The 144,179-nt window shown below is 42.8% G+C and overlaps 2 protein-coding genes across 3 annotated transcripts; one reads left to right on the forward strand and one right to left on the reverse strand.

Annotated features, from left to right (window-relative positions):
- Positions 1–205: 205 nt before the first annotated feature.
- On the reverse strand, positions 206–50,417 carry POLR3A (RNA polymerase III subunit A). Its single transcript, XM_077821243.1, has 31 exons — positions 50,273–50,417; positions 48,521–48,656; positions 47,458–47,595; positions 42,544–42,715; positions 39,899–40,053; positions 38,422–38,661; positions 36,763–36,925; positions 36,380–36,516; positions 33,739–33,842; positions 32,895–33,036; positions 32,181–32,321; positions 30,421–30,490; positions 29,672–29,799; positions 27,624–27,762; positions 24,898–25,062; positions 24,429–24,601; positions 22,928–23,039; positions 21,648–21,766; positions 19,984–20,121; positions 17,077–17,247; positions 16,298–16,411; positions 11,519–11,605; positions 11,342–11,424; positions 9,095–9,265; positions 8,342–8,435; positions 8,116–8,208; positions 6,270–6,434; positions 5,368–5,532; positions 4,859–4,990; positions 3,288–3,420; positions 206–743 (listed from the first exon to the last, which is right to left on the reverse strand). The coding sequence occupies exons 1-31, from the start codon at positions 50,314–50,316 to the stop codon at positions 598–600; spliced, it is 4,170 nt and encodes a 1,389-aa protein (XP_077677369.1). The 5' UTR covers positions 50,317–50,417; the 3' UTR covers positions 206–597.
- A 1,436-nt stretch (positions 50,418–51,853) lies between these two features.
- Positions 51,854–62,566, forward strand: RPS24 (ribosomal protein S24). 2 transcript variants are annotated; one of them, XM_077821067.1, is made up of 7 exons: positions 51,854–51,939; positions 53,690–53,755; positions 54,427–54,636; positions 55,170–55,280; positions 56,537–56,554; positions 61,414–61,437; positions 62,481–62,566. In XM_077821067.1, exons 1-5 carry the CDS (start codon positions 51,937–51,939, stop codon positions 56,540–56,542), a joined length of 396 nt encoding a protein of 131 aa, XP_077677193.1. In that variant the 5' UTR covers positions 51,854–51,936; the 3' UTR covers positions 56,543–56,554; positions 61,414–61,437; positions 62,481–62,566. The 2 variants fall into 2 exon arrangements, with proteins under 2 accessions (XP_077677193.1, XP_077677195.1); XM_077821069.1 differs by lacking the exon at positions 56,537–56,554.
- Positions 62,567–144,179: the final 81,613 nt, after the last annotated feature.

Below are 144,179 nucleotides of genomic sequence, written 5' to 3' on the forward strand. Positions count from 1 at the left end.
TCCTCTGGTATCCTAATGTTTTAACATCTAATTCTTAGCTGTAACCGCCTTATATGCGTCTTTTGTAGTCATTTAACCAGTTCTACTAGTGACCCTCTAGTGGTAGCAGTCCAAAAACTTCCAATTCTAAAGGCACCAATGTCACTGCACCTGTGCTTTGTATTCAAAACACCTCAACTCCCAACACCAAGAAATTGAGTGTATCTGTCAGAAAATAGATGTTTTTATTTGAGATGACATAGGAAATAGAAAGTCAATTCCTACTACACCACATCCACCAAGCTTTGGGAGTATTTATTTTAAGTAATGTAACAATTCCTCCAGTTGTCTTCCAGCCAGTGTGTTGCATCTTTTCATATCTGTAGCATGGAAAATCCTTGCATATTAGCAACTAAGCATAGTCAACCGACATTCATTTTAGACCAATTTTTACTTCAATGTATAGATGAGTATCTCCTTTAAAAGTCTGTATCAGCAACTAGTGAACAACTGCCCAACTCCTGTGACAATATTTCACTTACCAAGTCACAGCTCACACTTATTTTGAGATGAGTGTAGTAAAAACACTAAGCTTTATACCATTGGTGCCCCTAGCTCCTATGTGATAAGTGGAATATGAAATTCGTTATCAAAAATAAGGGGCCTCCTAGGAGGGGTCGACTCCTTGTCTGCTTTGTGCAGCAGTTTGAAGAGTCCTGTTCCAATGTTCATCGGAATTCCCATGATGATACACTCAGAAACACCTAGAAGAGAAAAAAAAACAGGGTTAAGTGACTAAAAGGTTTCCAAAATTACTTGTTCTGCTGATTCCCCTCTGTAGACGTCCCCACAGCAAAACCTTGTTCGAACCTTACATATAAACCCAAACATGTCAAAAGCTCTCTCCACCAGACACAGTTAAGCAAGATACTCATCACAACCAATGCATTTTTTTCCCCCTTGCTAAACACGTTTGCCAACCATCAGCAGTGAAGGAGCTTCAGTTATAAAATGGATTTATAGCTTTCTGTCTGACACTGGAATTTACAGTGGACAAGGCACTGCCTATTGTTAGGTATGAACCAAACTCTGCTGGGAATATATCCTGCATGTTGACTCGTCACAGCGGCAAGGCTTTTGTGCAGTCTGGTAAAGTTCATTTCATTTGAAAATCTGTCAGCCAAAGAGAAGTCTGGAGTTTCTCACCACTTTAGCTGTTTTGATTAATTTTTTTTGCATTTTGATGACTCAGAAGTGCATGTGTTGAAAGTTATCAATCTTGCCATGGATTTAGCCCTCAAGTGAGCCCCAGTGCCTTTGATGTGTCAGTTAATATATGGTTTGGAAGTCCATGCAATGCATGCAATAGATGTGTACATGCAAAAGGTTATTTCCTACCTTTTCAGCAATGTGCTGTATTACTGTGTTTTAGATATGTACCCCTAGAACACTGCTCTTCAATTACTATATGTTCAAAGATTTCAGCTACTACACATGAAAATAAAAAGCGTTTTGTCTCTACTTGGATTGTTGGCTCCTTGGAGCAGGGACTGTATTTTTGTTCTGAGTTTCTACAGCCTAACACTATGGGATCCTGGCTTATGACTGGAGACCCAACACACTACAATAATTCAAGTAAGTAATAATGAAGAGCAATAACATGTGCCCTTCGAACCAAAATGACGATGTATCTATATTTCCTACTCTTATGGACATGTGATTGTGCACAGCCTGCCTGTAAGAAAAACTGACAATACTACCTCTTTATATTTGGAAATAAGACAATTCTATGTTTGTCCATCCCATTTTCTTATTTGAACTAAACTGTTACATGAAGAGGGTAGCGTGAAAAGGACCTTAGTACAGTCTTGACTGAGGGAGAGGGCAACCAACTCAGTCACAGAGGGGACTTGGAGCAAACATTTCCTTTTCCATATCATTCAGGACGGAGCAAGTTCATCTTAAGACCTTTCCTTTAACCACAATCAAAGCAAAGACAAACAAACATTAATAAAAGTCAATCACAAGGGAGGCACAGATGGCTAGAAAGAGACACAGATCTTAAAATATGGACGACCCATGCCAAGCTTTCCAAACGATCTCTATCTATTCACAAGCATTTCTATCCACAAAGCAATGGATTCAGCTCTATATTTTCAACACATCCCAAATGAAGCCTCTGTTATATTAGTATTTTTATATTTCAGTAGCACCCAGAAACCCCAATGAAGGATAACAGCTCCACTATGCTAGGCTCTGAACTAACATGTAGTCAAGATAACTAGAGTTGTAATGAAATCCGCCTGCCTCCCCAACTCCTCAGCTTAACTGAGTAGATAACTGTCCATTAAAAAAATTTTTTTTTTTTAATGTGAACTAAAATTGGATGGGGAAAACAAATGGGAATAAACAGATTTCTAATCATGTACAGAGTATGCATGAGAATTTAAAATGTAGGGATGAAAAGGATATACAATCAAATGACAAAACTCAAATATTTAACTACCAAGATACAGTTGATCTAGAAAACTGCATCAGCTTTTTTACATTTTAGTTTTAGTCAGTTTGTGCCTTTCATCTGTTCAGTGGAATAAGAGAAAGCTGCAACTGATATTAGTTCAGTAATTTATAAGCCTAGAAATATGCATGTACATTTTGAAGGTGAACTAAAAAGCTTTTATCAGTTTGAACAACAGCTCTCGCTAGAATTTTATACCTTGTTTATCCCCATGGCCTAAGAGTTCAAGCCCCTTGGCCTTCTGGGTTTTCTTGTTGCAGTTGATAAAACCCATCATAATTATTCATTATTCTAAGTACCACAGATATGTTCAGCACTTTAAAGTACAAACAAAAAGCGAGCCTAGAAACAAAACAGGGAACTATTTCCCTTAATCTGCTTTAGGTCTTAGTAATAGTGAACAAAACTTGTAGAGTGAATACAAAAAACACTGCTCTTGATAGGTAATTAAGGAGAGGGACTAATTTCCTGCTATTTCATTTAGTTAAGGGGAAAAAATCCCAAGGGACAAATTTAATCCCCAGCAACACAGGCAGGGCTCCAACTGATTAACACCTTTGGATGGGAACTGGATGTGGTCCCCAGGGTAGTGTCTGTCAGACTTCTGGGAACAAGTTGTTTTATCCAGCCCCATTTCTGAAGCATCTAGCATATGACCTAGATTCATTTTAGTATTTTCGGAGGCACACTGAAAGCTTTGGCAGGCAGGCAACACACACACACACACACTTTAAGGGTGTGTTGCAGATAAGCGAATACTGCATGCTTCAGTCTAACCGACAATACCTACCACACACAGAATCCTTCTGCCCAAAGTAGGCAGCATCAAACAGATGGTCTGCAGTCTTTTCAAAAGAAGCCAGCATTAACACACTTTCCTTCATTTTTGCCAGCCCAAACCTAGTAATGCCCAGGACTTCACCCTACATCAATGCAGAAACATAAAAAGACAGTAATGGTTCCAGGGGTTCAGTTAAATTTACTGAAGAATCAAAGTAAGTGGATACGACAAAATATATAGTTTATTTTAACAGTATTGAACAAAAGTCTACAGTCTGAAGTGAAGCCTCTGTTCTGCTGCTTCATGCTTAAGTCTTTTGAAGGTTAAAGCTTTGGTAGTAATGAAAGTTTAAATAAAACCAAAAAACATTTATTCACAGGCTGTAGGATCAGCTATAAATCGCTTGAAACTTTATGTTGTCAATGAAACTGGAAAAGATGTGAATCAAAAAAGGCATATGGATGACAGAAAAATGTTCAACTATTAATCAACCACTTCAAAACAAAACAAACCCCATCTTTGTGGAGGCTATTAGAAGGCTGCTATAAAGAACTTAGCGGAGACTGTCAATTATTGTTGGCCGATAAATCTGACTCCAAGTGTAAAATGACTGGATAATGCAAATCCTCGATTTTAGTCACTTTAGAAAATCCACCTGAGGGTAAACATATTAGATCTAATCCTGTTTCTAACTCATGTTGCTACAACACACCTTGATGTAATGGAGCTAGTACAGTTCTGATACATGGGACAGAAGGGTAAGGGAAAGAAGTGGATGTTGGAAACCTGACAAGCTTACCAACACTGTAGTCTGTGCCCCTTCTCCAATGAAGTGGAAAGTGGGGCTGTGAGCTTGCTGCAGACAAAATTTTGGAAAGGTGCCACAATCAGCACAGAAGCTATTGCAGTCCCAAAGGTGCAACAGTAACTGCCCTGCAGCTTCGGGAAACAAGGAAAAGCTACAATTCCTTAGCTGCTTTCCCTAAGGGCAAAGTTCCCCTGCGTTAAACTCCTGTCCTCTAGCTTGACACATGGGAAAGGATTTGCTCCATTATGTACATTAACAGAAATACAGCTCGGTTATAGTCAATATACATTATCATGGAGGTGAATAGCTATTTTCCTTCCCTGAGGAGTACTGACATTGCATCAAAATGGCAAGTGCTAGAACCCTAGTCCATTATGTAATCTGCTTCCATTTGCAAGGACTCTACCCTGCCCTCTGCTATGAAGCACAGCTGCTGTGCTTTCAAATATATGAACAGATATACACAGCGGTGTACATGCTTGGGTGCCCACACGAACCCTAGGCTCTTTATTGTAAAGTGCCAATGAGTTGACCTCCAGGGTGAAATAAAGACACCCACAACCTCTAAATGAAGCTCTTCAAACATGCTGTTCTCCAATTATGGATTAAGTCACCATTTAAATTTTAGGTATCAACTCAGTCATGGGGCTTAATTAGTGTGATTAGCAGTTACTTCAGTATATAGCCTATTAATACTCCTCAGCTGAAAGCTCTTCTATTGACTCTATAAAGTTAGTTTGGGTAAAGAGACCAAAAAGAACGCAGCACAAACCTTGTATGTCATCAGATCTGATAGCAGCATAACATGCCTCCTGTCAATGCTCATACCATGGTTTACCATAGTGTACTGAATCTCATTGATAATGGTTGTTCGAGCAGCTTCAATCCCTAGTGTTTTCTCTACCTAGGAGAGAGATCACGGATAAAATGAAGAGGTGAAGTGCTTGGACCGCTGAAACATTTCTTTGCTTGCACATGGGACCGAAGATTTTCTTAGCGATCTAACTAGAAAAATCTGAAGTGATTTTCCTGGGATGCACATTCTACCAACCCACCACTTTTTTTTTTTTTTTTAAAGATCCTGAATTAATAAAAACATTTGCTCATTAAAAGTAATTGCAGTTGGCAGCTGAATTAGCCTTTTATGATAATACACGCACTGACAGGTTACTTGTGAAAGTAGAAGTGATCAGTTGTAAATTGCATTAACTGTCTGTAAATGAGCATAAGTCGGAATCAAGATGCAGCCAGAAGTAGTGATAACACACACTTGAGCATTACCTCATAAGTGTTGTTAGAAGTGGTCTTAGTTCCTTTGACTCCATGGGTGGCCATGACAGCTCGTAGGTTATCTCCTTCCACCAGAAGTTTGTATTTCTCCTTGCCACTCTGCTCATCAATGTGAATGACAGCTCGAGATACCTCTGGGATACCTTGCACTACAATCTTTTCAAAATAAGAAGTTGTATAAACTCAACTTGTCCTGTCCATGCAGCTTTAAATAGACAATGTGAGAACACTTACATCTAAGGCTTTAAATCAAGTCCTCAAAGCTATCTAAAAACTCCACTTTCATACAGTGGTCTGAACATTCAAAAATAAATATTAGTGTCTGATTTCTATTATGTGTTGAATGCTCCAGAGAGACATATAAGAGGGGCATTCACCACATTACTGTTTTATAACTAGTCTTCTCTGCCCCCACATCTAGGGGGTCCAGAAAATCAGACGTACCACAGATCTCTGCCTCTTCCTCTATATGACACTCAGCATGCACCCTGTCAGTTACAGGTTTTTGTTTGCAATTACATTTAAACCTAAACTAGACTTGATCCTCACACATAAGCTTGGCAATGCATTTGACAGATTTTATTATGGGCTCCTTTCAAAACCTGCCCTATTTTTAAGTGGTAGGAAATTTGGTACTCAAATAGCACTTTCCAGCTTCTAAATGTCTTATGATCAAACATATTTTGTAAGAATGTTGTAAGAAAAATATTACAATCTACATTTTATATAGGGGGAGAGAGACAGGAAATGTTAAGCATTGCTGGCATTAAAACCGAGGAGTTCTGGACTCAGACAGCTAGACCATATTGACACTCAATACAATCTAGAACACAAGTATTTCCCTCATACAAATTGAAGCAGTTACCAATTGCAAAAGGAAGAGATTTACTTACCTTTGGTAGCTCTTCTTTCAGGGATTGCAAGACATAATACATTGAACTCTTACTATTCTCACGAGGGGTCACACAAACAACTGCCTCTCCATGAACGGCAACATCCCCAGGCTTCACTCTTAGCTTAGAAGTGCAGATAGAATATCGCACAGTCTCTGCATTCACCTGTGGCAAAATGATTCCTTGAATATTAAAATATGACCTTTAACTATTTTAAATCTTTCAGCCATGCAGAAATCAGATTTCTGCTCCACTAATCAACCAGGATACTAGCACAGCTGCATGGGGCTAACAAACGGAATGCTTGCAGATTATCACAAAATGGCTCTCAGAGTGACATGTGCCCCTGTGCAGATGGTCCACACAGGCTCAGATGCCACTTCAGTCTCACTGAAGCGTTGTATAAGGGTGAACTTTTATTGAATAGGACACAGAACTAAACTATTTGCCGTGTTACTGCAGTTGTGTCGGTCCCAGGATATTAGACACACAAGGTGGGTGAATAATGAAGATATTACTGTGATGCTGGTAAACCACCTGCCAGCTCTGGCCAAGGCTGTAGGTATTAGCTAAGAACTGACAAACTCATAGCTGGAAACCAAACCAGCTCACCTGTATGTTAGTTTTGTTCAAAACAGGTCTTAGTCTTACCAGAATATATTTAGTGTTTAGACTAATGCATGCAGAAACTTGCAAGCATTTCATAGTCTCACTTGTAATGTCTGTACCCCATGCTGTAAAGAAATATGTACATATTGCTTTATAACTTTGAAAATGTTTGCTCTGAACTTGTGAACCCACGCACGGGAATCATCTCCCACACACAGTAAGGAGGCCTATCAAGATTAAACGGGCCATTAAGAATCATCATAGTACAAAGGATTGGTCAATGGCTCTATTCGTCTCATGGATTGGAAGGCCAAATGTAAGAGATAAAACATGGTCACATGAAAATTTGTCATCTCTTTGCTGTTTTAACCACAGGGGCAGAAACATTATACAGAGGCAGAGATCCCCAGGGTCCACCCTGAAAGACATTTTGAAATGACAGATTATCACATCTGTATCATCTTTAGGAATCATGTTTAGGAACTCATTTGTGTAGGTTTGCTTGCTTTAACTTGTAAACAACTTTTATTTCTTTTTCTAATTAATAAACCTTTAGATAGTTTGTTACAGGACTGGCTACATATGCTGTCTTTTGTGTAAGATCTGGGGTAAGTGACTGGTCTCTTGCAGTTGGAAGCAACCTGAACAGTGTGTGATTTTTGGTGTACGTGACCATTTAATCACTAAGTCCGGCTTGTAAAATCTAATTATAGAGCATACCACCAGTTTGGGTTGTCCACCCTGTTTTCGATCGTCTGCCCTGAGATAGACTCTCACAGACAGCATGACAACTACCTCACGCACCTTGTCTCACAAAATTAAACTTGCATTCTGAAGGCCACATAGCACAACAGCCATTCACCTCAGAAGATTTGTTCCTAGCGAAAAGCTCAAGAGAAAATAATTTTAGCAATGGTCTACTTACAAGATGACCATAAATCTGTGAAACTTAGTTGGTCTATTGAATAAATCCTGAAGTTAAATAGGTCAGGAAACCTCAACACTGCTTGCCTGTGCTATTCCCAGCTCTAGGCAATGTTCTGAAATGTCAACTTTGAGTACTAAATGGAGTTGTAAACCTTATATGGACGTCCTGTGGATGGCACTTTCCATTTGCTCTTTAACTACCTTGTTTCATTGACATCTCTGAAAAGGGCATCAACTGGTGTGGAGGAAGGGACCACTGCTTGTTCTGGGTTTTCCAAGTAGTACAGTCAGCAAGATCTGAAAAACTCACCTCTAGTCTCAGCAGTCTAATCCGCTCCAGAGAGAGTTTGACCAGTATAAAGCAATCATCAGGAAGAAACACTTCTTCAATGTACTCGGAAATCTGTAAGTTACAGATCAATATGGAATAGTTAGAATCTCCCTCAGAATGGTTACTGTCCACTACAAAGAGTCTGCAATAATACAGACTAGAGTTTTTAAATTTAATCTAGTACCAACAGTGAAGATTTTCCTACCTCTCCTAATAGGGTTTTCTCAATTCTTCCCTTAACCAGACGGGCAAAATCAGAATCATCGTCCTTGTCCAAGTGTGCTGTGATAATAGGTGTGCTACGCAGAATAAGACACAGCTATAAAATTTACTAGCTAGATTATAAAATTGCAGCTTTCTGTACATCCTAGCTTCTGTGGACTGTCTCAACTACCATTCACTACAGGGACAAACAGGACAGGCTGTAAAAGACTGCTGCTTGCTAGGAAATAATAGTACCCCAAAATTGACAATCTCTAAGAAAATTATTCTTTAAATAACTCAAGCTTGAAGGAATAAGACAGTTATTGGAATTCAAACTCCAACGTACACATACTCCAAGAGGTTATAGTAAGTTTTTATGGCTTAGTTTACTGTAGCAGTGCTTAAATATGGCTCCAGTTGCACATCAGAAATATTCAAGTGCTTTAACTACTGCTTGAGCTAGACTCATCTGATGTAGACTAATCTCTTGACAGTCTGTAGTCTTTAAGTGAATGTTTCAAAGGAAATGAACACCTAACCTTGTGTTTTGGCCACTAGAAAAGTCATTATTTGGATGGAATGAAATATGTGATTTTCTGCCAATTAAGATATAAATTTGATGAGTAACCTAGTTCATCTTGTTTGGATATCTGACAGTGTAAGCCTCTCATATTCCTGTAAGACAGATCCTACTTTGGGCTGCAGGTTAATCACTTCTCACTAAAGGAGAGAAATAAAAAAAAGGTTTCAGTACCTGATTGCTTTGGAGGCATTAATAATTTCTTTGATTCTAGGAACACCCAGAGTGATGTTCATTGACGCAACACCAGCAAAGTGGAAGGTTTTCAGAGTCATCTGTGTGCCAGGCTCACCAATACTCTGAGCACACAGAGCTCCTACTGCAGAGCCAGGCTCCATCTGTGCCCTGAGAAGAAAGCCAGGGGTTAAAAAAAACCAAACAAACTTCTGATCAAAAACACGTATAAAACAAATTGCTCATTAAGACACTAAATCTAGGCTGAGCAAAGTTAAGCATTATTCCAGGAGTGCTAATAAGAGTTTTTAAACTGTATTTTCTTTGCCAGCACTGGGGCTGACAGGAAAAGAGACAAACACCAATCTCATGCAATCTGAAAGACTGCCAGGGGCATAGAGAAATTCCTCTGCCCCAGGTGTAAAACATTCCACAACTGGTCAGGTCAACTAAAAAAGTTCATCTTCTTCTGAAGTATTAGGTACTGGTCATTGCTCAGAATTTGTCATCAGATGGACTATTGTGAACCAACACACTGGCAATTCTCATATTCCAAATACAAATTCTCCATACTGGATTTCAGTACATTATAGCAGCTCTTTTTTTGGCTTTTCAAGAGAAAAAGTTCTGTATCATGGGTCACCTTAGAGAAGTCTAATTTTTGAGAGAGGGAGAGCCTCTAATGAGAATAAAATCAGATCATGTTATTGCTTTATTATAGCATCAATACATCAGCTAATCAAACAGGTAACAGCAACAGCACAGGAAGTGAAGTATCCCACCATATGCAACATGAAGCTACAAAGAAGAAGAGAGGTTCTGATCAGAAGTTACATTTTAAACTGCAGTTTTGTCAGGACATTGGAATTAACACTTCTATTTTTGCAAAGAGTGAAATGGGATCAGCACTCCAGGAACACATCTTCCCCTAACACCAAAGTCATGGGAGAATGCCACCTGCTAAATCAGCAGTGCAACCTTCAGCATAACCCTGGGTTTTCCTTGGAGAACATCCTTTCCAATACAAACCAGGCCTTACAGACGTTAGCCTGTGAGATCTGATGCAATCAACAACTAGGTTGTATGGCAGCAAACAACAGTTATTTAAATTAGGGCTGGTCTACACTCAAAACTTACACTGGTATAGCTATGTCTCTCTCTGACAGAGAGAGTACCTCAGTCTTGGCAGGAGTTCTCGGTGGTGCCACTCCTGCTCAAACTACAATGTAACTAAGCAAAGAAATGTTTCACAGCAAGTAAGTCCCTTCCAAAAATCACAAGGAGAAGATTACTACAGCAAAACCTTAATTAAAACCAGAATTTACCAGTGTATCTCGAACACCATCCAAGGCTATACAAACATGTTAACACCAAAAAGGAAGCTGTGGAACAGGTAACAGGTAATATGCTTTGCACTGAAAAATATTACCCATGTGAGTGTAAGCAAAGAAAACCAACAAGTCAGTTAATTTACAGCAGACTTGTTAATTATCTTCAACATAAATCTAGTGCTTTTAGAACAATGGTTTTCAACTGGGGGTCCACAGACTATATCTAAGATTTCCAAAGAGGTCTGCACCTCCATTTGAAATTTTTTAGGGGTCAGCAAATGAAAAAAGGTTGAAAACCACTGTTCTAGAAGCATTAAGCGACAGCAGCAATAAGCTTAGCAAATAACCAATGCAGTGAGTGCACGTAGGAGACCAGAGGATAGCTATCACCCTCATTTATATCCCAATGAACCAATCCCAAGGCATTATGAACCTTTTCTGTACATATGAATCAACTCACAATGAATAACAGAGAGAGAAGAGCCTCCAGACTATCAGCGTTTTCTTACAGCACAGAAGCGGTCTCCCAGAAATGAGGGTCAGACTGTGGACCAATGTTGTGCGAAACTAAAGATAATGATTGTCTACAGTCTGTTTATAGATCAAGAGTAACAGTCAAGGTTGTAATGGCCTTTAAATTGACCTAACTTGAACAGTATCCCAACACTAAGGCCGTGTCTACACTAACACTTTTGTCAGTATAACTTATGTTGCTCAGAGGTTTGGAAAAAACCCCCACACTCCAGAGCAACATAAGTCACACCAACAGAAGCGACAGAAAGCACTATTGTAGCAACAATTACATTCTCAGATTTAAGTCAATCAGTTACAAGCCCTACCCCTAGTTTGTATAATAAATGGTGAACACTAGATTGATATAAGCCAATTAGAAGAAAACAAGACCTGAAACTTGTACCTCATGTATTTGTCCCTACAGGTCTCTAGAAACTTCTCTAGCTGCGTTGGGGTAATTCGATCCAATTGGTACAAGACACGTGGCTGAAGAGACAATGAGACAGAAATGTTAGATATCCAATGGGCTATGGAGCTTTACTGTAAGTGCATTTGTTGTTACCCCTCTGAAGGCAGTTACCTCTGTTGTGCCATTGTCATTAATGCCATACTTGTCCCTGGTTTTTTTGATCTTTTCAGAAACGCTTTTGATGAACTTTTTAATCTCCTGAAATTAAAAAAATAAATGTAATTATGCAATATCTGAGTCTCATACTCCAGCCTTACTATGGTAAATGCTATTTGGTTACAGATCTGGAAGAACTTTTTTACAATACTAAATCAGAAATGCACACTATGAGAAGGAAGACAGCAAAACCTAGACACACAGTATGTGGGTACCACAAACCAAATTCACCCTTGGCGTAACTGAAAAAACCCAACCACAGTACATCAGGAATTTGTACCAATACATATAAAGTATCCTTCCTCAGCATTCTCCTAGAAACTGACAAAAATAGTTTTGACTTTGCTGACCTAAGATTTTCCACTTTGGAGGATCCCTCTGCTTCCCACTTACCCTCTTTTTCCTGCTCCCCAGCTGTTGCGTTTTAGTTATGCAATGACAATATTAGTGACAGGCTCGCCTGGTTATATTTTAAAAGTTAATGGTTCCTGCAGAGTTAAGTCCTCCATTTGCACACAGACAGGATCAGCATAAGCAGCAACAAAGAAACCTTCTCCAAACTCTGCTACTATGTCAATGTACCTCAACAGTGACTTGGGAGAACTATTTCTACAGCAGAGGACAATTCAGTTTTCAGAGTCCATTCAAATCCATGGCCTCTTTGCTGAGGCAGCCAATTGTTGTGGTGACTGTGTGATGTGGACACTTATCCACTAGGTACAGCACTAATCCCACCAACTCTCTGAGGTGATCAAAATCTGCAGAGCCATCCAATGTCCTCAGTAACTGGGCATTTAAAAGTTACTCCATCCACTACATAAATATCAGGATAAATAAATTCCTAGCCATTTCATAACCACAGCACTCACCATTAATAAAACACTGTCAACAGAGTATATTTGTCACAGCAGACTCTGCAGGTTGAATCCTAGATGTGGATGTTTTGCTCAACATTCAAGACATTTTTAGTTTAACAACAGTCCACTACTATAAATCAGAATTTGCAGACAAGGTCAAAACGGAAGACAGATAATAAAAGTATGCCACAGGAATTGGTGCTTCAGTTTATCCCCATTTACAAGATTACAAATGTAATAAGTTATTTCTGCCTAGTTTCAACTTGCAATATACTTTTCTCCCTTTAATCAGGTTCACTGAAAAGTATTCTTTTCACTTTTACAGATTCTTCCACCAGACCATCTCAAACCTCAAGCATATGTTACTCCTTAACAGCTAAGTATTAAATAACCACATGATAAGTAAGCATCATCTCCCTACTACAGATAGTACAGATAGATAGTACAGATAGATACTACAGATGAGCAAATGGAAAGGGAGGTTAAATGATTTGGTAAGGTTACACAGGAAACAGTACTTCCAACCCTAAGGTACCAAAAATCATGAGATGGTTTTTAACTATACAACTTTGTGAACTTTTTGAGTCACATTTCAATTGCTACTCTAACCAGGAGGGCTAGAAATTTACTTATTAAAAAATGAAAGCCTAGATTTTTACCTAAGCACATGCCTCCCAGAGCTGGGCTATTTGAAAATAAATCAAGCATTCTAAGACTTGCAATGAAATGGCAAGAGTTAGCAACAGTGAGAGTCTTTGACAGAGACAGGATTAGGACCCAGACAAGCAAACTCATTTACTGACAATCCGTTTGCTTTAACTGTTCCTGAATACCTAAACAGCTTTCAAAACAGGAATTGGAATGCTTCTGTATACAGGCATCTGAGCTGCAAATCCTAGGTGATTCAACTGGAGAATTAGTCTGAACTCAACAAGATGAAATTCAGTATGAGAAGTGCAAAGTACTTCACTTAGGAAGGAAAAAAAAAATCAAATGCACAACCACAAAACTGATGAATGAATAACTGATTTGGAGGTAATAATACCGTAAAGGATCTGGCTGCTGCAATGGATCATCAACTGAATACCAACAATGTAATGCAGTTGTGAAAAATGCTAATATCACTCTGGGGTGTATTAACAGGAACATTGTATGTCAGACATGGGAGGTAACTGTTCTACTCTATTCATCACTGGGGAGGCCTCAGTTGGATACTATGTCCAGTTTTAGGTGCCACACTTTAGGACAGACATGGACTAACTGGAGAGAGAGTCCAAAGGAGAGCAACAAAAATGATAAAAGGCTTAGAAAACCCGACCTTTGAGGAAAGGTTAAAAGAACGAGGCATATGTAGTTTTGAGAAAAAACAACCGGGGGGGGGGGGGGGGAGAAAGAGGAAGAAGAGAAGGGGGAGGAAGAGAACCTGACAACAGTCTTCAAAAATGTTAAGTACCATTATAAAGAGGACTGTGATGAACTGTTCCCCACGTCTACTGAAGGTAGGAGAAGTAGTAATGGGCATAATCAGCAGCAAGAACAATTAGGTTAGATATTAGGAAAAACGTTCTAACTAGAAGGCTAATCATGCACTGGAATAGGCTTCCGAGGGAGATTGTAAAATCCCCATCACTGGAAGTTTTTAACATGTTGGACAAATCTGACAAGAATGGTCTAGGTTTACTTGGTCTAGCCTCAGTGCAGGAAGCTAGACTTGGTGACCTCTTGAGGTCCCTTCCATACCTACATTTCTAATATTCTCAATTAAAAGCTAGTTTTAACTATCATAACAAAGAAATGATGGTACAGAATGCAAAGTGAAGCACTGGAGAGAGATTTATTCTTTTCAAGGGTCTTCCACATGCATGAGAAGGGAAAATGACAACCAAAGTTCCCAAGACCTTTCCAAGTGTCAATGGGAAATGATGCTAAGTTACTTCCAATTGCCATATACTAGTACTTCTGAAACAAGCTGGAGTTTCAAGCTATTAGACTGAGTTAATAACCTTAGTGGTTAAGATGACTGATATGAGAGAGGAGAGAAAAAAGCGGTGTGCCGAAATAAAACCTTAGGTGACTAATTCTTGGAATTTAGTTAGCAGGAACCTTCTCATCGCATCTGAGCTTTGTTTTCATCCAAAAATTAAAAAAGATGCAGTGGATTAAGGCAGGAGAAATCTTAATTATAATTTGCCAGACAGTAGTATATTGTCCCATTTGTTACTGTAAGATCTTGCACAAGTATCTTAAGTTAAATAGCACTAACATTAATGCTCATACAGTGCACACGCATGCTATAATTACCTCATTATACTTTTCATAACCTGTCTCAGTTAATGCCTTCAAGAATGAATGGGGGGGGGGTAAAAGGACAGAAGAAAAAGTAACAATGTTTGCAATTTACTGGTCAGAAAGAAATCTTTCAAAAAAGTTAATGCTAAGATGATGTAGCTATATCTATACATCTTAGTTTGACTTCTGAAAGGAGCATTAAAATTTAGCGCAGTTATAAAATAAAGAAAATTAACTTTGAACTTTATGACGCTATCAGATCAGAATTTATTTCTGGGAGCTGTGAAGAAACTGTTTACCAGCCCATGAAGTTAAGATTTGTATACATTTCTATTTGTATCCCCAGTAGTCTACTGACTCAGCACTGGCATTTGGATAGCAAGTCATGTATATAAAGAACTGTTTACAAATCTTGTCACCTTCTGCTCTGGAGCATAGTGATCCATCATAAATAGCAAAGAGCCACTAGAGCCAGTCACTGAAATTCATAGTCTCATCACTGATAACCCAGAGGCCATTTCAAGCTTATCAGTCCAGGTTAATTCTTCATTTTCTTAGGACTCATCTATATTGCCCTGCAGTTTGGTCTAAGGGGGTGTGAACAGCAGCACGCACCAAAGTGCTGTGCTGTCACTCCCCTTTGCGAATGTCGCAGGCGTGAACTAAAAGGTCTCTCTTCAGGATTATGTTAATATGAACTAAGAACCTTTTAGTTCATGCCTGCAGCATCCACATGGGGGGAGTGACAATGCAGTACTTCGGTGTGCACTGCTATATACACCCGAATAGTCCAAACTGCAGGGAAGTGTAGACATTAGCATTTGTCACCGAAGGATAAAACTCAAATTAGGAGACAGTGTATATCTACTCATCTCTCTCAATATTTAAGTTACCTAGTACTTTCGTAAAACTTGTACATTATATTTTGTGAAATCCTATTGCAAGCAGTCACACCATTTTTTTAGGAGTGTGGATAAGCCTCAGGAAACAGGCCCCAATATAACAAAGCATGTACTTGAAGTGCTTTGTTGGATTGGGAACCATAAGAAAATGAGTGTTTACGAAGGGAGCAGGGAAAATGATAAAAGATAGTTACACAAAAGATGGATAAAAGGGAAGAGCTCTTGATATTAGTACTTTCACAGTTATATGTCAAATATCACATTATTCCTTAACACTCCTCAGAGATAGCGAATTACTAGAACTATTTTGCAGATGGTTGCTCTAGACCTCATTTTTACTAAGAGATTTGATGAAGGTGTCTCAGCAGGCCTATGGTTGGCCCCTGCTCAAACCAGTAGACTTTCTTTCCTTTATAAAGTGATTTTAGCAAACACAGATTTACACAAGACAACAAAGGAAGAAATTAATTATCCACACTGAAGTGCTAGTATCACCCCACTGTGAACGCAATAATCAGAAATATCTTAAAGACAGTAGTACAGTAGGTGTTGCTGCTCGTAGCGGATAAAACTTTCCTTTGGAAAAGCTCTGCATCAGTTTTTAAATAAAAGCTCTCTCAATGTGTTTACTATCCTTGATTTATGAGGGAAGTGATATTTCATGATTATTAAGATTAAAAAGTTACCTGTAGGAAACTGTCTTGACAGCAAAGGAATTCAACTTTCTTCATGATGGACTCAGCAGTTAACACCAATTCATTTTTACTAAGAGCTGGTTCACTTTGACATGGATATACCGCCTTAAGCAACAACATAAAGAGTTATACTTCTACATATATAGAGACCACAGGGCCGTGACATTAAACGCTTTAGAGATTAGTTCTGTGTTCCACATGGACAACAGAGTCCCTTAACACTTCACTGAATAGTGTCCCAAATATATGTACTTGGAAAAATCAATCCATATGTTTTTGATTATACAAATCAAATCATCAGAGCCAGTCACTTAAGTCCAAATTGCCACTTCCACAGAAAACCTTTAGTCTTAGGCAAGATAACATATGAACATTCTGAAAAGAGATGTTCAGCATGTTTAGCATTCAAGTGTTTCACAATACCATGCTAGGCTTAGAGACAGCAAACCAGGCTCTCTTCCTGAGCTGAGAAATCCAGCAGAAGAATAATTTTCAAAACATTACTGTGTGCAATAAGGACCCAGTCAATCATCCAATTAAACCAACAGTAGTCCAACCACTGACTTCAATGGGCTCTGGATCAGGCACGAACATCTTAAAAAACCCCAAATGATAAACTAGTCACTCAATTTCAAATAAATCCTTACATTAGAATGATGCTCCATGTTGTATCATGACACTTTTCTTCATGTCCCAAATAGTATTTCATGCCTCTGACAACTAGAGAGCCTAAATGTATTTCAAAACAGATGATTTCAGAAAAATCTTACCCTGATGTTGTCCAGGACTCGCTTGAATTCCAAAGGTTCATCTTTCCCTTCCATCGCAGCAGGATCTAAGCCATCTCCCCCATAAATGAACTGTATAATGTCACCAGTAGAACTTCTGACAGTGAGATCATATTGAGAGCAAAGATCTTCAAGAGATTTCACCAGCCGTCTCTGAAACAAAGTAGGGGAAAGTAAAGACAACTGGTTTTTAGGAATATCCATGCATTTGAGTTACAAAAACCTATGGAATGTGGACTGAGAAAATAAAACTTTTTAATTCATACACCATCCATAAGATTTCATTTTATATTCCCCTGAGAGGACCAAAAAAAAAAAAAAAAAAAAAAAGATCAACCTCAGCAGCAATAAAAAATTCAAAGCAACATGAAGGTCTGCAAGCTTTCCTTCCTGCACCTCATATCATTTAATTTTGGCTCACGCACACACACACAAATTTACCACCATTAGAACCTGATACAAACATGTTTTCAAGGAAATGCCTTTTCAATCATGTGGTTTCTCTAACCAGCTTTGCTTCCTGGTATTTTTTTTTAAAAAAGCAAGAACACAGGAGACACATTACCACGTATACTGTCTTGTAGGGAGGAGAAGAAAAGAGCAGAGACAGTTAAAAATATCACCACTGAACATCAGCCTCTGAAGCTGACCTTTTAAAAAAAAAAATATAGTTTTCTAAATTTATGAGTTAGCTTTCAAGGTGTGTGGGGCACATGTTCAACCCACATAGCTGCGATTAGGCAGGACTGGACAAACAGGTCTCAAAGGAACATGTGTTTACTTCAATTTAGAAATAGTAACAAGGTCCTTGAAAACACAAATCGGAATTTTAAGCAAACAGCAGCAGACTAGGGACCGAGTGGCTAGGAAGCAGTTCTGCTGAAAAGGACCTAAGGGTTACAGTGGACGAGAAGCTGGATATGAGTTAACAGTGTGCCCTTGCTGCCAAGAAGGCTAATGGCATTTTGGGCTGTGTAAGTAGGAGCATTGCCAGCAGATCGAGGGACGTGATCGTTCCCCTCTATTCGACATTGGTGAAGCGTCATCTGGAGTACTGTGTCCAGTTTTGGGCCTCACACCACAAGGAGGATGTGGACAAATTGGAAAGAGTCCAGCGGAAGGCAACAAAAAATGATTAGGGGGCTGGAGCACATGACTTATGAGGAGAGGCTGAGGGAACTGGGTTTATTTAGTCTGCAGAAGAGAAGAAGGAGGGGGATTTGATAGCTGCTTTCAATTACCTGGAAGGGGGTTCCAAAGAGGATGGCTCTAGACTGTTCTCAGTGGTAGCAGATGACAGAACAAGGAGTAATGGTCTCAAGTTGCAGTGGCGGAGGTTTAGGTTGGATATTAGAAATAACTTTTTCACTAGGAGGGTGGTGAAGCACTGGAATGGGTTACCTAGGGAGGTGGTGGAATCTCCTTTCTTAGAGGTTTTTAAGGTCAGGCTTGACAAAACCCTGGCTGGGATGATTTAGTTGGGGACTGGTCCTGCTTTGAGCAGGGGGTTGGACTGGAAGGGACCTCAGGAGGTCATCTAACCCTGATATTCTATGATTCTAAGTTTAGAAAGCGTTTTATCTTTATTTCTCTTGTAACCATTTCTAACTTTAATGCCTTACATTTGTACTGACTTAAAAATCTCTTTTTGTAGTTTTACAATCAAGTGTTGTCTTGAAACTGAACTGTGTGGGTAATTCCATTTATGGTAGCAAACTGTTGTATACTAAGCCCCTGGAGGGGCAATGGACCTAATGTAGCTTGACTGTCCAGGAGAGGGCTGGACAGTGCAGAACATGCTTAATCTGGGACTGGAAGTATGTTGGGGGTCACACCGCAAGTAGTTACCAAGGCTGCTGGAAGCCAGAGTGTGGCTGGTTTGCTGCCAGGCTTCCGGGGTCAGAGTTGCTGGACTTGGGCTATGGCAAGACACAGACATTCAGAGGGTAACCTGCATGCTGTTTGTGAGTGGCCTAGGTGGGAGCTACAGCAGCAAAGCATTGTGAGGCACCCAAGGTTAGAGGGCCAGTGGTGACACAGCCCCTCACTGGTCTGGACTGCACCCCAGAATGTTAAAACGTCTAAATGGGGTCAGAGATTGCACCCAAATATATTAAATAAAGCCTCTACATAAGAACATCAATACGATATTAAGTATTTAAGTATGTGAATTTCAAGAGCACTCACATTGGGCCTGCCCTCTGATTAAAATCAATGGGAAAATTCCTGTTTACCTAAATAGAGCAAAAAGTTAGGCCAGCCTTAAGCTACTTTTGAATAAGATCACACCACCTTAAAATACGTTTTCATTCTTGAAGAAGGGGCAAAATTCTGCTTGCCTTACTTGAGTAGTCCCACTGAAGACCCTGAGATTGCTCACACAAGTAGGGCAAGCAGGTTTGCCCCAGGACAGTCCATGCTTACATATGGGTAATGGAGACAACGTCCCTTTTGTTTTGATGGTTCAAACCAAGTGTTTAAAGTTTCACCAGTATCGTCTTTGTTTTTTACTGGAATGAAGGCTAAGTGACCAAAGCATCATCACAGGCGTGTGATTAAAAGACACTGTCAGCCGGATCCACTCAGATGTTCATGCCCTCAGACCTTCATTAACTTCAAGAGAAATTGAAGGCACTTGCCACATTGCAGGAGATGCTCAGCAAATCGGGACAAGGATTGGTCACTGTACTCAGAAGATACAAAGACAGTTACACTCCTGTGTCACTTAATGAAAGCCCACTTTAGAAGATGAATGATTATACTTTTCAACATCCAGCACTAGATCGATGAGGTCTAACAGCATCTCACATTAAACGATATGACTGACAACCATAACCCTCTTGCAACAGCAAGATTGTTATACATCTTTATACTCCTGTTGAGCATTACCTGCATATATCCAGTTTCGGCTGTTTTTACAGCTGTATCCACTAGACCTTCCCGACCAGCCATTGTATGGAAGAAGAACTCAGTTGGAGTCAAGCCAGAATAGAAGCTATTGGCAACAAAACCTTTTGCAGCTGGAAGCTAGAGGAAAGGGAAAAAATTCTAAAGATATACTACACATTCTGTAAGTCTGCAATAGAAAAACATTTACATACAGAAAAACATTCAGTCTATGCACACTCTTCTGAGTTGCAACCTGGTTGGAGGACAATGAATACTCATTTCTGAGTGGGGAGGAGGAAGAATGACAGAGACATTACTTCTACTGGAATCTTCCAAACCTGGGCCTATGGAACATGGAGTATGGTACATGGCTGGAGCTTCTAAGTTCTTTTGAATAGCTTGTTTTGGCCATTGATGAGTGTCTGCTCAATAGACTTTAAACAAACTGCTCAAAGCCAATTTACAAGTTTATTAAGCCAACTGAGTAACTAGAGGATTGACTGAAACCTTCTCTATACTATTCCTAATCCCGTCACTAGCATCCAACTGAAAAGTCATTCCCATGTTCGGTGAAGCAGAACAGTGGATGGAGAGGGTAAAAGGCACTGACCCTTAAAGCAGGCTACTTTGTACCATCATTTAACTAGTAACAGACAAGATGGACAAGGTTGGGGAATTAAAGTTAGGACATTTTCTCTTGGTAAAGTTCATGGAATTTATATCATCGTGTGTATTTCTCCCATAAACAAAAATTACCTGGAGCATTTTCTTAATAAAAAGGGAAGTGCAGGTTCAGGCTACTGAACAGCAGTAAGCAACTTTCTCCATTAGTTCAGAAATTGCAGCGGAGTCCTGGCAGGTAGTGATTGAGAATTACCACTAGACAGGTCTTCAGTGACCTGAATGACATGATCTGGTGAGCTTAGGGCGGTGTTTGAGGGTGGCTATATTGACACTTTTTTTACTAGGAAATGAATACCATTTTTTAACAGATAGGACTGTATTAACATGGAGACAGTTCTAGTCTATTGACCCTGGAAACTTGTCCCTGCACAACAGAATTGAGAAACATTGATCTGAAGTTAGCAATACTATTTGTCATGCTGTATCTGTTCCATAGAGAATTTCAGACTCCAGAGTGACCCAGCGGATATATTTTACAAGCACTAAAATTCTTGAAATCCATCATAAAAACAAAACCAGCAGCACAGCACCCATGAGACACCTTAGTGCAGTGAATGAGTATTCAAAAGAAAGGAAAAAAGGCAAAGATTAAGAAAATCTTATTGTTTGTAAGCAATATAAGAACTATGAATGTATCCTCAGTGTTATCTTAATGTTATTTCAAAAAATATTAATTTAACATATTCAAGTATTGTTTAAATAAAGGAAGGGACAATTTGGCAGAAAAGGGCAACCAGAAGTTAAAAGTTTAGCGGTTAAGGTTCAGGCTAATGAAGATTCCTAAAAACAAATGAAGGCAAAGAGAATCAGCTCCTTGTCCCTACTTCCCCATTCAAAATGTTGTACTTGAACTTTATGGTTTTACCCTGATCCTTAGATCCTTAGATCCATTAGTGAAGGACCTAGTAGTGACTCATCTGAACTTATTCCCAGTTCATGGATTGATTTCATTAAATCCTGTTGAGTGCAAGGCTACTGACCTTACAGTGCTTCTCGAAGTGAGGCAGAGACCTATTTTCAAATCCATCAGGTACGCGTGACCCACTGATAGCCTGCTGTCCTACACAGGCAATCATCTGGGATATGTTAATGAAGGAACCTGGAGAAACAGGAGACGTTAAAATTAGTAATCCTCTGTGAAGGATGCTTGTTCAAACTGGAGATGAATGGTGCACCACTTACTAAGTCATAAAAAAATTAGGCAATTAATTAAACTCTTCAGTTATTTCTCCTATTCAGTCAAACTTACATTCACAGGCTGGAGATACCAATCAAAATTAAGTAAATAATCCCTGCAAGGAACTCTCCCTCTGTCAATCAATCAGTCTAGTTTTCTGTGGATCATGGATCTTTGTGACATTATTATTTGATTACAGACCTTAAGTTAACTTGTTTGGTATTTTTATTATATTATCTACAGCACATAATCCATGTCTGTTAATGCCATTTGTTATTATTTCATTGCTCAATATGTCTTTTGCTGTTGACAGACGCAATATCAACTGCTTTAAAAACCCATCTTGAATTTAGAATCTTTAGTTTCTCAACAGACATAGCATCATTTGATTAACTCCTTCTGAAAACAAGCAGAACACCACACACTTGCTATAGCTTTCACTTCAGGATCCCAAAGTGTTTTACAAATATTAAAAAAAACTTCACCTCTGTGAAGTATTACCCCTATCCAGTACAGATGGAGAAATGTAAGCAGAGAGTGCAATTGACTTGCCCAAGGTCACACAGGAAATTAATGGCAAAGATCAGACAACCTCCAAACAAAAAAAGAAAAACAATTATTCAATTGATCTTGTAGAAGTAGAGACCAGGAACACAGAACATGACATGGAATGACTTGATAATGGAAGTGGAAAGTCTTCCCAATTATTACTTTTTCTGACATACTTATATTTTTGCTGGGTTATTTGACCTTGGTGTAATTAACATGTCTTTATTTGTGTATTTCTACAAGATTCCCCAGGACACCTGGAGTGCTGGATGGATGCTCTTATTGTAGAGCAATAAACATCTAAATAAATAAAACAAAGTGTGATTATTTACAAGTCAATTTAAAAAGAAGCTAGCTTTACCCTCTCAAAAGGAATTGATAGCCATGATACATGCTATAAATCCAATGCTTACACAACGGCATGTTTTACACAAAACAGACTACATAATGATTAGCACAAAGGCAGAACAAGTAATTAAGAGCAAATGATGTAGGCAGCAACTTCACACAATTCCAAAACTTGACTAATCTTACCTTTAGAACCACAGAGAGCCATGATAAGTGGACTGTTACTCTTATCTAGTTCTCTGAGACAGGCACTGCCAGCATGGTCTCTGATCACAGAGAGTTCTTTAAGGATTAAGGCCTAGAACCAGAGAGTTTAGATATTTAGCATTAGTAACAGATAATATGCACACAGCAATATACTAAGGCTAGCCACCAAAAACCTTCAGTAATATGAAGTCTAAAATAGCATCAGGAAGGCCAACAAGAACATAGTTAAGAGTAAAAAAGAAAATCTGCTTTTTGAAATGCATGAGAATCTTCGTGAAATGAACTAAGAATGGGAGACCCACTAAAGACTGGCAAATTGTCAAGACAGTAAGCAAATGTATTTAAAAGATATTGCACCACAAAATGTACTTTGTTCATGTGTCAAGTCTATTCATGTATGTTCTATAAATGTATTTGGTGCAAGCATTAGATGTAGTAACAAGAGATCTTACTACTTCTCTCTACTTTGAGAAGTATGGCGAAACTACTGCTTTTTGTGACCAGCATCAGACTTGATGACTACCAAAGTGAGATCTTATTTTAGTTTTATAGATCTTAAGAAAAACAGTGATTGAGCATTTCTAGAAATATACTAGATAAGAGGATAAAGGCTTGAAGAGATGATGTCTACACGACTATCCAGGTTCTTCATGTTAGGCACATATTTAAGTACAATGATTCATTCCCCATAGTTTTCAGACACAGTCATATTTAGAATCCACTGCATATTTTACAATCTTTTAATCAAATATCACTGATAACTACCTTGTAATAGGCTAGTATTTGACTTATTTTTAGCAGTTCTGTCTGTAAGTAAGGCTGCCTTTGGCCTAGTTTGCAGCTTGTCTGACATGAGCGAAATGTTGCTTTAAATGATCTTGTCATCAAGTAAACTTGTTTCCAACAACTATATAGGACAGAGGATGACATTTTTAAAACAGGATGTGCTTAAATTGAAGAATAATGTATCTATAAATTCTGTTGTCAAAAGCAGTTAGAAAAATGTACTGGAAGGTCGCAAAAAACCCCTATGCAGAGAAACAGGTCAAAGTAACCTGGCCAAAATATGCACAATAGCGCACATTCAACCAGAGAAGAGACCACCACAAAAATGACAGCAGAAAGTTACATGCCAATGAAAGTTCACACGAGTATTGTATGAGTTACATAAGATACTTAACATTCAGGACACAACGGTGATTGGAAATAAGTAATGAATATGTAATATGGATGTGTAATAAAATGTGATAGGTTGTAAGGGGCAGCCAGAGCTTCACAGAAAAAATCCACTATGACATCCTAAGCCCCAGGAGAAGGCAACTATCCATGGCGTTTTTCTGTATGTCTGCTGTTTTGTACTTGAATAGTATTTGTAACAGCAAGGTATGCTTTTAGTTAAAATAAAGGTTTAATTTAATAAACCTGAGTGTCTTGGCCTGAGTGAATGGCACTCATATTCAACACGCGAAGCACCGCTCACCTCTAATGTCTCTTCTGCAGTACAGCCAGGCTGCTGCTGCAGCTTACCAGTGTTCAAAGCTTCAATGTACTCATCACATTTCTTATAGCCATCATTCAGAAGTTCATATTTAGCCTTTAGCAGCCCCTGTCCCGGAGTTACATCACCAATCCCAATTGAGAACCCACGGTTAGCTACAGTAAAATTACAAAAAATATATTGACATATAAAGAAGTTCAGTTCATTGAGTTCTATTCAGGTAACCATCACAGAATTTTTTTCCATTATATGGCATTTGCAAATGCATCTCTGAAATTCAAGACAAAGCTGTGAACAGATGCACTTTTCTCCATTTCCATCAATTTTGTATCTTATTGATTTTTCCTTGTCTAAATAGGCTACATTTTTAATAGAAACATTCCTGGATTTAGGTTACATTTTTACATTAAAATATCATTCTACAACAAAAGGCACCTCCCTGGTTACTTACAGAGGTAAACAGGAGCAAGTCTGGCTAGCCGTGACATAGCATCCGCAGCCTCTACCTGCCCCCAGTCTCTCAGCAGAATGTAAAAGATATTGTTCTTGGATCCAGATCCTAAGGTTCCTTTGTCCATACTGCCACTCATCAACTGGCTATTCTGGATTGTAACATCTGGAGGCACAAATCAAAATACTGAAAGCCTGATACCCGAAGAGACCAAGAGCTTAACTTAAACTCTATTAAATTACTAGTAACCTAAAAGTGCGGGCTGTCAAAACAAAAAAGCTCCAAAACACACACGTTATGCCTGTAGAAGCGGAACACTGAATAAAGAGGATGCAGTGAAAGTGTCTCCAAAACAATCCTCCCCCACAACTCCATTTCCCAAACACTTTTAAGTCTATTTCCCATCCTTTCCCCAGGCAAATGCTTCAATTGCCAGATTTTCTTTTAAGAAACAGCTGTAGCCCATAACTCAAAGCAACCTTAACGCTGCAAATTTTAATTTTCTAACTCCCACGGAAGAATTAAATGTGATAAAAAGCAATTTTAGGTCTTCTGAATATCTTAAATTAGTCCATTTTTGTTCACATAGTTTAAAACACAGTAGGGCAAATCAGTGCAAGCAGTTTCCCAGCCAAAAGCCACACTTAACTTTGATAAAAATGTTAAGTGACTATAGTAAGCAAAGAATCATTGATGAGTTATTTTATTTAGGAACAAGTCAGTAATTGGGCATAATAGCACTAGAAAGTAAGCAACTTAATGTGTGAGCACTCAAACTCCAATATGCTCCATTCAAGGAAGGCTTGGGTATATAGATGGACTTAAATCACTGCACTGTCTTTGCTCCCTAAAGGTACACCATAGTTACATGTACAGTAGAAATTGGTAAGCTGGTCTATTAAGTGCTCCTAGTGTGGACACAGCTATATCTGCAAAGCTGTGCTCTGTACTGATATAGTAACCCCCTATAGTAACTGTCTTCCCCCCCGTCAAACAAGCTATACCAGTGAAAGCAGTTTTGCTGGCATAACTACATCTTTACTAGGGCTTAAGCCAGCGCAACTCTGTGGGCCAGGTACCACACTTCTCTTTCCCCAACTGACATAGCTCTACCAGCAGACCTGACTTAATGTTTTATTTATTTTTTAAAAGGATGCAAAAACCTACTTGCTGAACAGTAGGTAATAACCATTGATATTCATTAAATGGCTGAATACACTGTAAAAGCCATGTTGGGATTTCATGAGATCTTGCAGAAGACCTTTTCCAGATGAGACTGTTATTGCTTCACAAAAGAGCAGGTATGCCAGAGACTGCAACACTGATTTCAGAGAAACTCAGAGGAATTGTCACTTCCACTGAGGCTGCCGACACCGAGAAACTGGGGTTTCCACCAGCACCTTCTGAGACCTGTCACATCCCTCTGCAATGTCTTCATATTTCTTGGGTTTACACTGCTCTGCTCCCCTGCAGCTAGTTCATGCTGAAGAAAAAGGTGGCAGGGGCAAGGGATAAAAACCTCACTAAAACTGAGGAAGCATTTTTCTGGTTACAGAAATGGTTAGCTATGGAACTATGCTGGTTTAATAGCACCCCCTTGCAGCTAGACAGATATACTAGGTCCTGAGGAGGATAAAGAATTGATCCCCCACTCACCCGAGTCCCAAGCTTTTACAGAAGCCAAAGAGGATAAGGATGGAGAGTTTCTGTACCTCTAAGGACCACAGCGAGCTGATTACTCCTTCCAAAAACTCACAATGCTTATACCTAGTCACCCAGTGTTGCAATCTTGAATCTAATCTTTGACTCCTCTCTTGCCTTCTCACTACCATGGTTTCATCAAGTTTTGTCAGTGTCCCTACACATCCAATAGATCTCAGTCCCCACTGCCGAAGCCCTTTCACACCAAGATCCTCTCTGCCTGGGCTCCTACAGCCATCTCCTCCTTTCTAGCTTCCATGACTCTCCCTTTTGGGTAAGATGAGCAGCCAAACCCATCTTCCCTTTCTGCTAAAGCCCCTTTGTCAGCTCTGTGTGTTCCCACAAGGTATTCAATTCCCTCTCCGCAATTTCAAGGCTCCTCAAGCCCTGCTCCTATCTCCCACCTGCCCCTTCACCTTGGTGCTTTGTCATTCTCCACCCACACTTGCTGTGCCTTCCACCCCACTGCTCTCTATCAATGGACTGACTTCCCAAGTGTTCGCACTGTCACTTCAAAGACCACTCTTCTCCACTGCCTTGTACCTTGATCCCAATTTTAAAAACATCAGAGAATGTGTAATATGCTCCCTGTATAGCAACTCTGTTTTTGCACCATCACCTTCCTTTGTCTAGCTTCAAGTTCTACATTTGTCAAATTTAAAATGCTAAGTTTTTTGGGGCAGAGACTGTTTTTTTTAAATCTCTGTAAGGTGTCATGACAAGTTAAGTGTTATATAAATGTTTTACTAATAAAAATCATGATTTTTCTGTCGTGTTTATGTCTGAGAAAACACCAATTTTTGAGAAATTGCCTATTTTGTATGTGAATCAAATATTCATCACATTCTTGCATTTTTTACTCGCATTTTCATGTTTAACAGTGAAAAATAGCATTTAACAGCATTTTCTTCAGTCACATTTCCCTGCTGTGAACTCAATTACGGACTAGGAATAGAAACAGTCACTGGCGCAGATTTGTTATGAACTCATAATTGAGGAGCAGTTGAGCAGGCAAGGTCACTCACAAGAATCATTGACACACAGATCCTCTCCTCTGCCACAGTATTGTTTTCCTTTGGTTCGGAGATTGGCCTTCACAGCACAGTCATCACTAGGTTTGAGAATGATACTGAAGACCTGCTTTCCTGTCCACAGGGTTACAGGCTGAAGGCAACAAAGGGAAAGAATCAGAAACAATCAGAATGTTTTCGATAGGGTTATAGTACCAAAACAGCCAACTTCAATATGCTGCTCTAAAACTGTGGTTAATATCTTGGTGGAACCACCTGTGACAGTCAGCTTGCTGAGATGGCTGCCATTATTCACTTAAGTGAGACCAGAAACCCCATTACCCGAGGAATCGGAACTTCAATATTTTTGGATGAAGGATAGAGGGCAGACGTCCCTCCACGCTGCCACTTCTCTCAGACACTGGTTGAAATAAAAGTAAAAAAGTTAAAATGTAGATGACTGCTATCTCCACTTCATTCCCCACATTTACATTGCTATGAATCTAGTTTCTCTTGTTCAATATACAGTGCTTTTGTAAATAAGTGTGCATTTGGCTTAGAGATCACATTATTGTATACTTCAGCCACATGAAAAACACAGCTAGCCAATATAAGCAGTTGAAACAAACTACTAAATCTACTGTCATTTGGCAAAATGAAAACTGTTATTGTCATACTCAGTTTCTTGTTACAAAGGAAAGTTTTGAAGTGAGGTAAAGGTTGACTGCCCATAAATGCTTTGGCCTTTGCTTTAGATGACTATTATCCTTTGATGCTCCAATTCCACTATCCTCTGAACACATTAATAATTACACTCTCCAGCACATGGATATTTATCAGTTTTAAGATCACTCTAGGTATCAGTATACATGTTCATTTGCAAGTCATTTACTTAATATTTGATTCAGCAGATAACCACAATGCATACATCAAATTCCTCTACATCACAATAAAAAGTGCACGACTATTTTCTCCGGACACATGTACACTGGTTATGTATAAACACCATGTTATAAATTTAAATTAAGTCATCAGAATGAAGATTGTGTAGCAGAATATGAAATAGGACTATAGGCAGCTATGGAGCAGAGCTCTTCCCTGCTCCATTTCTTCCATCCCAGATCCTGCTCCCCAAGCTCAAGCTCCACTACCCTCAATAATCCCCCATGATCCCTAGGACATTTTCTCTGTCTTAAATGCTCTAGACTCCCCATGGTACTTCTGTGTATTGTGGTGTAGGAGCTGAGGACAAGTCAGTAGAAATGTGAGGAGAGAGGCAGGAGATTGAATGGGAAAGTTGAGAATAAAGTTCCTTTTCACTAAACCATCTGTGTTGAACCCACAGGACTCCTCAATGCACAGAGGTGGCAGCAACTAAAGCATCAGTACTAGATGCCCATTCAAGTTCTGATGCACCAATATGCAGCCCCCACCAACTCCTGCGTCAAATCCCATCAGGACTGGGGTCAGTGAATATTGGAAAGTACAGGCTTTGAGGTGACAATCACCTGCATTCCAACCCCTCATATCTGTGGAGAACTTCACCAGCATCTATATTCCTGGTTTAAGAAGATTGCTCAGGTATATCAGATTAGGTTTCCCCTCTTCCAAACCACAGTAGATATGTGGAGGCAGCAGGACCATAAGGAACCTTCATCATGCCAATATGCATAGCTGACTCAGCGTAGTGGAGAGCCAAAGCACTGATGGTTTGGGGCAGATGGACTGCACACTGCGCTATGACAGGTCGTCTGCAGTGTTCTAGTTACCCTCCCTAGATTCCACTACTTTTCTCTCCCCATGGCCCTGACTTATGACCCTCACACAGCACTGCTGTCTGATCCATTGCGAAGTTAAAGCAGCATCAGCATCAAGCCCGGCTTCTGTCTCCAACCCCAGGAACAATAGGTTTACAGCACAAGTAACCACTCTAAGAACAAATGTCGCTAAAATTCTGTCTTTTGGTGGCTATGAGAATGGGTCAAGTATGCATGACATCCAAGAGAAATCATGGCCAAAAATCTTTACAACAGTTAAAAAAAAAACTAAACAGAACCACACACCTTTAGGATTGCTGGGGGTGGAAGGCGAACTTTAATCTTCTCATCCTTGCCAACCAGGATAGAAGCAATAATTTGACAGGCCTTGGCTCGGTCAAAAAAGGTGTCTTTTAGTGTGAGAAGATAGGCACCTGGAATGTGAAAAAAGGTTAACCTGACAGTAAACCTGAAGTAAAATTTAAAAATGATTGCATGTTAAGTATTACTCTGAAAACGTGCTATCCACTTGATACAGATGACAGCAATGCAGATGTAATATTAGCTTTAAGTTCTTTCCCTGCACTTATGATTTTTTAAATGAAGGCCTGTACCAGCAATTTATAAAAAGAGAAAAATTATTTTTTCTCCTATTAGATTTAAAGTCTAAAAGACCATCTGAGAATTGCTATCAAACATCCTCTTCCTTATGAAGTCTCTGGCCACTGATATACTCACTGAACATTTCCTATAACATTAAATAACCTTGCAGTCACAAATGACACCATCAATTTAAAGATAATATATTTTTAACCCTACTATTATTACAATTAACCCCTTTAGGCCAAATCATAACTGAAAAGCACTGTGTAGCATCAATTTAATTGCTTCATAGTCAGGGAATCCATTTTGATACGTATTGCAACAGAGCAAAAGAAAAACAAAAACACAAAGTTCATTTATATATTAGCATGGGATATTATCGATTTTAAAAAAAAAGGAAATAATTTTTAAGTCAAACACACACATCTCTAAAACGAGCTTTACATACAGACCTGTAAGAAAATCTTGAATAGCAGCAATCAAAGGCTCTCCATTTCTTGGTGTTACCAAGTTCGCTTTGGTCTGTAAAACGTAAGAATGAAAAATGAATATTACTTGAAATATTCTGTAGAGAAGATTAACTTAACATACCTTACTATTGCAATACATTTGAAAGAACAAACCTTTTAAGACAGAGCTTGTAACACAGACATTAAGGGCCCGATCCCATAGTTTACGTGTTAGGATTTACTCTCGTATGTAGGACAAATCCTGTAAACTGGAGGAAACCCTAGTTCTAGACCCTATCCTATCCCTACAGCTAATGCACCTACACATCTAAGCTATGGATTAGGTAAGGAAAAGATGGGGGGAGATACGTACTCCCTTGCAAGCTGTGTGTTCAGCACCAGCCACCAGATCTGGGAAACCCGAGGGATGGCATATATACAAACAAGTTTTACTCGTAAAAGAAAAATGGCAACCGAACCTGGCACGTTTGGGAGATTACTTTCCAATCATTTGTGGGACAGGGGGAAAACCAACAGATGCTGGAAAGGTAGATTCCAAAACACACAAGTAAAACCTCAGAGAGAGAGTAACATTAATAACAAACCTATATCACAAGGCTGTTTAGCAAAACTGTTGAGTCTAATCGTAATACATCTTTGGTCAGAGGGGGAGGAGGAGTTTCTACTGATGTAGTAGTTGAATTGATTGGTCAAGTTGTTAGTCATGTTACAAGTACAAGGGATAGGATTGCTGGTGGCTCTTGTGAAGTTGTGAGTTTGGTGATCCGCCATTGATCTGACTTTCATCAAGTGCTTATATTGGTTACTTCCTCACTTCTTAAATCTGATCTGGGTCCTGTCTGACTGTAGTCTTGGCAGCCTGGAGATACTGGACACCTATACCTTCAATCCCCTAGTATGAGTAACTGCTAGCCTGGAGGTGAAGTAGATGCCAGTGGTCTCCCATATATCTGGAGCCAGTGTCAGGGTACAGCGTGAATCCTCCCAGTAGGGTCTTATCAGATGACCTACCACTACTTTACATAAAACTCAATCAGCTCCTGAGGTCTGGTCTACACTCAAAATTTGGTGGAGATACCAACAGCCCTTGGGGTGAAAAATCCACACCTGAGCACCACAGCTATGCCAAGCTAATCCCCAGTGTAGACATAGATAAGTAGATGGAAGAATACATCCATCAACAGTCACTCAGAGATATGGAGTTCCGAGTGACTGAAAACCCTCCCACACTGCTATAGTCTGCATCTACACTGGGGGTTACAGCAGCAAAGCAATGGTGCTGTAGGCCATGTCTACACTACGGGTGTGAAGTCCCAACTTACTTTTGAAAAGGGAACTCACTGCCCCACTGTTGCCTTATGAGTTGGGAGGGGAGATTATGTGTGGCGGCATAAGATAAAATACCCTACGTTCCACAGCAAAAGCCCCTCATTTCTGCAGCATGTCACTACAGGAAGACATGCACCCAGAACAAACCACATTTTCAGAGAATATTAAGTAGGTATCACTGTGATGCCTCTAATTCTGTTAAAAACAAAACAAAACCTTGTTTTCTGAACATGCCATAACACTAGCACCAAACATTCAGCTGGATGCAGCATTTAGCATTGGTCTCTTGAAACAGTCAAGCGGCCTATCTGAAGGATGCAGATCTCACCAGCAACTGAAAAATACAGGGTGCTGTTCATACAGAAATGCAATATCACATTACCACAAGCCGGACAGTAAGATACTCCATTTACCCCCATGAGAATCAGTGCTTCTGCTTTGGCCTCCTCTGTTTGAGGAAGATGAAGGTTCATTTCATCTCCATCGAAATCAGCATTGTATGGTGTACAGACACATTCATTAAACCTGAAGGTCCTGTGGGGCTTTACTCTCGCCTGCAAAAGAGATAAGAAGTGATGCCGCAGACACAAAGAATCACATCGAATTTACGAGGTTCCAGAATCTACAAGTTTTGAGAGTGGTTTCCTTGCAAACTGTGCTTTTACATTTTTAAAAAATAAAAAGACACTTGAGACGCTACATCTAAATTACTTATTTTAATTTACACAGAATTGTATAATTGGTGGAGGCTCACCAAGTCACTCAACCAAAGTTGAGTGAATTTATTTACTAAACCCTTAACCTTGCAACATTACTTGCACAGTACAAGATGCAGCATATTCTTAGGCATCCAGGTTCTTACTAACACTGCAATTTTTTTTATTTTTACATCTATCGATATGCATATATACATGCACAAATGTAAAATAGGTGGAATTTGAACAAAAGACTGCTCAGTTTCCACTTTGATTCCTATGCACAAGCGTAGAACTATTTTGTTTGGATCATTTCCATGTAGTGTTGTTTTAAGACGCAAAAAAGATCAACACAGTGAGTAAGAGACTAACAAACAAAACTAAAGGTTAAAGTTGCACGATAGCCAGATGTTAGGCTATGTGTATACTCACTATGTGAGCCATGATGCTCAGCTTGTGCAGAGAGGGCTGTCGGTTGAACAGAACTATATCCCCATCTATGAGATGCCTCTCTACAATGTCACCATACTTGAGCTCCTGAGCCATCTTCTCACGGTTTCCATATTTCAAAAACCTTGAAATAAAACACGTCAATAGAGTCAAAATTTCATGGAAAATAAAAACAGAAAAATAGACAACTAAAGAGCATCCTCTTATTTGTACTCTGATTTCTTAAAGAGCCTCCAGTGACAGCCACTTCGAACGAGACATGCATTCTGCAAATTTATTAAATATTAACAGAGTGTCTCTGTCACTGAGTGGAACTGAGGGACAATGTTTTTCACAAAAGTTTTAGATAAGGACTGAGGCCAGTTTAATATCAAAAGATAGAGTTATGTTAACCAAACAATTAGCAAATAGCTACATCATTCTCCACAGCAAATGTAGAGCAGTCAGCAAACACCGCACATTCGTGAAAATCTAGGTTCTTAAAGAAAAATGTGAATTAGTTTTAAGTTATCAGGAAATATGGGTATGTCATCCACATGTAGCAATCCAACTGTAGCTTACTAGCAATGACATTGCATCTATGCCTACCAAAATGTTCTAACAGAAGGATTTATCTATCTATTTATCTATCTATGTTATCTATGTTCATGTTTGCTTGCACAAGCTACCCTTAGGTCATGGAATATTGTTTTTATCCTTTATTGAAGATTACATAAAACAAAAAACCCCAGAGGAGTCCCTATGATGAATAATCTGCTGGATTTCACTTCAGCAATAAGACAAGGTAGTGGTGGTAGGTGGAAAGTGAACCTTTACAGATAAGTACCTTTTCATTTGTGTGTGCCTCTGTTGAATGAAATTGGCTCCAGGGTGAACTTCGGGACCATTCCGTACAAGTTTCCTCATAAAATTTAGGTTAGCTTTATTCACCTGCAACATGACTGTATCAGTTAGAAAAAAGCGAGACATTTTAACACCACTCACTATTCCTTGGGTTTGTGCTTTGGGATTTTCAGGCTCAATTTCAATGGTGGTTATCCCCTCTTATTTTAAGCTGCTGGAGAAAGGGGAAGAGAAGAAAAATACAAGCCAATCTTGACCTTATGGAGGTAAGACTGTTGACAGAACTGGAATGAATAGCTTGCTGGCCAAATTCACATATAGAGGGAAGCTTGAGAAGCTCTCTAAAAATACTGGGATCCCCCATGATAAAATTAGGGCCGTCAAGTGATTAAAAAAATTAACCACGATTAATCGCACTGTTAAACAGTAACAGAATACCATTTAATTTTTTGGATGTTTTCTACATTTTCAAATATATTGATTTCAGTTACAACACAGGATACGAAGTGTACAGTGCTCACGTTTTTTTTTATTACAAATATTTGGACTGTGAAAAAAAAGTATTTTTCAATTCATCTAATAGAAGTACTGTAGTGCAATCTCTATCATGAACATTGAACTTACAAATGTAGAATTATGTACAAAAAAATAACCGCATTCAAAAATAAATGTAAAATTTTAAAGCCTACAAGTCCATTCAGTCCTACTTCTTATTCTGCCAATCACGTAAACAAATATGTTTACATTTGCAGGAGATAATGCTGCCCGCTTCTTGTTTACAATGTCACCTGAAAATGAACACAGGCGTTCGCCTGTCACCTCGTACCCAGCATCGCAAGATATTTATGTGCCAGATGCACTAAAGATTCATATGTCCATTCATGTTTCAACCACCATTCCAGAGGACAGGCGTCCACGCTGATGATCGGTTCTGCTCAATAACGATCCAAAGCAGAGCAGACTGACGCATGTTCATTTTCATCATCTGAGTCAGATGCCACCAGCAGATGGCTGATTTTCTTTTTTGGTGGTTTGGGTTCTGCAGTTTCCACATTTGAGTGTTGCTCTTTTAAGACTTCTGAAAGCATGCTCCACACCTTGTCCTTCTCAGATTTTGGGACAGCACTTCAGATTCTTAAACCCTGGGTCGAGCACTGTAGCTATTTTTAGAAATGTCACCTTGGTACCTTCTTTGTGTTTTGTCAAATCTTTTGTGAAAGAAAAGTTTTTATAGTGAAAGTGTTCTTAAAACGAGCATGTGCTGGGTCATCCTCCGAAACTGCTATAACATGAAATATATGGCAGAATGTGGGTAAAACAGAACAAGAGACACAATTATCCCCCAAGGAGTTAAGTCACAAATTTAATTAACGCACTTTTTTAACGAGCATCATCAGCATGGAAGCATGTCCTCTGGAATGGTGGCCGAAGTATGAAGGGGCATACGAGTGTTTATCATATCTGGCACGTAAATACCTTGCAATGCCAGCTACAAAAGTGCCATGTGAACACTTATTCTCACTTTCAAGTGACACTGTAAATAAGAAACAGGCAACAGTATCTCCCGTAAATGTGAACAAACTTGTTTGTTTTAGCGACTGGCAGAATAAAAAGGAGGACTGAGTGGACTTGCAGGCTCTAAAGTTAGATATTGTTTTGTTTTTGAGTACAGTTATGTAACAAAAAAAAATTTACATTTGTAAGTTACACTTTTACAATAAAGAGATTGCACTACAGTACTTGTATGAGGTGAATTGAAAAATAGTATTTCTTATTATTTTTATAGTGAAAATATTTGTAATAAAAATATAAAGTGAGCCCTGTACACTTTGTATTCTGTGTTGTACTAGAAATCAATATATTTGAAAATGTAGGAAAACCATCCAAAATATTTAATACATTTCAATTGGTAGTCTATTGTTTAACAGTGCAATTAATCGTGATTAATTTTTTAAATTGAGATTAATTCTTTTGAATTAATAGCGTGAGTTAACTGTGATTAATCAACACAGCCCTAGTTAAAATGCAAAAGTCTATGTTAAACACAAAAGTAAAGTAATAAAATTAGAATTTTAAAGAAGAAACGCGAAGAGTTTTCTTTAGCAAAGCTGACTCAACCTCATTACACAACTGGTCTATTTTGTGGTACACAAGGAACCAGAGCAATGAGAAAAGAAAGTACAGACAGGATCACAGAAAGAGTAAGATGTGAAAGGCGTGATTTTTTAGAAATACATTATAAATCCAGTTTTCACTGTGACACATAACATATATGAAATTTATGTCATTTAAAATGGGTTGGGCAAAACTAACTGTTTTTCATGATTGTCCCTTCAGGCCTCCCCCCTCACAGTCTACATCAAGCATTCCTATTGTCTTGCTCTGTGAAACAAGTCAGCTTTACAATGGACAATGAACCTATGCCACTATGACCTTCTGGTGCTGACTGAGGGCACTGAGCACCTCAAGCTGCATGCGATTCTTCCCTTGTATGTACGTACATACGTACGCCCACGCGCACACACACACACTATTGATGCCTTTTTTCTCCAGTGATTTGAACACCACAATGCAGGTGTCTGGAGAAAAATGCATGTAAAGAATTTCAGTCTTACACTACTTACTTTTTCAGGGAATGTTAATATTTTGGCAACATGAACAGGCACAGCCACTTCATCTATTCGTAAGTTGGGATCAGGTGAAATGACTGTTCTGCCCGAGAAGTCCACTCGCTTTCCAGACAGATTGCCTCTAAACCGACCTAACAAATAAAGCAAGTTAAAACTATTTGGGAAAAGGATACCATTGTACAAAATGGTACTTCAGAAAATGGTAAAGTGTTAATATAGCATAGTATGCACATCATACAGGGAAAGCCTTGCTAGCTTGATCTACAAACACTGATCTGGTCACTATGCAATGGCAAACATGGCTAAAAAAGCCAAACAAATGGAAAAAAAAAAAAAAAACACTTTGGGGAGGTGGAAAAGGAAGAGTTTAGACATACCCTGCTTCCCTTTGAGTCTTTGAACAAAACCTCTGGTCCATTTCTTGGGTGCCATGTTAAGAGGAATTCCAGAGAGCTCACTGTTAATGTAGAGGGCACACTGTAGCTGTAGGAAGTCCCAGTCTTCCATAATCATCTGTGTTTTGGCTCCCGATATCCTATGCTAAACAAGACAATTACCGATTTCAGAAAACAAATGCAGTGACACACAAAATTGGCACGGAGCAACTTTTTCAGAAAGCTGTGCACCACACTAAATCGCGAAGGCAACAAGAGATTGGCACCTTCACCATAAGTAACAGCCATAAGGGAGGCACATTCTGTTCATGCATGGATGTAACCGAGCAGAACCTAGCAAAACACATTTTCCTTCTGGCAAGATCAGCTTCTGATTAATGACAAACTACAGGATGTGTGCTTGTTTGATTATCTGACCATTTTAATACCTGAATGTATAATACAATGACCATGCTGTGGAGACACATTATGATTCATTAAACATGATTAACTTATCAGAGTGGTGGCATACAAAATTCCATTGTGTTTAGCCTTCTCCTGGACAAAGACCATCACTCAAGGTTTCACTCCTGCATCTCTGTGGCAGGAACTAAAACAGAACAGGTTAAGCCAAGCCGAGGATATAGTTCTGTTGCACAACATCTTGCAGAGAAGCAGGTCATAACCCAGTGCTAGTTTCTCTGCTTCCCAGGAGACAGCACACACGACCTAGAGCAGCATTTCCCAATGTGGAAGAAAAATAGGAGATACAAAGGACTAGCTTTTGGGGTGGCGAACAAGCCTTCTCAATTGTTCTTCAGTTTCAGTTTTTGTTTAAAAAAAAAAGTTTCTAGTGGTTACTGTTGCAAATACAACCTTGAAAGCATGACCTGAATGTAACTAGCGTCTGAGTTTGCAGAGAGCTGAAATAGCTCTGAGCTGGGAAGTGCCCCATTGATTTCAATGGGTGCTAACTCCCTTTATCTATGCAGTTTTCTTAACAGATATAGTTGCATTGGGTTAAATCACTTCTTCCCATTTAACTTAAACCTGTTCCTAATCAATTTAAGCTAAACCCAAGTAAATCTGGTTTAACCCAAAAAAGAATGTGCGCACAATCTTTTGCAGCGGTTTAAAAAAAATAAAATTGGTGAAACTCTACATGCAGACAAGCCCAATAAGCTGCTCATTTTGGGTAGGCTTTTAATACTACATGGAAGAGTTGGAAGGGCCTCTTGGCAGAGACAGACAGAGAGATAAAATAAGAAACCAGATGGGTAAAGAGGGGTGTGTGAATTTCTGGGCCCATGAACTATTATGTTCTTGTGCTTCCATCAAGTGCAACAGTCATCCCAAAACATGCTAAATGTAGCATAATATGAACTGAAATTGAGAAATACTTCAGGAAAAGCAGTTAGTCCAGTCCACGTTTAGCAGGTCGCTAACACACTGGTGTAACACCAAGAGCCAAATAGAGAGCTCAAGCTGAGTCCACCATTCCTATGCCATTTCACGTAAGGCCAAATATTGCAGCTGAAGTCAGAATGAATGCAACATCAGGCCTTGCAGCAATAAGTAAAACCAATTACCCCCCAAAGTTTAATCCAGCCTTTTATTTATTTATTTTTAAATAGAGCAGCAGTTTCAGGCAGGCAGGCTCACCTTTTTGATTACATCATTGAGGAAAATTATCTCTGTAAGCTTCATCGTCAAGTCATCTTCGTTGGTGCCAGACTTCAAGTCGCTCACAACAGAGGGTCTGATGCACAATGGAGGTACCAGGAGTCGTGTCAGGATCAAGTCTGAAGGCTTTCCTGCTTCTGGATTCATCAGAAGCAGAGGTATATCTTCCGCTGGGATCCTTTTAAAGAGGTTCAACACCATTAAAGGAGTCAAGTTCTCCTAAAAAATTAAATGAAGAAAGTCATACTGCAACCTTCAAGGGCATAACAGCTCATTTTTGGCTACATCTTAATACTGTTTACTTCATTTGCCACCCTTCTCTGCCAATTGTTCAAGTAAAAAGTCGGATTTAAAACAAAAAAGCATATGTAGAGGAAGTTATTCTTAAGGCAAACAAAAACAAATGTGTCTTTTGGTTTATTTATTTAGAATAGCAGTCCCCGTAAACTCTGGCTCATTGATGCTTTCCCCCAAGCTTCTCCTCTTACACTATTTTCAGTTTAGATTTGTCTCTTTAGATTAGCTGTTACAGTAGTCTGTTTTTTATAGCAATATGGATATTTCATAATTACTTGCCAAAGCAACGTAAACAGCTTGTAACGTGCTTGCAGTAAGGTATAATTACCACCAATTTCATTTACAAGAGCTCACATAGATTACAGCATTATATCCTACATAATTTCATTAGGTTTAGCAAGTTGTTTTAAAATTTAACCTTTTTTTCCTGAATGATGAATATATTGCTGACATATCATGATTCATCAATAAATCCAAAGTTTGCAAGAAGTGCCTGTCTTTATAAAGCTGATCTAACGCAATTGAAGAGAGACACAAAATCTGCATCAAATGTTTTCTATTGCATTTTCCAAACATCTATACTAAGAACTGACTGATCTGTTAAAATCCAAGGAAAAATCTCCATACAAAAATGCAAAGCTCAGCAAAACCACGAAAACTATATATATTCTTGTACTACACTTTGGTCACTCCTTCCTGTCCAGTTCTCAGCTCTTCCAATCATAGTTGGGGTTTATGAGTATTACAAATATTCAAGACAGTGACTGAAGGTAACTGTCCCCAGAGATAGCCTCCAGTAGCCTAAATTTCTTCTCTGCTTCCTGTCACCATGATTTCACCACTAAGCTTTCTTCACTGACCACCACTGATCCTATACCAGGGGTATCCCTATCCTTTGCATGCAGAAAACTGTGTACCACAATTACTTGACTGGTTAGAGTAAAGATGCTGCTTTTTGCAGAAACCATTAACATCTCCCTCAGCCAGGTAGTATAATTGTTCTTCAAATTCTCCTCTCCACATATTCAAAGGCTGGACCAGCACCCACCCTTTACCCCTATACTAAATACTTCAGCTCATCATTCAGGAATTTATGCATCAAAATTAGCAGAAAATTCAAGCACTGGCAAAACAAGCACTGGTAGACACACTAATTCACCTGAGCTCTCCCCAGCAAGGATTCTACTTCTTTGTTATGTTCTATGGCAGTTTCAAAGGACTGAAGAAAACTTGATACTATTGGATCCACCACTTTCTTATTGGTCTTGTACTTCTCATGGATTATCTTCAATAAGCCACACTTCTTTACAGTACCTACAAGATGACAAATTTCGTTAAATAAACCTCAACTCTTGAGCTATTCTTCTAAATTTTTAAAAAACACTTTTTCGTGAATGTAGTATTAGGGAAAGGTGCTGGCTCTGGTCACCTTTAGATACCAGATGCCTCTGTTCACAGAACAGGAGGAGCAGCAGCCACAGCAATGAAAGTTTGTCCACATTGCCTGTTCAGTGCACCTCAGCTGTGACCTGGACTACTTCTAAGGATGAGAGGGTGGCTCATTCTATGTGTCCATTCAACCTCTTCTCAACAGTGGTACAGGATTTTTGCAACGTAGATGCTCTTGCACTAGGAACTGGACCAGAGTGCACCAACTCATTTCACTCATAAGTCATTCAGATAGTAACTTTTGATCATTACTAACCCAGAGTGGATTTTAGCCAGTGACCTAACTGTGCAGGACATTATAACTATTATTTGTCCTTGAACCAGCTAGTCCTCTCAAATTGTGTTCTACCACGCTCATTGAAAATGTGGATAAACTGATTTAGAAAACAAAACAGAAAAATACCAAAAATAACTACCAAATCAGTTAGATGCTGCATTAGCTGGAATAAGTTCAAAGAACAAGAAATCCCCCCAAAAGCCAATTTCTACTTCTGACTCATGAGCATTTGATCCCACAAGGGAAAGGACATCATATTAACCTATTTCCCCAACACTTCAATTAACCTCTCCAAACCTTCACAATGCAGATACGGTTTTTCTTTTCTTTTTAAAATGTTTTTGCATGTCCAGCAGATTGAGATGCTCATTTGATGACCATTTCATCTTTTCAGAACCTGTTACTGTGTATGTGTTAAAGGAAATAGGTGGTTCTGCAAGATGAGTAGCAATGTATTGTGTCTCTGGATGATAGAATACACAACACAAAGAAATTGAAAAGATTTCCTCAAGTTTTTGAGGGTTTTTTTAGGGCCATATCTAGCTTCAAAAACTGTAACAGACTCTACATATTGACTTATATAGGAAACCCCACATATACACACCTGAAACCAGAATATGGCCTGATGTTTTTGAAATGTTGTAAAAACATTCCTTACAACACCCTTGAGGCAAATATTACCTTCTTTTTAGAGATGGGAAAATAGAGGCTCTAGAGTTTAAGTACAATTTCAGGGACTGATTTTTACTTGCACAAGGTGTGGGACTTAAATACTGCTAAAATGAGGGACTAGTAATAACATTAAGTCTGACATTGCATAAACTGCTATGGCTGAAATTGAATGCTTTATACTGCTGGAAAGCAAATATTTTGTTTTTCCAATAGCACAGGGTATTCATTTCTACCCTAGAAAGCTGAGAGACACTAGACCTTAAAGAAATAAAAATCACATTCTGATTACTACCTTGCTCCCTCCCTTCCCAAGTTATTTCCAAAACAACTTTTAAAAGCCTTGGTTTTAGCAGGTCCTCAGAGAGCTTTGTATCATCTGAAAGCTTGGCTTAGAGACATAGCTTTTAATTCATGTAAGTAACTTCTAACGTTAGACAGTCATGAAATATTAGCTTCCAAAAACCATACTGGATCTGAAGTGAAATTTTTAAAAAAAAGATAGTCACAAAAACATGATTTTAATGTCTTGTAGCTGCCACTACTGATAACACATTCATAAACATGAATGCATTCATGACAAAAAAAATACAGAACTAAATGCATGGATTGGAGTGCTCTTATTAAATCTCTGCCTTCCCATGCATTTGTACAGTTCCTAGTATTATCAAGCCCAGTCCTCTAAGTGAGACCTTCAGTTATTACCACAATGCAAATAGCGAGGGTTGCTGGACACATTACATTAAAGAGAATATGTACGCTGACTATTCTAATCCAGATTGTCACTATAAAATTGCAAAGCTATAATACTATAGCAATATTAACAAAATAGTTAACAGCAATGTTAACACAAAATAATGAGTAAGAGTAATCACAATTCATTTTTTTCTAAAAGAATCAAAAAGTCTATCACATAAGGTTTTCTGGCCAATAACTGACCAAACAATCAAATATCAGTATGATCTGCAATTATCGCAATTCCATCTGGAACACTTATATGCTAAGTATTACTGATTTGTCTAACTCATGACTGCAGGAAATGGTCAATAGCATATTACTCTTCACAAAGATGACTAAGCACAATTATGAACAACAGGATCTTCATTTAGTCCCAATTTTGACCTATCAATCCTCATATTTGCAGGAAGAGGATAATCATCAGGTACATTCACGCCACTCCTTGTAACAAAGCTTTGAACAATTGTCTAGTACACTCAAGAGGGTTTTTGGTTTTTAGCCTATGTTTATGTGTCAGCTATAGGTTAAGATCTAGAAAAAACATCAATGATTGTTGAATGATGAAAAGACAACACAACATTGTGATGCTCTTCACAGGCTGGGCACTAGTGAAAAAAAAAAAAAAGATGCATGCTAAATACCAACCACCATCTGCTAATTTCCACACTCACCATTGAAAGCACCACAATAAGGACAGGTGTTTTTCTTTCTGCATTTTTCAGAGACTTTCTTTTTCAATCCCCGTTTCTGCAGGTAGGTCAGACCAGGCCTCTTCAGATAATCCAAAAACTGTTTCCTCTCCTCTGAAGACAACAGGATACGGCAACAGGTCTTGCAGATCATCTTAAACATAAACAATTGATTGTTCTTTTGTTAATGAGAAATAAATGTCATTAGGGACAAATTATGATGAGGGATACCACAGTTCTTCACATATATGGAGTTTCATGAATGAAATACTACTGCCTTAGTGGGGGAACCCAATTATTACACAGCACACTGCCCAACAAATATGAGCAAGTTGGGAAACTCTGGCCAACAGGACAAATCTTTGCTCTTCTTAAGAAAAGTTCAGCAGGAAATTAAATATCCATGCAAAGAGACAACTTAGGTTTACTGGCATCACTAAAGACATAAACTTGGAATAAATTTTGCAACTTGGAATGAGATGACTATTAGCATTGCAAATCTGGTACTTAGATCACTGGTACTTAGAGGTCCTAGAGGCCAAATTTAGGCTGCTAGGTAAGAGAGTGAAGTCTAGGACCTCCAGGGTAGCATTCTGTGGAATGCTTCCAGTTCCATGCACAGGGCTAGTTAGACAGGCAGAACTGTAGGGTCTCAATGCGTGGATGAGAGGTTTAGATTTATTAGGAAGTGGGGAAACTTTTGGGAAAGGGGTAGCCTATACAGGAAGGATGGGCTCCACCGGAATCAAAATGGAACCAGATTGCTGACACTTAAAATTAAAAAGATCGTAGAGCAGTTTTTAAACTAAGGGCTGGGGGAAAGCTGACAGATGTGAAGGAGCACGTGGTTTGGACAGAGATATTCCTTTGGGGAGTATCTATGAAGGGAGATTCTCTATCTCCTAGTAAGGAGGAGAGGATAGAAGATGATAAAATACAGGTAGGATCTGATAAGAAGCAGTCAAATGAAAAAGAGTCCCATTCAATTACATCATGGCAGACAGCTAAAAAGTGACAAGTTTTTAAAGTGCTTACATACAAATGCTATAAATCTAAATAATAAAATGGGTGAACTAGAGTGCCTCATATTAAATGAGGTTATTGATATAATAGGCATCACAGAAACTTGGTGCAATGAGGATAATCAATGGGACACAGTAATACCAGGGTACAAAATATATCGGAAGGACTGAACAGGTCGTGCTGGTGGGGGAGTAGCACCATATGTGAAAGAAAGCGTAGAATCAAATGAAGTAAAAATCTTAAATGAATCAAACTGTACCATAGAATCTCTATGGATAGTAATTGCTTGCTCTAATAATAAGAATATCAGGGATACATTACTGACCACCTGACCAAGATGGTGACAGTGACTGTGAAATGCTCAGGGAGATTAGGGAGGCTATAAAAATAAAAAAAAACACAATAATAATGGGGGATTTCAACAACTGGGTACATGTCACCTCCGGACACGATGCAGAGATAAAGTTTCTTGACACACTAAATGACTGCTTCTTGGAGCAGCTAGTCCTGGAACCCATGAGAGGAGAGGCAATTCTTGATTTAATCCTGAATGGTCCAAGAGGTGAACGTAGCTGGACCACTTGGTAATAGTGATCATAATATATTAAAATTTAATATCCCTACGGTGGCAAAACACTACAGCAGTGTAGCATTTAATTTCAGAAAGGGGGACTACACAAAAATGAGGAAGTTAGTTAAACAAAAAATAAGAAGTACAGTACCAAAAGTGAAATCCCTGCAAGCTGCATGGAAACTTTTTAAAGACACCATAATAGAGGCTCAACTTAAACGTATACCCCAAATTAAAAAAACAGCATAAGAGAACGGAAAAAAAAATGCCATCATGGCTAAACAAAGTAAATGAAGCACTGAGAGACAAAAAAGGCATCCTTTAAAAAGTAGAAGTTAAATCCTAATGATGAAAATAGAAAGGAGCATAAATTCTGGCAAATGAAGTGTAAAAATATAATTAGGAAGGCCAAAAGAGAATTTGAAGAACAGCTAACCAAAGTCATCAAAAGCAGAAAGCCTGCTAAACAACCAGTAGGGCCACAAGATGACTGAGATTGTAAAGGAGCACTCAAGGATGATAAGGCCATTGGGAGAAACTAAATGAATTCTTTGCATCGGTCTTCACGGCTGAGGATGTGAGGGAGATTCCCAAACTTGAGCCATTCTTTTTAGGTGACAAGTCTGAGGAACTGTCCCAGATTGAGGTGTCATTCGAGGAGATTTTGGAACGAGTTGATCAACTAAACAGTAATAAGTCCCCAAGACCAGATGATATTCACCAAAGAGTTCTGAAGGAATTCAAATGTGAAAATGCAGAACTAACAACTGTGGTTTGTAACCTATCATTTAAATCAGCTTCTATACCAAATGACTGGAGAACAGCTAGTGTGATGCCAATTTTTAAAAAGGGCACCAGAAGTGACGTCAGCAATTACAGGCCACAAAGTGTGACTTCACTATTGGGCAAACTGGTTGAAACCACAGCAAAGAACAAAATTGTCAGACACACAGATGAATATAATTTGTTGGGGAAGAGTCAACCTGTTTTTTCGAAAGGGAAGTCAACCTCACCAATCTACTAGAATTCTTTGAGAGTGTCAACAAGCATTTGGACAACGGGGATCCAGTGGATATAGCGTACTTAGATTTTCAAAAAGCCTTTGACAAGCTCCCTCACCAAAGGCTCTTAAGCAAAGTAAGCTGTCATGGGACACGAGGGAAGGTCCTCTCATGGATTGGTAACTGGTTAAAAGATAGGAAACAAAGGATGGAAATAAATGGTCAGTTTTCAAAATGGAGAGAGGTAAATAGTGATGTCCCCCAGGAGTCTGTACTGGGCCCAGTCCTATTCAATATATTCACAAATGATCTGGAAAATGGGATATAACAGTGAGGTGGCAAAATTTGCAGATGATACAAAACTACTCAAGATAGTTAAGCCCAAAGCAGACTGAGAACAGCTACAAAAGGATCTCTCAAAACTGGGTGACTGGGCAACAAAATAGCAGATGAAATTCAATGTTGATAATTGCAAAGTAATGCACATTGGAAAACATAATCCCAACTATACATACAAAATAATGGGGTCTAAATTAGCTGTTACCACTTAAATAAATCTTGGAGTCACTGTGGATAGTTCTCTGAAAACATCCACTCAATGTGCAGTGGCAGTCAAAAAAGCAAACAACGTTGGGAATCATTAAGAAAGATAATAAGTAGGGCCCTACCAAATTCACAGTCCATTTGGTCAATTTCATGGTCATGTGATTTTAAAAATCATAAATGTCATGATTTCAGCTATTTAAATCTGAAATTTCGTGGTGTTGTAATTGTAGGGGTCCTGACCCAAAAGGAGTTATGGGGGTGGGGTGGGGTGGGGCAAGGTTATTGTGGAGGTGGTTGCAGTACTGCAACAGGACTATACCATGGCTGTACCATATCATGGCATCTTTACTTCTCACTGCTGCTGGCGGCAGCATAGCTTTCAGAGATGGGTGGCTGCTGGTTGGGAGCCCAGCTCTGAAGGCAGAGTTGCCGCCAGCAGGAGCGCAGAAGTAAGGATGCCATGGTATGGTACTGCCACCCTTATGTCTCTGCTGCTGACTGCAGAGCTGGGTCCTCAGTCAGCAGCCACCACTCCCTGGCCACCCAGCTCTGAAGACAGCAGCGCAGAAGTAAGGGTGGCATAGTATGGTATTGTCACCCTTACTTCTACACTACTGCTGGCGGGGCACTGCCTTCACAGCTGGACACCCAGCCAACAGTTGCCACTCTCTGGCCAGCCAGCTCTGAAGGCACTGCAGAAGTGAGGGTAGCAACACCACGAGCCCCCTAAAATAACCTTGTGACCCCCTGCAAGTCTCTTTTGGGTCAGGACCTCAATATGAGAAACGCTGGTGTCCCCCATCAACTCTATATAGTATATTGTAAAAGCACACAAAAGACTATTTCGCAGGGGGAGACGCATAGTCCGTGGTGCATTTTATGTGGCCACGAATAACATATTTCCTCTGTATAAATCCACGGTGCACCCACATCTTCATTACTGCGTGCAGATGTGGTTACCCCATCTCAAAAAAGATATATTGGAATTGGAAAAGATTCAGAAAAGGGCAACAAAAATTATTAGGGATATGGAATGGCTACCATATGAGGAGAGATTAATAAGACTGGGACTTTTCAGCTTGGAAAAAAGATGACTAAGGGGGGATATGACAGAGGTCTATAAAATCATGACTGGTGTGGAGAAAGTAAATAAAGAAGGGTTATTTACTCCTTCTCATAAGACAAGAACTAGGGGTCATCAAATGAAATTAATAGGCAGCAGGTTTCTTCACACACCTCACAGCCAGTTTGTGGAATTCCTTGCCAAAGGATGTTGTGAAGGCCAAGACTATAATAGGGTTCAAAAGGAACAAGAACTATCCTCCATGAACTTGTCTATCAGTGGCTATTAGCCAGGATTGGCAGGGATGGCATCCCTAGCCTCTGTTTGCCAGAAGTTAGGAATGGGCGACAGGAAATGGATCACTTGATCATTACGTGTTCTATTCATTCCCTCTGGGACACCTGGCATTGGCCACTGTCGGAAGACAGGATACGGAGCTAGATGGACCTTTGGTCTGACCCAGAATGGCCATTCTTATGTTTACTAACCCTTCCCCTTTGATAGAATCCTGATGTAATACATAAAGCCATACAATACAAATATAAAGTGTTCTGCATAAACCACCACCATCTCTTTCATGGTCCCAGACGGATAATCCAAATGAAGTGACATTTTAGCTTTTCTGACCTCTCCCCCTCCTTAGGCTGGGTATAATAATTGCTGTCTCTCGCAATTAAGGAAAATTATTTTACCTGTAAGATGCCTATGACAGCTTTAAAGTACCCAACATGGAAACACGGCAGCTCCAAGTCAATGTAGCCATAATGCCCTAAACAGTCAGCTAGATTCTTCCCACAGGTTTCACATGGACGGTCCTTTTCACTGGTACCCTTTGAAAAGGACACAAAAACATTATAGCAACAATTACCAAATTGTGGGAAACAAAAGAAGCTACCACAGCTGCTCTTAAATTAGTCAGCATGCCTGTGGACAGTACTCTGTACACTCGCATGAAAGACTTCTAGATTATTTCAACTCTGAACACTTGCTCTCAGTCAGTAAGAGCTGGTAACACACTGAAAGCATCATACTCAAAACCCAATCCCCATAGAAACAGAGCATCTTGCATTGCTCCTGCTGATGCAAGTGCTGTTAATTCATTCAGCCCTATTCACCTGGAAAGACTACTATAGTGACGTGGTACTAACTGTATGTCCACACTACAGCTAATGTGATTTGCAGCTTGTGTAGCTGTACCCACACTGGCTTTAATATAGTTAGCTCGCTAACGGCAGAGTGAGGACACACCAGCATGGGTTTCAATGCAGCTTGCAAAACCCCACCTGATCCCCCTGAGTACATACTTGCAGTGACAGCACATGCTGAAACCCATGCTGCTGTCTACACAAGCAACAAATCACGCCCCCGCCCCCAGATACAGGGCAGACATACCCAGCGAGGGTAGCTATTTTATGGTCATGTGAAAAGCATGAGGAGAAATGTGTGTTCAGCCTCAAAAGCGAGTCAGACTGATCTGTCCAACAGTGTGAAATGGTTGATGGCACAAGTCACGTTCCAATTAAAGAGCTGCTTGTATCACAAGACACCATTGCAACTGGCAATTTCAGCAGAAGAGCCAAGGACACATAACTACCTTATTTCTCTTCAGCTCATGTAGTTTAAGCTGAACATTCCATAGGCACACCTGTATTGTGGCTGTATAGTGGAATTCAGTTTTCATTTCAGCATTGTTCATACGCATTAAAAATATTTCCACTAAAAAAAAAAAACAACAACAGGAAATAGGATCCTTACCATACGATGGTCCAGCACTCCATACTGCAGTGGAGCGTGGTGGTTGTCCTGGCTATACAAGTTCTTACTAACCACCTGAATGTGAGCTTGCTGGCGCATCTCCTCTGGAGATTTCATGCCAAAGCAGATGTGGCTTCTAGCAAAGGGAAAAATTACAAAACTTGATTTTAAAAAAGATACACAAGAAGCTGATCTGAGTTACAATAAAGCCAAAGCAAAATTATACTTCCCTCTCTGGGAAAAAAGCATGAATCTATGTATTAGATTTTTGCATTACAGCTAATAATTATTTAAAAAAACAAAAACAAGAAGTCCGGTGGCACCTTAAAGACCAACAGATTTATTTGGGCATAAGTTTTTGTGAGTAAAAAACCCACTTCTTCAGATGCAACTAAAGGTTATTTAAGGATCATCAGAATATAGAGCAGCGGTTTCCAAACTGTGAGGCACCCATAAGATCATTCAGGGGGTCATGATAGGGCCCGGGCCAGCTCTCAGAGGGGCGGGGAAGCAGTGCCAACTCAGCCCTGTTCTGCCCCCTGCTCCGCTCTGGCTCCCGCTCATCCTGTCATGGTTCTGCAACCGCCCCGGCTCCAGGCCCTGCTCCAACCGCAGCCCCAGCCCTGGACTGCAGCTCCTGTGGGGTGGGGGACAGATTCCATTACTGGTGGGGGGGACAGAAAAACTTTGGGAACCACTGCTACAGAGTTTATCACATGGATATACTCCAAATGCAGACACTAAATACTAGCTTTTTCCAGCAGTATTAGTGAAAAGGAATTACCAAGTCCATATAAGGTTACCTTGCAGGAAACATGGGGGGGATTCTAACAGTTAGAAAAGGGAAAGGTTGATTAGATTGAGTCCATCTATTCCATTGCAAAAGCAGCTGAATTCCGCTTCCAAAGAAGGAGGTTTTACATTAAACTGATACTATAGTCAATTTTAGATAAAACCCTTAGCCTTTCCCATTAGCTAACATCATCTGTCACAGAAAGAGTGACAAAAGAAATGTTACGTCAACCAGTGTTTGGTTTCTTTTTTAACTAAACAAGACCACCTCTATAAACCAGATTAAGTGCAGATACATTATATAAAATAATTTAGAAACCACCATGGTCAACAAGAACCAAAGGGTCAGGAGAGCTGATTCTAACTTTCATGAAGCTGATCCCAATGTCAGACTAGACACGTATACCAATGTACCAACACTGTTAGGTACCCGATATGATCAACTTTTTTTAAAATACAGATATAAAACACAAAAGTTAATGAGATTAACCACGTCTCCATTGTGGGGGTTGGTTTGTTTCAATTATGCATTAATGTTGCTGTATTTCTTAAGCACTGTCAAATGTACTTGGAGCACAAAGACAGGTGCCCTTTAGAGAGCGTCCAGTCATAAATCTGTATTTGCAGATTGTATTTGCAGGTGGGCTGACTTCCCTCCGTCACCTAAACACTCCCCCGGAATCGCTGGGGGGGTTGAATCCTTCCATCCCAGCGGGGTCCCCTCCTTGGGTCTGACCCACGTCCCTGGGGCTGAACCCCCTCATTCAGCCTCTTATCCAGCCTCCCCCCCAGCCCCAGGGGCACAGGGCCCCGCTCCTATCTGGGTCTGACCCCAAGGCTAGACACCGCCCCCCAATCCAGCATCCCCTCCAGGGGCACAGGCCCCCGCCACCAACTCTCCCCCTCAGGGGCCCCCGGCAGCGGGGCTCTCGCCAAGGCCGCACAGCCCCCGCCACTCACATTTTCTTGGCCACGTCGGTCTCCCTGAACTGCTCCTTCACCATGATGGCGGCGGGGCGCGGGGCGCTGCCCGCACGGAGGGGAGAAGGGAGCCGGGGCCGCGCGCCGCACCGCACCGCACTGCAGAACTCACGGCACCGGCCGCTCAGCGTCCTCCTCCTCACCCCGCCCACCGCCAGAGCCGCGCGCGGAGCTGGGGACCGGCACATAGCGAGTCGCAGCGCTGCGGCCGCTCCCTGCAGCGACACCTGCTGGCTAAAAGGGGCAGCCCCGCCCGTCAACTACTGTAGACCCCAAACAATCCCCTCACCTCACCTCAATCCCTAGTGCAGCCCAAGGAAAACCCACAGCACCCCTCGCAGTGCAGGCCCCAGAATAATCCCCAACGGCCCCCTACTGCATTCCCCAAGATAATCCTCAACACACCCCTCTAATGTATCCGCATTCCCCAGGGTAACTCCCCAAACCCTCTCTAGTGCATCTCCCAGGATGACCCCCAACATCCCCTGTGCTTCCCCCAATAACCTCCGCATCTCCCTCTAGTGCAGCCCCGAGAATAACCCACAACATTGTTGGTCAAATGAAGCACCCCAGAATAACCCCCATCACCTACCGCCAGTGCACTCCTTCCAAATAACTTATTTACCATATCTGCTTAGTACAGTCTCTCATAATTCCTCTCTCCCCCTCCCAACTGACATACTTAGTTGCTCTGAGAAGGTCTCATCAATGATGTTTAAAATGTCACTAATAGCCAATGGTACGCCTACATAATTATATGTAATGGTTAAAGCTAAGATTTTGTCACACATGTTTTTAGTAAAAGTCAGGGACAGGGCTATAAAGAAAAATTCACAAAAGCCTGTGACCTGTCCGTGACTTTTACTAAAATACGTGTGACAAAATGGGGAGCTGTGGAGTTTCCACAGTGCCCGCAGCAGCTGCGGGGGCCCGGTTTGAAGCTCCAAGGGCCCCCACCACCCGATGGTGGAATAAGTCAGGACATATGGAACAAAACCAATACCCTACTTTACACAGTGCCTAACTCTTATTGAATGAAGTAATTTTTTCTACAATAATTATTATTTAACTGTGTAAAGGTTTTCAGGTTGTGCAGAAGCTGGATATGTAAACTCAGATTGTATTATCACGTGTCTTTCAGAGAAAAAACAATACTGCAAGGTTCCATCACCCACCTCCCTGTACTTGACAATCTTTTTGGTGTGTGTTTGTACAGTGCTCTGCACAGTGGGGTCCTGGTCCATGACTGGGGCTTGTTGGTGCTACCATAATACAATTAAATAAGAAATAACTAATACTTTAATGGGGAATGTATAATATAATGCGGGGGGGGGGGTGGAAACTCCGAGAATTTCCTGTTTATAATCACCACTGCATCCAACATAAATGAATAAATGATTAAGTTTCTTCCCCCTCCAGCCCCCAGGTTGGCAAAGTCCGGCCAAGCAGGATGCCCCAACCGTGTATTTTCAGTCAGGCGCTGGGCTGGTCGCCTCTCTCCTGCACTTTTACTCAGGCTCTGATAGGGCGCCTTCGCGTTCTGTTCCGCCCCCTCACTAAGCCCCCGGGCGCCGGGATATGATTGGCTGCGGCGGGGTCCTTCTTCCTTTCCTCGCTCCCTTGGAGTAGAGCTAACCGCCGAGATGGTGAGTGTCTGCAGAGCAGCCCGTTTCTATCCGCCTTGCGTCGCTGCCATCCTGCTGCCGCGGGGCTCGCGGGACCCTGTGGCCTCTCCGGGCCTATTGGCTGGGGCGTCTGCGCGGGCATTGGGGAGCCCGGGCGGGAGTCAGGGTAGTGGTGGGGCCTCTTCACCGCGCCCCCTTCCTTCCCCTCCCCCCCCCAGGCCTCTGGGATGCGGCTCCCTGAGCTCCCCGGGCAGCGCTGGGCTCTGGCTCCCCGCACTGCTCGGCTCTTTCCGGCGCGGCTACGGGCTTTCCCCAGCCTGGCCGGCGCGGCGTGTGTGTGTGCGTGGGGGGGCGGGAATGTGACAAGCCGCCCGCTAGCAGCTCGGCTGGAGCCGCCCTGGGCTCTGCGCATCGCCCCTGCACGTGCATTCAGTCCCATTTTGGCTTCCGCTGCGGCTCTGCCCCAAACCCAGCGCTTCCCGGGGGCTGGAACTGGGCACAATTACAGCGGCCGGGTGTGCTCAGGCAAGTGATGGTTTCCCTTTGCACCCTAGCATACGAGTTAGTAGCCAGCTTCTGCTGCCGAGGCACGTTCGTCCACAGGCTTCACGCAAAGTGTTGCCGTGTGACTGGTGGATGCACTTTCCTTTCATATTTAGGGATTGTATTCGCTTTACACACGAGGTTTAAATTAGACTTTGGTACAAAAAATTCTTAATTTACAGGTGGGTCAAATCTGAACTGGTCATGTTACAAACATGACTTGCATCCCAGTTAGTGCCCCATAACCCAGGTCTAGTTTCCCATTTTTTGACAAATAATATTGCATATTGGTGGATGCTCAGTGTTGGACAGCGAGTGGACATAATATCTATGAGAGTAAGGAGGAGACATTTATGGTGGGGTGAGATTGAGGCAAATTGCCTGGTGACCAATTTTGAGCAGCCAGACACCAGGGCAATTAGAAGAGCACACGGAGGTGCACTGGGCTATCACCAGCAGGAGAGTGAATTTGTGTCGGGGGGTGGAGGGTGAGAAAACCTGGATTTGTGCTGGAAATGGCCTAACCTGATGCTCACTTTAGATAAGCTATTACCAGCAGGACAGTGGGGTGGGAGGAGGTATTGTTTCATATTCTCTGTGTATAAATAAAGTCTGCTGCAGTTTCCACGGTATGCATCTGATGAAGTGAGCTGTAGCTCACGAAAGCTCATGCTCAAATAAATTGGTTAGTCTCTAAGGTGCCACAAGTACTCCTTTTCTTTTTGCGAATACAGACTAACACAGCTGTTACTCTGAAACCTGTGCATCAGAGAGGCTTTGAAAAACAGTTTCATGATTGACCAGGCCATGGTGTGACAGTTGTGTGTGTTTGTCCTCGATGCAAAGCTTCCCCCTTTGGTGAATGTACTTCCGTGTAAACCAATCCCCACCTCCCACTTTTGACCACAGCTGTAACAGGAAATAAATCCCTATTGTTCTGAATCCATTCATTCTTTATTTATATAAAAAACCTTCTATTCTGTGGGCTGCAAACTGCATGAATTCCATAACTATTATCATGACAGTTTTTTTTCTTCATCCTTGGAATAGCTCTCCTAGCACAGGTTGGGGTTGTACTGTAGCAGCATCTTGCCATGAGTTTCAGACCAGGTTTTTAATCAGTTTTTGCAAACCAGCTGATGAGTTATTTGAGGAATTGTGTAGATGGTGTGAAAGCTCATGGAAGAACTTAAATGCATATTAATTGTTTTTCTGAATTATCTTATAGAATGACACGGTGACCATCAGAACCAGGAAGTTCATGACTAATAGACTGCTTCAGCGTAAGCAGATGGTAAGATATATTGGGTACTACCTTGGTTTTCTGTATCTGCTTATGTTGGGTTATGTGTTTTATATTACTGTATTTTTAATTCTTAAAGCTTGTAACTTTTACTCTTTAGAATGACCCTAGCTAAAAGACTTCTAGATAGGGTAGATTTTTTTCAAGATACTGCTTCCTAGTGGGTAGGCTGTCTATGGTTGCCATTTAAATTAATTTGTTGTAATGATTTGCTAGACCATTAGATGTGCACGAAGATTCTAGTTAGGGAATAGGACGTAAATATTCTCTATGATCCTTGTTAAAACTTGAAAATACTAAACTGCCCACTAATTGCTTTGCTTTACTTTACTTCTGAAGATGTAGCCAAAGCTACTGTGAGTGATATGGGGAGAATAATAGGGGCAGAGAGCTTATGAGAACTCTTCAATGATAGTAGCTTTAACTTGATCTTTGACTCTTTAATTTTTGCTTGAGTCTCTGTATAGTGAGATGTACATCAAATAGGAACTGCTGGCCTCTGTTGTTGCTGTGATGTGTGTTAATTTAGATGCCAAGTGTGGGTAGTGATATTTTCCTTATTAGCTGTTATAAGGCTGTTTAGATATCATCGTTATGTATGGAATATCTTTATACTATTATAAAGTACGGATATTTCTAACGGGAAAAACTTGCATCTGTAGGTGATTGATGTTCTTCATCCTGGAAAGGCCACAGTTCCCAAAACTGAAATCAGGGAAAAGCTGGCAAAAATGTACAAAACAACGCCAGATGTAATTTTCGTCTTTGGCTTCAGAACCCATTTTGGTGGTGGCAAGACAACAGGCTTTGGCATGATTTATGATTCCCTGGACTATGCAAAGAAGAATGAACCAAAGCACAGACTGGCCAGGGTAAGTTTCTTGCTTGCAGTTTTTACAGTGCTAAGAAGGTTGCTGTTTGTTCTAAAAGGCATCTTGCATATAGTTAGGGTCCAAAACTTAAAACATTGCAGCAAAGTTAAATTATTGGTACAAAAATGAGATCTATAAGTAGAAATCCCTTCTCTATATTCATGAATTTACAGCGTGGAAACAAGCTTTTTGTTGTAATGCAGATGAAGGAGGATGAAATGATTTATGATCAGCTGTGGGTTTTAGCAGTACGATGTAACGGTTAATGGAAGGGGCACAAGATCATGGGATGAGCATGTGTAGTATATATGTTCTTAAAAATATACTCCACTTCCTCTCTACACTTTCAGCACATAAAGTTGCCTCACTTTTATATTAGCTGTTGCCTACAGAACTTTTAAATAACTTTTTAGGGCTTACATTAGTAATTATACTTTTAGTTATTAAAGCATTTGAAATATTTAATATAGAAACACTTTTTAGATATATTGAGTTCGCTTTAATAATTGTGGGCATAATTCTCTTACTACTAGCATGGCTTGTATGAAAAGAAGAAGACTTCGAGAAAACAGCGGAAGGAGCGTAAGAACAGAATGAAGAAAGTCAGGGGCACAGCCAAGGCAAACGTTGGTGCTGGCAAGAAGGTATGATGGAAACCTGCAGGCTAGAGCATAGATGCTGGATTTTAGTTTCTTTGCTAGACAGTTTTCTTCCTCAACAAAATAATATTTTCTTTAATTTTTTTACCTTTCCTACTGGATAACAGAAGTTAACTTATGAGATCCTGTGTATTTTTAACTCAGTAGTTTACAGTAGAACCTCAGTGTTACAAACTGACCAGTCAACCACACGCATCGTTTTGAACTAGAAGTATGAAATCAGGCAGGAACAGAGACCAAAAAACCCCCACACCAAATACTGTGTTAAACATGAAGTACTTAAAAAAAGGAAAGCGCAGGTTTTTTTCTTCTGCATAGTAAAGTTTCAATACTGCATTAAATCAGTGTTCATTTACAAGCTTTTGGAAGAACAGCCCTAATGTTTTGTTTAGAGTTATGAACATTTCAGAGTAATGAACAGCCTCCGTTCCCAAGATGTTTGTAACTCTGAGTTTCTAATGTAGTTTTGCTCTCCTGGTTGCTGTTTGGTAGGTAGCTTAATGTGAAGATTTAAGTGGTATATATTCTGTTTCTTTTTTAAGTCTTGTAAAAACTGTACTTTGTTCCCATCAACATAATGGATACCTCACTTGAATTACTAGATAACTCCGGTGATGGACAATAAAACTTTAAGTTCTCCACGGACTTGAGTTTTGTTCATTAGATTTCCCCCAACATGATAGAGAACTCCAGCCAGCCTGGTGGGCTGCTGGTATTGTAGTATGCTCCCTCCCACAAAGGAACTTTAGAGTTTGGAGTCATGTGTTTGAGGCAGTGCCCTCCACCTCTGCAGGCTATGGGGAGGTAGGATGTTTATCTGGCACTGCTGGTCTCTTCTACCTAGTCAGTTACTGATGCTCAACTTCTGGTGGGAGCTGTGTCAATCCCTCAGAGGGGAGGGCAAGCCATCCTGATGTGAAGGTTGGAGGGGGTCTTGGGATGTTCTCAAGCAGAATGAAAAACTGAGGTACAGTGTAGAAATGAAAGCTTAAAGACAGATCAGTGGTACTCAAGGGATTTGAGAAGTGCAAAATATACTAAGCATACTTAAAAACAGTAAAATCTGATTTTTGCACTGTTTTGGAGGTAGAGCGAAGGTGGTGGGTAATAGAAAAAGCTGATTTTTCTGGTAAATAGTTGTAGTTGCTAAAATGCTATAAATAACCAAATATCCTTTCTTGAATCTCTTAGTAACCTTTCTTTACTTTAACCTTTCTTTCTTTCTTGGAATTCTTCAACAGAAGTGAAGTGACTAGCAGGTACTGAGTAAGCATGGATGTGGTGGTGGCTGTATGAATTATGCATCACTTACATGCTTGAGACGTGTTTAATAGAAACACCTTGTGTATTGCTTTGCATGCTTGTGCTCTCACTTTGAACCTGAATTCATTTCTGCCCTTCAGTAGACAGTATTCTGCTACAGTCCAAATACTGCTACAGAAACAGAGGGTGGCTAACTTAAAACTGGTGCAGAAGTGAAATCTGGTTTTCTGACGCTGCTCATCCAAATACACCCAGTGGATCTTGACAAGCTCTTGTGCATATTGTTATGAAATACCAATAAATGGGGTGAAAGAAAATGCCTCAACAGTATGTATTGAGGCATGAAGAGAGAAACATTGGCCCAGTTTTTTTTTAAAAACTGCATACAACGAACCCTCGCTAGAACGCGCGTCTGTAGAGCGCAAATTCGCATATAATGCGGTCATGGCCATGGATCCCCAATTTAATTATTTTAATTACAATTCATTTTAACATGGTATTGCGCATGGATACCAAATCCTGTGTTCTAGCAAGGGTCCGGTGTATTGATTAAAAAAATACAGCTGCATGTGTAACTTGTGCTTACCACAAATGCACCATGCTTTTCTGGATTTAAGCCATTCTTTTTGTTTAAACTCTGTAATATGCTGGTTAATAAAGATGAAGCCCTGCAAATATTAACTGCATAATAGTAAAGATGAAGGCAATTTAACAAGAGCTCTTAGTGGTTTGTAGTTTGAAAGCATGTCTTTAACCAACAGAAGTTGGTCCAATAAGATATTACCTCACCACTTTGTGTGCAAACTTAGTTTCAAGGGCGGAATGAATTGAATCTGCAAGCTTAATCAGTGTATTTGTTGTATACTCATTGATCAAATTTGCTGACTAAATTCATTCCCTGCAAGCTCTGTGAAATTCTCTACTTTGCCATTTACCCTCATGAGTTTCCTCAAAACCCCCAAACCTCATGATTTACACAGGGCCCTACTTATAATGCATCTCAGTCTAGGCAGGACAAGTAGAGGATAAAATAGTTTAATGCTACTCTTTTGACAGATATGCTACCTGTCTGAATAGTTCTGTGATGTTGTGTATAATCCTTGAAATGAAGTAATTGTTCTCTTGACTGATTTTATTCTCATTTGAGGTTGACCAGTGTTAAAAATTGGCTAGGGGGCATCATTTAACAGCAGTGATCAACCTTATTCATAGAATATCAGGGTTGGAAGGGACCTCAAGAGGGCCATCTAGTCCAACCTCCTGCTCAAAGCAGGACCAATTCCCAATTTTTGCCCCAGATCCCTAAATGGCCCCCTCAAGGATTGAACTCAGAACCCTGGGTTTAGCAGGCCAATGCTCAAAACCACTAAGCTATACAAGAGAGCCACACAAACCTAAGCACTGCCTTGTGAGGGCCAAACAGGTTATGTACAGTATTTCCTAGTTAAAAACCAAGAGATTAGTGCATAAAATCTATGTCAGAATGATAGAAAATGGGGGAAAAAGGTAAAGAACACATCATTAAATTAAGAATATATAAACATGATGGCAAAATGCTAATGAATCTGCCTTTAGTATATAGTGTTGAAGCAGGCCCTGGGCCTTACGGAATGCTCTAGTGGGCCGTAGGTTGGGCACCCCTGACTTAAAGAATCTAGGTCTGACTAATTTAACAGCCTAGTCTACATGGATTAGTCTTTCTAACTTATAAAACACGTGGCCAATTTTTATTACTATTGGTGTCTCTAGAGGCCATGATCAAGGCCCCACGGTGGTTACGCATACACTCTACTCCAAATAATGTAATGACTTCTCAATTAAGGGATCGGTTTGAAGTGTACTATATTACTTAAAGTTTACATAATTTAAATAGATGGGGGGCCCATCTGGCCCTTCAGACGTTATAAGCTGGCCCTAGAGCTCCTGCTGGGGAGCAGGGTCCAAGACTTGCCCTGCTTCCACGCATGCCATGGCTCTGCATGGCTCCCAAAGCAGTGGCATGTCCCACCTCCAGCTCCTATGCGTAGGGGGGGCCAGGGGGCACTGCACGCTGCCCCTGCCCCAAGCACTCCCCCCACAGCTCCCATTGGCCAGGAACTGTGGCCAATGGGAGCTGCAGGGGAGGTGCCTGAGGATGGGGCAGTGTGCAAAACAGCCTGGCTGTGCCTCCGTGTAGGAGCTGGGGGTGGGGGGGGAAACATGCCACCGCTACCGGGAGTTACTTGAGGTAAGCGCTACCTGGAGCCTGCACTCCTGACCTCCTGTCCTTGCCCTGATCCCCCTCCTGCCCTCTGAGCTCTTCAGTCTCAGCCCAGAACACCCTCCTGCATCCCAAACCCCGCATCCCAACCCCAGAGCCCACACCCTCAGCTGGAGCCTTCAAACCCCCCTGTCCCAGTCCGGAGCCCCCTCCCACACCCTGAACTCCCAATTTCGTGAGCATTCATGGCCTGCCATACAATTTTCATACCCAGATGTGGCCCTCGGGCCAAAAAGTTTGCCCACCCCTGAAATAGACAGACATAAATCTTTTAAATTAACTCCTAGAAAAACTGAAGTGTTGTGATATTTCTGTATAACTTCTTTTGAGGAGGCTTATGGATGAAGGAATAACAAGAAATGAAGCATTGGGTAGAGAAGTAGATGTCCACATCTTCATTTGGCTGCAGAGTTCTTAGGAGGAACAAAAAGCAGAGTGGAGTAATCACTGTAATTGAAACATTAATTACTATAGGTGCATTGGTAACTAAAGGAAACTCTATTTCTGAGTAAGTCTCGTCACTTGTAATAGTCTTAACTTGCATGGAAATAGAGTTGTTGCTAAATCCGTTCTTTGCCTTTGTATATACTTTACATTTTGAAAATGCATGTCTGAAGTGTGTGAAGTATATCTGAAATATACTATATATGAAGTAAATCATATACACATTGCATTACTTTCGTTAGCCCTTCTTGTTGTGAACGTAGGGTTCATACCATACCACTTTCTCTCACTTTTGGTTGTTTGAATTGGGGCGTCTGTGTTTTTTTGGGCTATACCTTTATACATCCATTGTAAGGCCTTGTTTACACTGGGAAATAGTCTAGGTTTCAGACTTTGGTGATCGGACACTGGTGTGGCTGCACGAGGGAAAACTGCCATTTGCAGATATGGAGTTTACCCCTTGAAAATGGGGTAAGTTGCATCCACTATTGTAAACTTATAGCTGATCCTGTTGGCTCTGGTGCATCTATATGTGGATGGCAACTGTTGCCTGGAGTTAGGGGAAGGCTGTGCCATCTTCACTTCAAGTCTTTCAGACCATGTCTATACTTACTGCTATAAGCTTGTACAGCTGTACCAATACAGCTGTGCTACTGTAAGATCGCTCGTGTAGCCGTGTCATGCTGATGGGAGAGAGCTCTCCTGTTGACTTCATAAAATCAGCTAAACAAGTGGCGGTAGCTGTGTTGGTGGGAAAGCATCTCCTGCCAACATTGCTTGTGTGCACACAAGCAATTATGCTGCTAAAACTTACGTTACTCGAGGGTGTGAAAAAAGTTTTGCTGACATAAGTGCTAATGTAGACATGGCCTTACTCTTGTTTCTACGTGACTAAGGCAGAAAGCTAAGTAACTGACAACGTAGCCTGCTTTCCCTTGATGGTCATTTAACTCCTCACTTTTCATGTCTTGACAGTTGTACACATAACCTCTGAACATCTAAAATCTTAATAGCAATGTGCCTTTCCTTGCATTGTCACTTGATTATTTTTACTGCTCCTTACGGCACATAAATCTACCCCATCTCTGGGTACCAAAAAGGTACCCTTATAGTTAAACTGCATTAACCACTCTCTTGTATCTGATTTGAGTGCTTTTTTTACATTGACAGCTTTCATTATGTTTAAAGATATTAGCTTGATTTTCATAACGTATGTAAATTAGCACTCACATTCAAGCACATGAATGGCCGAACTAGCCATCTGTGTGGAAATACTCAGTTTATAATTGTGAAAATTGGTCCCCTGATGTTTGTAACTAATAAAGTGCAGAAGACTCTGGTAAGAAGCCTTATCACCCTGCCTCATCACACCTTTGACTATTTTTTAAGGAGTTGGCATTCAGCCGTAACTCTCCTTTCCCCCTCCAAGAAATTTGTCCCACTCTTTTGCAGCCACTATCCTTCTGCAGAACCCTCCAAGATCCATTTCTTCTATTACAATTTTGAAAGTCGTTATGATATTCCTTTTTCTTACACCCTCCACCTTTTATTTCTGTTACTTGTATTCTTATTAGCTGTCCATGATAGGAGCTGCTTTTATATATGGACAGCACCTAGCATATTGTTTGCTATTGGAATAAATAAATATTAAACGTTATTCGGGCCGTGGCAATACACAAGTCTTGTAAGTCCTTTATATGTGGCACTCTAGTTGACCGCAGTAGCTCTGAATGCGGAGGGCTTGCAGGATCATGGTTTTCAGCCTGCCGTAACCTTATTTTGCTATACCTAATCCTACCAGGTATGTAAACCCTGGTGTTTGCTTTTAAGTGCAGATGCACTCAAGAAATAAAGCATGTAAAAATGGACACTTTAGTTACCTCCTTTCCCCTTTGATTGTTTGTATTCAAAGTTATATCTGATTGTATCTTTGACAAGTTTGGCTTTGATTAGCTATATGGGCTTTTTAGGAAAGTTACTGAAAATAAGCATGAAACCCAACAGTGCCATTAGCACTTTTTAGGACACACTCACACCAAACAGGTTGGATTTTCTAGGGTAACATGACTATGTGTAATAATGATTGTAATTTGTGGGTGGTGTTTTTGTTTTTTCTTAAGCATTTACTGACTTTCTGTTTTCTTGTTTCAGTGAGCTGGCAAATGGAAATAACAGGTATAACTTCTTAAATGTTTGGCATTCTGCTATGCTGGTGATTTGGCTTTTCTCTAAGAATTAATCTTAATGAAATGACTTTAACATTTTATCATGCTGTGGCCTTATGTTCAAAGTCAGGACAAGTAAGTTTTAACAGTTTTTTTAATTTTAAGGGAACACTCTGTTTTTGCATGTGGTATCAATTGCCAGTTTTTGTGGACATGTTCCCTGTGGCCTCACCCACACCTCCGCTGTGTGGAAGACCCAAATAACAAGGAAATCCATGTAACTTACCGTAAACAAAGACTCTAATGCTTAGAGTAACACTGAAAATGTAGATTTCTTTTAATCTCTCATAATAGAAAAATTGTGACTTCTCAAAAATTGTCCTTTACATTTCATTAATAACTAATATAATGGGATGAGTTTTTTTACTACTGCTTAAATGACACATTCTGATAAATATTTTTATCTCAAATTACAAAGCAGTATGTTTGTTTCACTGATAGAAGTTACAATTATAAAGCAGTCAATTTCTATCTTAATACCAGCAAGAAGTCTCTCAAGTGGACTGATGAGACTTAACTAAAAGGCCATCAAACATACTTTAAGTCCTGCTGTTTGTTCTCATTTCAGTACCAAGGCTACTTAAATGAATGTGCTTTGTTGTGGTAGCTGGTGCAGAGCAAACCCAACCCTCTGCTATAGCTACTGGAGCAACTTTTTAAAAGCAGCTTGAGCAGTATGTATTTAAAACAAAGCAGAATTTAACTAAAACAAGACATCTGCTATCCTTGGTCTTTATACGGCTTGAATATTCTGATAATCTTACTTAGCTGGCTAACAAAGCAGTTGCTTCTCATCTTATGGTTTAATAATTGTTCATAGCATTTCTAAAGAATAGAGTGTCTGTCTGAAGCCCTGATCTTGCTGTGGCCTTTTTCTGCACAGGACTAATTGTTACTTTTCTAAAGGCCCTTATCCTGCAATGTAAAATAAGCTGACTACATTCCATTGCAAAGATATTACAGGGCTGACTTTTTTCCACCCTCCTTTTACAGAGACTAAATTATCCTGCAAAGGTAACAAGAGAAGATGATGATGATGGTCTATCAGAAGCTTGTCAAATAAACTATATAAACTGAAATGCTTTGTTCTTTCTTCTCCCCCTTCCCTCCCCCCCAAGGTTTAAATGTACAATAAAGATTTTATAAACTGAATTTGAAAGATCCAGAATTGTTCAGATCAGGTGCATTGTTTACACTGCATTAATAACCCTTTTGATATAAGCATTGTTTCAGCATCTCAGTATTTTTACTTCAAGACAGTCACATCCAAATATTTTATTGATTCATAAACAGTAGGAACTAGATCAACATGCTTAATGAAGTGGTCTTTTATACTTCAAATGTTTTGAAAGCTGGTCTTTTGACAGCTGTGAAACTTACCAAGCTCTCTTTTCAGGTGTTTGATAAATGGTAAAACTTAATTCCTGGGCTAGAACTTTGCAAGCAAGATTAATCTACTAGCCAGTTGCTGGCCTTTATTAACAGGTGTTTAAGTATTCTTTTGTTTATACTCAGGTCCAAGTTTACCGTGTTTGCATAAATGTATAGATCACTGTATTGACATATAATAACCTATTCTTGCCCCTCATGGAAGTCGGCCATATTTTTAGACTTACCTGTCAAGCAGACAAGAAGTGTGTGTGAGTGCGGGTTATCAATCGGGTCAGATCCAGCTTTTATCAAAACCTTATCCAGACTGTCTTGTAGCTCCTGTATTAATACATAATGGACTTTGAAAATTCAACACTTGAGTATCTATCCCAAGAAACACACAACAAAGCTGAGGAACAAACATGTTGCTGCAGAGAAGACACTTCACTATTTGGAGGGGCTTGAAGAATATTGCAGTAACCCCACTGAGCTCAGACAATATGTACATTGGAATAAAAGCATAAAATTGGGTTCTGGTGTGTAGGAAGAGGTGGCTGTTAAAGGCTAAGTAAAATCTAGAAAGTAAGCAAACGTTTAGGTTAAATTTTGATACATCTCTTTTTGGTAGTTGCACTTAGGTGGTGACTGGCTCTCCTGTGCCAAGCATGTTTAGGGCTGATCAAAAGTTGGACTAGGGTTCTCCAAGGAAAACATGAATGCTAAAGTTAGTTGGAAGATGGTACTCTTTTTTTTTTTTTTTTTCCTTCTCCCCCACCCACCAGTCCACAGTAGAGAACAAGCCCCCTGGTTTGGGGAAATGAGTGAAAGAACACTTGGAAAAAAATTTCCTACAACTTGTAACGTGGAAAAAGGGTCTGTTTTCATGCTTGCAAGTCTAACCCAGATGCTCCCAACTTGCTCTTAAACTTCAATTGCATAGTGAAATAGTCCTACATCGGCTGAGGATGAAGAATGGGAGTAGTCTCCCCAAAGTAGCTGCATGTTAGCAAAATTTCTCTTCTGCTAGCCTGAATTCTGTCTGTAGATACAGTGAGATGTATTCATCCAGCTAGCATTCCTCTGAAGGCTTGGGGTGCGCTGTCACTACCTTCTCATGCTCCAAAGGTGGGTGGATTTTATTGAGTACAGCAAGTTCCATGCAGTGAAGTTTAGAAGCTTTGGGTTTCCCCAGAAAAATGAAGTCTTGTTTTCAGTATATTTTGGTAATGATGAAAAATACTCTTCTGTTTAAAAATGCGTCTTGACCTGGTAATACAGAATACATTGCTACACTAGCTGGCACCATTTATTTAATCCAGGGTAACTCCTCTCTGGCTGTTCTTAAAAGAGCTAAATCTATTCATTTCTGAGAACTGGTCATGAAACACTTAAAGCTGCTGCTGGTAGTATGCATCACTTTCTCCACACTGACTGGGATTGCTGTCTCAATGTGGCCATGTCTCTTAAACAGGACTTCATGCTTTTCTGCAATAGCTCCAGCCCATGCGCTTCATTCAGAGCAAGACAAAAAAAGCTTTATTCTTTGAAAGGCTAGAGATGAAATTTTAAACCCATGTTCCATTCACTATAAGTGTAAGTCAAGCCTAATATTAAATAGTTGTCTTTAAAATCTCTTGCCAGTGCTTTCAAATGGAAAAGCTGATGACTTTACATATTGAAAACACTGCTTTCTGTTCTGTTAGTGCTGCTAATAGTCTTTAGTGTGGTTTATTAAAATATTGTAGCTGGCTTTTTTTTAAAAGGGTCCACTATTGCTTAAAACCTTTGAATGTGAGGGTTATGATTCATTTGGTTCCCTGTCTTCTTCCCCTCCTCCGAAAAACTTGTCATTCTTCAGAAACATTGATAAATATCCCACCTATAATTATTTGAAAAACCTCTGTATGCTTGATGCAATCTGCACTGACTGCTGCTGTGTAGATTTTGGATGAGGGTGAAGGAATGTCACTAAACTAGTTTATGTATCAACAGGAGGTGGGCAGCTTCAGTTAGTGGCTATGGGGTGGGTTGGTTTTTTTGGGCACTATTTTGCTGAAGTCACAGGGACCCTTTGTGCCTCAGTTTCCCCAATTATAAAATAGGGCTTATATGGGCTTTTCTTTATAAAGTACCTTATAAATGTCAGTTTTTCACTTGTAGAGTGCAAAGGAGCAGTAGTCCCATTTTAAAAAGCCATACCCACTACTGTGACTACTGGGGAAGTTTAGCTATAAATGCAAATAGAGCTGCTCTCCCTCAGTTTCCAGTGCTGTGACCTAAGATTCTAGGTCCCAATATCTTTAAAGTTTGGATCCAGATTCATTTCTAAGGGCTTGTTTCCAGATGCAATTCGAAGTGTTTTCGAGGTAATGATGTCCGAGGCTGCACCGTGATCTCCTGTATTTGTCAGCTGACCTCAAATTTGGAGGACAATTTGTCTGGTTTAAATTGAAGGTGACAGGAGGTGGGGCTTTCTGGGGGGAGATTGACTCCCCCTGTACCTGCATTCTAGAATAACTTGATTAACTCCAGGGGTGGATGCTTGTCACTGGAATAAGGCCCTCATTCTTCTTGCATGGAGTTAATTGTGAATTGCTATTTGGAAATAGTGCTTGCCTACAGCAGGAGTTAAGATACTTAGGTACAGACTTTCAGACTTCATTTGAGTGCTGAGCGTGTGCGCAGTACGCTGTCCAAATGGAGGTGAAGGCCCTGGCCTTACAGTGTTAAAATCTTGCTGTCTACTACCTAGAATATTAGAATTCAAACACAATGCTATATCCCCGGGTGCTGGGTGACCAGAGGATAGCAGCATCCTCCTGTTTGTTAACTTCTGAAGATTTCTCTAAACCGTCTTAACTGAACACTGCCTAATACATAAAAGTAGCACTGTGTGGTTTCCTATTCAGTGTCTCAGTGACTTCCCTGTCAAATGTACTCAGTTTACATGTAAAGCTTTTTTTTTTTAACTACCAGTTCTGTAAATTAATGTTGGGGTCCTTGTCAGATTTTTAGGCTCAGGTTCCCAGTTGATCGGAGTTCTTAATTTCCTTGGATTTCAGGCAAAGCTGGGTGCCCAAACACTTCTGTGGAGCTGGGCCTTGTGCTTATCAGCCTCATTGGAAATAAGTAGTAATGCTTCTGTAGTATAAATTAGTTGTATTTATCATTCTCTTTTATTCTCTTTGCTACCACCTGTTAAAAAGCCCTTGCCAGCAGGGATAACTGATACTAAACTATGCTGATGCAATGGTGTCTGCAGCAGAGAGAGAGTGAGTGACCCTCTCTACAGGTAGGGTGACCAGATGTCCTGATTTTATAGGGACAGGCCTGATTTTTGGGTCAGTCTTATATAGGCTCCTATTTCTTCTTTCTCCCCTCCTCCCCAAAATCCTGATTTTTCACATTTGATGTCTGGTCACCCTACCTATCAGGCTAAGGTGAGTGGAAAGCAGGGAAGACTTTTTTTTTTTTTTTTTTTAAAAACTGAGTGCACATCAAAGTAAGATGCCATTTTTACTTGGGCACCCCTGCCTAGGTAGGTACACAGAAAAGGGTTGTTTAAAAAAAATGTTTGCTTTAGTCTCATTTATAATATCACACACTAATATAAATGCTGTTAATAAGAAATAAAGCCATTAAGATAATATGAAAAAAATCTATGTAATTGAAGTTAGTGGGCGTTGCCTTTAATCAATCAGTCTGGATGCCTTTTTTTCTATTTCACTGCTTGTCTAAGAATGAACTATTGAATGATGGATGCATCTCACCTGTTAAGCTGTATCCCCTTGTAGGAGACCTCCTGTGTGAGTATTAAGAGTGCCCTACCTCAAGCCGTTGCAAACTTCTGTGAGAGAACCTCTTAAGGAAAGAGGAATGAGCAGGATATGAGGGAGAGGAAAGTTTCATGAGTAGCAATGAAGGAAACATGGATCCATGTGGATGTGGGAGCTACCTCTGTGCCATAAAAGGTGTGGGATTTGCTGTGGGAATGGTATTGCATACACATTTAATTAATTTCCTAGCCCTAGTGAATTTTGTAAGATGAAATATCGGAGAGCAAAGGAATGTAAAGGAGCCTTACCCAAAGCTTGTTCCAGTCATGGAATTACACCCATTAACTTCATTGGGCTTGGATTGGATATTATATTATGTATTGTAAAAGCTGTAAGGCTCCCTTCCTAAGCCTCCTCCCCTGGCCTCTTGTTTATCACTATGAAGCAAAGAGGAGCCTTCTATCAAATACATTAGAACCATCACGAGAAGGTAGGGTGAACACAGCAATACAAATACCTGAAAGGTTTCCTTAAAACAAAAACCTAAGAGAAGCTACATCTGCTGAACAGAAGAGTGCAAACTCTTCATAGAAGCTTTATAGAAGTAAAGGAGAAGGCAGTAGTTGTGGGTGAGGGGTAATAAATCAGCAATCAGCCTTAACCGTGTTTCAAGAGAAGTATATAAAAAATGAAATGTACTAAGCAGTCCAAATAGTTAGACACCACTAGAGCATGGATGTAAATCTATATTGCTTATCCTGTTCTGACTCCTCCTTTGTCTCCTTACTTTAGCTGTAAGAAAAAAAAAAAAAAGCTTTTTGATAAAGGTGATTGTACAATTACTAACAAAAAAACAAAACCCTTTTGCAGTAGTGTAGCTGTCATCGTGGCAAAAATTCTCCTGTGACTTTTCTAGAAGAACAGAAGTTGCAGAAGGAATACATCTATAGTTCACAGCAGGATTAAATCCAGAGTTTTAGGATGGCATCTCTCACTGAAAGAGCAATTTGGTAATTTTTTGTTGTTAAATTCCAGGATTTTTTATGAAATCATTTTTATGAAAAATAAAATTTCAAAGCAGGGCTCTGTGTGTGTGTGTGTGTATGTATGTATATATGTGTGTATATATATATATATATATATAACCGTATATAAACATTGCCATTTCTTTGTCTACCACAAGCTAGGGCCCTACCAAGTTCACAGTCCATTTTGGTCAATTTCATGGTCTTAGGCTTTAAAAAATAATAAATTTCATGATTTCAGATATTTAAACCTGAAATTTCACTGTGTCGTAACTGTAGGGGTCCTGACGCAAAAGGAAGCTGGGGGGAGGTGCAGTATTGCCACCTTTATTTCTGCACTGCTCCCTTCAGAGCTGGGCCCTTAGCCAGCAACTGCCACTCTGGCCACCAGCTCTGAAGGGAGCACAGCAGGAATAAGGGTGGCAATACTGTGACCCCTCATAACCTTGTGACCCCCCCACAACACCTTTTTGGGTCTGGACCCCCAATTTGAGAAATGTTGGTCTCCCCTGTGAAATCTGTGTAGTTAAGGGTAAAAGTACACGAGCAGATTTCACAGGGGAGATGAGATTTCATGGTCTGTGATGCATTTTTTTTCACAACCATGAATTTGGTAAGGCTCTATCTATAGCCCAGCACCATTCCTCCAGCATACCTTGTGGTATGTATCTGTGATGTGCCAGTGTGACATATTCTGAGTTGTCACTACAGAGATGAGCTGGCCAGTGAATTAAGGGAGAAATAGATTTTTTCCATCTAAAGGTTTCGTTTATAATCATTATTTGAAAATTATCCATCGGTTTGGGACACTAAGCATTTCCCATGGGCTCACCTTTAGGGAGAATATAGCAGGTCATTTTGAAGTACAGGTAGTTTGAAATGAACTTACCATATCAGACTGATGACGCATCAGACTGTTACTTGAGTTTATCTTCAATTCTTTAGGGTCTTTTTTGAGTTGAAAATATGTGGTCTGTGGGGATGTTCTCTGCCACCCATGGTGGAATATGGCAGGCAACTGATTTGTTAACTGAAAACCTTGCTTCTAAATTCTTCAGAAATAAGCAGCGCTCTCCCAGTTTTTAAAAAATGTGATATTTTATGCTGGCAACATTTTTCCTTCCTGCATCACAATCTTAGCTAGGAGTAGCAGCTGTTCTGTAACTTGAAATTTAACGCACATGCGCACACACACTTTGTGCTGTGATGATACTCTAAGATAACTCCTTTTCCTATGGGAGGTAAAACAATTATATAGAAGGCATAGATGGAGAGAGGAATCTTTATGCCATCCCTGCTGTGTACTGAAGACACCTTTGTGTGGCTCCAGCTGATCTTAATGTGTCCTGTCCCCTGTAGAAGCCACAGTTTTAGCAATAGCTACCTGCTTTTGGACTCTCTCTTGCCCTGGCTTCAATATAATCTACCTAGTATTTTTTAAAGATAGGGGATTTCCTTAATAGGCCATCTTCAACCATGAGTATCTTTCTTATAACCTTCATGGAGGCCAAATTAAAACCAATGAGAGATTTACGGGGTAGAGACCTCTAAATTAAACTACCAGCTGATCAACAGTCCCAGTTTAGGTAAGATCTTCATTAACCTTTCACCATCATTTCAGACCCAGGAACAGCAGGAAATATGCTTTGGGGGGCAATCCTGTATGGTTGGGAGAGGGATAATGTGATGTGACATATCCCTTCTATTTCTAATTTGTAGTATTCTATTAATATACATACAACACACTCAGATCTACTTCAGAGCAAACAGTGAGCAGAAAAAAATCCGTCACTTCTCTAAGTAGCCTGATAGGGTAGTGTACAGCATTCTTCTTAATATAACCAGCGGCTCCTGGAAAAAAGGGTGGGATAAAGAACTTTGCACCAGGGCGGCTGTATATGGAGGATTGATATTTGAGAAGAAGCTGATCTAAAACTCCAAATCTGAACAACCCTGAAGTTTGTGTGATGAGATCCAAGTCGCAGCTTAATGTCCTTATCTTGAGGATGGATATTTTGTTGAGGGAAAAACTCCAGATATTGACAACCCATCTTCCTTCTACATTTTCATGAACTTCAGTCCCGCATGTGAACTTTGCACTGTGGTCCCAATCATTGTTTTACCTATAGTGTGAAATTCTGCCCAACTAAAAATGCAAATTAGGTGCTGTGGCTATGGTCAGTTTTAAGTAGGCTTTGACTGATGCTAGGACAGGGCATATCCTAGTACACAAAAGCTTTTGGGCTTGCGTTAAGGGCTTAACTGGGAGCACAGTCTTGCATTGGTAACGCTTGGTGAGTCCCACCCAGTGTGTGAACTCCAAAGTTGTCTTTTAAAAATAAAGCTTCAAATTCATATTCCCTGTGAAATTTTACCCTCATTTAGAATTCAGTAAGTTCCCTTTCTATTTTAGCGTTCACTCTCCAGAAGAGCTGTGGCTAATGAAACAGCTGCACAAGTGGCTAAAAGGCATTCTGAGCCCTAGAAGATAATTGTGTTTTTTCCAGGAGTTGGCCATTGGCAACAAGTACTATAATAAGAAGAAAGAACCATCTTCCTTTGCAGATATTGCTATTCATATATATAGAAATCATAAACAGGGTCAAGTAGCAAGCTTAGGCAGAAGTACATTTCTCATATCTCTGTAAGAACGTCTACAGTTGTTGAGAGAAAACAAAATGTACAAGGCACATCCGAGGCAAAATGTACAAATCCATTCCTTGACTGTGGGCAGAGGAAGGTGTTTTATACTTGTGTTTTTTTGGTTAAAATGCTATCTAAGGAGGCCAGAATTTAAACTGACCCCAGTTTCAAGAACCATACTTCGTTTGGTTTCATGATGATCTGATTGTACTGCCCTGACATAATTTTCTGTCAATATTTTGCTTGCCTGGTTGTTGACATAGGCATCATGTGCATTGATCTGATAACAGGTTTTTAATCACTGGTAATGTACCTTTTCTACAACAGTCCTGACTGTAGGTAGGTAAAAGACTAGCTCAGCTACTTTCCTGCTCTAACATTTACTCACTAGTTTAAAGGGACACAGACAACTGAAAAATCACACTGAAAATTTATCTAATATTGTTACAAATAAAAGAAAAAAGTATTCATTTTGTGAATTGGACAGCACTTTCTGTCAGTTTCATTGTTTCCCTGGTAGTTTGTGTGGATCTTTCAACAAAAGGGAGAGAAAAGCATTTTAAAAGAGTAGGAAAGTGTCATTATTATAAAAGAAAACGAACAAAGAAAAAAAATTGGCCAGTGACTCAGGCAGATGCAGTAGTTCAAACTCCTTCTGTTTTTCTGTTGGGTTTTTTTGAGTTGATTAGGTTTCAAGCTGACCATTTCCCTCTAACTAAATACTAAAGAGAGATGGTCAGTTTGATTTAGGCTCAATTTCAGTGTCTTGTAAAAGCCAGATTTTACAAAATCTGAAAGTGTACAGAAATGTTCACATGAATTCTTTGAAAAAGGAAGTATGTCTGGCATTGAACATTCCTCTCTCCTGTTTGTATCCCAAGCCACTGAAGCAGCATATTAGTGCATGAGAAGTTGGAAAATACACTGACTACAAACAAAAGGGAAACTGATTAGTGAAATTCCATTGTTCAACCAGAGAGAAACACAAAAAGTGAACAAACAGCATGTGTCTAGCTGCCACATTTCACCAACCCCACATTAACTCTCTCTCTCTTTATTAAAGATACAGAATAAATACCGCTGGGTTTCTTAACTTAAAAAAAATGTAAACAAACAACATGTGTTTGCTAATGTAAATTCTGTGGCATGTGCTTGTATATAAGAACAACAGGAGCATGGTCCTGAAGGCACCTACCTAATCAACACCCAGTCTCTCTGAGGTCTTTTCTTCAATTAATATGGAGTGCTAGCTGCCTTTAGAGTTATGTGAGCACTGCAGGGAGAGAACAGAGCCCAAAAAATCTCAGATGAGTGATGTTTCCCCTTCTGACTTTCAACTCTCAGACGGATCTATCTCAGCACCCTCTTTCCTTTTTTGTTTGACCTCCTAAGCAACTGTCCTAGGAACTGAAACACAGCAGACTCTATAAAATACTTTCCCCAGAGCTTGCTGAGCAGTGAACATGTCTTGTACAGCCATTTACAATCTATGACAACTTCAGGAGCAAGCAGTTCCCTTCCTGCTTTTTGGGGAAGATGCTCAAAAGAAACCAGATGGATTTTCTGAGAGCTGGTGCAAAGCAGCTGTTTAACCAGCAGAGGACTGTAGAGCCACATGGCACACGGCTAGTGATGCAAAAAAGCTCTAATCACAAAGGACAGTAGAGTGAATAGATTCTATAAACCACAATAAAATCCTGAAAAGTGAAAGCTGTCTTCCTTGTTTATTCCTTATTAAAGTATTTAATTTGCCCCAGCCTCCCCTCCCAATTGAAGATTTATGGGAATTTTGTTTACATTTTGAAGAGGGTTGTCAAGAGCACTTCACACGTGAAATATACCCAGTCCTTTGGGGGCTCACCACACAGCACTGATACAGAAGTAGTGCTGCAGTCCCTAAAGGAAAACATACTTCATTTGTAACAAACATTATGTCTGCAGAAACTAATGGCACAACCTCCCATTCAGTTGATGTAAAATAAAACAGGCCATATGTTGCTGCTTTTAGAGTTTGGGTGTTTAATTTAAATGTTGTTTAATGAATATTCAAGCCCATTTGCTCAAAAGTTGTGCTCAATGTGGCTCCCCCCCAAATCTTACGTAGAGTATTAAGCCATAACAACAGAGTGCTGAAAACGAGGCATCTGTCTTCTAACTGAAATGTGGATATTAAAATGCTACAGCAGATGAGAGGGTAAATAAAGATATACAGTAAGAGGATCATATTTTTTTTTTGTTTTGTAATTAAGACTGAGAAGGCTTGCCACCCTTTAAGAAGCAGGAACATTCACAGTGTTATTACAACAGCTAGGGTTTTGGATACATTATAGTGGTACATTCACTCCTCTCCCCACTACTTCATCATCAACATTAATGAGGCTACCTCTGAGTGGAATAGGAGCCCCGTATTGCACACTGGATTGCTGAGTTTATTGTGAGGCTCATGTTAATTTAGCCAGGGCCTGATTCAGGAAACACTTAAGTATATGCTTAAATCCATCCCTGTTTAGGAAAGTTTTTTAACTTTGAGTACATGACTTAAGCATGTGCTTAAGCGATTTCCTGAACTGGGGCCGCCAGTCCAGAAATGAGGCCCCCTACCCTTTATTTTGAAATAGAATGAAAATGATCTCATTAGAAGACAGCTGGCGCATAAAAGCAAATCACAATAATTTCCCTTCACATGTTTTCATAAGGGTTCTTGAGCTTGTTTTTGCTGCACAAGTGCAATAATATTGTCAAAATACAATGAAGCCACCTTAAGTGAATAACCGATACATCAATAAAATGTTTAAAACATTCCCCAGCACTATGCCTGTTTATAAAAATCTGAGTGAGAGCTGTGACTACTGTGACAAAGTTCCTGCTCTACCTTGGTGGGTCTGGTGCTTATTGGCGGATTTGCTCGCCTTGGAGCTTCACGGCAGCCCTCAGCTTGGCAGTTTTTCTGAACCCACAGACCAGGTTGACTCCTCCTGTGTCTGACCAGGAGTTGGGAGGATTTGGGGGGAACCCGGGCCTGCCCTCTACTCTGGGTTCCAGCCCAGGGCCCTGTGGAATGCAGCTGTCTAGAGTGCCGCCTGGAACAGCTGTACGACAGCTACAACTCCCTGGGCTACTTCCCCATGGCCTCCTCCCAACACCATCTTTATCCTCACCAGAGGACCTTCCTCCTGGTGTCTTATAGTATTCGTACACCTTAGTCCTCCAACAGTACACATTCTCACTCCCAGCTCCTAATGCTTCTTGCTCCCAGCTCCTCACACGCATACCACAAACTGAAGTGAGCTCATATTTAAAACCCAAGTGCCCTGATTAGCCTGCCTTAATTGATTCTAGCAGCTTCTTGATTGGCTGCAGGTGTTCTAATCAGCCTGTCTTAATGGGCTCCAGAAGGTTCCTGATTGTTCTGGAACATTCCCTGTTACTTTACCCAGGGAAAAGGGACCTACTTAGCCTGCTCTCCTGCTGCTGCCCCCTGGCCTGGGCTTTCCTTGTTTTTTACGCTTGCTTTCAGCTCCCCCCCCGCCCAGACTGGGCCAGATGCTCTCCCCCCTTTCTTTTCCTTTTGTTGTTTTTTTTTTCTTTCTCCGCTGTTGCTAGAGTGCTGGCCAGCTGCCGGCCGCTGTTAGCCCCCCAGCCCGCCCTCGGATGCTGCTGCTGCTCCAGCTGAAACCCGCCCCCTGAGAGAGGGGGGGCCTGCCGGCCTGCTTCCCTGGAGGGAGGGAGTGGAAGGACCCAGACCCAGCCGCTTGCTGTTTGTCTGTGGACCCGTCTCCGGTTGAGAGGAATCTTATCACTTGCTCCAGCAGTTCTGGAATGCAAAAAAGAAAACCCAGAACAGACAGAGAAACAGCCGTCTACCAGAGGAATACCGCCCAAGGAACTTACAAATCGCCGTGGAGGGGGCCCAAGACTGAGTAACTTTCGAACTGTGCTCTCGTGTGGGGGGAGGCCTTGACTGTGTCGTGACTGTGTTTGTAGGGACACAGGGGGTGTGGCACGGAGCTGCCCCCCGATTCATCTGTGTCCTCCCAACCCCCACACTACCATCTTCACAACTGTCTCCTCCACCGTCATTGCTGGCTGTTTAACATCTGCCTCTGGACTTAGCTGCTCGCCCTGATTCCACCATGTGGGCCAGAAGCACCAGCCAACCAAACAGGACTCTCTGGACAAGCGTATGGTGGTTCATGTGCCCCCCGCCCCTGAACTGCCCATCCCACAGCCTGTCCCTTTTTACCTGACCCCAACTCCTGTTAACCACCTGCCACTGCCCCCGCTGGGTCATCGGCAATGGAGGGCACCGGGGTGACCTCCGCTGCTGCCATGCCCACTGCCTCCCCCGACTCTAGGAGAGCCCCCCAGCCGGCAGCAAAGGCCAGGGCAAGAAGAATGGGAAGGGCCCTGCTAAAACCACCAGGCTCTCCGTGGCAGGGGCCACCCCCACTGCTGCGGCCCTGCCACTGACCAAGGCGTCCCTCCCCGCTGTCCCCTTCACCAGCTCTGCGGGTGTCCCTCCCTCACCCCCAGGATGTATGCCCGGGCGGCGGCAGCCCCCCCATCTGCCGCCTTGTCATCTCTCCCGCCTACTGCCTCCACCACCATCAACAGCGGCCGGGGCCCCTTCCCCACCATGACAAGGAAGCATGGTGTCCGATGCCTTCTGGTGCCCGCCTTGCCCCACGTGGAGACCTACGTGCTTTGGCGAGGGTGCTGGGGCCCTCGGCCATTGTGGCAGCCTCCAAAATGTATGGGAAGGTCATCTTCTTCTTAGCATCGGAGGCTGCCGCCCAGGAGGCAGTGGAGAGGGGCCTGGCGGTGGTGGGGGGTGTTTGTCCCCCTAGAGCCGCTAGAGGACCTGGGCGTCCGCCTGGTCCTGACCTCTGTCCCTCCTTTTCTCCCCAATGCTGCCCTGTTACCCTCCCTTTCCACCCTGGGGAAACCTGTTTCTGTCATCAGCCCTCTCCCGTTGGGCTGCAAGGACGCCACCCTCTGTCACATCTTTTCCTTCCACCGGCAAGTGCAGCTTCTACTGCCATCGGCAGCGCTTGACAGAGAGGCGCTCGAGGCGTCCTTCCTAGTTCCCCACAGGGGGCCCATTACTGGGTGTATTTCTCCATGGGGGAAGCCCGGTGCTACCTCTGCCGGGCGTCAGGGCATGTCTGGAGGGACTGCCCCTTAGCCCGGCAAGGAGGGGCATCTGGGATCCCCGAGACCCGGCAGGACATCGGCCCCGTCATTGCCGACGCCCCTGGCTGCCCGATACCCAAACCCGCCCCCCCTCCTCTTCGGACCACCACTTCTCCCGCTCAGGCCCAAGGGGCACCTCCCCTACAATGCCCAGACGAGCGGGAGAGCCCCGCTCTCGCTGCTGACAATCTTGCGGGGCCTATGGAGGAGGGTGTGGCAGAGATACCACCAGGCATGGGAGAGAGCCTGCCCCAGGGAGAATCCTCCCTCCCTTATGCTGCCCCACCGTTCCCCCCCCCAAGTCCCTGAGCCATCGCCTTTACCCCCTGACATGACCCCTGCTAACCAGCCCCCAGATGATGCCATGGAGGGCTGGGCCCTAGTCCAGGGGAAGCGAGGCAAGCAGAAGGCTCAAGCTCCGCCTCATCTACCCGAGGTGGAGGCCCCCCTGGAAACCAGGAAGGGGGTCACCGATGCCGAACCTTCCGCTTTGCCCACGAGTGTGTCCCATCCACCGGTGTCAGCCGGGAAAGACGTGGTAGCACCGGAGGGTAGCGTCTCCCCTCCACGGGAGACCCTCCCTTCCGAGACCCTCGAGGGGACCTTTTGGGGACCCTCGAGGAGACCTGTCGACCCTTCTGTCCTGACACTACCCGAAGCGCCCGTGAACCCCGAGGCAACCGTTGTGGCGGGTGCCAGTGGGGAGAACCCCGGGGCAATGGAAAGTGTCCTCTCCTCCATGTTCGAGGAGATCGAGGCCCTAGATCTGACCCCAGTTGCCCAGGGGGAGGACGACCTTTTGCCAGCAAACCTCGATTTGGGCGACCTCACTCCACCCCTCTTTTCCCCATGCTCCCTCCCCCTAACTGCTGCTTCTCCTCCCACCTCCGAGGAGCCCCTGGACTCCTCCATCGACCCGGCCACTGATGGCACCCTGCTGACGATCACCGAGCCTGCTCAGGTGACAGCCGGCGCCACGTGGCTGGGACATGAGTTGCCAGGGGCATCCCTCGTTGGTGCGGAGCAATCGATTTCCTTCCTGGGTGGGGGCCCAACAGAAGATAATTCACCTCCTGATGCTGTGGCCGCTAAATCCACCATAGAGCCCACGCCTGGTATCACTGAGAGCTCCCTCCCCACCCCCTTAACCCTCAAGTCTGATCGGGAGGCGCCATCATCCAGCTGCTTGCCTCCTGAAACCCAGAACCTCACCTCTGCCCCTGCTCCTACCCCTATCCAATTTACCTCCTGCAATGTTATTGCTGCCACCAGGGCTGTCTCCTTCCCTTTCCCAACTGATGATCCCCAGGGAGCGGCCTTTGTGTTCTCTTGCCCCGACCCGTTAGGAGCTGCTATCTTCCCTCCACCGCCCCGTCTCGCCCCAGAGCTTGAGGCGGACCTAGAAGCTCCAGCCCATCAGGCACCACGTTGGGGGTCCATACCCTGCTTGTCCGTTTTAGTGGACCACGGGGCTGCACCAAGGGCCCCGCCAGGGAACAACCGGGAAACCGTAACCACACCCCCCCATGAGCTGCGAGGAGAGCTGTGGAAGTTTTTAGAGGATGTCCTTGGCTCCCACAACAAGGTACAGCTTGCTCTCCAGCGATGGGGGGGATTTTTTTCAAATCCTCTGGGCCACAAGGGCCCTCATGGGGGAAGGTAAAGGGACAGGGAAGCAGGATGCCGTGGCCTACTGGTGGGTCCGCGTCTTCCGTGACCAATTACTCACCTATGGGATGGGTCAAGGACTGTTGCGTGGCCCGCTGGGGAATGCGAGCGTCCCTGCCAGTGAGGATCTCCCCCGGTCCCCCCCATGACACCTCTCACCATCGCAACGTTGAACACCCGGTATTGTAGGATGGCTCTCTGCAGGTCCCAGGTGCTCTCCTTCCTTCGGGAGGGAGGGTACTCTGTGATTTTCCTGCAGGAGACCCATACAGATCCGACCGCAGAAGACAGTTGGCGGCTGGAGTGGGGGGACAGGGTCTACTTTAGCCATTCCACGATTCGGCAGGCTGGAGTGGCGACCCTGTTCTCCCCCAACCTACGGCCTGAGGTGCTAGGGGTCGCCGACGCCGTGCCGGGTAGCCTGCTGCATCTCTGGGTCCGTATAGAGAGGCTTGTGGTTAACCTCGTTAACGTCTATGCCCCAACATCAGGCCCGGAGCGGCTGCAATTTTATCAGCAGGTGTGGCGGTTCAATGACAAGACAGCACAGAGCTTTAAGCAAGCATGCAAGCTGGTCTGCTAACAGGCTTCTGCCTGTCAGCTTTCCACTTTCCCCTTTATTCTTTCTCTCCCCCCGCGCATTACATTCTCCAACAGATAAAAGGAATACACTGGCTTTGTTTAACATTCTTATTTACCAGTTTCTATCTACCGCATTCCTTGCTCTCGGGCCTTGAGCCCAGTCCTGGGAGGCTTCCCACGGTTCATGTCATCTGGGCGAGATTCCAAGGTTGATGCCCTTGAAAGGAGCTGTGTGTGCACAGGTCCAGCACAACACTCCGGGTGTGCCCGGAATGTTGCCAAGCGCATAAACCTTGTATGAATCCTACATCCCCTCCTTTTTTGTTTATTTGTGCTCGGCCATCTCATGGTAGCCATCAATTTGCTTTTGCAAGCCAATTAACTCCCAGATAGACAAGGTCATAACTCGTAGAGCCTGCCAGGGCGGTTCTCGACAAAGCCTTAACAAAAAGGAAATACATTGCACACAGCAACAGCAAAAAATAAGCTTAAGAAGGTAAAATGTAATTGGCCGGGCCCCAATTAGCCATGCTAGAGTACTGGGAAGAGAGGTTCGCGTAAGCAGCGAGCATCATCTCATTCCCAATTTCCTCAGGGTGATGACATACTGGAATAAGGCACGTACCTAACAATTCTTCAGCTGCTACAAAATCAGATAAACAAAAGTGGGTAACATTGCTATTGAAGCCAATCTTTCCCATAGGTTATATGTCATTTGGGCTCGTAACGGAGAAAGCGCTCCCGAGCCAACCCCTACAGGAAATAGCAGGCACAAAAGGCATACAGTCAATACAGAATTAGCAGTAATTTGGGTGAGAATTGCCGCAAACAAAGTCTCAGGAGTCTCTGGCTGTTGGTTTGCTGCCAGTCTTCGTTGAGCCGCGGCGACCAATGCTTTTACTGCTCCCCATGTCACGGGCTGGCTTGGGACGCTACGCCTCCTCCGTTTCCGTCCTGCTGTTGTCGACCCGGGAGGCACCACGTTCTCCTCCAAGGTCAGCTGAAACTCCGGTATGGGGTTTGACAGCCCCTGGTGCCACGCCATGCTGTTTCAGTGCCGGTCGCACACACCGGGCCGGAACCCACAACGGTCCTGCAGGGAGAGACACAGCAGCATATCCCCAACCCCAAGTAATTAAAGGCACTGGGCCCAGCCATTGCAGATCGAGCAGCTAACGGTAATAGACACACGGTCTTTCCAGTACCTCGGACTTATGAAAATGCCAATCTGTGGGGGTCTGCTGATCTGCTTTCAGCGTTAAATTATTTAAAATAAACAAAAGGATATGCATTTGTTGCTGAATGTCTCCTAAGGTTCGGAGACGCAGCTCCCCTTGTTTTAATTGTTTGTCAAGCAAGGTTTTTAGCGTGCGATTTGCACGTTCAACAATAGCTTGGCCTGTGGAATTATAAGGGATCCCGTGTTTGAGACAGACATCCCATTGGGCACAAAAGATGGAGAGGGCTGTGGAGCAGTAGGCTGGGGCATTATCTATTTTTATCTGGCTCGGGCGACGCATAACAGCAAAACAGGCTAGCAAATGGTGAACAACTTTGGGAGTGGCTTCCCCACGCTGTGGGGTCGCCCAGGGGAATCCTGAATAGGTATCAATGGAAACATGTAAAAACGAATAGGGGCGGAACTGTGGCATGTGAGTGACATCCATTTGCCACAGCTGATTCGCTGCGGTACCTCTGGGGTTAATGGCACAAGAAAAGATAGGGGCAGCAGTGGCACGGTGGGGGCAGGAACAAACAATAGAACGTGCATGATCAGCAGGAATGTGAAACTGTCGGGCCAAAACAGAGGCAGACTGATGAAAAAAGGAATGGCTTTCAATGGGGTCAGAAAAAAGGGAATTTACCTGACCACGTAACGCGCGATCAGCGCGCGCATTGCCTTCAGTAAGTAGCCCAGGCAGAGGGGTATAACTGCGAATATGAGCAACAAAATAAGGGAAATTACGAGTGGTGATGAGATACTGTAAAGACAAAAACAGGCGAAGAAGGTCCGCATCGACCTGAGGGGTAATAAGGGTAAGGGGTAAATGATCAATTACCTGATAAACATAATGCGTGTCCATGATCAAATTAAAGGGACAATCAGCAAAAAGTTGAAAGGCCAAAATAACAGCAGCTAGTTCCAAGGACTAGTAAAGCTCTCCAAGCGCTGTGCATGCAAATATTGTTGTGCAAGTGAATGAAGCGCTTTCAGCTTTTCTAGGGGGAGGGGCCACTGGTCAATCCAGACAAGCTCTAAGGATTGCCATACCAATGGTAATGCGGATGGCAAGGTGGGTGAGGGAGGATTTCGGGCCATTATATATTAATATCGAGGGTGGTGTCCAGCTTTGCAAGTAAGTCACGGCCCCAAATATTGAGGTGGACAGGGAGTACAAAAGTGCGGATTGTAGCAAGGGCACAGCCTTCTGGTTTAGAGACCGTGACCCAAGACAAACTTTGGCGCCCGGGTTTGCTACCCCTGATCTCCCACAACTCTTTAGAAGGAACTGTTGGCCAACCGACCAGCCACTCCGGATCACAAATCACTGTAACGTCAGCTCCAGTGTCCACCAGCCCTGTAAAAGGAACATTATTTAAGAGAAGTGTTAACTGAGGTTTCGAGGGGCGGACCGACATTGTTAGAGCAACAAGTGGAGAGGACGTGTTGTGAGATGGCGACTGAGCCAGCGTCGATCCAAAGCCGCCTCCGCCCCGGGCTCGATCCTCTGCAGCTGGCACCTGATAGGGGACTAAAATCAATTGCGCAATTGACCGTCCAAGTGGGAGCGACTGTGGAAGATGGGTCCATACCTGAACCTTAATAACACCGGTGTAATCGGCGTCAATGACCCCTGGGATGACAAAAAAACCCTGTTTCCCAGCGTGTGAGCGAGGGAGAACCAGACCCACAAATCCGGCAGGGAGAGGTCCCATCACCTGGGTAGGTATGGCGCAAACCTCCCCCGGCAACTGAAAATCAGCGTCCTCCTGCATAATCACATCAAGCCCTGCACTTCCGGCAGTCGCCGCCTTCATGGAGTCTATGGGTTTTAAAGCAGACGAACAGTTGTCTGAGTGGGAAATACCCCCGTTTGGCCCTGGGTTCGGGGGAGACCCATCGTTCGGTTTCCCGACCCGCTGCGACACTGATTAGCCCAGTGATAGCCCTTCCGACACTTGGGGCACTTCTTTGAGGGGCGGGTGGGCGCCATCGATGAGCGGCACTCCCGCTGAAAGTGACCCTCCTTACCACAGCGGTAAGAACACTTCCCCTCTTTCCCGCTTTTCCGCAGGGCGGCGGCCAGAACTCCAGCCTTATGGGCTTGGGTGCCGATGTTTTGGCACGCCTGCAGCATGTCTGACAGCTCTAGAATTCCAGAGGCTTGTGCTGCCTGGAGAGCATGGCGGCAATCCTCGTTCGCATTTTCAACCGCCATTTTTAACAAGATCTCCTGAGCTGCCGCAGGGTTATCCACCTGTCGGAGGATAGCCTCCTGCAATCTGTTGGTAAAATCCATAAAGGACTCTGATGCACCCTGACGGATACTGGCAAAGCTTTTGGTAGACTTGCCTGAATCCGGGACCTTCCGGAAAGCATGCTGGGCGCAGGTGGAAATAATGGGGAAGACGGCCTGAGGGAGTTGAGACTGCATCTGAACAGTAGCAAACTGGCCCTCCCCTGCCAACTGCTCATAAATGACACCTTGCTCCCTATATACCTGGGCTTGGCGTTCCGCCATCTGCCGATACTCACTAAGCCAAATAACATACTGACTAGGTGTCAGCATCATGCGCAACAGCGCCTTCCAGTCTTCAGGGATCAGGGTGTACCCAGTACCTAGCCCTTCAATGAGACCACTTACATACGTGCTAGTGAGGCCGAACTCACGAATCGCTTTCTTTACGTCTCTGATCACCGAGTAGGGCAAACTGACCCAGTTTGCAACCTGGTTGCCCTGGCCATCATCCTGACAGGTCACCGGAAAAACTGAGACCAGATCAGCCAGCTCCTCTGCTGTAATATCTGAGCGAGTCTTCGCTGCGTGAACCATTTGTTGCACCAGTGAAAGCCCCTGAGCAGACGTGGCATGGGGCCCCACAGGGGGAGGGTGATCACACACCGGCTCCGGTGGGGAAGGCCAGGGAGGCGGTGGTAATAGAGGCACTGGGGGCGAAGCAGGGGGAGGGATGGTTGCAGGAGCGGACAGGGGTGGCGGGATCGGCAGCCCCTCTGTTGGCGCGGGAGAGGGCCTTTCCGAGGCGACATGCTGTGTCACATCGCCAGGAGGGGGGATGGCTGCAGGAGCGGACGGGCGTGGCGAGATCACCAGCCTCGCGAGGGAGGGCCTGTCCGAGGCGACACGCTGTATCGCGTCGCGGCAGAGGTGACAGGCATGTAAAGCCTGCACGGGCACCCGAGGCTCTTTGTGCAATGTCTGGCCCAACCGCTCCCAGTCCGCTAGCTTAAGGGTTCCAGCTTCAGGGTACCACGGGCATTGGGCACTCACCTCCTGTAGCAGCAGAGTGAGTTCTCGAGTGGGGCAGTCATGCTGAGCCTTATGCAGCAAATACTGTAGCTCACTGCGGTGTTGCACTTGCAAAGCAGAGAGGGAGCTTCCCATACTTACCACAATGAAAAATACTCACCAGGATCCGCGAAGCGGATGAGTGACGCGTCTGAAACCCTTGCCGGGCGAGGTGAGTGCTGAGGGCCCCACGTTTGGGCGCCAGTTGTGGCGGTTCAATGACAAGACAGCACAGAGCTTTAAGCAAGCAAGCGACTGGTCTGCTAACAGGCTTCTGCCTGTCAGCTTTCCACCTTCCCCTTTATTCTTTCTCTCCCCCCGCGCATTACATTCTCCAACAGATAAAAGGAATACACTGGCTTTATTTAACATTCTTATTTACCAGTTTCTATCTACCGCATTCCTTGCTCTCAGGCCTTGAGCCCAGTCCTGGGAGGCTTCCCACGGTTCATGTCATCTGGGCGAGATTCCCAGCATTCGGCTGGCCCCATTTTCTGACCATCACCTAGCCACTGTGATAGCCTCCCTCTGTGCAGAGAGGCCGGGGCCGGCCTATTGGCATTTTAACAACAGCCTGATGGAGGATGAAGGCTTCATGACGTCCTTCTGGGAATTTTGGCTGGCCTGGCGAGGGCAGCGGCGTGCCTTTCCCTCAGCGCGGCGATGGTGGGACCTGGGGAAGGTGCGCGCCCAGCTTTTCTGCCGCGACTACACCTGGGGCACCAGCCGACGGAGAAATGCAGCGATAGAACAGTTGGAATGGGAGGTCTTAGAGCTGGAGAGGCGTTTGGCAGCCAGCCCTGAAGACCCGCTTCTCTGCGGAGCGTGCCGGGAGAAGCAGGAGGAGCTCTGGGCCCTCGAGGACCATTGGGCCTAGGGCGCCTTTGTTCGATCCCGCATCCGCCTCCTTCGGGAGATGGATCACGGCTTCCGCTTCTTCTATGCCCTGGAGAAAATGAGGGGGGGCTAAGAAACACATCACCTGCCTCCTGGCAGAAGATGACACCCCCCTCACAGAACCAGCAGAGATGGGCGGGAGGGCCCGAGCCTTCTACACAAGTCTTTTCTCCCCGGATCCGACCGACCCTAGCATTTGCAGAGTGCTTTGGGAGGAGCTCCCTACGGTCAGCGCGAGCGACCGAGACCGGCTAGAATTGCCTCTCACTCTGGCCGAGTTCTCAGAAGCCCTCCGTCGTATGCCCATTAAGTCTCCAGGCATGGACGGGCTGACCGTGGAGTTCTACCACGTGTTTTGGGACGTCCTCGGCCCAGACCTAGTCACCGTCTGGGCCGAGTCTCTGCAGAGCGGGGTCCTCCCTCTTTCGTGCAGGTGAGCTATGCTTGCCTTATTGCCGAAGAAGGGCAATAAACCTCCGCGATTTACGAAATTGGCGTCCCGTCTCGCTCCTCAGCACGGGACTACAAAATCGTAGCAAAAGCAATCTTGCTGCGGCTAGGATCTGTGCTGGTGGACGTGATCCACCTAGACCAGACCTACACTGTCCCAGACCACAGTATCTTTGATAACCTATTTATGGTTCGGGACCTTTTGGAACTCGGGCATAGAGACGGTCTGTCATTCGCCCTCCTGTCCCTAGATCAGGAGAAGGCGTTCGATAGGGTGGACCATGAGTACCTCCTGAGCACTCTGCAGGCGTTTGGCTTTGGACCCCAGTTTGTGGGTTTTCTCCGGGTGCTGTACACTTCCGCAGAGTGTCTGGTTAAGCTCAACTGGACCCTGACTGAACCGGTCAGCTTCGGGTGAGGAGTATGGCAGGGGTGCCCCCTCTCGGGCCAACTGTACGCTCTTGCGATCGAACCCTTCTTCTGTCTCCTCCGCAGGAGGTTGACAGGGTTGGTGCTGCCGGAGCCAGAGCTGCAGCTGGTTGTGTCAGCGTACGCTGATGACGTGCTCCTTGTGATCCAGGACCCCGGTGACTTGGCGCGGGTGGAGGCTTGCCAGGCCATCTATTCGGCAGCCTCCTCCACCCGGGTCAACTGGGTCAAGAGCTCTGGCTTGGCGGTAGGAGACTGGCGGCAGGCGAGCTCCCTCCCACCCGCGCTTCAGACCATCCAGTGGAGCACGGGTCCACTGCTCTACCTCGGCGTTTACCTTTCTGCCACGCATCCCTCTCCACCAGAAAACTGGGAAAATTTAGAGAGTGGGGTGATAGAGCGGCTCCGGAAATGGACGGGACTACTCTGATGTCTCTCCCTCCAAGGGAGAGCGCTGGTGCTTAGTCCTGTCCATGCTCTGGTACTGGCTCAACACCCTGGTCCTGGCCCCAGGTTTCCTGACCAACCTCCGGACATCGATTCTGGGGTTCTTTTGGTCAGGAACGCACTGGGCCCCTGTAGGGGTTCTTCATCTACCCCTGAAGGAAGGAGGACAGGGCCTGAAGTGTCTACACACTCAAGTCCGTGTCTTCCGCCTCCAGGCCCTACAAAGGCTCCTCTATGGTGCAGGCAGTTTGGCGTGGAGCACACTGGTGCACGCCATCCTGCGCCGCATCCGAGGGCTCCGATATGACAGGCAGCTCTTTTATCTCCGTCCGGGAAGTCTTCCGTGAGACCTCTCAGGGCTGCCGGTCTTCTACCAGGACCTCCTCCGGACTTGGAAACTGTTTTTAATGACCAGGTCCATGGCGGCCACTGAGGGGGTAGATCTCCTTGCGGAGCCCCTGCTACACAACCTCCAGCTCCGTGTGCAGGTGGTGGAGTCCCGCTCGGTGCACCAGAGCTTGATGCTGGCAGAAGTCACGAGAGTCGGAGACCTCCTGGACTATGACCGGGGAGACTGGCTGGATCTCCTGATGCTTGCCCGGCGCATGGGGCTCTCCAGACCTCGCACCCCCCGGCACATACTTCAGGAGGCGAAGGCCGCTTTGCCGCCTGCTGCTTGAGCTTACCTCGACCGGGTCCTGCTCGAGGGCACGCCCCGCCCACCCTCTACCCGAGGCCCGCCGGACCTTTTAATTGGACCCCTGCCCCGCAGACCCAATCAACCCCCTCACCCCTTCACTGCAAGCCAGCTGCATGAATTGCAGCTGGTACGCTTCCAAACCGCGCCAAGGAAACATCTATACACGCTCGTGCTCCACATCCTTCTTGCCCTCACCCTAGTGTCCCACCCCTACACAAAGTGGAGAGACCTTCTGCCACCTTTGGAGGGTGAGCAGCCCTGGTGGGCCAGCCTATATTCCACCTTGGTTCCGAGGCCCGTCAGGGACATCAGCTGGTGGCTCCTTCATGGAGCTGTGAGCACGGGCACGTACTTGGCGCGGTTCATCCCCGTCCCAGATACTTGTCCCTTTTGTGGTGTGAGGGAAACCCTGGAACACGTATATTTGGAGTACGCCAGGCTGCAGCCCCTGTTCCAGCTCCTCACAAATCTCCTATTACGTTTTTGGTTGCATTTTTCCCCTAACCTTTTTATTTATGCACTCCCTATCTGTAGCCTCACAAAGTCGCGGGATCTCCTAGTTAACCTCCTCCTGGCCTTGGCTAAAACGGCCATCTATAAAACCAGAGAGAGGAGGTTGGCCGACGGAGTTTCCTATGACTGTGACCATTTTCCGATTTCCTGTGACCGTTTTCCGATCCTCGGTCCGTTCACGTATCCGGGCAGAGTTCCTCTGGGCAGCATCCACTGACTCCCTTGATGCTTTTGAGGAGCGGTGGGCGCTGTCCCAGGTTCTCTGCTCGGTGTCCCCATCCGGGTCTCTTTGTCTGACCCTTTGATTGGGGGAGAGAGTAAGGGACCCCAGCCCCAGTCATTGCTGCTGTGGACACCACCACCTTAGAGGGGCCCTTTCACACGTGGGTGCACGTGTCCCCCCCCCGGATTGTCCACCCCACAGCCTGCTCATCTTGTTGGGTGCTTTCAGGGGAGGAATTGTTGGTGACACTCGGGCGTGGCGCCAGGTAACTCGAGAGTCGAGGAAGCCCCCTGCTCTGGGCCCAGGCAAGCTTGAACACTTCCCTCTCCTGAAGCTAATGAGAAAACAATTGTGATTGGTTGCTGTGTTACACATTGCATATGCTGCTGTTTTTAATTTGTAAGTGTGTTATGCAAATAAAAAACATCTTTTGCTTCAAAAAAAAATACTCTCCTGTAGCCATCTGGCCCAACCCTGTCACACTACTAAATGAGAAAAATGAACAACCCCCAAAGAAATTTGAAAAAATCCTTTCTTATTCATTAAAGCTTTTCAGTGCCTCACTAACTCTGACAGTACAATCTCTGTCTGGTTAGCCAGGTTGTTATGCACCCATCAATGCTAAGACGGAACAAGACATTACCTGTCCTACCACAGAGGTGTCACCTGAGCATAGTTAACACCTCAGCAGGTGGTATGGCCAAGTCTGTTGGGCATATAAATGTACTGTTTGTCAGCTGACTGCACTGTTTCTCTAGCTCAGTAGGAGTATTCGAAAATGAATAAAAAATTAACAATACCATCATCTATAGATATTGAGAACTTCCTGAGTGAACCAATTTTGAACTTCTCCTAAACTTTTAGAAGGAGAAAGTGAGGCTGTAAGTTATGGAAAATTAATTTCCCCTATATTTGTGTTACCGTTGTGCGTAGTGACTTCAAGCATGAGGGGGGCCCATTACTCTAGGTACTATACAAACACAAAGTAGGAGACAGTGCTGATTCAGTTCTGGGTTGACCATTGTTCTTGATGACTTCTAACCTCGATGGTATCACACACAGGCAAACAAGTGAGTTGTTGTTTCCTAAGTATGCTATAGTGTTATTAAGGAGACTTAATAGAGCTAATGAATTATTTTGTTTTTAAAATGTAGTTCCACACTAAAGCTACGTTTTATTCATAGATCTGCTTTTTGGGCGTATTCATAGTTCTATCTGCTCACTGTAATTAAAAGAACCAGCTCTTCAAAGGTATTTAGGTACCTAAATCCCATTGAAATCAATGACAGTTAGGCACTTAAATACCTTTGAGGATCTAGGCCAAAGTTCTTATTGCTCTTAACTCCTGGTAGCACTGCAGAGCCAACACAGTCAATGAAAGAAAGTGAGCTATCCCTTCTTGTTCACCACCAACAGAACTCTTTACTCAGTTGAAATCAGTGATGGCTGTGCAAGCCCATTGAAGGTATGGGACTGCACAGGTTTGACTGAGGGCAAAACTGAGCAATGGGATGCTTTTTGCTGAGAAGCTGCACTTCAAGTGTGTTTATGGCATTTGTATGGGCTTTGCAACTGTGGAACTTGCCATTCTCCTTTTGTCCACATAATTGATAGAGTGGACAACTGTAAGGAAACTTCCTCAAATTGATCAGCTAATGCGGCTTAGCTCTGACATTGAATGACCACCCTGGCAGGCTGTCAAGTTTCCTCCCCCACTCTGAACACTAGGGTACAGATGTGGGGACCTGCATGAAAAACCTCCTAAGCTTATCTTTACCAGCTTAGGTCAAAACTTCCCCAAGGTACAAAATATTCCACCCGTTGTCCTTGGATTAGCCGCTACCACCACCAAACAAATACTGGTTACTGGGGAAGAGCTGTTTGGACATGTCTTTCCCCCCAAAATACTTCCCAAAATCTTGCACCCCACTTCCTGGACAAGGTTTGGTAAAAAGCCTCACCAATTTGCCTACGTGACTACAGACCCTTGGATCTTAAGAACAATGAACAATCCTCCCAACACTTGCACCCCCCCTTTCCTGGGAAATGTTGGATAAAAAGCCTCACCAATTTGCATAGGTGGCCACAGACCCAAACCCTTGGATCTGAGAACAATGAAAAAGCATTCAGTTTTCTTACGAGAAGACTTTTAATAGAAATGGAAGTAAATAGAAATCACCTCTGTAAAATCAGGATGGTAGATACCCTACAGGGTAATTAGATTCAAAACATAGAGAACCCCTCTAGGCAAAACCTTAAGTTACAAAAAAGATACACAGACAGAAATAGTTATTCTATTCAGCACAATTCTTTTCTCAGCCATTTAAAGAAATCATAATCTAACACATACCTAGCTAGATTACTTACTAAAAGTTCTAAGACTCCATTCCTGCTCTATCCCCGGCAGAAACCAGCATATAGACAGACCCACAGACCCTTTGTTTCTCTCCCTCCTTCCAGCTTTTGAAAGTATCTTGTCTCCACATTGGTCATTTTGGTCAGGTGCCAGCGAGGTTACTTTTAGCTTCTTAACCCTTTACAGGTGAGAGGAGCTTTCCCCTGGCCAGGAGGGTTTTCAAAGGGGTTTACCCTTCCCTTTATATTTATGACACAAAAAGAAAAGGAGTACTTGTGGCACCTTAGAGACTAACCAATTTATTTGAGCATGAGCTTTCGTGAGCTACAGCTCACTTCATCAGATGCATACCGTGGAAACTGCAGCAGACTTTATATATACACAGAGAATATGAAACAATACCTCCTCCCACCCCACTGTCCTGCTGGTAATAGCTTATCTAAAGTAATCTTCAGGTTAGGCCATTTCAAATCCAGGTTTTCTCACCCTCCACCCCCCCACACAAATTCACTCTCCTGCTGGTGATAGCCCATCCAAAGTGACAACTCTTTACACAATGTGCATGATAATGAAGTTAGGCCATTTCCTGCACAAATCCAGGTTCTCTCACTCCCTCACCCCCCTCCAAAAACCCACCCCCATACACACACAAACTCACTCTCCTGCTGGTAATAGCTCATCCAAACTGACCATTCTCCAAGTTTAAATCCAAGTTAAACCAGAACATATGGGGTGGGGGGGTAGGAAAAAACAAGAGGAAATAGGCTACCTTGCATAATGACTTAGCCACTCCCAGTCTCTATTTAAGCCTAAATTAATAGTATCCAATTTGCAAATGAATTCCAATTCAGCAGTTTCTCGCTGGAGTCTGGATTTGAAGTTTTTTTGTTTTAAGATAGCGACCTTCATGTCTGTGATTGCGTGACCAGAGAGATTGAAGTGTTCTCCGACTGGTTTATGAATGTTATAATTCTTGACATCTGATTTGTGTCCATTTATTCTTTTACGTAGAGACTGTCCAGTTTGACCAATGTACATGGCAGAGGGGCATTGCTGGCACATGATGGCATAAATCACATTGGTGGATGTGCAGTTTCCACGGTATGCATCTGATGAAGTGAGCTGTAGCTCACGAAAGCTCATGCTCAAATAAATTGGTTAGTCTCTAAGGTGCCACAAGTACTCCTTTTCTTTTTGCGAATACAGACTAACACGGCTGTTACTCTGAAACCTGTCATTTATGACACAGGCTCTCAGTCCTTTGCCTCTCCGCTGAAACTTCCAACGCAGTGTCAATTACTGCTAGTAGTGAGGGAGGCTTTGTGATGTGGACACTTTTCTACTAGGAACTAGATGGAGACACTAAGCAGTCATTGGATGGTAACTTCTGGCTACTAGTGCCCAGGAGGCTAGTTTTGTGTCTGTGTCTAATTCCCATTAATGTCAAAGGGAGTGCCAGAAACCCACACTTTATGGCATTATTCCTTTGCCTTGGATTAAGTCTTACTAGAGCTCTAAAGTATAGCAAACATGTGTTCTTTGGCTGGGTAGTTCCACTATCTTTTCATTTAAACATTTTCCACTGTCTGGTGAGGCATACTTGGCATACCATGTTTGCAAAGTTACACAGAGGAGAAAGAGCAGACACATTTTAGGAGAATGGGAGGAACATCATGGCTGAATAATTTAAATGAAGCTTATGGAGGAACTTGTGTGGGTCATGTATGATCCCATAATAGCATTGACTATTGCATTCAGCTGGTGTTTCATCTCAGTCACCAGAATGAAAAAACACTTCATATTTGAAGTTGGAGAGGGCCATGAGGAATCTTCTTCTTAGGGAAGGTCCTATTGGGTAGACTCTGATCAATAAATGGCTATAAATCATATATATCAGGGAGGGATTTGGAGATTTCACCAGTGGCAGTGTTCAGGTTGGCATGTGTGGCTAAAATTGGAATTTTTCATGGTGCATTGGTGTTTGCTTATGCACTGCAGGATTAGCCTTGCTGGAAAGGAAGAAGTCTGGCTTCATGAAAAACCATGCTCATCTTCTCAACTAGGTTTGGAAGGCATCAGGTGCCAGTTGATTAAGTTAAACAGATGTGGGAAAAGTTTGAGTTCATATTTCCATGCAAAACTTCGTTTTCAGAAAAGGCCTTTTCTCTTCACAAAGGTTTCTACTGAAAAATTTTGACTTGCTCTACTCATGAATCATCCCCTATTAGTGGCAATAAAACTTTGCACTACACCACTGTTATTACCTCAACTCTGGCTGATATCCTATAACCGAAAGAGCTTGTGTCAGGGGAACTCAAAGTGGCAGCTGTGGCTATTAACTTTTTTGGTTTCCCCCTCTTTGATTACTTTTCAGGTAGAGTTGGTACTTTCTTTTGTGCTAGTAGTCCATGGCAGGTGACTGGTGAAGTGAGATTTCACTGAAATACTGTCTATGCAATAAAAAGTAAGAAAATATATAGACAAATGGACAGGCCTGCAACATACCAGAAAGAAAATGCTTCAAAACATTGTACTATAGACAGGACAATACTGAGCCTAAAGATAGACTCACCCAGAAAGACCAGTACCAGCAAATTCAATGTATGGATCCACCTTCCAAAACTGTATTAATTTAATTTATAATTTAGAGTAAATGTGACTTAGAATCACTAGCATATGGGTTTTTAAGTCTCTCTTTCCTTGGATCTATGTATGAAGGGCTTCATCCAAAGCCCACTGAGATCACCGACAGTCCTTCCAATGACTTCAGTAAGCCTTGGGTCAGCCTTAAACTCCTGAAACTTACTTGGACAAAATTCATATTGTGTTGGGACTTCAGAATTTTGGCCACATTTCTATTCAGTTTCCCTCTCTCTGTTCCTCCTCCTAACTCACTCTCCCCCTTCATTCTCCTCCACACCCAGCTGGCATCAGATCTAAATTGCAAAGGCTAAACTAATCTGTAAATGTGAGGAAAAGACCCATTTAAAAGGCTTGCTTTATTTCTCTCCTGTGCTTCTAAACACAGATATCCTTTCTTCCTTTCCTTTCTCATTTCCAAATATAACAAACAAACTGACCCTAAGGAAAAAACAAACACTTCCTCTAGTAAACAAACAATCTGTGAATTCATGACATCAGTGCTAAGAAAGAGTGTTTCAGAACCAATTTAAAATCCAGTCTCCTGCACTGGATGTTATCTCTTCCTAGCCCTCTATCCAGCCTCTTCCAGGTTAGTTATATTAGCCTAGATGCTAAAATATGCTCTACACCCTCTTTCCAATAGCGTGCATGTTAAAACATTGAAAGCTTCCATCTTCCTTAACACTGTATAGGAATGATAAAAGGGGCTTGGAGAACAATTGCATATATGGTACCAGCCCTCAGGATGGGGATGGTATGGATGACAACCTGTTGCAACACTGAACTTCTGTTATTGTATGGATAAAAGAGAAAATGCAAATGGGGACTAAAGCAAACCCAATGCTTTGAGGTGGGCATGGGGGATTTTCCAGCAGCAGAGTAATGAAGATCATTCAGGCCACTAGTGATTATCTGTGACTTCTACAGTATTCTGCTACTGTGGGGATCCAGCAATGCCTCTATACCATTTTCACTTCTTCCTAAAGATACTGCAGGACAATAACTCCAGGCAGATTCTGCAAGTCGCAGTAGCAAGGTTTGCTTTATGACAGCCTTGGAAAAGGCTTTTAAACCCTAGAAAATTTAATTCAGGCCTTTCATCTCCATTCCGGCCTTGTGTGCATGAAAAAAGATGCACTTAGTTAACTAAAAAGCGGTTGGGTTAGAACCAATTTAGTTGTAAAGGTGCAGCTTCCCCATGTAGACACTCTTATTTTGGTTTAAGAGAACCTTATATATTTAGGTAGTTAAATCAGTACATCCCGCTCATGGAGAGAAGATCTCTGATCATGGTACCTAACCTACCTTATGTGATCTACCATTGAAGGAAGATACCAGCAAAATTCCCATTGATGACAGTGGGAGCAAGATAGCCTCAATTTCTAAAAAATATATCTCCATACTTCATAACACATAAGGGGCCAATGGCATTTAATACCTAAGCCCCTTCTAAAAGGCAGCCTACAACTACTGTATGTACCAAGAAAATCCCAGCAGGCCATTCCCAGAGCACATAAAGGTGGGAGTTGCAAGTTTTTTATCCCAGCAGTGCCATCTATTGGGCAGCTCAGTGCAAATATATTTATTTAATAGGGCAAACAACAGTGGATAGAATCAACATGAAGAGGAAGCCTGATTCTTTCCCTCTTCCAGGTAGGACATTAAAAAGAAATTGTATATGACGAACTGAGAGCAATCAGAGCAGAGCAGTCTTTCTTGATTTATTGCTTCATTCATTAATCCATACATAAAATGCAAGTTAGGATAAGGCTCAGAAATCCTCACTCTGACATGGTCTCACATATTTGATAAATGATTTCATTGGAAGAGGCTTGAAGGGCATGAATTGTACCAAGATCTACTTTTCAAAACATTTTTACACTTTCATGTCAAATTAGAGGATACCGCTTAGATAAGAGTAAGTGATGGGGTTCCTATCACTTGGGTGCATGGCTCCTCATTCACAAGAATGGAAGAGTGCACATTATCAGCACCACAGGAAAGGTTTCCTGAGGGTTTTCTTTCCCCAGGCTTTCTAAGCATTACTGAGTGGTTTGAAGATTCTGAGGAAATTATTTTCTTCTGTATTCAATTACTGCAATGCTTTTTTTCTCTGGAGTCCCAATTTGGTTATTTTGGGCAGAACATGAATTCTTATTGAGAAGGCGGGAAAGTTAAGAATGGTAACTTTATTACAGGCAGTACAAGGTAACACACAGGGATGGGACTCAGTGGAAATTATGTGCCCCAGAGACCACTTCCCTTGGACTACAGAGGGTTAGAGGGCTGGCAGAAGGAGCTCCAGAACCCTGACCACAGTGCCAGGAGAAGCAGTCCCACCAATTCTGGAGCTCTTTCCTATCTCTCATAACTGGCTTTCATTGCCCCAGTGTAAGGCTTTTGTCAAGGTTCCTTCCCCACTCTGAACGCTAAGGTACAGATGTGGGAACCTGCATGAAAATCTAAGTTTACTTTTACCAGCTTAGGTTACTTCCCCAAGGTACAAACTATTTTACCCTTTGCCCTTGGATTTTTGCTGCCACCACCAAATGTCTAACACCAGTTACTGGGAAGAGTTTGTTTGGAAACATCTTTCCCCGCAAAATCGTCCCAAATCTTACCCCCTTTTTTCTGGGGAAGGTTTGATAAAAATCTTCACCAATTTGCATAGGTGACCACAGACCCAAACCCTTGGATCTTAAGAACAATGAAAAAAGCATTCAGTTTCTTAAAAGAAGAATTTTAATTGAAGTAAAAAGAATCACCTCTGTAAAATCAGGATGGTAAATACCTTACAGGGTAATCAGATTCAAAACACAGAGAATCCCTCTAGGCAAAAACTTAAGTTACAAAAAGACACAAAAACAGGAATCTACATTTCATTCAGCACAGCTTATTTTCTCAGCCATTTAAAGAAATCATAATCTAACGCATATCTAGCTAGATTACTTACTAAGTTCTAAGACTCCATTCCTGTTCTGTCCCCAGCAAAAGCATCACACAGACAGACCCAGACCCTTTGTTTCTCCCCCCTCCAGCTTTGAAAGTATCTTGTCTCCTCGTTGGTCATTGTGGTCAGGTGCCAGCGAGGTTATCCTAGCTTCTTAACCCTTTACAGGTGAAAAGGTTTTTCCTCTGGCCAGGAGGGATTTTAAAGGTGTTTACCCTTCCCTTTATATTTATGACATGCCCCCCAAATCACAGATACGGGGGAACGCTGGCTGGGATTTCTTCCTGGAGCTCTAGGAAAAAACAGAGTTAATAAGATACATGCACCTCTAAATATACTACCAAGTATATAAAGATTAACAATATTTTCCACATCTCAAGGACGATTTTAACCAGTTGATTCTGGGAAACTTTCATGGGAGAGTGCATCAGCCACTTTGTTAGAAGCTCCTGAGATGTGTTGGATGTCAAAATCAAAATCTTGGAGAGCTAAACTCCACCGAATACGTTTTTTGTTATTTCCTGTGGCAGTATGAAGCCACCGTAGCGCAGCATGATCGGTTTGCAGGTGGAAATGCCGTCCCCAAACATATGGGCGTAGCTTTTCCAGAGCGTAGACAATGGCATAACATTCTTTTTCACTGACTGACCAGTTGCTTTCCCTCTCAGACTGCTTCTTGCTGAGAAACACTACAGGGTGGAATTCTTGATCTGGTCCTTCCTGAATTAAAACTGCTCCCACACCACGCTCGGATGCATTGGTGGTTACTAGGAATGGTTTGTCAAAGTCTGGGGCCCTTAGTACAGGGTCAGACATGAGTGTCGCTTTAAGCTGGTTAAAGGCCTTCTGACACTCTTCGGTCCACTGAACGGCATTTGGCTGTTTCTTTTTGGTTAGGTCTGTCAGTGGGGCGGCGATTTGGTTGTATTGAGGTACAAATCGCCTGTAATAACCGGCCAAGCCTATACCGGCCAAGTCTATGAAGGATTGAACCTGTTTCTTTGACCTTGGGACAGGCCACTTTTGGATAGCATCCACTTTGGCCTGTAGGGGGTTGATAGTTCCTTGACCCACCTGATGTCCAAGGTAAGTCACTCTGTTTAGGCCTATTTGACACTTCTTAGCCTTAACAGTTAGTCCCGCCTCCCTTATGTGCTCGAAGACTTTTTGTATATGTTCCAGGTGTTCTGCCCAGGAATCCGAAAATATGGCCACATCATCAAGGTAGGCGACTGCATATTCTCCTAATCCCTCTAGGAGACCATCTACAAGTCTTTGGAAGGTGGCGGGTGCATTCCACAGCCCAAAAGGGAGTACATTAAATTCATACAGCCTGACATGTGTGGTGAAGGCTGACCTTTCCTTGACCGATTCATCTAGCGGTACCTGCCAGTACCCCTTGGTTAAGTCCAAGGTAGAGATGAACTGGGCCTGTCCCAGTTTATCTAATAGTTCATCTGTAAGTGGCATTGGATAGTTGTCTGGGCGAGTTACAGCATTTAGCTTACGATAGTCCACGCAAAAACGTATCTCCCCATCTGGTTTGGGAACTAGAACCACTGGAGATGCCCATGCACTGCCCATCTGTAACATATCCTGGATCTCCCGTTCTATAGCAGTTTTAGCTTGAGGAGACACCCGGTAAGGTTGGACTTTAGTTGGGTGAGCATTACCTGTGTCAATGGAGTGGTATACCCATTCAGTCAGTCCTGGGGTGGTTGAGAACGTCAGTGCATAGCTAGTGCACAGCTCCTGGATCTGCTGTCGCTGCATACGCCCAAGGGTCATGGAGAGGTTCACCTCTTCCACACCACCAGCACTTTTCCCTCTGTAGTAGACACCTTCAGGCCACTCAGCGTCATCTCCTCCCTGGGCTGTAAACTGACAAACCTTTAATTCTCTGGAATAAAAGGGCTTTAGAGAATTAATATGGTATACCTTAGGCTTTCAGTTGGAGGTGGGGAATGCTATGAGATAATTAACAACTCCCAGGCGCTCTTGGACCTTGAATGGCCCTTCCCACGATGCTTCCATTTTATGGGCCTGGAGCACCTTTAAGACCATGACCTGGTCTCCTACTTTGAAGGAAAGCTCTCTGGCATGTTTATCATACCAGGCTTTTGCTCTTTTTGAGCATCCTTTAGGTTTTCTTTAGCAAGGGCTAGAGAGGTTTGGAGGGTGTTTTGTAGGTTGGTTACAAAGTCCAGAATGTTAGTTCCTGGAGAAGGCGTAAATCCCTCCCATTGCTGCTTCACCAACTGTAATGGCCCCTTAACCTCGCGGCCATATACAAGTTCAAATGGTGAAAACCCTAAACTAGGATGTGATACAGCTCTGTAGGCAAACAGCAACTGCTGCAACACTAGGTCCCAATCACTGGAGTGCTCATTTACGAATTTACGTATCATGGCCCCCAAAGTTCCATTAAAGTTCTCCACCATGCCATTTGTTTGATGGTGGTAAGGAGTGGCAACCAAGTGATTTACCCCATGAGCTTCCCAAAGGCTTTCCATAGTTCCTGCCAGGAAATTAGTTCCTGCATCTGTGAGGATGTTGGAGGACCAACCTACCCTGGCTAAAATGTCTGCTAGTGCCTGGCACACACTTTTAGACCTGGTGTTGCTTAGAGCTACTGCTTCCAGCCATCGAGTGGCAAAATCCATGAAAGTCAGTATGTACTGCTTTCCTCTGGGTGTCTTTTTCAGAAAAGGACCCAGAATATCCACAGCTACTCGCTGAAATGGAACTTCAGTGATGGGGAGTGGCTGGAGAGGGGCTTTGACCTGGTCTTGAGGTTTTCCCACTTTTTGGCATACCTCACAAGACCGGACATAGGTAGAAACATCCTTGCCCATTCCCTCCCAGTGGAATGACCTCCCCAACCGGTCTTTGGTCCTGTTCACCCCAGCATGGCCACTAGGATGATCGTGGGCTAAGCTCAAGAGCTTGACCCAGTTCTTAGTTGGAACTACCAACTCTCTCTGAGGATGCCAGTCTTTCTGGTCTCCACCAGAAAGCATTTCCTTGTATAAAAGTCCTCTTTCTACAACAAACCTGGATCAATTAGAAGAGCTGAGAGGCGGTGGGTTGCTCCGTGCCGCCATCCAAGCTCTCTGGAGGCTTTCATCTACTTCCTGTTCAGTCTGGAACTGTTCCCTTGATGCTGGAGACATCAGTTCCTCATTGGATTGTGGATCTATGCTTGGTCCCTTGGGAAGTGATGTAGGGGATGGGGCTGTTTCTGTTGACTGTGAACCGCTCTCCGCTGGTGCACTGTGTTGGGGTTCAGGCTCCGGCTGAGCCCCTCTTGTGTAGGGTTATCAGCTGCTGCCAGTTCAGGTTTGGTGGGGCCCTCTGGTGTTGGGGTTGCAAGTACTGGATTCAGTGCTGGCAATGGGTCTGGTGCTAGTTGTTCCACAGGTTCTGGTTCTGGCTCTGTCTGGGTCTCTGGGACTGGATCCACTACTGCTGTTGCAGACATTGGCCTGGGGTCCGGGTCCATCACCTCTGACCGGGTCCTGGTAGAAGTTTCCGGAACAGAGCTAGGCGTGACGGCTTGTTTAGCCTGTCTGTGGGTGACCATTCCCACCCTCTTGGCTCGCTTCACATGATTGGCCAAGTCTTCCCGCAACAGCATGGAGATGGGATAATCATCATAGACTGCAAAAGTCCACATTCCTGACCAGCCCTTGTACTGGACAGGCAACTTGGCTGTAGGCAAATTGAAAAAGAGTTTGACTTGAAGGGTTGAATCATCACTTGGATCTCTGGGTTGATTAAATTGGGGTCCACTAAGGAAGCATGGATAGCTGACACTTGTACTCTGGTGTCCCTCCACGCGGTGACCTTCTTCCCTCCCACACTCACAGTTTCCCTCCGCTCTAAGGGTATCTGGGAGGTATCTGGGCCTGAGGACCTCTGGGGTGATTCCAGTGCAATGAACTGTAATCTGTTGGGGTTCTTGGGGCAGTTGGCCTTTACATGCCCCTGCTCGTTACATTTAAAACATTGTCCAGCTGATGGGTCACTGGGCCGAGGTGGGTTGCTGATGAATGGTGTGGCGGGACGATAAGGTGTCTGGAGCGTTCCTTGGGGGGTAGCTGGGGCCTTGGGTGGCCCCCAGTAGTAGGGGGTGGTTTGAGGTTGTCCCTTCTGGTATCCGCTCCAACTGCGACCAGTTTTTTTATTTTCTGCCACCTCCACCCATTTGGCTCCAATTTCCCCCCACCTCGATTACAGTTTTGGGCTTCTCATCTAGGATGTATCTTTCTATTTCCTCAGGAACACCCTCTAAGAACTGCTCCATTTGCATTAGGAAGGGCAAATCTTCTGGAGATTTAACACTTGCTCCTGATATCCAGGCATCCCAATGTTTCACAATGTGGTAGGCGTGTCAGGTAAATGACACGTCTGGTTTCCACCTTTGGTCTCTGAACAGCCAACGGGAATCCTCGGGGGTTAGCCCCATTCTGACTCTTGCCTTGGTTTTAAACAGTTCATACTGGTTCATTTGTTCCTGAGGCATTTCAGCCGTCACCTCTGCTAAGGGGCCACTGAGCTGTGGCCTCAGCTCTACCATGTGTTGGTCTGTAGAGATGTTGTACCCAAGGCAGGCCCTTTCAAAGTTTTCTAAGAAGGCCTCGGTATCATCTCCTGCCTTGTAGGTGGGGAACTTTCTGGGATTGGAAGTGGTACCTGGAGGAGGATTGCTAGGGCTTGTTGGTATATTCTGCTGAGCCTTTGCCTTCTCCATCTCCAGTGCATGCTTCCTCTCTTTTTCCTTCTCCTCCTCCACATGCTTCCTCTCCTTTTCCTTCTCCTCCGGTTCTTTGGCCCTTGCCTCCATTTCTTTTTCCTTTGCCTCCATTGCTCTCCTGTGGGCAGCCTCTTGGTTTTTTTCTGCCTCCATCGCTCTCCTGTGAGCAGCCTCTTGGTGTTGTTCTGCCTCTTTCGCTGCCTCCATTTCTCTCCTGTGGGGAGCTTCTAGGGCTCCAGTCTGGCTAACTCCAATTTGTGTTGTGTCTTGGTTTCTGTCATCTTTACCTCTCTGTTTTTAACTAACTTTACACCCGAGAGTTAGAAATAAAACAAACAAACAAAACAAAAAAACTTGGCTTGTAAAATTTTGCTGTGCTGTAATATGATACCTACATTCTCTGACAGTGATTGTCAGCCTACAGAAAAATCCAAAAAAAACCCCAACAACAAAAAAACAAAAGAAACAAAACCACACCCCCCCCAAACCCCTAACACCTTTGTCTCCGGGCAAATAAGCAGAAAACCCCTCTTGTTGCTCTTCTCCCTATCCACTCTATTTCCACTTCATTTTCTTTTCTCTTCCCCACCTTCATGCAAGACTCTGTTCTCTCCTTCTATCATCTCCTTCCTTTCCCCTCTGCCCCAGTATGAGACTTTCTCTAGGCTCCACCACCAGACCTTAGGAGGTCCTCAGGAGGAGGTACAGGCATTACCATTGAATTTATGGGAGCAATAGCAAAGTGAGGCATTCGTTTCTACTCCAACCATCAAAGAGATGCCATTTTCAAATGGATGGATCCAGTCAACTTAATCATAGTTGTCTCCCACTTTCCAGTTTCAAGCATGGTAAAAAAAAAGGGGTTGGTAGTGATTTCCACATTTTAAAGTGCGTCTGATGTTACAAACAACTTGCATCATTTTGATGGCGATTCCCCTTCCTCCTCCACATTGACAAACCTGCCTACTTCCTGGCAATTAGTTTATGCTAACACCTTGTCTAAACAAGCAAAATTAGCAGTGCTGACAAACATCAGCAAGTGGTACAACTGGGCTGGTGCTGCCCAAGATTTGACTCTAAGTGCCACCAACGATACTGAGCATGGATCCCTGCAAGGACATGAGTTGCAGTCATTTGCACACTTTTTATAACCTATACTCTATGTTATTGCAAAGCAGTGAAATTCTTTCCTGAGTGCCGCTTGGCACAGCAAAGTAAGAAAAAGGGGTTCTGGAGAGACAATTATATCTCCCCAATACTGTGGGCTCGTCTACAATGGCCCAAGCAATAGAGCAGCCTAGGGAACAAACTCTGTGTGATACTAGTTCATCTGCAGACACCCACAGGTCATTTTGCAAGTATGTATAAGACTTTTGAGGTTCATCTCTGCAAAGAAAAAAGGCTAGAAACATTTTTTAAATGAAAGCTTAGGTCTCCAGCAGACATTTGATGCCATATTTTAAGCTCAGAGCCAGTGAGCTATTCTGATATAACTATTTAATATTTTAGCTTCTTAAAAAAAAAAGAGTTGACTCAAATAATCTTGGTGCCTCTGTCTGAGTCTAGTAAGCACAGTTTTCTCTCTCTCCTTCCTTGATTTATTCTTGCTTGCTTGCTAAAAAGTGACAGGTAAGTTACGGGAATTCACTAGACTTCTAAGCCGGTCTCCTGTCTTTTTAAAGATTTGACAATTCAAGAATGCTTTGTCCAATTCATTTGACTTATAGAACAAATGTATTAATGTATTACTGGAAGGTTTCAGAGTAACAGCCGTGTTAGTCTGTATTCGCAAAAAGAAAAGGAGTACTTGTGGCACCTTAGAGACTAACCAATTTATTTGAGCATAAGCTTTCATGAGCTACAGAATAAATTGGTTAGTCTCTAAGGTGCCACAAGTACTCCTTTTCTTTTTGTATTACTGGAAGATGCTCTGATATTATGGTGATGAGCCCAGTATAAGAACCTATGTAGAATAGAATTAGTGACCAAAATATAGTAAGCAATTTCTAAACACAGGAAGATGTAACCCCCCGTCCTGAAAAGCTTCTATGACCTGGCAGCAATTGAAAATGGAAAACCTCATTGATACATATCTTTAAATAATTTAACCTGTATGTTTCTAAAACAGCTTACTCTGCGTTCAAACACAGAAGCTAGGGTGCAGTGGAAGATTCTTGCTGGCAGAGTCTAGTCCCCACTGAGTCATGGTCTAGTTTGGTCTGCATTGGTCCTAGCAGTGAGGCTTCCCATCTTCACCCAGCTGGGGTTAGTTTATACTAATGAGGCTATCAGCCTCAAATTTATTGGGCACCAGCAATAGTAGTATATCATCATGTTATACCTTCACCCTGCAATAGAGCAACACAATGTAGGGATTTTCCGCTGCCACTTGTATGTGTACCTTGCTTCACCACTGTGACAGAGTGCAGGGAGCCAACATTTTGATGCCTATTAGTTCCCCTAGAGAAAGCTGACTGGGGTAATTAGAGATAATTAGATAACCAGGCTGGTAGTCTGGGTGGGATAAAGAGCCAATTAGCCCATCAGCCCAGAAGGATAAAGAGGCACAGGAAGGAAGTGTAGGAGAGGAAGAGGAATGGTACTTTCCTTAAGAAAGGGAGACTACTGCTCTCCCTGCCCCCCAACCCCACCTGTCCCGAGGTGACTGAAAAAAGCACAGCGGTTATTGTAAATAGACCTTTGCATGGGGACTGCTGTAGTATTGGTGGAGGGAACTCAGATAAACGATACTATGAATGCCCAACCTGTGCAGTTTCTGTGGGCCAAGAAGACCGGAGCAAAAGATCATGTCCTGATTTAACCACTGTGAGAAGTACATTGTTCTAAGAGAAAAAACATAAATCCGGAGAGGAAGTAGTGATGGGTGAGCCTCAATAGGTTCACATCAGGCTGGATGAGCAACCAGGAGCACAAGCACTTAACTGAAATGTGGGTGAATAATTTGAAAGAGTGAATTGGGGCTGGAAATCTTGTGAGAACAGACTTCCTCTAGTACTCTTGACTCAAGTAAGGACAAAAATACTAGGAAAATGTCCTTTGTGAAGGTACTGGAGCTTTGGCACTTCTGCTTTCATCCCGTGACTGGAAATGTGTAGGATGAAGAGAAGGAAAATTTTACAACAATTTTATATCAATAAAATAATACAATCCCATTGAAATCTGGACAATTGAGAATAATTGATAAGTTCTTTCTGGTATCACTTATGCCCTTAAATCCCCTTGCCTGTTTTTGTGGTTTATATTTTTAAAAAATAGTTTCCTCTCCCCTATTTGTATGTCAGAGATCCAGGTAAACAGAGGCAATCATGAAATTGACTGTGTGCAAAGTTTGCTGCCAAATGTACAAGGAAACATACTGGGGGAAAAAATCAGAGCAATGTGTTCCTCCTCCTCAATTCACTCTGTTTTCCTTTTATATGTTACCCAGAGCTGTGTTGGTGAAACATCTTAGAAGTGTGTTTTTTTTTTAAATTGTTGTCCCTTTAAACATGCTTTCTTTTTTTTTTAGATGCAAAATATTCAGTTGAGATTTGGCTCAAATTTAAAAGTATAGTTCCGCCCTAAAAAGTGCATCCTATGGCTCTGTATTCTGAATACTGATTTGCATATTCCAATCTGCAGTGTGCAAATAAATATTTTCCTACCAACCACTCCATTTCATAATCTGCAATAATAAAGATTCTGAAGGCCAAATTTTGCCGTTATTTGGTGCAACTCCATTGCCTACAGATTGTGTCCTCTGACACTTATGTCACTGAGGGCATAAATGAAATATGGGGCTGCACAGCTCAGGGCATAATTTGGCCTCCATAGCCTCTGTTACTGGTGGTGATGGATGGAAGATCTCAGCTTCACTCTAAGTCCAGTGTGGCAGATTAGAAATGCTGGGGCAGTATCAGTATATGTTGAGCCAGGGAGGTTTTTATTGGACTAAACATGAAAATAATATCTAGTCCCTATCTTGTCTCATTCTGACAATAAATTCAATTGATTTTACATGGCCTCCAATATTTTAATGTGCCACAGATTTGTGCATGGAAAATGCATGACTACATTGTAGGAGCTGTTAGTGGCTGTTGGGGTTTTAGGTACCCAGGGAAGCATGAGGAAGAGGAGTTTCGGTTCTTGGCTTTCAGAAAGCTGTTGACCCTTTGGGCAATAGGTAGGGGATGTATTTCCTCTTTCATGTTGCTTGAATCAGGGAGTCTTTAAATTGTTTCCTGGTGAAATTTACACTCATCATTTCCCTGCAAGCAGCTGACTCACTGCCTACCCCAGTGACTACCAGCATATATAACAATGATGGAGAATAGGCAGGGGATGCTTCTGGTAAAATCACCAGCAATGGAATGATTAACAATGTTGACATCAAAGTGTTCATTGCTAGGCATCAGGGTTAACAGACAATTATGGGAAAGAGTAGCAGTTCAAGCCTCTCTGAGAGCTCTGTTTCAGGCTGTCTATGTACCTGTTCAGGGAGACAACCCTGCCTTCATTCATCTTTAGAAGGTTAGAGGGACAATTGGATTATTCTGCAGAATTCTGTAGCAGAGGGTGGATTCTGCACCAAAGGCCAGATGATCAAAGGTATTAAGGCACCTAAAGATTCAGATAGGTGCCTGGTGGGATTTTCAAACATACTTAAACATGTTAGGTATCTACATGCTTTTGAAAATCCCAGTAGTTGGCACATATCTGCATCTTTTGGAACCTAAATACCCTTGAAAATCTGGCCCCATGTTCTGTGGATTTGGAAATGTCAAATCCACGGGAACCTTGGCATTAGTGAAACCTAGTTCTTGTCTGAATTGCATAAAGAAGCTGATCTGAGTGGGGCCTTTGTCAATGTAAGTTAAATCCCATTCTTGTTGCTCAAGAGAGAGGTGCATGCTGTACCTACCGGCATTGCAATATACCAGAAGGCCATTCTGATCAATACTTTGGGAGATTAGGTGGACTGTGAGTCCTAAAAGCACAGTCCAATCTGTACAGCTATTGGAGTTGCCTTTTTGCAATATGGAAATGTATGTTCCAAATATAGGCATTTATCCGCTTCATTGTTTCTTCTCCCCTACTGAGCTGTGTGTAATATGATTGTGCAATGCTGAAATAAGTTTGAATCCCACTTGGCAAATATTAATATGCATTAATAAATCGGTCCCAACACTTCCTGTTATCTTGGCGCTTCAAATGTTGGTAGAATAATTTCTGATCTCTTTCACTGCATCAATATACATTCACATAAATTCGTGTGGCAGTTTAGAGCCAATTAAAATTTATAAGCCACAAGTAGTGAGTGAAATTCCGAGGATTAATTTACTCACTGGAGTATTAATCTGTGTAATGTAGTAGGTTATCCTTCAGTAAACTTGGCTATATGGGGATAGGGAGATACATTTCCTTGCATGTTTTACTGTAAATGGAGTAATGAGTCCCACTGGGCCATCGAGCTTGAACGGCTGCAGCCAGCACAGCCTTGGTTTGAACTCTGGGAAAAAGAACCCAATCAGCAATTTGAACTCCAGTTGTGTTTATCTAGCAGAATCCATTTCGCCTTCCCTGCTGCGAGTGTGAGATCAGGGAAGGGGAAAAGGTTTAAAAACTACTATGATTATCAAAAGGTGGAACTCTTCTCTTCTCCTATTCGTCACTTGCCATGGGGGAGAATAAACATTAGCAAAAGGAACTTTGTAAATCAGGATTTACTAGTTAGAACCTTTCACGATTGCAATACTTAACTGATCAGCACTAATGAATCAATCCAGGTACTTAGATGGCCCTCATAAGTGTAGTGTTTGAGTGACCTCACAATCATTAATGGATTTTTATCCTCACAATGTTCCGGTGAGGTGCGCGAAGTATTATTCCCACTTCACCAAGAGGGAACAGAGAGGTTAAGACCCAGATTTAGGCATTGATGTGCTCAGTAGTGCAACACTTAAATGACAAGAAGTAATGGGCATAATCTGAAGCAAGGAAGATCTCTGTTAGATGTTAGAAATTTTTCTAACTCTGAAGGTAATTTAAGCTCTGGAATAGGCTTCCAAGGCAGGTTGTAGATTCCCCATCATGGAGGGCTTTAAGAACCATTTGGACAAACACCTGTCAGGGATGGTCCAGATTTACTTCGTCCTGCCTCAACACAGGGGGCTGGACTTGCCAACCTGTCAGTCCCTAACAGCCCTACATTTCTATGATTTAGGAGCCTAGGTCTCATTTTCCAAAGGGATTTAAGCACTTAGCAGCCCAAATCTCATTGACCTGTAAAAATCAGGGGTTAAGTGACTTGCACAAGGTCACAGACAAAGCCCATGTCTAACCTGAAAACAGAACCCACCTCTCCCAGACCTCAGGCCAGTGCCCCATCCACGAGACTGTCCTTACTTTATAAAAGTTCTGTCCTGCCTCAGGATTAGTAGCCATGGACCACCCCTGCAAGCACACATTTGCCTGAGTAGGCTGGTTGAATCCACTCCTGGGAGTAAGGTGAAAGGAATAAGCTCCGAGAGAGCATTAGAAAGATAATTTTTTTCAGGAAGAGTGTTGGGGAAACCCACTAAAGAAAAAGCCAATAAAAAATCTCCTGCAGAAATCCACAGCTCTGAATCTTAGGATGAGAGAGTTGCAATACAAATTCTCATTAAAAAGAGAGGCATTAAACCTATTATTCAGCACTGGCTCTTTGTTTTCACTGAGAGCACTATGGTCATGGGTTGGGGAGCCAGAGTCTGTATTATCATCTCACATTATTGCATTTATCTATCATAGTTCCCCATCACGGGAGGTGGTACAGGAAGGGCAGATCCTGTTGAGTTGCCTTTATTATTTGGATGACATAAGCATTATCCCTTTCGTGCCTTGCAGGGCTCCTTCTTTTGGTTTTATTTCCAGTGGACCATTCCCCTCTAAGCTCCCCCTCCCCCCCAGTACAAAGGAGGTAGTGACCAGGCAACCAGCTGCTCAAAATGCTTAGTGGTCTCCATGCTTCATGTTAGATTAAACAACTATTTAGGAAATGCAAAGGAAATCTTTCTAGGAAAGCTGGAGCTAAGGAGGACCAGCAATTGAATATCTTTTATGGGGGTGCAAACTCCACCACGCATTTGTAGATGCGAAAAATATTTAGCCCATTAGCACACATGAAGTTTACTAAGTTATAAAATCATCTGGGGTCTCCTGTTTCATAGAAATAACACCCTGGCTCTGATCATTCGGGCTGTTCCTGAGCAGCACAGCCTTAGACATGCGGACCCAGATGTAGGCTGGTATGTGTCTTACAGTAGTAGCTGGAGGTGCCAACCATGCTTGGGATGCCATTGGCTTAGGTACTGTACAGACATGTAATGAGCCTGTGCCTGCCCAAAGAAGCTTGTAATCAAAATGCACAAGGTAGAACTATGTGATTTGTAGACAAATGTTGAGAGGGGAAACAGAGGCACAGTGTGGTGAAGTGATTGCCCTGGACACAGCAGGTGAGTGGTCGAGCTGGGAATAGAATCCAGTCTCTCTCTTCTCCCAGTTTAGTGCTTTATCTAGTAGACTATGCTTCCTCCCCGAACTCACCTTTGTACCTTCTGAAGTCTGGATCCTGTCTAGGGACTATCTGGCTCCTGGCAAAATTTAGATGAGCTTTTGGGGTTGGGGGGCCTTGAGTGGTCACATCTGGGCTGCTCTGTGGGAGAGAATAACCCCTTCCACTCACTCTCATTCCCAGCCACATCCTATGCCTGGTGCTGGAATCAGACCCAGAATCAGTGCTAGAAGTCAGTTTGCAAAGCTTCCGCTGACTAGAATGACAGCGGGATTGGGCCCCATGAGTGCAACATGCTAATGTCTGTACCATGGGCCTGATTCTGTTTGCACATACCTTGGTTTGATACAGGTGTAACTCCATTGACTGACTTACTCCTGTTTTATCCTGGGGTAAATGAAAGCAGAATCAGAACTCTTATATATAGGTTGTAGGCTTGAAAGGCTTCATACAAATGAATTGTTCAGAGAAGAGGAGTGCATTTGCATACTTAAAATGAACTGAGAGTGGGATTAGCCCAGCCACAACCTTAACCCTAGCTCAGGGAGCCCTATTGGCACCAGTCCTAATCCGAGCCCAGGGAGAATGAAGTTTACTAATCCTAGTCCTAGTTGCCCTAACCCTACCCTGTTTAGTGCTAGCCCAGGGAGCCCTTCTGGGCCCAACCCTAACCTTAGCTCAGGAACCCTACCCTTTGCAACACTAACCCTAACCTTAAAAGGCCCTAGCAGCCCCAACTCCAACTGTAGCCCGGGCAGCATGAAGCTTGGAGCATTTCTGAACCGAGCCCTAACCCTGAACCTAGCCCTGACCCAGGGAGCCCCCCAAACCCAGCCCTAAATTTCCCCCCCAAAATTGCAGCTTTGGGGTGACCAAAACTATTCACAAATTTGGGTCAAATTTGGCGAATAGTTTTGGCCAAATAAAAAATGAGGAAGAAAGCTTTGAAAAAGCCCCAGCCGTTTGTTTTGACATTTTAAAAATGAACCATTGACCCTGAACAAAATATTTTTAGTTTTTTTGTATTGGTGAGAAAAAACTGGGAAAAAAAATATTTTCAGTTTGAATGGAGCCTCTGAACCAGAAAATCTATTATCCTCAGTATCTCTATGTAAGTGTTCATATAATTAATGGGTTCTGAGTGCTTGACTTTGCAACCTTAATGTTCTTTTAACATATATTTATATGTGTGCAATAACTTATACAATAGAAGGGAAAGGGAGATTCTGCTTTTCAAACAACGGTTGTTTGCCACTTTGCTGTCAGAGTTTCCTACAGCTGACATTTTGATTATGGTATCAGAGAGGAAGGAATGTAGGTAAAATTTCTAAGAGCTCCTCAGTTGTATTTTGAAAAGCACCAAAATCCCTAAATTTCAATGACCTTTCAATAGGACTTGGTGTCAGGTTGCTGGGCAAAGGTAGGCAGGACTAGTGGCAGGAATGACCGCCAGGGTTTAGAATCAGTATCAGAGTCAATAGTGAGGTTGAGGATCAAGCCAAAGGGCGGCGCTGGAGACAGGTCAGGGCTCAGGTCAAGAGTCAATACCACGTGTCACAGCCCAAGTGGGTGTTGTGGAGTTTGAGCAGTAGTCAAGGTCCAAGCCGAGGTCAATACTGGGAGTTCAGGAACAGAGAATGCAGAGTGGTCAGGACAGCTAGCTAGTGAGCCACATTATTTCCTGGACATTTCCTGCAATGCCCCTTGGGTTTATATAGGGCAGGGAGCCAATCAGGCATCATGAGGTTGCTGTCTTGAGGTGGGACTTCCTGTGGTCTGTGTCCACTGCGGGTAATGGGTAGGGGAGCACTGGTTGGTTGGCAGTGTGTCTGTGCTCACTGCCTGGCAACTCTGCAGTCCTGGGTTTGATACCTGCTGGCCCTTACACTTGGGCTCCTAAAGCAAAGATTGTCAAAAGGAGATCAGCACGTTGTGTATACAGCTCTTCCGAAAATCTGATCTGAAGTACTGCAGTGGGAACTGCAGGATGCTGAGCACTTCTGAAAGTTTGGCCCTTCATTAGAGGTATAAATGGGGGTGGAGCTCTTTTGAAAACCTGTCCAAGGGTGACTTAGATATTTTTTGAAAACACTACTCCCAGGATCTGGTGAGAGGAGCAGAAATCACCTCTCAGATTTACACCTTTTGACACAATGGGTAACTTTCCTCTTTAAAATTAGCAGTTCTCTGTGGGGTCAGATCCGTTCTGTCTAGCAAATGAAAACCTATTTTAGATGGGTTTTAACACTACCTATGCTTGCAAAATCTGGAACTCTTTCACGTAGGGGACTCCAAGTTTTTTCCTCCTCTATTATTTCCAAATTTCTTACACCATTTCTGTATTTATTTATTTTTATTGCTGGGATATTTCAAGGCTTGCATACATGCCACAGACAGACTTTCCTGTGCAAAACAATTCTCAAATGTTGCGTTTATAGTGCCTATTATTTTCTTGGTGTTTTCAACTTCTTGTTTATTTTTAAGCCTTGTCACAGATAATACTACTACTAACAATTTATAAAAAGCTGCAAAAGTAGTTGGTGCTTTACAAAACATACAGCAAGATACTCTCATAAAGTTGGGAGTATTCACAGAACTGCTTTTTTTTTTTTTAAAGTTTAAAATCTGCCTTGCCCTATTTCAAGATTGCAGATGGTTTTCGGCAAATAGATGTTTCATTAGTGCAGTTTATTTTCCTGCCTAATTTTTCTTATTGCTAGTTTGGGATCTTTCTTCCCCAAAGGTCATCATCTCATGATATTCATGATTTGTTCTAACACTATTGTATCTCAGTCATTTCTTTGATTTCATTCCTTTGTGGCTCAACCTTGAAATCATTTTTGAGGACATTTTTTGAACTTAATATAAAATAAAGAGACCTTCACCTGTTGGAAATCGAACTTTGGAGTCATTTTAGGGGTAGGCATTCTGGATTTTAGGTTATATTTTTACTGTTGCAATCAATGTCAGTTTGTAGTTGGACAAATCCATGTTTACCTCCATGCCCTGAATTGAATTTTCCCACTCCTTGAAGTATTCAGGATTCATTTAGTATAAACGTACCTGTCAAATAAGCAGCTGATTAAAACTCGGCTGCACCTTAAAATTTAGATCTGGATCCAAACCTTCCAAAGTTCAGGTCATTTGGGTTTTGGTTTGTCTCAAATTCAATAAGTGCTTGATGTTTGAAGCCATTTTTGACATTCCTGGAAGTTTCAGGGGCGTGTCTGGAGTCAGAGATTTGATTCAAATTCATCCCTGTCAATTTCCATTTCAGTGTTGCAAATGGTGCTACTCGCATGAATAAAGTTATTTGAATGTGGACATGTTTGTAACACTGTGCCTAATGTGGGTAAAATAGATACGAGTTTTGTAAAGCATTTCGGACTTGATCCAAAGTCCACTATAGTCAATGGAAGGACTCCAACTAACTTCAGTGGTCTTTGGATCAGACTTTTACCAAGTCTCACCTCTTTGGAGTGAAGGGAGGAAGATTGATTATTGCTTTCTATCAATTGATGTTTAATACTTATTTATTTTGCCATTGATTCCTCATTATGAAGAAGGGGAATGGCAAGCTAACAGGTGGATGAGACATTTCATTCAAGTCAGTTTGAATTGTGAGGTTATTGTAATTCATTTAGTGTCATGCTGCAATTTTGGGGCAATAGTGGTAAACTTATGCATTGAGCTATTTTCTTCTTTGTTTTGTAAGTGACCTGAATGTCAATTATAATTTTTGTCTTATTTCCTGGAATGTCTTTGAAATATTTATTCTTATTAGTGTATTCACTTTTTAAAATCACCATATGACACACTCTCTTCCATCCCAATGCTACAGACCTTTGGCCATCCCTCTTCTGCTGTATCATTTAACACAGCACAAAGTGGCCTGTTGTTTGACAGAGATGGCAGCTGAGTTTATTGATCTTCGGCTGCACCTTTATTGAATTCCTTCAATGTCTCAGGATTTTCCTCAGCTCTTTGATTTGCTCCTTTCCTCCACCCAGTGTAAACGACAGCTGTAAAACTATTCTCCGCTGATTAAAATGAAGAATGAGCAAACCGACATTGCTCTTAGCAAACATTACCCTAGCCATTGGGGCTGTGGGGAGAAAATGGAATAATCAGTTTTAATCTCTGCTAACAATACAAACGAGACATGCAAGCTGGCTGGCTCCAATCATCAAATGCTTCTGATTTACCAACTCTCACCTCTTGGAGAAATAAGGGTTGAAGACTGATCATTGCTGTCTGTCCAGTGATGTCGCCTTCTAATTTATTTTGCCCATGACATTTATCCCACATGAGCTTTATCACATGTAACAGACACAAGTCTGTCTCTTGTGTGTCAAAGAACTGGCTTATGCAGTGTAGTTGTAGCTGTGTTGGTCCCAGGATATTAGTGAGACAAGGTGGGTGACCAGGGATTATTACTGGGCTATGGAATAGGCTCCCAACAGGAAAGGCAGAAGGACCAGTGCTTTGAGTCCTCTAGAAATGGACCGTACAAATCACTGGCCCATTCATAATAGGGAACACTTCCGCACTAAAAGTAGGTACCAGATGACCTGCTCCATTTCTATTATTCTGTTATCATGCTAGAACTGCTTCTGTCCTGGGCTAGATCATCAGCTGTTAAATATCAGCATAGTTCCATTGAGTCAAGAATGCTATGTGAGTTTACACCAGATGAGGATTTGACCTCCTAACTGTATATTTGTTCCTGTTTATGTAGGTGACACATTATTAAAACCACTGCTGCTGGGTCACCTGTAGAACTGCTTAGCAAATTAAATGCTAAAGTTTTGTTGACGATTCCCTCCCCCGCCCACATTTTTGACAAACTCTAGTCACTGGTCTCAGTTTTGACCGAGGTACTAGTGAAAACAAATGCAAACAAAAGGGAAAGAGCTATTTCCACAGCTTGATGATGGTGCAGATGGGTTATTGAGGGAGGTGCAAAGAAGGGAAGCAGCAGGAAGTGTTTCTAAACTGTTAAAGGTACAGTTTTGCAGGTGTGGGAGAGGGAGGATATGGAACAGACAGGAGGAAAGAAGGAGAAAGTGATGAAGTGAAGGTGACTAATATTATGGGCCATTTAGCCATATCTCAGGACATGGACTTGTTTTCTTCTTTAAAAAATATTTTGGGTGAATTATTGTTCATGAAAGTTAGGGTCTAATAGGACAGGAGTAAGCTAGACCTAGAGTGGGCAACTTTCCTCACACATCTCTACCAGGGTTCTTCTCTCTTAATCTAATCCTTGAACATCTCACCAGGGCAGCCTGGATCTCATTGATGACATAACCCCCTCCCCCCCTTTTTGTGCCTCCCTCTGGGCAGTAGGTTTAGTTATCTGATTAGCAGCTGTATGGTAAAATTTTCAAGCCTGGTAATAATGCTTGGAATTCCCCGCCCCCGATTTTATTTACTTTTAAAGAAGTTTGGTAGCTACAGGTGGCAGGTTCTGTCTCAGCCTCTAGAGGGCAACACCACACACTCACTACTCCCTCCCTCTATAGCCTTAGATAATCTTTGTCCTGAGTGTCTGAGATTCAAATCCAGTGGTCAGACACATTTCTAGCAGCCCTCTCCCATTATATTGCAGTATGCACCAGTAATGTAGCTGAAATGTGTCCTATGGCACTTGTAAACTACCCTTTTCTTTGTGTGGCTTTCAAACATGCATAAAGGGAGCATCACATTTTTTTTCATTATACACAGGGCAAGGATATGCCACATCTAACACTCATGGCTTCATGCAAAGAATGGATGATTACATCCCAAATGCAGTAACAACCTCTTACATTTGTTGTGAATAAATGGCCCTAGTTTGCTTCTTTGCTGGAGTCGAGTCTACATGTGCTGAATGAATGAATGTACTGCAGTGAGATCATCTCCAGAGTCCTAATAAAACCTTTTCTGTATTCACTGATGAGCACAACATGACCTCTTCTGCTACAAGCCCTTAGATTTAGCCCTTTCCTTAATGATTCCAATGTCTTATGGTAGTTGCCAGTTGGGTGCATCTACTGGTCTTTTTATTCCCATTTTGCATGTACACTGTGCTTTGTTGCTGTTGCTAAGTGAGGGGAAAAAATGGTAGGGCTTTGTTAGAACTGGCACTTCTTAGTCTTTTGCAGGGGCTTGGGTGTAGGGTTGTTATAAGATGATTTGTGTTTTCTAGATAAAATGTTGTGAAATTGGTCTAGTATCAGGTTATAATAAAAATAAGGGCTGGTTCCATTGTCCTTCTATGTGGCTGCAGACCCAAGTCCACTAATTAAGAAGGCCAAGTCATCCAATTTGTGTGTGTGTGTATGAGAGAGAGAGAGAAAGAGAGAGCGCACTTGCACGTATACATTAGAGCGAGGTAGGCAGGAATTTGTTACTGGGAAGAATGCTCTGGGGAAAGACAGAGAGAGGATTTCAATTTCTGGGGTTGCAGGTCCTAGCGCCTTTCACCTGCACTAAATCTACTTGAGCAGTAGCAGCATCTGTGGTTTCTATATTTGAATGATTATTTACTGCGAGAGAAGGAAGTTTCTGAATTTAAGCCATCACCACTTTAACGACTTTTCGTCCTAAGTGCAGATTGGAGCCTATGGCTATCTTGACAAGCCTCACTTTGAATATGCGCAAGCTATTCCAGAAGGGATGGGGAGAGAAGATGCAGCATCCAGGCATGATCCTCACCCTTGTGCTCCTGGCACAGAATGGCCAGAGGAGTTCAGTGCCAACAGCGTCAGTGTGGTGGGGACACTTTGGTTCATGGTGTGGTCCCTAAATTCCAAGCCATGTGCCTGGAAGTAGAGAATCCCACTTCCTCTCATGAGGCCCAAACCGCTTTTACAACCTTGGAGGAGGCAGGAATTAACCCCAGCACTCCGAGAACCTGCCGGATGCCACTCGCTTTACCGGGCTGGGGCAAACCTCAATTAATGCAAGACACCATCTGGGGACCCTACAGAGGTCACACATTCACCCACCAAGATACTACAGTATGCTGGGTCCCCAGTGCTTAGTATAACTCTGCATATGTGGACCCGCAGTTGGGTAAGACCAGTCCCTGTCTCCTAGGTTACGTCTATAAAGCCCACAGAAGGGAGTCTCCAAGCCCTGGTTGACAGAATGGAAGCCCATCCTCCTCCTTAGGCTTTAGGCCCAAAGTTCCAGCCGGAGCTAGGACCCCAAAGTGCTGTCTTGACATCTATATTTAGAACACTAGTGTAAGCCCAGCTAACCCAAGTCTGTCGATTCAGGCTGGAAGGCTTGTTTTCGTGGGCTGTGCAGGCATAAACCCAGTCCCCAGACTGGGTACCTCCAACCCTTTGCAGTGGTTGGTGAGGCTTCGGTGCGATGCAAGCTTGGAATGGTGAGTTCCAGTCTCTGCTGTGTTGCCTCGTGTCTGTCAGTGTGCTAGTCAGGACTCCTCTGCTGGGCCTAGGCTGGAACAGGCCCAAACACAGCCTGTGTAGTGGTATTCCCTGCCTCCCAGTCCTCCAGCCAAGCAGGGCTCTAGGGCCAGCTCCCATCTCTTCCTGCCCCCAGCCAAGGAGTGCAAACCACCACATCCTGTGATTTATACTGGTGTAACAGAGCAGAATCTGTCCCATTTCACTTGCTCCAGGCACTGTTCTTCTGAGAATGGCTGTTGTTCTCCTACTCCTTTTTTCTCACATCACCCGATGTGGTGCAGAGGCTTAAGGCCACACTCTTTTTCTGCCAAAGTAGCTGTACGCTCATGTGTACAGTAGCATAACCACTTCATACTGGCCTGTTCAAGGAAACCCAAATTCCATCGACTCAGTAGTTTTACCCTGGGCATGCTACAGTTTGTGAGCTGACAAGAGTGGGCAACCAGCAATCTATTAGAGAAACGAATCCATATGGTTTTACCCTTGATATATTAATACTGCCAAATCCCAGCATCATATTGATCTGCCTGCTTAATTATCTTTTGTAAACAGCATGCACAATACAGAATTCCAAGTCATAGACTATAGAAGGGGTTATGCATGGAAACGCATATGAATGTGCTGAAGCCTAGAGCTTAGGTTCCTTTAGGGAAACAAGGGTTGGCCAGTCTTAATCTATATGTATATATAAAAGACACTTCCTGTAGTCTTAATTCTCAGATTTATTATTGTTTTGGCATTATTAGTTAAGAGAGAGTAATTCATTTTTTGGAACAATCAGAGAGAATGCAGTTTAAATGTTAATTGTTTTTTAACTTCACATTATGTGATCCGTTAACATGAATATTTAATTTAATGCAGTCAAAAGATTAATGCCTGTGTTTATTTCTAAAAAAGACAAAGATGCTGCAGGGTAACATCCAGCTCTGTTGCACTTTAGAAAACAGAGCTGAGGAAAATATATTCATGCTGCAATCATACAAATATCCCTTTCTCCCCACCTCCCACTGCCATCTCTCCCATTCTTTATTCCTAAAAATAAGCCATAGGGTTCTAATGGGGACACTGATTAAATATTCTGCACTGTAATTTATGCAAAAGCAAATCCCAACAGGAATCAGGGACTCTGAATATCTGTTGTGAAATAATTATCCTGAATGACATTGTAGAAATGGTCCACGAGGATGATGTCAATAATACATTACACAAAATCTGTTTGAAATAAACCTTGAAAATTACATGATATTCACGGGAATCTGAAAGAATTATCAGTAAACAAATTTAATCAGCTTGATGTTATGCATACCACTCAACCTTTAATTATCTGATCATCTAGGTTTTAGAAGGCTATGGGGAATTGAATGACAACACCAAGATAGAGCTGTAGAAGCTTGTGTGGTGGTTGCTGGACTACCTGATTCTCTTAATTTTTGCTCATATCTCTTCATTTGCATTCAGTTCTTGATGCCTTTGTTGTCTTCAGTGACACCCACTGATGGGGGCCTGCCTGGTTTATTGCTGCAGTCATTCCCTTAACAAGAAGGTACTTGTTAACAAAAGTATGAACTTGCTCAACAGTGCAGTCATTCTAATTCTTACCATATAATGTGAGGTAGCCAAGCCCAGGTTTAGACATTTCTCATTGTGATATCCAAGGTGTACAGTGGAAACAGAAACCTCATCACAAAATTAAGTGTGGTAGAAAGCAGTATTAAATCATTTCTAGCTTTGTTGACTCATCTTCCTGAGACAACGAGAGTTGTGGTGCATGCCAACTGAACTCTCAATCTATATTCAGGATTGTCACTCTGTCTGGCACTCTGATGCCTAGAATGCCAGTAGAGTCAATGTGAAGTGATGGAAAGAGCAACAATTATGGTTGAGAGCTCTATTTTGTTCAGAATATCACCAGGTTAAATCATCACTGTGATCCGCAGTCTGTTACCATCCAATTGTTAAATTCTCAGCCATTTGACTTTACAAATTACACCTGTGCTACTTTGGACTGCCCTCTAGACCACCTCAGCCACCAGGCATTGCACTCTGCTATTCGGGCTTTTAATTTATTGGTGCCTTGGCTCTTCATCTGCAAAATGTGGGTTATGAGATTTTCCTACTGCACTGTGAGGATAAGTTTATTAAATGTTTGGGAGATACTCATATAGTATGGTGATGAGGGGCCATAGACATAGCTAGATAGATCAAAAGTGTTACAGGAGTCTTTGGTTGCCTTCACTGAAGACTTTGGAAGTTTAAGGTTAAAGTATGATAAGCATTAAATCTGAATAGCAGACACCAATAATGAAAAGGGAACTCTAGAAAAGGGAATTTGACTGTGATGGCTGAGTTGTAGTTTGAGGGGTCTGTTGTCCTTCTAACCTACATAGGTTATGTCTATACTGCACACTACATCTGGGTCTGTAGGACCCAGACTTGTGGACTTGGTGTTTCCAGGCCTGTGCTTGAGCATCCACACTGCATTGTAAACCTGGGTTTACAATTGCTGGACCCAGGTAGCACAGCTATGCTAACATGTCCATACTGCTCCATGCTTACTTTCTGACTCGGGTCTGTGGCTTGACCTGTGACTACACTGTAAAATGACAGGGCTTGGACCTGAGTCACAGTGGGACTCAGGCTCTGACCTGCCTCTCTAGTAAGGTCCAAGGACCTGGGTCCTCAGTGTTTGCTGAGCTGAGCCATACTGATTTGTGTGTGTACAGAAGAGGGGCTTGGGTTCAAAGTGAGCCAGAGCCTGGGCTTAGTGTGCAGTGAAAACAGATAGATCACACGGGAAATCATCATCTTCATCAGACTCTGCCTAATTCCACAACATCTCTCATTTACACACACCTGGGGTTTCATGAAATTAAATAGCTAAAATCAACAATGCAGCAACAAAGGCATAAAATGCTGCATGACTTTTCAGTGCCACTGTGCTGTTGCTGAATGCTGAGAGCCAAAACTTCTATGGACGTATTAGGCAACAAGGTCAGTATTGTTACATATCGTATAGCTGTTGGGACTGACTCTGGAACAATATACTAATCACCACCTTGTTTGTCTATTGATTTTTCCACAATATTTACCTGTAACTATTTATCTGGCAGTGGCGTATAATAAGATGGCTTCAGACAATGGTTGTTCAAAGTCATGTTCTAACTGGCCTGGTGAGCTCTTATGGTGCTCTCAAAGGTATTTAGGTGTCTAACTCTCATTGATTTCAATGGGAATTGGGTGCCTAAGTACCTATGAGGATGGGGAAAAGGGATGACAATAAAATTAAGATAAAATTATTTTCTTTGGCCAAAGCTTATTGTTGTTTCTATGCCCTCATTCTTCTTATGGCCCCCAAAGTGCTGTGCTTAGCTGGAGTGGTCTAAAATTCCTCTATCCTCATGATAATGCTGATATTGGAAAAGCTAATGATATTTTATTCCTTTAAAAAATACTCACCCCAGGCAGATGGGCAAGTGGAATTTTGTACGGCTGACTCTATAGCTCATGTTACAAAGGTGGGATGCACAAACTACTCCCTCTGTGGGAAGAGGAAATGAGACTAAGCAACAGGAGTCAGGAGCAGCGGGAGGGGCGACATGACAAAGGTACTCTACTATTGTGAGTGAAGCCCTGTTAAAAATTATTTGCCTTTAAATAACATACCTCTCATTAGTTTACTATGAAACTTATTCCCTTAACTCCGTTCAGCACCATACTCTTGCCAAAGGACTTACTAACAAAATATTCAAAACAAAGATGACCTAGAGCTAGTCTGCACAGACTGGAACTTAGCTAATTAAATGGGGGTTTTAATTCACAGATTTTAGTTATTTTGGCCCAAGTCTGTGTGCGAACATTCTTCTTCAGGAGAAAGAGTGTTTTATTTCAATTTAGCTTAGGTCAATAAAAGTACATTTCAGTTAAACTATAATAGGACACCCTTAATCCAAGATAGGGAGCCACACAGAGACGTGTTGCAAAAAAGAACTAAAGTTGTGAAATAAAACCCATTTAGTTAGACTGTAGAGTGTGACTGTCCCACATGTGTGCTTTTTGTTCTGATTTAACTTCATTTCCTGACACAAGTGAAATTACTAGAAACATTCATGTTGATACATGCATATCCACACTAAAGGGTTGCACTGGTTAACTCAATCACTGCATGAACTGTGCATAGACAAAGCCCTTAGTTCACCTGTCAAAATCTGCATGGCAAGGTAAACCTTCTCTAATCCCCTTTGACTCAACTCTTTTACTTACCTCTTTGGCCAAGGCCTTTGATTTCTCTGGTGCCCTGGACTTTTCCATTTTGGGCAACATTTTCAGAAGTCCCCAAGTGATTTAGGGTCCCATATGCCATGAGACTTAAGCTCCTAAGTCATGATGGCACTTCCGAATGTTTTCTCATTAGAATCAACTTAAATGAATGATGCTCTGGGCTCTCAACACCTTTCACGATTAGACTGTCCCAAACTCTCATTGCAATATATTTGCATCGGAATAATAAGGACAGAATTTAGCTCACTGTGATTTTACTTTATATTTTTATGGAGAAGTTTATGGACTAATTGATATTCATAAATGCCCCTGCTACTTAGATATGTGAGAAATGTTCTTATCTCACCACCTTTCAGCCTTCAGGGTGGCACTGAATTCTGGTGCTGCTTAATGTAAAGTAATTCCTCTGCCTTGCAAGTTAGAATATAGGACTTTAAAGGTAAATTAATGGGGTGGAAATTACCACCCAAAAGTCATGTTTCAGTTGCTACAAAGATTCCAGCTTCTGGATATCTTCACTGAACACGTTGTAAAAACTTTGCATTGAATCACTTAGTATTTCTTTGTATTTTGCTTGACTAGTTTAGTCATGGGGCTCCACTTCGTGCTGATTTATGTATCCACATCCCAAAGTTACCAGCTCTTCACCTAGAAACTGTGATCTCCCTATATCCCTTCTGTGAGCTTGATAAACATTATTCCCACCACCCCAGAAGGCTTAAGGAGAACAATGGGGGTACAAATGCCATACGGCAAAGGTCACGTGCTATCTCACCACATGTTCTAGTCATTGGTAGTAGAAAGGCTTTACCTGGTTTTACCTCAGATATAAGCCTCTATCTATTTCTCTCTCTCTAATCAGCTCGCATACTTTTCCATAAAGAAAATATAGAGAATACAACATTAAAAACCAGATCCTCCATTTCTTCTGCAGCCAATATTTCCATGAAGTCAATGGAAATTTAGGGGCATAAGGGATACAGTATAGTGGCTTTAGATACTAGTGCATTACAGTAAGGTCAGTGCATGCTAATATGCGTCACCCTCTGTGACGCATGGCCAGAAAGGGTTAAACATCCTGCAAAATAAATGACTCAAATTCAACCCTTAAAGACATGTGGGGAGATAATGTTTGTGTTTTTGTGCATTTACATCTGTAGGGGTAGTGGTCAACAATGTAATCAAGAGTCCCTGTCTATGCTGTATTCTGATAATTTAAAGATCAAAAGAACATCCTAACATTTAAATGAAGTGTAAACACAAGAGATCTCTCTATTAATCTCTCTTTGAAATGTATAGCAAATCATCGGTGAATGGTGGAGGAATAGGCAATTGTCTTATGTTAATTCGGATAGCTAAGTATTGGTGATGGACCTACTTCAAAGATGCGCTGCTTACCTATTGTTCCCTGAGAGACTCCAACTTGTCAAAGAAGACCTGAAATTGTATAAAAGATCCTTGGGTCCTAATCCTTTTTATATCAGATCTGCTTAAGCTTCATCGGGGAAGCTTAAGCCACAAGATGAAATCTCAGTTAAGTTGGTACACCCTGAATATGATATTGGACGTTGGACTATAACCTATGAACTAAAGTCTAAAGGAACTCTTTGCAACTACAAAGCTCTCCATCTCTGCTATGAATCTGAACCTCAAGAATTGAACTCATGTCTGTATGTACATGGATCTTTTAACCATACTCTCTCTTTTGTTTTTTAATAAATTTTAGTTTAGTTAATAAGAATTAATGTGTATTTGGGTAAGATCTGGAATATTCATTAACCTGGGAGGTAATGTGTCCAATCCTTTGGGATTGGTAGAACCTGTTCTTTTATATGATGGAATAAGATTTTAAGAAATCTTCATCATATTTGACTTGGGTACCTGGATGGAGGCCTGAGGCTGGGTTACTTTAAGGGAACTGTGTTGGTTTCTGGGCAACCAGTGAGGTAATAAAGAAGCTGTCTTATGCTATCTTGGTACATCTAAGTATTGAAAATATCCACCAGTTTTGGAGATTATCTGCCCCATTCTTTGCAGTTCACCGTAACTGAGTGACTTCAGCTGGTCCCCTCTGGGATCCCGGTCATACCCTCCTTAATTGCACCTGATCTCATTCCAAATAACTTTATAGCCAGCCTGCTAGTCTTTAAGGTGCCACTGGACACCTCGTTGTTTTTGTGGATACAGACTAACATGGCTACCCCTCTGATTCATAGCCATGTTGTCTGTCTTTCCCGAGCTCTCTTCATTTTGCTATATTTCGCCCCACCATATCAGTAATATAAGCTCATAGGACCCATTTCTGCCCTGAATTACACCCAGTACAACTCTACAGAAATCAGTGGGGCTTGCACTAGGTGTAAGTCAGGGCAGAATGTTGTCCTTCATACAGGTATTTTCCTACCAATGGGATTTTGTAATGTTACATGTACCAGCCATTTTTTGTTCATCATACTGCATTTGATTCCTCAGCTAACATCTTTCTATATTTTACAAAGCATGTTCCATGTAAAATATGCTTTCAATTAGCTCTATTTAAGGGGAAGCTCAGATTGGGTATTTCCTATGATTACACTCTCTCCTTAATTTAATGGACCAAATTCCTACCAGGTAGAACTCAGTGGAGTCCTGGATTTGACCCAATGTGTCTTGGTGCTGCCAGAGTCCCTGATCAGTCCATGCAGTTAGAGCTGGGTGTGGAAAAAGTCCCCTCTCGTGGAAAGTTTATGCGAAAATAATTTTTTTTTCAGTGAAAAATTTTGATTTACTGTCCCAAAACTAACATTTTCCAGTTTTTGGCAGTCACAGAATTTTCAACCAACTTTTGTTTTTTGGTTTTCTGATGAAAATGTAGGGAAAGCAGATAGTTTCAGAGAAAATATTTTAGATTAAAATCCAATTTCTCATTTTTTAAAAAAAAGATCCAGTCCTACCTGCAGTACTCCTTACATTTAACTTACTTGGATGAAAATAAATTCATAAATAATATCTTGTGATGGATATTTCACAGCTATTTTAGAACAATGCTATAAACCGCCCAGATAATGGGCAGAGGCATGGGGAAAGGATTTGGATGGCTCAGGGACTGATACTGCAAAGCCTTCTGATTTTGAGCACCCTGTTGACTGTAAGGTGACTGGCCTAGCATGCTCAAAATTAGTTGGAATGCAGGTGGACAGCACATGAGGCCCCTGTTCACATTGTGACTGGGAGGAGAGTGGAAGGTCCCAGAGGAGAAAGAGTGGGAAGATGAAAGAGGCGGGGAGGAATGAATTCCATTTTAGTGATCTTTGACTCCCCAGTGTTGGAAGAAGAACCTCTGGGTCAACCTGCTCCTTCTTTATTGCTATACTTATTCCCCTTGACCCAATTGTCAAATAAGTACTGGATTAGTTACCGCACACTCTTTTTAAATCTAAATTAGGATGTAAATGCCTACATTTGCTTCAACATCTCCAAACCCCTTATTAAGTAATATGAACACCCATATTATGATTATACCCACCACTATTTACTATTTACAGCATTACACATATTATAAATACATTTTTTGCAGTAATTGTAGCCACAAATTCCCTTAATCAGCAGTCCACAGGGGAGGGAGGAAGGAGCCATGACCCCGAGCTTGTTTATGTAGCTGGAAAAGGAAGGGAGGGGGAGATAATACTGCTCTACACAAAAAGTATCTTTTAGATCCCCACATTCCTTATGCAGTTGCAAGCTTATCTATCCCCAACAAGCTGAAAGGGAGGGTGAGAGATGACACTTATCTATCAAGGGAAGAAATGGTGCCTGCCTGTGACTTTACTATCAAATACCATACCAGTGCACCAGCGGTTTCCCAGGTCTCTACTTAACCCTTACATATTCCAACACCCAGGTTAACAGTATGCATCTACCACCAATTATAAGAGGTGCTTCCTAAACCCAAACTTCTGATGCCCCACCTTAAAGATGGTTGCATGTTGGTGATGGGAAGACCTTAGTGTATGCCTTTGATCTGTGAAGAGTTTTGGTGTCCTTTTGTTTTAAGGAAAAGTGCTGTGTCAATGTAAGAACATAACACTATTAGCTTTTACAAGTGAGGTTCTCCTTTGGAAAGTGACGCTGCAAAAATTACATCTTCTTGCTCAATTGATCTCTTCCCCATGTGACTTCAGAGTCATGGTTGCTCACTATAGTGATGTGTGACTTCTTAAAAAATTCCTGCTGGTGCTGATAAACCACCACAGTTCTAAGAGAAGGAGTAGGATTATATTCCTGCTCCTGCATAATCTCACAATTTTTAACCATGTTCTATTTATATCAGCATAGCCTTGCTGCTGCTGATAGGGTTGAACAGATGTCTTTGAGGGAAGACTATAGAGCTGCCCAGGTGGAACGAGGGCAGACTTTGCTATCAAGATCTTTATTTGGGTTTTCGATCCCAGGGTGAGATTACAGTTTGGGGGGAAATAACCAACTATCTTTTAATTTTCAAATTGAACATATTTGATGGGGAATCAATTCTGCCCACAGAGCTAAAAGCATATTGTGAAGGCTCTCTGCAACAGAATAGATTAGAAACATGATTATCTTTAAAATTTAGATGCAACAGAAAGCAGCAACAGTCTTAGAAAGATCTTAAAATCACAGCGTGCGTTTTTTCTTGCTTACTGTTGCTGGTTTGGATGTTCTGCTCTTGTAGTGACAAGCACCCCAAATTGACAGACAAAAGCTACTGGGGCAGAGTGGGGGAAACTGGGAAAATCAAAATGCTCCAGAAATAGATTTTTGCAGCACTGATCTCCGAGATTGAAACTGAATTTTTTTCACTTTGAAGAAAAAGATAGATACTACCAAAAAAAAAAAAATAAAATAAAATAAAAAAAGCAAGGAATACATTATCTTCCTGTTGTTGTAAATAACCTGTAGTTTGTCTTGCAAAAACAAAAATCCAAAGTGATTACAAAACTCTAACGCCTGAAATGGATAATTTATTCCACCAAGTAAAGTGTGTGTGTGTGTGTGTATGTGAAAACATAGGTAGCTTTTAACTAGTCTCAAGGAGCAGCTCTTCCGTAGAGAAGCTGGCAGAAAAGAGAGTTATGCTCTGTGCCAACAGTATTATAGAAAACAACTTGTTCAACAAGTGTCCAGTGTGTCTGCTGTAGCCAGTACTGAATCTACTGTCTGGGTTTTGGTATTCAGGGCTGTAGCACTCATTAGGCTCTGGGGGGACAGCTCTGTTTCACATGTACAGGCAATCCAGTGTTTGACTGAATTTGAACTTAGGAAAACAATGCAGGTGACATTAATAGCATTTGACTGGTACTGAATTGATTTAATAAACAGATGTTAAGATTTAGCTGATAATGATGCATTACTATTCAGAACCCCCCTCACCCAGCACTCCAAACTGATAGGGTCACAGTTATTCCAAGTATTAATTAGTTTATGCTTCATCATTCATACAGAGGAGAATGTAAATGGTGCTATTAACTGTAGAGTCTTTCTGTTATAAAATTAATTTGTTCTATTAAGTAATAACCCCCCAAATCACACAGGCTAAGATAAAATATAATTGCATTTTATATACAAGTGGAAATACAATCATTTGTGGTTTTTTTCTTCATACACTGGGAAATACTGTATTTAACATAGCACATGGTGGCGGGATATTTAAACATTTGGTCATGGGTCAGCATCTTACCTGATGCTCTCATCTAAAGATACAGTCTCTGCTGCTGATCTCCTTTGAAACTTGTTGGATACATACTACCCTCAGCTAACTCTGACAAGGGAAAGACTGTCCCTATATATGTTGATGAACTAAAATAAATAGCTTGTCTATTTGACATTGTTCATGGCATGTTTTTCGGACTCAGGGTTCCCCCATTTATAGTTCATACAGATTTCTCTCTGCTTCCTCAGTCACAGTGATATTTAATTGAAAGTTCCTATGACAGATGTTGCACTTATGCTACCAACAAACTGTTTTTTCTTTCAGTTTTCTCTTTTCAGTCAGCATCTGCTCAGTAGGCAGTGGGACTATAGGACTGAGTGTCAGGATTCCTGGGTTCTAATCCCAAATCTGCCAGTTGCTCATTGTATGACTGTGATTTTAGGGAAGTCACTTACCCGCTCCGTGCCTCAGTTTACCCATCAGAATTTTGTGGCATGATACATTGCAGGGATGTCTTCATTAATGTTTATGAAGTTCCAGGAAATCCTTAGATGAGGGCAAGGATATGTATATTATACACACACTGTTGATCATTACTATCATGTCAGTTTCATGCACCCTTAATCCATTTTAAAAAGGTATGAATAAGCCTTTTCAGGTAAAATACCCAGTACTTCAGAGAATGGGATCATTTTCACTTGGGGTCTGTATCAGCACTTCTCTGGGTGGCCCCATCAGTTTCCACAAAATTTAAACATTTATAATGCTTCCTCCAAAACTAAGTTTCCGGCCCTTAGAGTTGCAAAGAGAGCATCTTTAATGTAAAATGAAGCAGCACCATCTTACTAAGTCTGCAGATAGACTGACATAAATCAGCTTACTGTCTCTGAAACCTTGTGATGCCAGTTTAAGTGGCAACATTGTTCAATACTTTTCTGCTGACCATTTTAGCGCACACACAAAAAAATCCAGCTTTCTTGCCTGCCACTATGATCTCATCCTTCCCCTTCTTCATATTATTCACTGACTTCTGCATCAAGTTAGACTCCTTGTACTGACTGTTAAGTCACTCCACAGTTCTGTCCTGGACTAAATCTGTAATCCTGTCTCCTATCTCACCGTCTCATTCTCCAGTGAATACTGCCTCATCTCCATGATCTACTCTTGTTTCCCAAGCTTGTTCCATGCTGTGCTTTATAGCTGAATGACCATGTTCATTCCACTGCAGCAAACCCCTCCTTAAAACTCACTGCTATGAAACAGAGCCTCTTTCTAGGTCTCAGGCCAGAAAACAAATGAGACTGACTCTATAGCCTGGTGGTTAGGGCACTCAGTTGGGACCTGGGACACCTGGGTGCCAGTCCCTACTCTGAGTATTTAATTAGTTATTCAAAGTGGAACAGCTTCCACAAAAGAGGTCCCATTCCAGACTGTCCTATAGCCCTGTGCTTAAGGCACTTATCTGCAATGTGAGCAATCCAAGTTCAAATCCCTCCTCTGAGTTGAGCAGAGAAGAGAACAGAACCTGTATCTTCTATTTCCTGGGTGAGAGCTTTAATCACAGGGCTATAGAATACAAGGTGAGGGTGTCTGTATTCTCTTGATTTTGTGAATGGTGTGTAAGTCCCTTGGTGAATATAGCCTGAAAAAATGGGCCAAAACTATTAAGTAAATTTGTGTTGGATTGATGAATAGTTTGTCAACCTGAAACTGCATTTTTTCATGAATAAATGCTGTGTCAAAAATTTTTTGCCCAGCAAATATGCAGGGAATGCATACTATCATGCTGGAAATGAAACCCTTCCTCAGTCAGTAGGTCAGACTGGATTAACCTAATGGTCTCTCTTAGCCATAATTGTTATGATTATATAATTTTCTGTTTCACAAACCACAAACTCTCCATTACCCCATTAAATGTTGTCAGTTTCCACACTGCCAACCAAATGAACAATTAGCAGCATATGTTTATTATTATATATGTAAGTATGTCTAGGCGGAGGATTGTGTTCTGGAACTTGTTTGTCTTCTTGGTCTGACAGAGCTAGAATCCACTGCCTTCCTTGTTGTCCCAACCTTTTGAGAAGGTGGTGGATTAGCAGGGCGGATGTGGTTTGGAGGTGCTGGCTATAGACAATCCTGCTTATAGACTGTCTTGGTTAATGGGGTAAGAGCATGTTGAGAGCTTCTGGTTGGCTTACTGTGTGTGATTTGTCATTGTTTTAGTTGTGTGCCTAAAACATGTGGTTATGTTTGTTTTACAAATTGCTAAATAAAGAAGCGAATACAAGAGATGAAGGGGTGCTGAACTCCGAGGTCTGAACCCTCTCCCCTTCGACTAGCTCCAAATGGACCAAGTTTTGTGGCTTGATCATGTTCCTACAATGGGCTCAAGCTGGAACAATGAACCTAACCCACCTCCATATTCTGGGAGATGTCACATTTGAGAATCTGAATCCAAAACCATGGCTCAGATACCTCTCTAAGGGTTAAGTTCCAGTCTTTTATGCTTTATTCCACATCTCTGTAGTGCCAATCAGATTACCTCACTCCAGCAGACCGGCTATTTTTCTTCATTATTTTCTATCCTGCAGCAGCAGTGGAGCCTGATTGTAAGAACTGATTGACTTAGCTGGTGTCTTGGGATAACAAGCTAAAATTAGGGCTGGAAAAGGACAGCTGATTTGAATACACATAAAGCAGCAAAGTCTGCCCAATTTTCAGTGGCTAAATCATTTGGTCAAACAGTGACTGCATTACATCTTCTGTGATCTGTCTAATCTATCTGGCCCCATACATACTACACTAGGAGATGCCTGGGTACTGTCGTAAGCCAAATACACATCAGCTTGTCAACCAAACATGAAATAAAGATAAAGTACAGCATGAAAATATTTCTTTTTCAAATCAAGGTATAAGACAAACCATTGTTTTTTATACCCCAAAGGGAAGCAGGGAGGGCCATGTAGACAGAGTGCACAAACACTGAATATGGCTTGCAATTGTCCCCATCATAGGGTCTGGCTTCATCATAGAATATCAGGGTTGGAAGGGACCTCAGGAGGTCATCTAGTCCAACCCCCTGCTCAAAACAGGACCAATCCCCAACTGAATCATCCCAGCCAGGGCTCTTTGTCAAGCCTGACCTTAAAAACCTCAAAGGAAGAAGATTCCACCACCTCCCTAGGTAATGCATTCCAGTGCTTCACCACCCACCTCGTAAAAAAGTTTTTCCTAATATCCAACCTAAACCTCCCCCACTGCCACTTGAGACCATTACTCCTTGTTCTGTCATCTGCTACCACTGAGAACAGTCTAGAGCCATCCTCTTTGGAACCCCCTTTCAGGTAATTGAAAGCAGCTATCAAATCCCCCCTCATTCTTCTCTTCTGTAGACTAAACATCCCCAGTTCCCTCAGCCTCTCCTCATAACTCATGTGTTCCAGTCCCCTAATCATTTTTGTTGCCCTCCGCTGGACTCTTTCCAATTTTTCCACATCCTTAGAATCATAGAATCATAGAATATCAGGGTTGGAAGGGACCTCAGGAGGTCATCTAGTCCAACCCCCTGCTCAAAGCAGGACCAATCCCCAACTAAATCATCCCAGCCAGGGCTTTATCAAGCCTGACCTTAAAAATATCTAAGGAAGGAGATTCCACCATCTCTCTAGGTAACGCATGCCAGTGTTTCACCACCCTCATAGTGAAAAAGCTTTTCCTAATATCCAACCTAAACCTCCCCCACTGCAACTTGAGACCATTACTCCATGTTCTGTCATCAGCTACCACTGAGAACAGTTTAGATCCATCCTCTTTGGAACCCTCTTTCAGGCAGTTGAAAGCAGCTATCAAATCCCCCCTCATTCTTCTCTTCTGCAGACTAAACAATCCCAGTTCCCTCAGCCTCTCCTCATAAGTCATGTGTTCCAGACCCCTAATCATTTTTGTTGCCCTTCGCTGGACTCTCTCCAATTTTTCCACATCCTTCTTGTAGTGTGGGGCCCAAAACTGGACACAGTACTCCAGATGAGGCCTCACCAATGTCGAATAGAGGGGAACGATCACGTCCCTCGATCTGCTGGCTATGCCCCTACTTATACATCCCAAAATGCCATTGGCCTTCTTGGCAACAAGGGCACACTGTTGACTCATATCCAGCTTCTCGTCCACTGTCACTCCTAGGTCCTTTTCCGCAGAACTGCTGCCTAGCCATTCGGTCCCTAGTCTGTAGCGGTGCATTGGATTCTTCTGTCCTAAGTGCAGGACCCTGCACTTATCCTTGTTGAACCTCATCAGATTTCTTTTGGTCCAATCCTCCAATTTGTCTAGGTCCCTCTGTATCCTATCCCTACCTGCCACCGTATCTACCACTCCTCCTAGTTTAGTATCATCCGCAAATTTGCTGAGAGTGCAATCCACACCATCCTCCAGATCATTTATGAAGATATTGAACAAAACCGGCCCCAGGACCGACCCTTGGGGCACTCCACTTGATACCGGCTGCCATCTAGACATGGAGCCATTGATCACTACCCGTTGAGCCCGACAATCTGGCCAACTTTCTACCCACCTTATAGTGCATTCATCCAGCCCATACTTCTTTAACTTGCTGACAAGAATACTGTGGGAGACTGTGTCAAAAGCTTTGCTAAAGTCAAGAAACAATACATCCACTGCTTTCCCTTCATCCACAGAACCAGTAATCTCATCATAGAAGGCGATTAGATCCTTCTTGTAGTGTGGGGCCCAAAACTGGATACAGTACTCCAGATGAGGCCTCACCAATGTCAAATAGAGGGGAATGATCATGTCCCTCGATCTGCTGGCAATGCCCCTACTTATACAGCCCCAAATGCCGTTAGCCTTCTTGGCAACAAGGGCACACTGTTGACTCATATCCAGCTTCTCATCCACTGCAACCCCTAGGTCCTTTTCTGCAGAACTGCTTCCTAGCCATTCAGTCCCGAGTCTGTAGCGGTGCATGGGATTCTTCCGTCCTAAGTGCAGGACTCTGCACTTGTCCTTGTTGAATCTCATCAGATTTCTTTTGGCCCAATCCTCTAAGTTGTCTAGGTCCCTCTGTATCCTATCCCTACCCTCCAGCATATCTACCACTCCTCCCAGTTTAGTGTCATCTGCAAACTTGCTGAGGGTGCAATCCACGCCATCCTCCAGATCATTAATGAAGATATTGAACAAAATGTTAACTTAAATTACCACAACAGATCAACCTCACGCTGGTTGTGTCTCTATACAGGATTGCAGCACCTGATATCCAGGTGACTCAGTAAGAGTACAATATTATGTAGGGGCTCAGAACCAGACATCCTGTTATAGTCTGTGTTAAAAAGTTTTGATAGGAACTTTTGAAAATTGCTTTTATAATAGTCAGGAAGGGTTTGGAACGTCTCCTACTCAGAAGGAAAGTGTTTTACACCCAGCTTTAAAAATAATAGTTTCCTTAACTGATTTTATTTCTTCTCTCCTTTCTAAAGCATGGAGAAGCCCCTGCCCCCAGTGCACACTTTCCCCTGTCAGCGCTTCTGCTTTGGCAGGAGACGGAGCAGGAAATCTTCAGGCATCCACTTCTTCTGCTCCTCAGTTTTCATAAGCATAAATGGGCCCTCTGGCTTGGGCACTAGGAGGACTGCAAGAGTGGAGGGGGAGCCCCCCCGTCCCGCTCTGAGAGCCCCTGCCCCTCCTACCAGTTCCACCCTCCCAGAGCCCCATTCTGCCCCTCCATGCACACTTCTTACCTTACTCTCCCTGCTGACAAGCCCAAAGCTCTTGGCTTCCTGTTTTCCAGATCTGGCGGGTCCCTGGCACCAAGAGGAGCCTGCGCTGCAGTTTTGGTAGCCGACAGGTATGGGCCCAGCTGCTGGCATGTGGCTCAATGCAGAGTGGAACCCGGGTGCTGGCCAACTGGGCCAGGTCACAGTGTGCTCCTTCCCAGACCAATTTTAAAGCAGGGAGGGGACGGGACAATGGCCCTTCAGGCACTGGAACCTTTGTAGAAGTAGAGGGGCCAAAGTCAAAGTGGTGGAGGAATTAATACTTAAAATATCCCGCAGAGAGCGCCTATGTTTCTTTTGTTAAAAAGTGTGTGTGTGGGGGGGGGGAGTTTTGTTAAAAAGTGTGTGTGCCATGGCTCCTGACCCCCTGGTTCCAGCCTTGGTGCCCTGTGGCATTCCCACCCACTTCTGTCACCCTCAATAGGCTGCCGCTCTGCCTCCTTCTCAATTAGACTTCTCCAGCCTTTTCCCTCTTTGTGACCTTCATCTGTCTTCCTTGGAAGGTCTCCCTTTCCTTGACCCTCCCTTGTGGGTGCACTGGTGTATCTTCTGAGTGAGCAAACCACAGCTTTCCAGGGTTCATCCAACCTCCAGGAAGATCATCTGTTCCTGTCTTCGGCCTACTTTCGACCAAGCCCTCCCGTCAGCTTAGAAAACCTTGAAGGGTATCTGTGGCTTTTCTTACCGCTGACTTCACTTATGAAAATACAGCGACCAGAGCTCATCTCAAGCTGCAAAATTTGGATTCAGATTTTGAGTGTCCCAAAGTTTGGAGGTGTTTGAATCTAGGGCTTTGATGTGTCCCATTGCAAAATTCAGCTCTGTGCTTGGATTTTAAATGATCAAAGTTAGGAGGTGGGAATTGGATCTGGGAATTTGCTTGGGCTTGGGGCTTACACCTGACCCCAGGATGGTGGATTCAATATGTGTGTGTAATTGAAACTTCTAAAATTGTACGTGAAATAGGAATTGGCTCCATGCCTAATATCCTTAGCATCTCTTTTTTCATCAGTCTGCTGGTGACAAACTGAAATATACTGCTTTGGTCATGACAGAGCCGGAGAGATTGTTGTCCCTCTCATGTGATTTATGTTAAGGCTCATATGAAGAGTAACAGTCTGACTAGTGTAAATCATCCATGCTGGGAAACCCAACGATGTCTAATAGTCATTGTATGGCCTTCAGTAACTCTTTCAGTCCTGGTATTCTTCTACCCCTGCTGGACTGATTGAATTAATAGAAGCACTCACACAGGAGTGGGGCCAGATTGCACCAGACAGGCGCAAGTCTGTGGTAAGAGCAGTGCAAAGTTGCAGTCTTCCAGAGATTGACAAACAAATGTATATTGACTTGCTGTGTCACCCCTTAGGAAGGGGCTCCTTGCTGTGTGTGCACCCATTCTGGTGTGGAGGAAGGGGTAGGGTCATGACCTCCTTCCTGGCTCCTTTGAGTTGACTACCAGTGGAGGTAGGAAAAGACTTATGTCCCTCATTCCCATCCCTTGTAGGGACCAGATACTTCATAGTCCATCACTGGAGAATCACTGATTCTGCCTTTCTTACTGCATTAATTATGCTGGAAGTGAATCGCCTGAGATTACTCCTATGTTGTTTTATCTATAACTTGGATAACAGCAATATGCATTGACTATCTGTAATTAGATTAATATTGTTGTTATACTGAAAGATGTTTATGGCTGCCATCAGGTGATGCAATCTCAGGCCTCTTTAAGGCCACTAGGTGTGTGCCAAGCACTCTTTCAGGCTAAACAGAACAAGTGAGCAGCCCCTTTATGTAAAAACAGCTGCAGAGAATAGTGGGACTGGCTGCATGGCAAGTTAAGGCTAACCCAGTAGGGTTTTCCCTGGGGCTAGGATATTGGCTGTGTGTGTTGCATGCAGAAAGCCAGGAGAACTGGCAGAGTGTGATCCTGACAGAGACAGATTTTCTTGGATACAGATACATTCATAGAATTTAAATTGTAACAAGACGGAACTTTCCTTCCTATGACTGGAGAGGTGTTAATGGGCCACCACACCTTGAATGGTCCCTTGAAATATGTGTTTACTACTTATGCTAAGCAATCTCTTCCACCTTGTACTTAGCAGTGATACTCTGAGATAGTTTCCCAGATCTGAAGAAGAGCTCAGAAGCTTGTCTCTCTCACCAACTGAAATTGGTCCAGTAAAATATATTATCTCACCCCTCTTGTCTCTCTGATATCCTGGGACTGACAAGGCTACAGGAACACTCTTTAAAATTAGTCATGTGTAATCACCAGTGAGCCTCCCATTGTGAAAGGTGTCTCACATGACAAGGCAGACAGACTCAAGATCTGCGTGCTCAGAGTCTGAAGGAGCCATCTTGTTATGTATCTAATAAAGAGATTTGCGGTTTAAAGTTTATATCCCCGGTCTCACTCTGGATTCCTGAAGTACAGAGGCTGTAGCATACTAACAATGAAGATACTTTCAGCTGCGTGACCATGCTAGGAAACATGACAATTTCTCCCTCTTTGCAATATACAGTAAGTAGCATAATGATGGCACATAGACAAAGAATAATAACTGGAGCTAGGTGCTTACTGCAAAAATAGTGTTTGTGAAGATTTGTTCAGTTTTTGAACAACTTTTTGGTTGGACCATGTTTGTGTCCTTATTAGTGAAGATTTACAAACACTTGCAAAAATGGGTTTTTGTTCAAACAGGTGTGTAGGGAATGGCGGTTCTTTGTATGAATTTCCTAATTTGTGTGCTAATAAGCATGTTTGCTATATGTTACTCACTATTTGTCATTTGTCTTAGAATCATAGAATATCAGGGTTGGAAGGGACCTCAGGAGTCATCTAGTCCAACTCCCTGCTCAAAGTCTTGCATTCTTCTCTCTTTTTGAAAATGTCCAGTCATCTAATCAGGGAGCAAATACCAATACCATGTGACTTAGATGCCAACTGCTGCAGTTTGCAGAAATTTGTTCACATAAACTATTCAGCAAAGTCTCATAACTAATATATTTGTGGAAAGTGGGATCAGCTTGCCAATGATCCATGAATAGGACAAAGGACTTAATTTGTTGAATACTTATTCATAATGAATTAATCGACCAGTTCAAATAATAATAGTACCTAAAAATTCCCTGGCAATTTTATAGTAGGCTCCTTCTTTTCCTGACCCAAATTATTTTGGAGTTGTTGTGTGGCTTTAAAAACTTGCTGTTTCCATCCCATAGGTGACTGCATCTCAGGGGTGAGTATATGGTGTGTATGTATACGGTCATGTAAAGGCTCAAGTCCTGCAAATAAGTATTCACTTACTCATGTGCTTAATTTTATTGTTGTGAGTAGTCCTTTTGAGATCATTGAAATCATACTTGCTATAGTAATGTTAAATATGTGTATGAGGGTTTGCAGGATCAGGGCCAGTTTGTAGAAAATATTTAGGGACTTTCAAGGCTCAGCGGTGCTATACAATTTGCACATAGCAGTTAATGTAGTATTAGGTCATTAGTATAATCATCATTACATGTTCTTCTTTATAACTAATAAAGTATTTTGAGTACATATTTCCTTTTTAAGCCTTCCTTCATATGCACATCAAATTTTTCTAAAAAAGCACAGTATGAATAAGTAGTACAATGAAATGGAATTGATGGACTGTGAGGATGAACAGTGCCTGACACATTGGAAATGGGTCCAAATACAACGTGTCTATCTGAAACCTTGGGCGCTATGCAAGTGGTTAATATAGCAAAGATTGCATATTTTATCCTTCTTTTAGCTGATCCTTTTATAAGAACAACTGTTATTGTCAATCTAACCATTATCATAGTTTAATAAGAGGAGATGTCGGAAGCACATCTGTACTGCAACTAAGTAAACAAAGAATATTTAGTACTCTCCTAATGGCAGTAACAATAACTATGTGAGAGCTCTTTGGGGAGGAGGGAGGTAACTTCCCATTCAAAATTGAACGAGTGTACATAGATTTATGGTGCTTTTTTCAAATGGAAGGGGGGAAATGTTTTGCTCTGGGAGATGAGAATTTACAAGGGGATTCAAGTGTAACTTTAGAGAAATACGATAGTATTAGATGTGGCAATATCACAGTATTGTTTTTATTGGCAATTAGATTTCAAACTGGCAGGGGTGTATGAAAATAAGCCTCAATTATGGGACTGTGGAGTTAGTTTCAGTGCCATCTGTCAACAGTTTGCTCCTTATGCCGCAACCTGTGCACCTTTGGAGGGGAAAAAAAGATTTACTAGCAGGAGGGAAGAGGTAAAACACACCAAATTGTACTTCAGTTTTTATAACTAATGCTTTCATTTATGGGATTTGATGTGGTACAAACAAATTTACATTTACTGTGACACACAAGCGGCCCGGTCTCCTGGTTCTTGTGATATATTGTAAAGAAAAGCCATATATAGTACTTGCAATCTTCTAGGAGTGCTTGCAAAATCTGATATAATACATGCATAAAAAAGGTGTCCCATAACTCCTCCCTGAATCATTGGCTGTTATAAATAACCTGTCTTGTGCAAGAGATGAAAAAAATTAGGGCCCCGCCAACTTGTGGACATTAAAGATTTTCAAGGAACTTTTTGTGGGGGTTCTGGTCAAATCCCAGCTCAGGTGACCATATTATGATTATTTATTATCATTTGACTCTGTTATTTATCAGTAGTACAAGTCATTCTAAGACACTCAGCACCTGATTGCTATTATTAGAGGCCCCAACCAACAGCAAGACCCCACTGGTCTAGTGGCTGCAGGAACCCACTGAGTACGTCTACAGAGCCTCTGGGAGGTGTAATTCCCAGCTCGGGTAGACATACATGTGCCAGCCCCACTCGAGCTAGCATCTAAAAATAGCCGTGTGGCTGTGCTGTCACACAGCTTTGGGCTTGCCATCCAAGACCTGGGAATTATACCTCCCAGAGCCAGTTCCTGCCCTGAACACTTTCCAGTCTAAATAGACAATATAGACAGAGAGCGGGAGAAGTGGATGCAACATACAAGAAGAAAACTAATATTTTGAGACTAAGTCCCAGATCCACAAAGGGACTTAGGCACTGCAATCCTCAGAGTTGCAGTACCTTTCAGGTGCCTGGAAAATCACTGAAACAATAATGGGAGCCATAAAGGCTGAGTTAGGTGCCCAGGCTTCCTACACAATGATTAATGTCTAAGTCTCTTTGTGGATCTGGCCCTAGAGGTCTTGTTCAAGGTCACAGAGGATGTCTTTAGAAGAACCAGGAAGTGAGCTCAGATTGTCTTGAGTCCCAGGCTAGTGGCTGTAAGGAGGTCATCCTTCCCCCCTGGAAGTATAACCAGAGAAAAGCACACTTTATTCCAGTCAAAAGAGAATCAGCATTCTCACAAAAATGGGGACTCAGTTTGGAGCAGAGTGGACATATTGGGAGAAGAAGTTGCTGAAATGACAGTGGCACAGATCGCTTAGGCTCTGATCCTGCAAAAACGAATGCATATTGTGATAAAGCAAAGAAACTGACCACCAGCACAGCAGGGATTAAAGAGAGCCCATTGCTGCAACCATTAGACTTCCCTGTTACACACATGCTTAAGTTTACTACTATGAATAGGGACTACTCACCATAGGTGTAGTTTGATTTCTATATCTGGAGAAGCAGCTTCAGTCAGGTCAATGGGGCCATGTGTGTGGGCAAATTCTGTGCTGGCCCGAGGCTTGCAGTTTAAGGGGCAGTGCCCCCAAACCACACAGATGAGTAAGTGTTAGCCTGTGGCTGTAATCCTGCACTTATAGATGATGAGCAGTACTTTGAATTTCACCCAGTGCATTCACCTGTGGTTTTGGTTAAAAAATTTGAGCTCTGTCCAATTTCTATAACAGTCAGGCTGTTCTGATGAAGTGAGCTATAGCTCACGAAAGCTTATGCTCAAATAAATTTGTTAGTCTCTAAGGTGCCACAAGTACTCCTTTTCTTTTAGTCAAGCTGGGTGGTTTCAATTTGTTTTGCAAACCCACATCAGTTCAGTCTTTAACTTTGCAAATCCAAAACCAGCCATGGTTCAGAGACAGGTTTTACTTTATCCAAACCAATGCTGGGGGATGGTTATTATTAATAAAATTAATAATAATTAATAATATGGTTTTGACTCATCTCTGTTTGGATTCTCTGCTTTTGCTCTTTCTTAATTAAAAACTAAAATCATTCGGACAAAGTAAAGGTTGGCTCTTGCTCTTTGCAAATATAGTATGTAATACATTGATTACATCAGTGATTATATCAATTGCAAGAGAGGGTACTATTTCAAAGGCACTTTGATTGTGACATTTGTAACAACATGTGAGCAGGTGGCATTTCCCCATTTTAAAATGCAGTAGACAGATGCTGTGTGTGAACTTGTCCCCTTCCTGCGGTTTGGTTTTAGAAGAAATTCACACAACATGAACTCCAGCCCAAGCCTTCTCTCTGGCCCTACTTGCTTCCAGGCTTCCTTTTTAAGATTACTGACCCCAGAGTATAGATTTCATCCTGTGCCACTCCTACCTGCCATGTATTCCTGGTTGAGTTAATTAGCTAAAGCCTCTACTCCCGCTATAGTGAATCATCAGAAATCAATTGACATCTTCCATTGCCTGCAGGGCTAACAGAGTGGGACACCAGAAGGAACTAGGCAGCCTGTTACAACACTTGTGCAAAGGCTTCTGGATCAATCCAATCTGTCTATTCCCATGCTTACATTGAGATGCGCAATCTAAACAAAGGTGTGTGTGTGTGTGTGTGTGAGATATATATAAAAATACATTTTAGATATGAATGATTTTTAAATCAGTTCGTTAAATATTTTTAATGAAGTCTGCACAGTCATCAGTTTCTGCTTAAGGAGCCCAGACAGTGGTCAAGACTGAGAAGTGTTGATAGCTGAGCTATCAATTTGTATGGATTTTCTTTTAATTCCCAGGTTGTGGTGCTTTTTCTGGATTGCTCCAGGATTCCTACACATGAGATGCAATTTAAATTCCCCGAAAGTACCTGCAGAGGAAGGGATATGTAGGAGTAGGCCCTGTCTACACTATGGGGTTAGGTCGAATTTAGCCGTGTTAGGTCGATTTTAAAATGAATGCGTCTACACAACCAACCCCTTTCTGTCGACCTAAAGGGCTCTTAAAATCAACTTCTGTACTCCCTGGTGAGGGGAGTAGCGCTAAATTTGACCTTGCTGGGTCGAATTTGGGGTAGTGCAGACGCAATTAGACAGTATTGGCCTCTGGGAGCTATCCCAGAGTACTACAATGTGACTGCTCTGGACAGCATTTTGAAGTCCGATGCACTAGCCAGGTACACAGGAAAAGTCCCGGGAAATTTTGAACTTCATTTCCTGTTTTGGTCAGCGTGGCGTGCTCAGCAGTCCCCCCAGAATCGCAAACGAGCTCCAGCATGGACCGAAAGGGAGACACTGGGTCTGATTGATGTATGGAGAGAAGAATCTCCGATCAAAAAGAAGAAATGCTAATATATATGCCAAAATCGCACAGGGCATGGTGGAGAGAGGCTACAACAGGGACACACAGCAGTGCTGCGCAAAAGTTAAGGAGCTCAGGCAAGCCTACCAAAAGACAAAGGAGGCAAACTGTTGCTTCGGGTCAGAGGCCCATATATGCTGCTTCTACGATCAGCTGCATGGCATTCTAGGGGGGGACCCTACCACTACCCCACCAGTGTCCGTGGACACCTGCAAGGTGGGAGTCTCACGTAACAGGGAGGAGGATTTTGTGGATGAGGAAGAGGAGGAGGAGGAGAATGCATAGCAGGCAAGCGATGAATCCATTCACCCCAGCAACCAGGACCTTTTCATCACCCTGGAGCCAAAACCCTCCCAAGATGGGATCCCCATCCTGAAGCCAGAGAAGGCAGCTCTGGTGAGTGCACATTTGTAACTACAGTACAGGGGTTAAAAGCAATTGTGTTTAATATTTGATTTGCCCTGAAGAATTGGGATGCATTTTCTGCCAGTACAGCTACTGGAAAAGTCTGCTAACGTGTCTGGGGATGGAGAGGGAATCATCCTGGGACATCCTGGGGTTGGGGGAGGGGTGTGCTGCACATCCCCCCAAAACCGCAGCCCCTCCTTTTAAATGTGAAACCCAACCAGCATTGCTTGCTATGGGAAAGGAGGGTGCTGCAGTTTGAAACCATTCCCACATGTTATGAAGGCGTAAGAAGCCAACTCTGCATACCCTTTGGCTTACTATGGCTACCTGGAAACCGAATTCTGTTGCCCAGCCGTTTGTGATGTGTCACCATAAGAGCAGGCACTCAATATAAAAGGCAAAATGCGACCTTGTACCTAAAGCACATGTGCTGTCTGCTGTGAATTGCTTGATTCACTGTGAAAGAGCCTCCTTTTTGTTCTCAGAATTGTATCATCTTAAATTTTACTCTCCCTTTTTATCTCCGCCCAGGTGCAAATGTTTCTATGCTCCCTGTATCATCTCCGTCCCTGAGGTTATCGCAGATTAGAAGGTGACGCCCAAGAACACAGGGGGGAGGCTCCGCGCACCCAGCCACACCACTCCAGAGGATGGCCCAAGCAACAGAAGGCTGTCATTCAAACAGTTTTGATTTGTAATGTGGCTTTGTCCTTCCCTCCTCCCGCACCCCACCCCACCTGGGCTACCTTGTCAGTTATCTCACTTTTTAAAAATTAATAAAGAAAGAATGAATGGTTTCAAAATGATAGTGACTTTATTTCCTTTGCCAGCTGTGATCGAAGGCGGGAGGGTGGTTGGTTTATAGAGAATTAAAATCAACAAAGGGGGTGGGTTTGCAGCAAGGAGAAACACACACAACTGTCACATCGTAGCCTGGCCAGTCATGAAACTGTTTTTCAAAGCCTCTCTGATGTGCAGCATGCCTAGCTGTGATCTTCTAATCGCCCTGGTGTCTGGCTGCTCAAAATCAGCCGCCAGGCAATTTGCCTCAATCTCCCCATTACTCTCACAGATATTATGGAGCACACAGCAAGCAGCAATAACAATGAGAATGTTGGTTGTGTTGAGGTCTAACTAGTCAGCAAACAGTGCCAGCGAGCTTTTAAACTTCCAAAGGCGCATTCTACCACCATTCTGCACTTGCTCAGCCCATAGCTGAACTGCTCCTTACTACTGTCCAGGTTGCCTGTGTACGGCTTCATGAGCCATGGGAACAAGGGGTAGGCTGGGTCCCCAAGGATAACTATTGGCATTTCAACATCCGCAACAGTAATTTTCTGGTCTGGGAAGTAAGTCCCTTCTTGCAACTGCTCGAACAGCCCAGAGTTCCTTAAGATGCGAGCGTCATTCACCTTTCACAGCCATCACACGTTGATGTCGGTGAAACGTACCTTGTGATCCACCAGTGTTTGCAGCACCATTGAGAAGTACCCCTGGCAGTTTGTGTACTGGTTGACAACATGGTCCTGTGCCAAGATAGAGATATGCATTCCGTCTATTGCCCCACCACAGTTAGGGAACCCCATTTCAGCAAAGCCATCCACTATAACTTGTACATTTCCCAGAGTCACTGCCCCAGATAGCAGAACATCAGTGATTGCATTGGCTACTGGGATCACAGCAGTCCCAGCAGTAGATTTGCTCACTCCAAATTGGTTCCCGACTGACCGGTAGCAGTCAGGCATTGCAAGCTTTCACAGGGCTTTTGCCACTCACTTCTTAACTGTCAGGGCAGCTCTCATCTTGGTATTCCTGTGCTTCAGGGTGGGGGAAAGCAACTCACAAAGTTCAAGGAAAGTGTCCTTACACATGCAAAAGTTTCACAGCCACTGTGACTCTTCCCATACCTGCAACACTATGCAGTCCTACCAGTCTGTGCTTGTTTGCCAGGCCCAGAATTGGCGTTCCACTGTATCAACCAGCCCCACTGCTGCCATAATGTCCCAATTGGCACAGCAATGGTGAGCTGAGCGGGCTCCATGCTTGCCGTGGTATGGCGTCTGCACGGGTAACCCAGGAAAAAAGGCGCGAAATGATTGTCTGCCATTGCTTTCATGGAGGGAGGGAGGGTGGGGTGACTGATGACGTACTCAAAACCACCCTTGACAATGTTTTTGCCCCATCAGGCATTGGGCACTTAACCCAGAATTCCAGTGGGCAACAGAGACTGCGGGAACTGTGGGATAGCTACCCACAGTGCACCGCTATGTAAGTCAACGTTAGCCATGGTATTAAGGACACGCTCCCCTGACTTAATGCGCTTAGTGGGGACATACACAACTGACCGTATAAAATCGATTTCTAAAAATCGACTTCTATAAAATTGACTTAATTTCATAGTGTAGACATACCCCTATTTTTCTCTTACATTAGACTAAATGAGGAGTAACTCCACAGAGTTCAAAGGAATTACACGAGTGTAAAACAATGCGTGGGTGAGAAGAAAATTAGATTCCTTGTGCTCAGTGCTTAGCTGCTTGTACATGAACAAAAAGAAAAGGAGTACTTGTGGCACCTTAGAGACTAACTAACTAAGGTGCCACAAGTACTCCTTTTCTTTTTGCGAATACAGACTAACACGGCTGCTACTCTGAAACCTGTACATGAACACTGATCATTACTGATTTAGGTGGCTTCCTTTTCTCTTCTCGCAGGTAGCACCATGGAATGCTTTCCCTGCTCTTTGAGGAATCTAGGGAGAGGAAAGAAGCAGTAAAGAGTTGGCAACAGCAGTAGCTTCAGGCACAAGCCTTGCAAAAAGAGAGTCCCTGCATAGCATGTGCAGGCTGAGATGAATGGCAGGAGTGGGGGCAGTATTAAGGTCCACATCTGGAGACGAGAATCTGGATGTGAAGGATAAATGGTGAGTAAACAGATAAAGAAATAAACTGAGTTAAAGTAAAAATATGGAAAGAGGCCAAAACAGCAGAAGCCAGAACAAAAAAAGAAGGGCAAGAGACAAGAGAGAATTACAGGAGAAGGGATGAGAAAAAGATGGTGTTCGGCAAAAAGAAGCAGGTACACAAAAGTAGGTATTTGAAAATTATTCAAGATAAGTATAAAAGAAGAAAGAGGAAGGAAAAAAGACTTACGAAGAGGTGACCCGATTTCTTGTAAATAAGAGTAGAGTTTGGCCAGTGTTGTCTGTCCAGTTGCTTAATCACTTCTAGTGTAGTTTCTGACACATGATTTTATTTTATGCACATTGACAATCGGTGTCAAACATTTTGGACACTTTCCCGCATTGTGTTATGTCCCAGCTGGTTCAGATGCTGAGAACAGCTTTGGTTGAAATTATATAAAAATGTCCCCACTTCTTGACCAACTAGAAGAGTGGGTGTCCCCTTTTTTTAATAGTGAAAAGAACTTTGAAGTGTGTGTTCTGAAATTTTCTAAAATAATATTAAAAGGAAAATGCGTAAACTTTTTTTTCTGTGCAATCCCCCCCCACCTCACCACCGCATTTTTGACCTGCTCTAGTTAACAGGGATATGGATCCTAGACCTGCCAGGAGAAGCTCTTACAGATATGTATGGTTCTAGCAATACTTTCAGTCCCTCATTTAGACCCAATTTAGCCTGTAGTTAGCTCTGAGCACCTGAATGGTTCCACTGAAGTCAATAAGACTCTTCAGGTGCTTAAAGTTATGCATGTGTTTAAGTACCTTGCTGAACTTGGATAAATTAAAATCTACCCATAGGTTATTTAAAAAAACAACAAAAATCCATACTTGAGTTAAATGGAATGTTTGTAATAAGAAAAGATAGTGCCATCTAGTGGTGAGTTACAACATAGCTAGTTTTGATATATACCTGTTCCTTTTGTCAATAAATCTTTTATTGCTCACTGAGAGTAAAAAGCTAGATGTCTCTGTTTTTCCCCTGAGTGCTAGCTATTCAAACTTGCTCAGTTTTTACTAAAGATGAAAGCTCATGAGCCTCACAAAAGTGCAGTGAAAGTCAATGAAGAAACAAATGTGGGAGACTATTGAGGCAACCCCCTGCCAAAATTAGGAGAGAACCCATGCCAGAACCCATGGCACAGAGACCTTGAATGCTGCAACTCCATGCAGAGCAGGGTGGTGGTGGTACTAGGTGCCTGAAAACCCCCCTCCCCTTCCATGCTGGATGCTCATGGAGCCCCAGCAGTGGGTGGTTCTCGCTCCGGAGAAGACATAGCCAAAGAAATTTGTCTTCTAGGGCCAGAGAGATGTCTGTACATACAGTATAGTCAGAAGACCATGCTCCCTTGAGATTGGTGGCACTGGCCAGAAAGGCAGCTAGGATCTCCCCCCCCCCCAACAGCCTTGGTGTAAGTAGTCTCCTTCAATGGAAGTTGCACCTTCTTACACCACTGCCAAAACTGGGACTGAATATAGCCCTTAAACACTAAACAATAGATCATGCTGTGCTGCTTGCATGAGGCTGGGCAAGGTGGCACAGTGGAGGGCAGGATCTAACACTTATTGGGCTGATAAGCTTTTAAAAAAGTGTATTTATACCAAGCACCTAGCAACCTCAGACACCAGAGTTCCTAGCTCCGTGCTGCAGGAAAAGCACATACTTTGAGGACTGCCCTTAGATTGAATTTAAATATCCAGAGAAAGCAGGGAAGTGCCAGAACCACAGGGTTAGGCGGGACTGCAAGGGTCATCTAGTCTAACCCCCTGCCAAGATGCAGAATTTGTGGTGTCTAAACCATCCAAGTCAGATGGCTATCCAGCCTCATCTCCTGTTCCTCAAAGGAGTCCTTCTGGTGGTGTGGGGAGACTGATGTGGAAGATCTGGAGAAGTAGACAGTTACTGTGGGCTTATAGCTAGGATCAATAGAACCAAACAATGGACAACAGGTTGAACGACCAGGGAAAATAGATTGACTAGCTCCAACACTGGAGTCATTATTGCCTATAATAATAATGCTCCTGGAGGAAAAAATATCTTTTAAAAAAAGCTCCTATGAAAAGAACAGAGAATTGAATTGCCAATACACCACAGCACCACAATACCTGAGAATGTGATGATTAAAGATATGAATACAGTGGTATCTCTACAAAGCATAATGACTGAGGTTCCCTCTTGCTCCTTCAAGATCAGGTTTGATTCACCCAGGTGGAATACTCAGTGTTGTGTGTTACAACTTTATCATGAGTCTTCCGATATCTGAAGTTTGTCTTAAAAACCTGATTCCAGGAGCTAGGACTCCTGCCTAAGAATCTCAGCTTTCAAGCTAAAATATTTTTTCTCGCCCGAATGGTGTGGAGAAAAGCTTGAAAACGGGAAGCCTAAGGCCTGGTCTACACTAGAAAATTAAGTCAGTTTAACTATGTTGGTCAAGGGTGTGAAAAATCCCCACCCCTGAGCAGCATAGTGAAGCTGAACTAAATCTCCATGCTAGGTTGATGGAAGAATTCTTCTGTCAACCTAGTTACCACTACTCAGGGAGGTGGATTACCTGCGCCGATAGGAGAACTCTCCCACTGGTCTACACTGAAGCGCTATAGCAGCTCAGCTGTGTTGCTGTAGCGTTTCAAGTGTAAGTAAACCCTAAGTGCTCCAGCACTAGAAGGTGACTAAAAAGGTGAAATGTATTTGTAAGCAGTGTCAGGATGAGCTCCACCCTGACATCTGGTGGTGAGGTGTGGCAAGTTGTGGAAAAGAACTTCAGGGGCCGATGTCATTTGCATAGGCACACCCACCACGCCTAGAATGAGACCATAGCTGCTCAAATGGTCACTTTGGCTGCTGTGGGATCCCCAGCGTCTCTGTTATTGGGGCAGGAAGAATAAATTGTTATTACCCTGATTATGGGAACTGTGCTTGGAACTGTACGTGGCCTTTTGTTATGATGGAGGGATTCACCATCAACTAAGTAGCACTCGCTAGGCAAGGGTCATGGGTTCCAAAACTGTGTGAATAGAGAGAGGCTGGGGACAAGTATTAATACTTGGTGGCATGGGCCCCTTGGTGAGGGCCTTACATGCTAATTGCACTTCCTCCTCTCTCCACTGTGGAATATCAGAGCTAATTTTGATTTCATTAGAAGTCTAGTTATAGGCTGCTGAGCTCACTTTGGGCTGACAGTGCACCAGCACTGGGGCTCCCCTACTACAAGTTGAATTCACCTAAGAGCTGAAATCACTGAGTGTTGTGTTAAGTAGTGGGGGAGCCTGAAGATATATTGTGGAGCAGTTTGCGGCACGCTGGTGAAGCAGTTCAACGTGGAGCAGTGTGTGGATGGCAGGAGCTGCTTGTGGGTCGTGGAGCTGAGCGAAGGAGTTCGTGGGGCAGCTGGCGGAGCGGAGCGCAGCGGAGCGAAGGAGTTCGTGGGGCGGCTGGCGGAGCGGAGCGCAGCGGAGCGAAGGAGTTTGTGGGGCGGCTGGCGGAGCGGAGCGCTGCTATGGAGCTGTGGGGCAGTCAGCTTCAGATCATGTAAGGTGCCTCTTACCCCCGTCCCATTTCCACCCAGGTTGGGAGGTAAAGCTCCGCAGATAAACTTTCGAACTCTGGGGCTGCCCTGACCAGGGACAGAGACTTTTGGGGCATTGGACTTTTGGGACCTTGGGTGATTTGGGGTTGCTGGACTCAAGAACCAAAGGGAAAAGGGCATGCCCCAATTTGCCTGGGGTGGGTTTTTTTTGCTCATGGGTTGTGTTATGAATCCTGTTGGTGGTGTTTCCCCAACATAATGCCACATTGTTTCTCTCTGTTATTAAAAGGCTTTTGCTACACTCAGGCTATGTGCTTGCGAGAGGGGAAGTATTGCCTCTTGGAGGCGCCCAGCGGGGGTGGTATATATTTGTCCCAGGTCACTGGGTGGGGGCTCGAGCCGGTTTGCATTGTGTTATTGGAATGGATCCC

The sequence above is a fragment of the Eretmochelys imbricata genome, chromosome 7, assembly GCF_965152235.1.
Source record: "Eretmochelys imbricata isolate rEreImb1 chromosome 7, rEreImb1.hap1, whole genome shotgun sequence".
Taxonomy (NCBI): Eukaryota; Metazoa; Chordata; order Testudines; family Cheloniidae; genus Eretmochelys; species Eretmochelys imbricata.

Coding starts and splice junctions, on each gene's coding strand:
- POLR3A (XM_077821243.1), bottom strand. CDS start 50,316: ATGGTGAAGGAGCAGTTCAGGGAGACCGACGTGGCCAAGAAAAT. Junction 48,657..50,272: donor ACCGACGTGGCCAAGAAAAT/GTGAGTGGCGGG, acceptor TCCCTTTGCTAG/AAGCCACATCTGCTTTGGCA. Junction 36,517..36,762: donor AAGACTCAAAGGGAAGCAGG/GTATGTCTAAAC, acceptor TTTATTTGTTAG/GTCGGTTTAGAGGCAATCTG.
- RPS24 (XM_077821067.1), top strand. Junction 53,756..54,426: donor TGCTTCAGCGTAAGCAGATG/GTAAGATATATT, acceptor TTGCATCTGTAG/GTGATTGATGTTCTTCATCC. Junction 54,637..55,169: donor CAAAGCACAGACTGGCCAGG/GTAAGTTTCTTG, acceptor TCTTACTACTAG/CATGGCTTGTATGAAAAGAA.